At 48.2% G+C, this 113,800-nt stretch overlaps 3 protein-coding genes across 3 annotated transcripts; 1 reads left to right on the top strand and 2 right to left on the bottom strand.

Moving 5' to 3' along the window:
* Positions 1 to 982: 982 nt before the first annotated feature.
* On the bottom strand, positions 983 to 33,040 carry spag5 (sperm associated antigen 5). The gene is made up of 23 exons (XM_055657413.1): positions 32,826 to 33,040; positions 31,050 to 31,199; positions 28,314 to 29,100; positions 27,348 to 28,212; positions 24,406 to 24,598; positions 22,294 to 22,401; positions 21,598 to 21,690; positions 20,805 to 20,939; positions 19,726 to 19,819; positions 18,280 to 18,427; positions 18,117 to 18,179; positions 15,229 to 15,403; positions 12,663 to 12,775; positions 11,729 to 11,903; positions 10,717 to 10,822; positions 10,053 to 10,136; positions 8,817 to 8,943; positions 8,330 to 8,462; positions 6,631 to 6,732; positions 4,707 to 4,859; positions 3,857 to 3,931; positions 3,114 to 3,194; positions 983 to 1,242 (listed from the first exon to the last, which is right to left on the bottom strand). Exons 1-23 carry the CDS (start codon positions 32,889 to 32,891, stop codon positions 1,156 to 1,158), a joined length of 4,113 nt encoding a protein of 1,370 aa, XP_055513388.1. The 5' UTR covers positions 32,892 to 33,040; the 3' UTR covers positions 983 to 1,155.
* A 12,931-nt stretch (positions 33,041 to 45,971) lies between these two features.
* lrrc75a (leucine rich repeat containing 75A) lies at positions 45,972 to 68,461 on the bottom strand. Its single transcript, XM_055657757.1, is given in 5 exon segments — positions 45,972 to 49,219; positions 49,221 to 49,746; positions 50,287 to 50,399; positions 51,846 to 51,974; positions 67,874 to 68,461. Coding segments are annotated over 5 exon segments (1,290 nt in total). The 5' UTR covers positions 68,090 to 68,461; the 3' UTR covers positions 45,972 to 48,913.
* Positions 68,462 to 80,766: 12,305 nt separating this feature from the next.
* Positions 80,767 to 113,555, top strand: crk (v-crk avian sarcoma virus CT10 oncogene homolog). Its single transcript, XM_055657759.1, has 2 exons — positions 80,767 to 81,910; positions 104,754 to 113,555. The coding sequence occupies exons 1-2, from the start codon at positions 81,143 to 81,145 to the stop codon at positions 104,889 to 104,891; spliced, it is 906 nt and encodes a 301-aa protein (XP_055513734.1). The 5' UTR covers positions 80,767 to 81,142; the 3' UTR covers positions 104,892 to 113,555.
* The last annotated feature ends 245 nt before the right edge of the window (positions 113,556 to 113,800 follow it).

The raw sequence follows: 113,800 nt of genomic DNA, 5'->3' as shown, positions 1-113,800 counted from the left end.
GGCTCACCATTGATGCAAAATTTAATAAAGCCAGCCACAAACACCGTGGACATGAGCAGGTCAGGGCTGAGATCCCACAATGAGCGACTGACCACCCAACACCTGGCCCCCATCTACAGGGGACGTCAGGTGTAATGGAACATGCTCTACTGGCCTGAATGAGCACAGCTTCGACAACCCTGAGAAGCTCCTCTCACCATCCAGGACTAAGCACCCCCACTCCATTCACCAGCCTCTACCCTCCCACTCCATCAGCGCTGGGGCCAAATCCTGGGTCTCCCTCCTCAGCAGCACTGTGGGGGGAGCCCCTTCCTCACTCTGACACAGTGGGTCGAGAAGGCAGCTTCTCAGGGGCAGTTCGGGTGGGCGACAGATACTGGTGAGAACACTGACGGGCGAGGAGACCGGTCACGTTCACTGACTACTGCTGCGATCTGGAATGACACAGTTAGACAGATGATTGGGCAGCAGTTCCAACTGTCTGGGCAAATGGGTCAAAAGTCTTTGTAACGCGAGCGAGTGTGTAAGTGGATTCTCCCGTGACCTTCAAGCCTTGCAAAGAGGTAACATTACTCAATCTCTCATCATCCACTCTCAGCAGAGGAAATGATGCAGAGAGATTGTTAATTGTTCATTCCTGAAATCGCACAAGAAATAAGAGCAGGTCACTCAACCAGAGGTTCAATGTGACCCCAATAAAGAGAAGAACACACGATGTCAACAGATGCAACTTTATGGTACAGAGGGGAAATATTCAGAGGGGCAGATCTCTACAGACAGGCAACAATCAGGAAGAGCGGCAATGAAACACAGAGCAGGATTACAACACTGGTAGTTATATACAACTGATAAATAAATACTTTGCACTGTGTGTAGAGGCCTCAGTGGGGGGGTGGGTGGTGGGGGGGGGGGGGGGGGGGGGGGTTGGCAGTGGACTCCAACAATGAGAGAAAAGTCAACCCCAAAATCTTTAATGCAAGTGGCTGCACTCTCTGGTCTTCTGTACAAATAAGAAACCCTGGGCTTTTAAACTGGAGACACAAATCTGTTGCTGGAGACGCAAATCCTACTGTGAATCAACCAGAAGCCCACACCTCACAACAGCCCTTTCCTCCTCCAGCGAGAGAGAAGGGGACACATTTGCCCCGTGACACACTATGTTGCCAGATCATCTCCAAGGCACTGCAGGAGACACTTCAACTCCGCTGAGCTGCCCACCACTTCAGGTATCGAATGGAGAGTCTGAAAGACAGACGGATAAGACTGGTGTTGGCATTGGTTTATTATTGTCATGTGTACCAAGATGCAGCAAAAAACTTTGTTAGGCATTCTCTCTAGGTCCATCATACCATACACGAGTACAAACAAGCTACGCCAAGCACAACAGGTAGCGCAAAGGGAAAAATAACCAGAGTGCTGAATATAATGTGTGGATTACAGTTAGAAAGTGCAGATGAAAAAATAAAAAGTGCCAGGGCCACTATGAGACAGGCTGGATAATTGAGACCACACCCCAATTTATGGAAAGACCATTCAGTGGTCAGATAACAGGGAAGAAGCTGTTCCTGAATCTGGTGCTATGTGCTTCAGGCTTTTGTACCTACTGCATGACAGGAGAGGGGAGAAATGACTGAAGTGAAGATTCTCCATTATGTTGTCCACTTTTTCCAATGCATGAAGTGTAGACGGAGTTGTAGACTCAGCTGCACAGATAGAAACAGGCCTGTTGGCCCATCTCGTCCATGTGGACCAAGTTTGCACACTGGGCTAGTTCCCTTTGCCTGCATTTGGCCCATATCCCCCTAAACCTTTCCTATCAATACATCTGTCCAAATGCCTTGAAAGCAGTAATTATATACACTCCTATAGCTTCCTCTGGTAGCTCGTTCCAGATATAGACGACCCACCACACAAACCAACCTCCCCCCCTCATCGACACCACACCAAGATAAGATAAGCATTAGCTGGAATGCGACATCTAGGGATGGGCGGCCCTGAGTAAAGCCAGGAATGTGGGCTTCATGTGGCATTTATTGACTGATGCTGGGGGGTGGGGGGAGGGGGGGGGGGGGGGGGGGGGGGGGGGGGGAGGGGTGTACAGCAGGCAGCAGCCCTACTGCAGAATCAGCCTGCAGTCCTACCATTTTAATTGAATTCTAATTTTGGATTTCCTTTATGAAGTAGGTAATCAGATCATTATCCTGGGAGCTCCCTAACCCCCATCACAGGACTTGATAATATGTAAAAAAATCATTTAGGTGATGAAGGACTAAAAATAGTGGAGGCTCGAGAAGGGGTCGTGTGTGCCACAGATCAGCAGAGGGGATGAGTTAAAAAAAAACAGGTGGCGGGGATGCACGCCCTTGCAAGTGAAGGACAAGGCTAAAGGGGAAAGCAGGGTTTGGACCAAGGAGTCTGAATGCTGGGGAGAAGATCATGAGCAGAATTAGGCCATTCGGCCCATCGAGTCTACTCCACCATTCTATCATGGCCGATTTATCTTTCCCTCTCAATCCCATTCTCCTGCCTTCTCCCCCTTAGCCTTCGGAGCTCTTACAGATCAAGAGCCTATCAAGCTCTGCTTTAAAAATACCCCATGACTCGGCCTCCACAGCCTTCCATGAATTCCACAGATTCCACCGCCCTCTGGCTAAAGAAATTCCTCTACATCTCCATTCTCAAGGTATATCCCTTTATTCATTTATGACGATACTCATTTACAGGAACACATTTGGTGAAGACCATCAGTGGAGGGCACGTGCAGGGATACATGGGGAGGAGGGGGATGCAGTCTCCCCTGGGACAGAGCATTGTTAAGGCAGAGATTTGTCGATTCTTGATTACTACGAGAGTTAGGAGTTATGGGGCGAAGGCCAGAGAATGGGGTAGAGAGGGAGAGATAGATCAGCCGTGATTGAATGGCAGAGTAGACTTGATGGGCCAAATGACCTAATTCTTCTATCACTTATGACCTTATTAGTAGTGAGGATCTGAGTCCAGATGGGAGCCATTCTTCCTACCTCCAGACGTTACAGGAAAGGGGAAGGGTGGGGGGGTGGTGGAAAAGAGAGCTGCACCCCATCCCGTCCACCCTCTGTTCCCCGGCCACTTACTCGTCTGATGTGCTCTATCAGGTTGTCCAGCTTGCGCACCTCGGCCTCTGCTTTCTGATTGTTCTCCTCCAGGATGGCTCTCTAGATGGGGGGGGGGGGGGGGGAAACAGAAGGCGTCACTGATCCACGCAACACAACCACTGAGCAACCTCCTCACAGACCGGGTGCCCCTCACGACGGCAGCCTTGGTGATGGATCGGCGAGCAGCCCCTCGCTCCCCCAGCTCCCGGCCTGGGGTTGTGCAGCCGGAATCGACCCAAAGAGTCCGAGAGGAGAGTGGGACAGGGGAAGATGACAGGAGGGGACTGGCAGAGCTTGTAGTCCTGACCGCTGGAGAGAGGGAGAGAGAGAGAGAGAGCCACCGCTGGTGGGGTTAATAGCCTCAGGGATGCTGGAGGCACCTTCTGCAGTACGTCAGACCAGTCCTGGCCCTGGCAGTGACCAGGTGCTTGTGTGGGCAATGTGAGGAAGCCCAGGGGGTGTGCCAGCTTCACCCAGGGCCAGGGATTGAAATGCTGCTCAGTGCAGACGGGTAAAGTGGGGGAAGAGGAGGGCAACTCTCCCAGACATGGGGAGAAGGGGCCCAATGACCTCCTGCCCTGAAGCAGCCCCTGATTGAAGGAGGGGTGCTGCTTTGTGGAAATGGTGGGGGTATATTTGTAGAGGGGTGGGTTGATGTGTAGAGGGTGGGAGGGACGGGGACCCACCCACAAGCTGCACCAAGTCCACAAGAAGCCACTCACATGTCTGAACATCTTCTCCTTCAGCTGCTGGATCTCGCCGTCCTTCTGCAAGTAAGCCCCTCGCAACTTCCGCACCTTGGGTTGAAGAGGTCAGCAGATGAGAAGCCTGTGAGGCGGTGTCCAGTGCTGTTCCCCACACTGTCGAAGGGTCGGCAAAGGGTCTCCAACGCCCCAGGGCCACACACCTTCAATCGGCCTGCTCCGTCCACACCCCCTCGCTCCCAGCCGTGGCCCAGAGCAGCAGGCGGTGTCTGTCGGGGAGACGCTGCCTGGGGCATTGGGCACGGAGACTTACAGTGAGGAGGCATCATAGCCTGTGATCAATAGACTCTGCTTGGGCGAGGAAGCGAGCCACGATGGGCAGCATCGCCAGCCAGCACAGGCTAAATGGGCCAAATGGTCGTCACTGGGCATCACTGACCACTGGAGAGGCTCCATGAATTATCCAGCTCTGCCATGCTGGGACTGGCAGTCAATGCCCACCACCCCACCTAGCCCCAGGAAGGATTCACGTCTGCCAACATCAGCCTGTACCCCGTGGACCAGAGTGTGGCAAGAGTGAATTGATTAAATGATGCAGCATGGAAACAGGCTCTGCATTCCAGACTATCACACAAGGTCTACTCCACTTTTGCACCCACTCCCTACACACTAGGGCCAATTTACAAATGGTAATTAACCTGCAAACCCGCCCGTGTTTGGATGTGTGAGGAAACCAGAGCACGCAGAAGTTACAGGGAGAACGTGCAAACTCTACACAGACAGCACCAGAGGTCAGGATTGAATCTGGCGCTGCGAGTCATCAGCTCTACCCGCTGCGCCACCACACACGCCCCAGTCGCGTCCTTACCTGCTGCTGGAGATCCACCTTCTCCTGAAGCCAGTCCTTGCCCAGAGAGTCCCCGGGGCCCTGGAGTTTGGCAAACTCCTCGCGGTAGGTGCTGGCCTCCGTCTCCACCTGCTGCAGCTGCCGCTTCATATCAGTCACCTGCTGCTTCATCGCCTGAAACCAGGGTCACACACGTCACTCCCAGCAATCTGATCAGACCCCTCCCCCTCACCCACACCAAACATTCCCCAATCTCTCACCATCTGGCAGCCACAGCTACAAGTAGCAATTGTTTCATCAACCTTGGTCAGGGTCAAAAGCCCCCAAGATACACCATCCAGACACACACACACTCGGCGGTAGAGAGAGCGATGCTCCTTCTCTGCACCATCCCTTCCAACACTGACAAAGTCAGACAGAGCGTAGCTCCCTTTGCACTGTGTCTGACCCTGGAGTATGTGATAGAATTGAATTGAATTGAATTGAATTCCTTTATTGGCATTCAGACCTTACGGTCTGAACGAAATTTCGTGCCTGCAGTCATACATACAATAATACAATAATAAACAACAATAAACACAAATTAACATCCACCACAGCGAGTCCTCCAAACACCTCCTCACTGTGGTGGAGGCAAAAATCTTAGGGCTGCAGTCTCTTCCCTCTTCTCCCTCTGCGCTGAGGCGATTCCCCACCGGACGATGGTACAAACAGTCCCGCAGCTCACCGAACCCCGCGAACGGGCCGGTTCAAACACTGCGGCCCGGGGTGGTCGAAGCCGCCACACGTCCAGTCCAGCACACGCAGACGCCGGCCCGTGGCTGAACCCAGGACACCGCCGCCAGAACGTCGTCCCAGCCACCGGAGCACCGTCCCAGCCCCCGGACCGGATCGCCCTCACGTGAGTACCGTTCCACCCTCGGGCTGGGCCACTCCAGCGAAGAATGGTGCGAAGAAAGCTGTACACTGTCTGAGGTAGACAAAAATGCTGGAGAAACTCAGCGGGTGAGGCAGCATCTATGGAGCGAAGGAAATAGGCAACGTTTCGGGTCGGAACGACCCGAAACATTGCCTATTTCCTTCGCTCCATAGATGCTGCCTCACTGCTGAGCTTCTCCAGCATTTTTGTCTACCTTCGATTTTCCAGCATCTGCAGTTCCTTCTTAAACATTTACAGTGTCCGATCCTGGATTGTGCGATGAGACGGAATGAAGCTCTCCCCCCCCACACCATCCCATCACACACACACTCCAGGGACAGACACGGAGTGAAGCTCCCTCTACATTGTCCGACCACACGCACCTGGGTGCCAGACTGAGTGAAACTCACTCTGTACTGTCACATCGTACAATCCCAGGGTCAAACAGAGTGAAGCTCCCCGTTGTGCTAATGAGCCTTCCTCAGAGACAGTAGGTGTGGGCTTCTATTATCCAGTCGACAGTTTGATTGGAACAGTGGCTCCACTGGTCAATGGCCTGCATCCTCTGTGGGAGGGCAATGGGCTGGGGAGCGACTGAGAGAGGAGAGGTCTACAGTCTTTTAGTTTGGTTCAGAGATGCAGCGCAGAAACAGGCCCTTCGGCCCACTGAGTCCGCACTGACCCAGCCATCCCCGCACGTGAACACTATCCTGCGCACACTGGGGCCAAGTTACACATACACCAAGCCAATTTACCTACATACCTGTTCATCTTTGGAGGAAACCAAAGATCTTGGAGAAAACCCACGCGGTCACGGGGAGAACGTGCAAACTCCGTACAGAGAGCACCCGTAGTCGGGGTCAAACCCAGGTCTCCGGCGCTGCAAGTGCTGTGGGGCAGAGGCTCTACTACTGCGCCATTGTGGCCTCCCTTCTCTTATTGGACCGAGGTGAATATACGTTCCATGTGTGGGGGGGGGGGGGGGGGGGGGGGGGGGGGGGGGGGGGGGGGGGGATAAAGCCTTACCAGAAATTGCGAGTGTTCCTCGAGATTGGAATCCAACAGCTTGTTAAATTCGAAGATGGTCTCATTCTGACTCTCCAAGGCTTGCTCCAGTTCACATTTAGTCTGCAAAGGATTTAAAACCTGTCATTTCAGCACTGCAACCGTGCCACGTGCCTGTAAATATGACCGGGAGTTGCCAGAGAGCGGTTTCCAGACGTTAAACAGCATTAGGGGTCGGGAGCTGAAGTTGGATGGGCCTGGGGCCATCGAGGAGACTGTGGTAGTCATAGATAACGTGCCTCGGGCACAGGCAGAAGTGGATGAGTGACCACCGGTTAAAGGGAGGGGGTAGAGAGGTGCAGGACACTCCTAGTCATGAACCAGAAGACACAGGTTTGTGGGTATATGCAAGGAGTTGCCAGTGCAGGTGGTTGAAGAAGCATTTCTTCAACCGTTAAAAACATTTGGAGGTAAGGTTTAGAGGGATTTAGGCCAAATGTGGACAAATAGGACTAGCTTAGATGGGCCAGTATGGACAGATTGGGCCGAAGGGCCTGTTACCATGCTGAATGGTTCAAATAGAATTGATCGAGCAGATCTCATCTGCTGGGAACTGCAGCAAGGCCAGCCCGACACTGCACGGTGTCAGAAAGATGTTCGACTGCTGCTGTATCAGCACTAACACCCTTCAACAGAAGCACGAAATGTCCAGTTACAGGAACAACATTGGTGTTTTGTGTGCAGAACTGCAAATGAAGCATGAACAGAACTAGAAAAGGAAATACACAGCAAAACCGTGAGGAATGTGGTCGATTCTGCCCCAGGGGAGGAGCCGATTGAAGCATTCAATGGGTCGGAGCATAAAATGGACATGTTACATTGGAGGATGCAGGACATGGCACGTGGACACAGTGACACAAGAAACTGCAGATGCTGGAGGAACTCAGCAGGTCAGGCAGCATCTGTGGAGGGAAGGGGCAGACGATGTCTCAGGCCGGGACCCTTCCACAGATTGAGTGCGACTCGAGTCTGAAGAAGGATCCCGACCCGAAACGCCACCTGTCCATTCCCTCCACAGATGCTGCCTGACCCGCCGAGCTCCTCCAGCTGTGTGTTTGGCTCAAGACACGGCGGTATCGGATTGGAAATGGCAGGACGGGGCAAAGAGTGAACGTGACAGCAAAAACAAAGACACAGCCGACTCAAGGGTGGTGGGGTGTACGGTACAAGCTGTCAGAGATAGTTGAAGCAGGCACTATAACAGCATTTAATGGACGTGTGGACAGATACATGGATAGGAAAAGTTTAGAGGGATATGGGACAAACGTGGGCAAATGGGACTGGCTTAGGTGGAGCATCTTGGTCACCATGGACACGTTGGGCTGAAGGGCCCGTTTCCATGCTGTATGACTCCACAACTATGAAGCTACTGAGGTCAACATTTAACCTTGGGGTTGGGGTGGTGAGGGGAGAGAAAGCACAGACACAGGGGCTGCGGAAGGCAGAGGGGAGTTAAGGGGACAGGCCTGAAGGAGAGGTAGAGCTGGGGGTGAGTTTGCAGTTTACATGGAGGCTTTACAGCCATGGTCAAGTGCTGAACGTTACAGAGCCAGCCTCAACACAAGGCTTCACTCTCCACACAGCCACTTCTGTACCCATCCCAATCCCGCGCCCGGGTGCCTGTGCACGGCTGTAGCACGCGGACACCAGCGTCTCCCACCTTGGCGTGTGCCTGGAGCTCCCGTGCCAGCTGCCGGTTCTCCGCCTCCAGCTCGCCAACCCTGCTCTGCAGGCTGTGCAGCTCCAGCTGCTTCTTGTTGCTCTTGGCCTCCTGCTGCTCTCGCCCCACCGAGCTGTGGAAAGAGTCCAAGGAGAGGGCTGTTAGATCCCCACACACGGTCGACCAGCCCAGGGGTGTGCGCTCTCCTCACGGCACGGACCGCGGTTGTGACAGGCGCCAGTCAGCTGCACACGTTGGAGGCTGCGCTGTTGTGGTCAACATGCCCCAAATGAAGAAAGTTGGGGAGGGAGAGAAGGCACGAATCCTTGGGAGACGCGGACTGTTGGAATGTGCAATGGAGGGCGGGGAGGGGAGATTCCCTGACCCATGCCTGTGCCAAACTGGCCAGACTGAGCAAAGACTGGGGCCGGTGACAGACCCAGACCTGCCCACCCCCACAGGCAACCCTAAAACCCACCACACTTACATCTCCCGCTGCAGCTCCTGCACCTGCAGCTTCATTACGCTCTCGGCCTGCGTGCGGACGGCCAGCAGCTTCCCCAGCGCCCGGTGCAGCCTGCACACCCGCTGTTGCAGGGTGTCCTCCATGTCTGCTGCAGGAAAAAAAAGCACAGCCCAAATCACAGCAGCACCCAGCACAGTGACAGCCGTGGCGGTCCCGTCCCACTCCATCCCTATACATCCCCGAGCCCACCTTTGTCCTCTTGGGTGGGGGGAGGAGAACAGACCCATCATAGTTGCTCCGGGAGGGAAGCTGGGGGATAAGGAACAACTTCCAGTGTCATGTGCCAGGAGACTGAGGACTGCAGTGTCGACTATCCCCTCCAGGCAGCTTGCAATACACTGGTTCCCCCCCCCCCCGCTCCCATAGTCATTCTAATAGTTCCACTCTGCGCATCTTTCAATCCCTCTCATTAGCACAGTGGCGCAGCGGTATAGTTGCTACCTTACAGCGCCAGAGACCTTGGGTTAGGTCCTGACTATCATGTTCTGTGCTCTTTTTTATTCGTATGGCTGTATGGTGACCACAAATATCACTGTACCAATTGGTACACGTGGCAATAAAGGTCTCGTCTTGTCTCCGGTCCCTTGACCACGGGTGCTGTCTGTACGGAGTTTGTATGTTCTCCCCGATTTTCTGCCACACTCCAAAGACAAACAGGTTTGCAGGTTAATTGGCTTGTTCAAATTATAAACTGTCCCTCGTGCCTGAAGGACAGTTGCAAGAGTGCGTGGATCGCAGGCCAGCGCGGACACGGTGGGCCGAAGAATATGTTTCCGCGCTGTATCTTTAAACTAAATGAAAAAAGCACATCTGTGCCAGCCAACAATGGCCGATTACTGACTCCACCATTCCCTTGCCAGCCCCGATTTGTCACCTCTAGGCCCTTCCTCTCCTCCCACTTGCATCTTTCACTCTGAAGGGTTCCGACCCAAAACATCACCTATTCCTTTTCTCCAGAGATGCTGCCTGACCCGCTGAGTTACTCCAGCATTTTGTGTCTATCTTCAGTTTAAACCAGCATCTGCAATTCCTTCCTACACATTTCTTTCTTTTTATTTCAGATTCGCAGCGTCTGCAGTTTTCCTTTAAATCTCCCACTGCACCGTCCCATCACACACTCCCCAGGGTCAGGCACAGAGTGAAGCTCCCTCTACACTCTGCTGGGTACAGGCTCAGTAAAGTGAACAGTGACCTTACCTGCTATGTCTGTGCCCGTTGGTTTAATTGGAGCAAAGGCACTCTGCTCACTCCTGATGTCACTCGTGGCCGCCTCCTTACGTTCTAAACCAGACGACAGGTTAAGTTAAGAGCGAGTCTCTGCTTTGAAGTGACCCTCGTACACTCCGCTTCTGCTCCCTTTAGTGGACCAGCTGAACGGCTGTGCCTAATGCCGCTGGCTGGAGTATAGATGTCTCAGCCTGGCCAGAATCACAACCCAACAGGCCGGCTGGCAGGGCATGGATATCTGGAGGCAAAGCCCCCACCTCTCTCTTGATACCCAGTACCATTATTGCAGTGGGCGTTGCCAGAGCCCATTCCCATCCAGTGTCCGTCCCCTGGCACCATGTCCCCAGCCAGTGCCCAATCTCGTCACCCCTGACCCCATCGCCCCACCCTATGCCCGACCCCATCACCCTAGACAGCGCCCAACCTCTAACATCATCTTCCCAGCCATTGCCCAACCAGACAACCCATCCCGTTCTCCTGCCCCATCATGGACACCACAGTGACAATGGCTTCAGGATCTGAAAGAAGTTGCAATGATGGTATGACCATCCTCTCCCACTGCCCTCCCTCCACCGTCACTATTCCACACCCCGCCCCCCTTGCTCGCTCGCTCTCTCCCCCCCACTGGGTTTACCGTTGCCAGCCCGAGTCATCTCCCCTGTCTCAGCAGCCTGGTCGCTTGTCTGCTCAGCTGCGACCGGTGGTTCTGCCTTGACTTCAGCAACGGTCTTGGGAAGATCCTGGAGGGGAAAAAAAGCATAGCTGTTGGTCAAATTTCAGATAAAGATATCGGATCCCCAAATTAATTGGCGGCAGACTTCACATGGCAGGTCCCCTTGACAAGTTGTTCTTCACTTCCAGACCGGGGGCTGCCTGTCCAGAGCTCGGATTGTAAACCGAAGCTACGGGACCCCCTGGTAGCTGGAGGAAGCCGTGCAGCCAGTCCAGGCAGAGAGAACTGGGTGAATCCCAGGCCACATCCCGGTGAAATGCAGACACAAGAGTTTGAAGATGCTGAAATCTTGAGCAAAAACACCAAGTGCTGGAACTCAGCGTGTCAGGCAGCAACTGTGGAGGGAATGTTTTAGGTTGAGACCTTTCTTCAAGGCCGATACAAATGGGGTGAAGGTTGGTGGTGGGGGGGGGAGGGGGGGGGGGGGGGGGTGGGAGAACTAGAAGAGAGAGGTTGAGGTAAGACAAAGCCTGGCGAGTGTTAGGTTGATACAAAGGAGGGGGTCCGATTGGCAATTGAAGTCAGAAAAAGCTAAACTCGCTGTTCAGTCACAGGTCACTAGGCAAGGAGCAGGACACGTCTCCAATCCCACATTTTGCAGGATCGGGACATTACTGGCAAGGCCAGCATTTACTGCCCAGCCTCAACAGTCCTTAAAAGTGTCTTGCTGGACCAGTTCAGTATCAACCACACTCGACTCATAAAGAGACCAGACAAGCACATTTTCTCTTCCAAAGGAAATGAATGAATCGATGGGATTTACCACAATTCCCAGCTCCGTGAGGGTAGTAGGTAAATGTGATTAGTTTATGTTGGTGTCATGTTTGGCATCGACAATGTGGACTGAAGGGGCCCCGAGTGCCAAGTTGTAGCGGGGCCGGCGTGAGCCCAGGGGGCAGAGATCGATACCCACCTGCTGCCAAATCTTCAGAGTGGTCTCAGCCGACCTGGTGGCGTTCTGCATTTGACCATCCATTTCCATGATCTCGACGATGGCCTGGTTCATCTGCTCCCCCATCTCCATCAGCATCTCTCGTGCATCCTTCTTAACCATGTCCAGCTCCGAACGCAGGCGGTCACACCGAGTCCTGGTTGGGAGAAACATCTTCACTGGCACCACTCCAAGCATGGCACACCTGGGAGGTGGCAGTGGGGAGGACGAAGAAACCTCGCCCACCACGTTAGTCCCTCCGCCCTCCAAACTCCCCACCTCCTTGACTGAAAGATACACGACGGAAACAGACCCTTCAGCCCAGACATCAATCGCAAGTTCACAGCAGTGTTATGTTACCCCACTTTCTCACCCACACCCTGAACACGAAAGGCAATTTACAGAGACCGATTAACCTACAAACCTGCACGTCTTTTGGGATGTGGCAGAAATGAGTGCACCCGGAGGGGACACACATGCGGTCACAGGGAGAAGGAACAAATTTCACACAGGCAGCGCCAGAGGTCAGGATGGAACCAGGATCTCTGGTGCTGAAGCAGCAGCTCAGCCGGCTGCTCCACTGTGCTGCCCCTCCACCCGTCAACCTCAGCCTTACTGCAGCCTGTAACCTGCACAGCAAGACTCCTGCTGCCAGCTTCCATTCCCAATGACCCATGCATTGAAAACACCAACAGTGTTCCTGCTCCAGCTCCACCTCACTGCCTTGCACCCCATCATAAGAGGGCCATGCACAAGGCAAGACCCCCACCCCGGCAGTATCTTCAACCCTGGGGGGATTGGGTCTGCTCAACAAGTCCTCCAATCTGAAGGACACTGTTGGGGCAAGGGTTCACCCCAGTGTTGAGCCATCGGCATCGGCCCTGCCCCCAGGCACCCTGTCCCACCCCCCACTCACCGCAGCTCCTCACACTGCAGGTTACGATGGTGTAGGCTGCGGATCTGCTCGCTGAGCTGCCCCTCCGTCTCCGACAGCTGCTCCCGGGACATCTTCACCTCCTGCTCCATGAACTGACAGAGGAAAACAAGCACAGACGTTCACTATCCATCCGCCAACAGCTCCCTGCCCCATCCTCATCCTGTGCTGTCATGTACCAGGGGCTTCACCTCCCCATCATCATAGGATCAGGGCTCAGCAGTACCAGGAGCCCTGCCCTCTGCCGGCCAAGGGGACACGGGTAGCTTCTGCAGCCCACATCCACTCAACGCACCCAGTGGGAGGTGGCGATACAGATCCCGTCAGCTCAGTGGACAACAACCTGTCGAGGCAAAAGATTCCCCCTCATGTTCAGTGCCAGAGCCAAGAGCACAAGGGGGAAAATATACAGGTAATAGCAATTGGTGTAGAGGGATTTTGGGGGTCCGACTCCATTGCTCCCCGAAAGTGGCCACACATGTAGAAAGAAGTGAGAAAATAAGAAAGAAGACATTTGGTATTCCTGCATTCATCAGTTGGGGTGGCGAGTACAAGAGTCAGGAAGAGATGCTGCAGCTTCACAGGACTTTAGTTCGGCCCCATCTGGAGTATTGTGTGCTCTTCCTGTCACCCCATTACAGGAAGGAAGTGGCGGCAACAGATTTGCCAGGATGCTGGCTGAATAGAGGGCATTAACTATAAAGAGAGATTTGACTGCATCGCAGGTTGTAGAGAGACTTGATAGGAGCATACAAAATTATAAGAGGCAGAGATGATTGTCAGGACCTTTTGGTGTTTATGAGGCTTTTGAATAGGCATATGGATATGCAGGAAATAGAGGAATATAGAGCACATGCACATAGGTGAAATGACTTAAAATGGGCACCATGTTTGGCACGGACATTGTGGGCTGCACGGCCTGTTCCATGCTCTAACTGCCCAGCAGTGATTGAGACATGGGGGCAGTGAGCCACAGTCCTTGAGGTAATGTTCTCACGGGAGGAGAATCTTGACGGGGCTGTGTCCCCATGTCTCTGGATCCCGTTCTATTGTTCTGCTAGGGGGGGGTGGGGGGTCTTGCTGAGCAAGCAGCTCCAACATGGGGGCAGTGGCCACACTGCCTGATATGCTGGGAGGTCTGGTGTCCCCTTCAACCTACTCGCCCACTTCCTGGCTGCCAAGCACTCGAGAGTTCAAGGCTGGAAGGGCTGATTACTAATATCAGGGCCAGGGTAAACGAGTGCCCGCAGGTGCCACCTGTGGACGCCAAGGGGCAACTCCAAGCACGGACAAAGCAGGCCGTGGTGAGCAGCGGGCAGGAGATGGAGCTGGGAGCTGCTCACCATCAGCAGCTTCGAGGGAGAGTTCCCCACTCCCCGCACCGTGCCAGAGACCGCAACCTTCTGAAAGCTCACAACTGGAGCACAACCCAGTTTCTGGATAAAGACTGGAATCCAGGACAGGGCTCAGGGGTGCAATCCGTAAATAGGGTAGGCTAAAAACGGCAAGAGTCACACCCGTGGGATGGGAGGGGTGGGCGCCGCAGAACCAGTTACCGCCGATTCAATGTTCCAGCAGCCGCTGTCGGGGATTCGCAATCATTGAGATTTTAATCAAATGAAAGATGTAATTTCAGAACAAAACCTCAGGGGAAGGAGGGCAGGTCCTGATACGCAAAGCAGAGACTGAGAGATGGTCAGGAGATTGATGGAAGGTGTGGGTGGTGTGGGAAGCCTCTCTCTGCTGTTCAAGCAGAGCTTCAGTCAAACACTCAGGCTGGACACTTGCCAGACCAAAGTTCTTCCCCAACTCCATGGACGTGGTCTAGAACTGGAAAGTAGTGCTGCTCCTTTGTTTAAGAAGGGAACTGGAGATAATACAGGAAATAAGACAGTGAGTCTCACATCAACGATAGGGAAACTATTGGAGAGGATTCTTCTGGATAGGATTCTTCAGGATAGGATTTGCTTGTATTTATTTAATACGGAGTGCTGGGTGCCTGCAACACACCGTATGTCAGGAATCTGCAGATGCAGATACAATAGTAGCATAAAAGCTTCCAGATAGGGACATGGCTATGCAGGGATTGCAGGGATATGGATTGTATGCAGGCTGAGATTAGTTTAACTTGGCTTCATGTTCAGCACAGTGTATGTGGACCAAAGGGCCTGCTCCTGTGCTGTACTGCTCCATGTTCACTCAAGAGTCAAAGAAACAGAGTTCAGTCAGTTGCAGTTCATTGTCTGAAAGGACAGTGGGTGAAGGGAAGGAATGACGGGCTCTGGCAACACTTGAACCAGCACCACAAGAAGCTGGCATGGGCTCAAAGGGCCAGCGGCTCCCTTCCATGCTTAAAAGTTGCACTACTGAAACGGCTCTCTCCTTCCCTCAGGAAGAGCTCCACCCAGGGGCCTCCAATCGAGCAGACACCAATCGCCACCTGCTCTTCCTCCCTCCACCCTCCCCCCCCCCCGTCCTCCAACATGTCCTGGCCCCCCACGCGGTGCCCATCCTCACACACGTCCCAACCCTGGTGCACACCCGTTACCTCGAAGTTGTCGGAGATGAGGGCAGCCTGGGCCCGGATGTCGGAGAGCTCCTGCAACGCCACATCCTTCGCCTGCAGAGCTCGCGTCAGGCTGAGGACTCGGCCCTGGGCTTCGGAAGCGGCCCTCTCTAACCCTCCCTTCTCCTTCAGCAGCTTGTTCACATCCTCCTTCAGACTGAACGCAGGCGATAAAGCACCACACAAAAAAAAAGGAGAAATCAGACCAGCATGGCCAAAACCACAAGGAAAACAGGAGAAGTTGTTGGCCTCCAGGCTGCCCCTCACCTCTTGGTGATCATCCACTCCTCTGGGACAGTTCCCTATAGCCAATCACATAGTCATCTGCCTACATATCTAAAGATAGGAACTGAGTTTGAAGAAGGGGTCGAGCCAAAACATCCCCATCCTTAGGTACACAAAAATGCTGGAGAAACTCAGCGGGTGCAGCAGCATCTATGGAGCGAAGGAAATAGGCAACGTTTCGGGCCGAAACCCTTCGTCAGACCTTCTTTCCTTCGCTCCATAGATGCTGCTGCACCCGCTGAGTTTCTCCAGTATTTTTGTGTACCTTCGATTTTCCCAAGCATTTGCTGTTCCTTCTTAAACACATCCCCATCCTTATTCATCAGAGACACTGCCTCACCTGCTGAGTTACTCCAGCACTGTATTTTTTCTGTTCCATTTCCAAACTCAGGGGTAGTTCAGGAATTTGTTGCACTCTCCGGGAGATGGAATTTCTACGCACCCGAGTTTTAAATGACTGGCCCTTTATTTTATAATAATGATATCTACCTGTATGTCCCCTCGTTCATGACCCTCGCACCAATGAAAACATCTCAACGTCCACCATGTCAAGCCCCCCCCACCACTGGATCTTGCATGTTTCAACAGGATCATGCCTCATTCTTATAATCTCCAAGGAATATGGGCTCAAACTGTCCAACCTCTCTTGATTTGACAACTAGAAACATAGAAAATAGGTGCAGGAGTAGGCCATTCGGCCCTTCGAGCCTGCACGCCATTCAATATGATCATGGCTGATCATCCAGCTCTCAGGAATTAGTCCTAGGATGGCTTTGCACAGCCTACTATATACTTTTTGTAGGCAAGAGGATCAAAACTGTGTGCGATGTTGCTGTGATACCTCGCCTAAACTCTGTACAATTGGGACAAATCCTTCCCTATCTTAAACTCCAACCGCTACATAATGATTGCTCTGGATCAACTGTTCATTTACTGATGTGTTTCTTAGCTTATGTTCCTAGTACACACCTCCACCTCCGTGTCATTATACCTGCCCTTATTTAAGTACAAGATGGTGGTTTGGGTTGTGTAGTAACAGCATGGCAACTTCTATCACATTCTGGTTACTACCTCCTTGGAGGATCTTTAACGACAAGGTCGCTAATTAATCCTTCTTTATTACCCACGACACGTCTAAAATAGCCTGTTCCTAGGGAGGCACCAAAATTCACCGTAGTCAGAAGCAGTACCTGATGCAAATTCTTCAAAATGATGCCCTTGCAGTTTTGATTTGTCCAAATAATATGTGGATGAAATGCTCTCACGACATCCCTCCCCCACATTCTCACCCATTTTGGCCCGTACATTCAGAACATTGTACAAGCTGGAGTTTTGAGCACTCAGACACAGTCGCCCAGCAACCACGTCTCCATAACAGTCACTGGAGCAGCATTTAGAAGATTGAGGGGGGATCTTATAGAAACTTACAACATTCTTAAGGGGTTGATGCAGGAAGATTGTTCCCGATGTTGGGGGCGTCCAGAACAAGGGGGGGGTCACAGTTTAAGGATAAGGGGGAAATCTTTTAGGACCGAGATGAGCTAAACATTTTTCACACAGAGAGTGGTGAATCTGTGGAATTCTCTGCCACAGAAGGTAGTTGAGGCCAGTTCATTGGCTATATTTAAGAGGGAGTTAGATGTGGCCCTTGTGGCTAAAGGGATCAGTGGGTATGGAGAGAAGGCAGGTACAGGATACCGAGTTGGATGATCAGCCATGATCATATTGAAGGGCGGTGCAGGCTCGAAGGGCCAAATGGCCTACTCCTGCACCTATTTTCTATGTCTCTATGGATCAATCTCGGACCTTGCTGTCTGTGTTGTTAGCTCGTCCGTCCTGCTGCATATAACGTGCATTGAAATAAAGATTATTTAAAGAAGGAACTGCAGATGCTGGAAAATCGTAGGTAGACAAAAATGCTGGAGAAACTCAGCAGGTGAGGCAGCATCTATGGAGCGAAGGAAATAGGCGACGTTTCGGGACGAAACGTCGAAATTTCCTTCGCTCCATAGATGCTGCCTCACCCGCTGAGTTTCTCCAGCATTTTTGTCTACCTTTGAAATAAAGATGGTTCAGCTTTGATTTCCGTTTCAGCTCTCACTATCGCTGGGTTTGCTGCGTGCTGCATCATTTCGCTTCCATTTAACTGCCATGCAGTCACACGTGGTGAATGTTCTGCGCCAGGACTCTCGCATTGCCTCCTCTTCTTGGAACTCCTCCCCGGTCTCATTTCTAACCCCGTCTACAACCGCGATTACATGATGCCACTGGGAGACCCAACACAGTTCAGATGGAGCCAATCCCAACAGAACCAGTCTCCGTTTGCCGAGCCCTGGTGCTAATGTCACATGAAGGGGGTAACGCACATGTATCTACCCCTCAGTCGAATCCTTCGCCAATTTGCACGAGCAAGCAAGAACCTAGAAGCACCAACTGGCTTCCCCTTTCCATAACCCATTGTGTAGAGCCCCAGAATTACCCCCCTTCCTCGGCCCTGTCCCTCCAGCGCAAGAGAAGGGTCCCACCAGTCCAGCACCACGAGAAGCTGCCCCCGAGCGACCAGCGCAAGCTTGGGTTGGTCATACCTCTGCACGTTCTCCAGCAGCGAGTCCACCATCTCCTTGTTCTGCACCTCGCAGGCCTGCAACCTAGGGTGGGGCCCGGGAAGAGAAGCGCGCACACCGTTACAGCGATGCCATTACCCAGACAACCACCCCCCTGCCATCGCCCACGACGTCACACACTCACCGCTCCGTGCTCTCGGCCAGAGCCGCCTCCGAGAGTTTCCGCGAGGCCTCCGCCGTCGCCAGCTCCACAAAGTATCGGCCGTTGTCCTTCATCAGCTTCTCCCGCTCGGCCTCTGCTCCAGCCAGCTGATGGTTCATGGTTTCCAGGTCTGGGGAAGGTATGACAGGGTTGACCGGGGTCACTGTCACGGCCGACAGTGCGTACGACACACCACCAGAGGACCGAGGCCACAGCGTGCGCAGATCTGATCACGTCATAGAGGATGCAAGTTCCTCGTGTCTTTCTTTTACAGCTCCACTGTGAGATCTTCCTAAAGTACGCCTATATCTGGGAGACCCTCTGTCACTGCTTCCCCTCTCCTGCTGCTCTCCGCCAACCACTTGCCGGGCTTTGTCCGGCCCCCGCCTCCCTTATCCCGTTTTCCCCCCTTCCACTACAATCTGTCTGCCAAAGTCCTGGCCCAAAATGTCCAGTCCTTCCAGATGCTGCCTGACCATTAGAGCTACTCCAGCACTTTGTCCAAAGCTGTTACCGAGGATGAAAAGTTGCTGCTACAAAGACCGATTGGATGTTTCATTGGACCAGGCGGCTGAGGGGAGATTTATCAGAGGTCAATAAAAACGAGGGACCTACATAGGAATGACTTGCTTCGCTTCATAGTGATCAAACGTCAATGAGCAGAGACTTAGTCATGAGCAGAATGATTCTCTCACTAACTCTTTATTCTACACTCTTTTTTCTCTTTGAACTACCTGTGGTGATTGTGTGTGGCATGATGGTATTGCATGATTTGACTGGACATCACGCAGACAACGGTTTTCCACACGGTCTCAGTATAGGTGGTAATAATAAATCAATACCCATTAGAAAGGAGGAAAGGGTGGGGGGACTGCCCCAGCACGACGCTCCCACTGCCCCCCTCCCCTAGCGCAGCGCTCCCTCGCTACCCCTCCACTCCCTCGTGTCCCCACCCACAGCCCAGCGCTCTCTCGCCTCGGTGCTTCCACCCCCCGCCTCCATGCACCCTCACTACATCCACCCTGGTGCAGTGGTCACCACCTCTCCCCCGCCTCACCCTAGTGGCCCCTCACCACTGCTGTAGCTCTCCCTCAGCACAGCGCACGCAGTACAGGAGAATCAACTTTGGTCACAGGATTCAGTCTCCATTGTGAATTTTGAACTCATAACCAGACACGAGAATCTGAAGAAGAGTCCCAACCCAAAACGTCGCCTGTCCATTCCTCCCCACAGACGCTGCCTGACCCGCTGCATTCCTCCAGCACCAGCGCTTTGCTTGAACCCATGGCCATTTGCCTCGGGCCAAGAGCAGATTCCTATTGAACCTCAGAGGTCACCCAAACCCAGTCACCACGGCACGTTACCAGTGCCTCGGGGGAGGGGACGGGGAGGCAGGTGCCTGCACATTACCTGCACCTCATCACCTACCAGATTTGAGCTGCAGTTTCTCGCTGCTCAGCTGTTTCCCCATGGCCAACGCTTCGCGCAGTCTGTCAGTACAATGCTCCAACTCCTGCTGCATCTGGGCCAAAGAACACTTGTTTAGTCTGAGGCAAGCCCAGCACAGCAACCGAGAATGCATGCGGCAGCACGGGCCCCGCCTGCAGCGGCAAGGTTGCATTTCAAGGACCCATTCTAAATTAACAAGGATCACCGGGCATCGTTGCCTCCTCCGGAAAACAGCCAACAAAACCAGGGACCTTTCTCAGTCGGATACAGGTTTACACGATGCACGCGCCACCAGTCAGGTACAACTTGTTCCCTCTGTTATTAGACTATTGAGTGACCCTCCCATAAGCTGGGGTGTAGTCCTGATCTTCCAACCTACTTCATTGCCGATATTAAATGATTTATCTGAAACTGTAATGCCACTATGCTGCAACTCTAGTGCTTTGCTCTTTGCGTTACCGATTGTACTTGTGCACAGCTTGATTGCACTCGTGTACAGCATGAATTGCCAGCACAGCACACAAACTAACGTTATACGCTATGTGTCGAGACATGTCACAATGATAAACCAATACCAAGCTCCGTTGCAGCCGGACATGCTGCTGTTCTGCAACTCACACAACTCTGGGCTGTAGGCTGCCAGCCCACTGCCAAAGCCAAGATCAGCAGAAGTGACTGGGGTGCCTATTGGAGCACCATAGGTCTGGTGTTAACCCAGCAATGCCTGTTACCGTGGCTGAGCACCCAACCAGGAATTCTGATGCAGCTAATCACCACCTCCATGCTCAGTGCTTGCAGGACCATGTATTTGTGCACGGGTTGTAGAGCATGCAAGTGGGAATGTTTATTGAACATTATCTTCCCACTGTGTCTATGGCGATGACTATGAATGGATCCAGAGTGCACCAGTTTCCATCTCCATTAGCCGCCCCCCCGCCCCACCCCACCCAGACAGAAACGGGAGCCCTCACTCGGCACCCAGCAGAGGGAGGAAGGTTAGAGTCATGGGGGTGGGGGTATCAGGAAGCCGTGACGGACCGGCGAGGTGAACCACTCACGTTTGCCTGCTTCCACTCCGCCTCGGCGACTTGCTCCTTCATTGCTGCCGCCTCCTCCAGGGCTTTTGACGTTGCCCGGCCCGTGGCCTGCAGTGTTCTGGTGCTCTGCCGGGCCAGCTGCCTGGCGTCCTCCAGCTGTGCCGACAACACCAAAACACCAGCCTTAGAATCAACCTGGGCGGCAGCGAGTACCCGCGGGGAGGGAGTGACGCGTCCCCAGCCCGTTCACTGGCTCCTGACCACAGCCTGAAAGAGTCCCGGACACTGCCCTGCCATCAGGGAGAGGGACAGGGAGCCAGTCACTGCCACTTCAGCACATACATGGAGGTAGAGATGGTTCAACAGACAACCTCACGTCACAAGGTGGAAGTGGGGGCCATCGCACAGCATTCACACCTCAGATAGTGAATCGACCCACTGCTGCAAGCAGCAGGACCACAGTAACAACTGGACACAGGCTCACACTGGCAAGGAACAGCTGTGCAAAACTGTTCCAGCCAGTGACACCCCCACCCCCTCCATGTACAGCCTCCTCTTGCAACACAGCTGGCACGAGGCAGAACCACTGGAACAGCTGCAGTGGGAGGGGCAGCCCCACCCCCACCCCCAGAGCAATGCCATGGTGAAGGGGCCGAGGTTGAGTCACTGGGCAGTGCTGACACCTCCTCCTCTAGTAGACATCCCGCAGGAGACGGAGGAGGTGGACGGCAGCTGCCCCTCCCTGCAGCATGGCGAGTCCCCGGTGAGTGGGGTGGGGTGGGGTCGGGGGTTGCTCTGAGCCTCACACACTCACCTGCTGCGACATCCTGGCCCGCTCCCTCTGCATCTGTTCACAGGTTCCATCAGCAGCACGCAGCCCATCCTCCACCTCCCTGAGCAGCAAGCTCTGCGGGGAAGTCGGGGGGAAATGCTCAGAGACGGCAAACAGAGATGCAGGCAATGCCAGCCCAGACCCCCACCCCCAGACCCTCACTCCCACCCAGTGGAGAGCTTTGCCCAGATACACCTGCACCCCAAGGACAAGGGGAAGGCACCACCCAGACCCCAGCCACTACCACCCACACCCACGTCCCCACCTTAGATCCTCATCCCTGCAGGGGACTGGCCCAGCCACAGACTACTACTGCCCTCAACCAACCCCTGGCGGACACTGACAACACACAGGTCCCTATACCCTGGGGGACCAGCAGCTGGACCCTGGCCCCCACACCCTGTACTCCGATCCCCACTCCAGCACAAGTGGCTCACACACCCTGGGGGGAGGGAGGTCTGGCTGGATCCATACCCCCCCCCCCCCCCACCCCCATCTCAGACTCCTACCCCTTTGTGCGGGGAACTGCCCTAAACCCCCACCCCAAGTGGTGTAGGCTGGTTCCAGACGGCCACTGTCAGGGTGGAGGGGGGGTATTGTTCGGACACAGGCCCGCACACCCACACCAGTCCGCAACACACCACATGAGACCTGCCCCTCTCCCTCCCCGGTGCTCACCTGCTGCCCCCCAGTGTCAGCGAGGGCTGCCTGCAGCTGCTGGTACAGCTCCACGCTGAGCTCCTGCTCCCGCACCCTGCTAGTCTGCGCCAGGTACAGCTGCTCCACCTGGCAAACAGAACCACAACCAGGTCAACAACTTACAACCCCCACGGTAAGGGCCAGGGCAGTCCGTCTGCTTTTGTTTGCATGCTATTAATCAAATCAGATACTAGACATGAACACAAACAAGCCAGACACAAGTACCACAGGTCGAGCAAAAGAAAGATACAGAGTGCGGAATATAGTTTCTCAACACTGTAGCATGACAGTTCCAGAGAAAAAGTCCACAATGAGATAGGGAGGGAAATCGGGCCGTCTCCTTGCTTATGGAAGGACTGTTCTGAAGACTGACAACAGCTGGAATAGAACTGTTCCTGCGTCTGGTGGTATGTGCTTTAAAGCTTCTGTATCTTCTGCCCAATGGCCGCGGAGAGAAAGAAATCTCCTTAATTACTGTATTTTTGGCTGCTTCTCTGCGGCATTGTAAAGTGTAGATGGAATCAATGGTGGGGAGTGTGGTCTGTGTGCTGGACTGGGATGCGTCCACAACTCTCCTCAATTTCAGAACCAAGATGCAGAGAAACAGCAACCACTTGGAGGAGCTCCAGTTAAAGTTTCTAGTCTTCTGATTCAATAAACAGTTGGACTGAACTAGGGAGCATCCCCCTCCTGTGGTTAGACCACCGAGGGAGTACTCTGACCTGTTCTGGTCCCCATTATATAGTCACAGAGTGATGCAGTGTGGAAACAGACCCTTCAGCCCAACTTGACCACACCGGCCAACATGTCCCAGCTACACTAGTCCCACTGCACGTGTTTGGTCCATATCCCTCCAAATGTGTCCTATCCATGTACCTGTCTAATTGTTTCCTAAATGTTGGGGATAGTCACCGTCTCAACTACTTTCTCTTGCAGCTTGTTCCATACACCCCCCACCCTTTATGTGAAAAAGTTACCCCTCAAATTCCTATTAAATCTTTTCCTCTTCACCATAGGCCTATGTCCTCTGGTCCTCGATTCTGGGCAAGAGACTCGGTGCATCTACCCAATCTATTCCTCTCATGATTTTATATACTATACCTCAATAAGATCACCCCTCATCCTCCTGCACGCCAAGGAATAGAGTCCCAGCCTACTCAACCTCTCCCTATAGCTCAGGCCTGCTAGCCCTGGCAACATCCTTGCAAATCTTCCCTGTACCCTTTCCAGCTTGTTCCGAAGGAAGTACGGAGAGGAGATTAGAGTTCCAGACACTGTCCGGTCCATCATGGGTCAACTGACCTTACTATCATCAAAAACATCTACAGGAGGCAGCACCTCAAAAAAGCAGCTAATATCAAAGACCCACACCAGCCCAGCCATGCTCTCATCTTGCTATGACCACCAGGAAGGCAACACAGGAGCCTGAAAACTATGTCCACCAGATTTAAGAACAGCTTCTTCCCAGTAACCATCAGGCTCCTGAACACTGGAACACTAACCTCAACTATGAACTATGTGTTTTTTTTGGCACTAGTATTGTGATTATTAATTTGACTTTGTGTTTATTATATATTATCAGAGTGTATTGCATACAGAGCTGTTATGCTGCGGTCAGAAAGAATGTCATTATTCTGTTGGCGGTACATATGACAATTAAACACTGATACAGCCACTGGAGAAAGGATTTACCCTGCTGGTACTGGAATTCAAGGAGCATCAGGAAAGATTGGATGGGGTAGACTCTTCCTTCCAGAAAGGGGGAGACTGAAGGAAGGGCTCGAGTGACCTTGCAGGCATGACAGGAACTAGAGCGGTAGGCACAGCCTTCATGTCGGGAGGCCTGCCTCGCCCAGGTAGTAGGAAGAGCAGGGGCGAGACAAGCTGATTGTTGGAGGAACATATGGGGGGAGGAGAGGTGGGTGGGGGAAGAGAGATGCGGGCTGTGAAATAGCTTACGTAGAAACACTGGCAGAGAGTGGTGGTTTCCTGCGTAATTACTTGGTGCCCAAGTCAATGGAAGGTGACCCGAGCTGTTGAACGCTGGGTCTGATGGACATCTCTGGGCATGGACCCATTGCCCCTGCTTACCTCGAGTGCCTGGGTACTGCTGGTCTGGGTGAAGGCCTCCCTCTGATCAGCTGGCCCCACACCAAGGTGCAGCCCCTTGCTCTTCCACAGCTCGCTCAGCTGGCTGGACAGAACCTCGTTCACCGTCAGGGCCGTCTCCAGACGGCGTTCCAACTGGTCCCGGGGAACAGACTCCAAATCCTTGCGGGAAAAGCTGCGGGTGGCAAATCAACGGGTCAGTCACACGCACAGCTCAGGGGAGAGGCAGCAGCAATGCCATTCAAAACACCTCTACCCGCACACTAGTAGCTCTGCTATCACATAACACTTGCATTCATAAGAAACCTGGTGTTTAGTTTACTTTAGTTTAGAGATAGAGAGGAAACAGGCCCTTCTGCCCACCGAGTCCATGCTGAACAGCAATCCCCGTACACCAACACTTTCCGACACACTAGGGACAATATTTACAATTTTACCAAGCCAATTAAACTACAAACCTTGGGAGTGTGGGAGGAAACCGGAGCTCTCAGAAAAAAACCCACCCAGAGAACACACAAACTCTGTACAGACAGCACCCGTATTCAGGATCAAACCAAGGTTTCTGGTGCTGTAATGCAGCAACTCTACTGCTGCGGTCCTTTATTGAAAACCACTTTAGAAAAACAATTGCATCAATGGGGTAAGAGTGGGGGTAAGCGAGTGGTGGTGATGGCAGTAGAGTTTCAGACCTGCAATGACAAAGTTAGTTTCGTGCCAGGATTTTGGAAATAAAATTTTGGAAATTTCAATAGCTGTAATTATTTTTTGCTGCTGCAAGCTAAAAATACTAAAACGTCTACCAGTTTAATAATCATTGCACAAGTGGTCAATAGAAGTGAGTGCTTGTCAATTTTAATGACCTCTCACAGAGAAACTGACTGTGTTCTTAAGTGGCAATGGTGTGATTACTGCAGAAGGTTACATGGAAACCTTGACTTGGTTTTGCAAGACAGCTTTTCTTCTGCCTGCCAATTTCAAAAATAACTTAAGTGGTTCTTCCTTTTGGCCCATGTAACACAAATAATGTAGGAAGGAGCTGGAGATACATGGTTTACATCAAAGATGGACAAAACATTGGAGAAACTCAGCGGGTCAGGCGGCATCTTCGGAGAAAAGGAATAGGTGACATTTCGGATCGAGACCTTTCCTCGACCCGAAACCTCACCTATTCCTTTTCTCCAGAGATGCTGCCTGTCCCGCTGAGTTACTCCAGCTTTGTGTCAAATTGTATTACAAATAGTGTTCCCCAATTCATAATTTGCGTTATGTCCATCTCATGTCATGTAAACACAGTGTAGCAGTCTGCATGTCAGACAGATCATCGGGAAGGAGGGAGAACCCTATTAGTTATCCGCATAACTTGGGTGCTCAGAGCGAGACAGCCCCAGACAAACACCGACACAACTCCCACCTTCAAACCATCCCCGGATTGCAAATCCCATATATTTCTTTCCTTCCCTGGTATCAATCTGTTTGACCCTAACAAAACACCTGTCCACACAGCTATCAGAAGCTGACACCGTACAGGGAGGGTGGGGTTGAAACCATCACTTGGTACATGGTCACTGGCCAGATTATTGTGGTGGTGAGCACCACTTGTCTAATCACGGGCTAAGGGCCTTTGTTCTCTGGGAGACGCCAGGAGGTGGAAAGAGACTGCTGGGGTGCAGTGGACAGTAGAAACAACTAAATTCAGTAGGGGGGGTAGGGGGCACACACACATCCTCAGCAGTTCTGGCATTTGAAATGAAGGAATTCACCCCACAACACCCCAGCCGATATCTCCCTACCTACAACGATTCCTATCCCACCTTAACTCCACCAAGGGCCTGAAACAAGACTTTGCCTTCCATCACAGTGAGAAGGAGATTCACTGTGATGGATGTTTGTGTAAATTGTGTTGGTTGTGGGTCTTGGTTCTTTTCTTGTTGTATGACTGCAGAAACCAAATTTCGTTTGAATTTCATTTGAGGTTCAAATGACAATAAATAATTGTATTGTATTGTATTAAACTTAGGACTTGTCTCCCTGCCTACAACTGTGTAACTGCCTACACTCCTGTGGAAGCTGCCCAGCGGTGGTGCATGCAGTCCTGAACAGCCAGCAGCTGGCTCGGTATGATCGAGTGACTTCCAAGTTAGCATCCTTGTGGGGCAGGAATAGCACAGAGGCCAAAGAGTTTGCAACGTCAAAAGGAACAAGAGTGAAACACGGAAATGGACTCATGAGACTGTTTAATGCTAGAGATTCCAGCATTTGCAAAGTGCTAGAGGAACTTGCCAAACTCAGCAAGTCAGGCAGCATCAAGAAAGGTCTTGACCCGAAAAGTCAGCCATTGCTTCTCTCTAGAGATGCTGCCTGTCCCGCTGAGTTACTCCAGTTTTTTGTGTGTATCTTTGATTTAAGCCAGCATCTGCGATCTTTCCCAAGCAGCATCTTTAGTTTTGTTTAGAGATATAGCATAGAAACAGGCCCTTCAGCCCATGGAATCCACGCTGATCATCGATCATACTAGTTCTACGTTATATCACTTTCTCATCCATTCCCCACACACAAGGGACAATTTAAAGAGCTCAATTAACCCTACCAACTGAACACACAGAGTACTGGAGTAACTCAGCAGGTCAGGCAGCATCTCAGGAGAACCTGGATAGATGACATTTCTGGTCGGGAGCTACCAAACCACATTTCTTTGGGATGTGGGAGGAAACAGGAGCATCCGGAGGAAACCTATGCGGTCACAGGGCAAACATGCAAACTCCACGAAGACAGCACCCAAGGTACCTCTACCGGGTTTCAACCTTTGGAGAAACCATCTGATTTCTGGACCCAGCAAATGGAAACGCTCAGGCCGTGTGGCCCCACTGTCACGCTCGGGCTAAGCTGCCCTGTATTGAGCTGCTCACCCAGGGCTCACAACTTACTTCCAGAGCAGCGGGTCCGTGACCACGGCGCTGTCGGTCACTGCGCATCGTACATCCTCCATCACAGAGGTGTTGACGTCCTTGTCGGCAAAGCAGACGGGGGTCATGCAGGTCATGGCACAGTGCGATCCCACGGGAGTGACCGCCGTGCTGACCTCACGGCAAGTGACGCGCCTCACACCAATTTCTGCCGCCAGCAGCCGCCAGGTGTCCGCGGGGGTTTGACTGCTCCCCGGGTGGATGAGGCAGGCCAGGGCGCATGACTGCACCGCTTCCAGCGGGCTGGTGCCCATGTCGACCTGCACCACCGGCTCAGGGAGCAATGCCCGCTGCCCTCCGCTGATGATCCGGGTCTGCCGCAGGTCACAGCCCACGGCACAAAGAGGGGTGGCATCTCCTCCTGCGGCCAGTGCAGGGATTTCCACTGGACCTCCCATACCCCCTGACAAACCCTCCCCCCAGGACTGCTCCTCCCCATCTCCAGCTCGGTGTCCCTCTCCAGCCAGGGCTACCTCATCTACATCCTCAGTAAGGACCCTCTCCCTGGTCAGGATTACCTCATTTCCATCCCCAGCTGGGACCCTCTCCCCAGTCGTTACCCCCTCATCTCCGTCCCCAGTTAGGATTTTCTTCCCAGTCGGGACCCCCTCATCGCTGTCCCCAGCTAGGACCCACGCCCCAGTCAGGACCTGATCTGTCACAACCCCAGCTGGGACCCCTGCCCCATCATCCACAGCCTGGACAGGTTGCCCCTCAGCTGGGACCCCCTGCCCCCTCTCATCAGAAGGAACCTCCTCCCCACTGTCCCCAGCCAGGGCCTCCTGCTCCCCGCCCCAATCGAGGACCCCCTCCACAATGTCCTTAGCTAGGACCCACACCTCACTGTCCCCATCTGGGACCCCCTCCCCACTGTCCCCATCTGGGACCCCCCCTCCCCACTGTCCCCATCTGGGACCCCCTCCCCACAGTCTCTGGCATCTGGCATCTGATTCTCCCACGCGCTTTCTATTGACAGCCGTTCTCCCGCCAATGGCAACTGTACCCGCTCTTGCCCCTCACTAGCCTTCACCCCCTCTTCAGCCTCTGGCCCCCCTACTACGTCTCCAGCCACGGACTCCCCCTCTACAATGGCCGAGAGATGTGCCCACTCCTCCACTTCCTCAGCCATGGAAAGTCTCTTCCTCTTCCCCACCTTCACTACTTCTGCCCCCGTGGGCGCGTGCTCTCTCTCCCCGGCCTCCCCTTCCTCTCTTGCCGGTTCAGATGTCCCCGGATCCCCACCAAGGGGATCCTGACACTCCACCTGGGTGCCCTGACCTGCCCTCACACCGGGGCTGCTGCCACCCTGCCTCTCGGCCATGGACCCGGTGCCAGAAGGTGTGGACTCTGGCGAGCTCACACCAACCAGCGAGGCCTGGGGAGACCCTGCGGACTGTCCAGCTGCAGCTTCGGCGGGCGCGGACGCCCTTGCATTGGCAGCCCCGCTGACCGACAGCTCGGGATCCTCCTGTGCCTCGGCAATGACCAACTCCCCCGCATTCACAGGAGGGGCGTCTGCTCCACGGATCCGTTCATCATCTTCTCTCACCGCCCCACCGCCAGCAGGCTCAGCTGTTCCAGTGACCGGCAGGCTCCTCTTCCCGCGGACCCCTGGTCTGGAGGATGCCTGCGTCGCCGGTGAAGACACACCATCCACAAAGATGTGCTTGCAGAGATTGTCAAAAACTAGTGACGGGGCGGGCCGGTAGGCATCCTGCAAACACACAGCAGACAGACAGACAGATTAGACACATTACCTCTTGTCTGGGATGGTCAATGTAAACATGAAATAGTACAGGAGATAAGGAAGCTTCTTTTCCTGTTACAGTCGACCACCCACACCCCCTACCGCTAGTGATATAGAAATGTTACTGTAAATGGAGGAGGGGGGGGGGGGGGAGGGGGGCTCGGAGATGGGATGGTGGCGCGGGCCGCCTAAAAGGTGAGATAGAATAATGTCAAGATGCCCTTGTATTGTGTTTGACTTGTATTAACTATCTGCTGTTGAATAAGATTGACATAAACAAAGTATGTTATGACTAATTAAATAATTGGTACCCATGTAGTAGATAGTAGATTTTCTTCTAGCTGTATTGAACAAAAAACAAAAGTTGTTTACAGCACAGTATAACTGTCGGCTAATTCTGCTGTGAAGTCAGAGAACTGGTGGGTAGTTTCCTGCAGCCATCTCTCCTTGATATCTATCATGCAATAAAATCTCGAGGCAAGTCTCCAATTTTCATTTTCCTTTAATTTCCCTCTAAATTAATTTCTTCCACGCTGTTATAAGGTCATAAGGAATAGGAGTAGAATTAGTCCATTCAGCCCATCAAGTCTACCCCGCCATTCAATCATGGCTGAACTTTCTTTCCCTCCTAACTCCCATAACTTCTGCTGTCACTAATCAAGAAATTGATCGCCCCTGGAAATTGTTGAGAGCTGTTGACTCTCTCCACCGCCATCCCGTCCCATCATTGACGGGGTGTCGTATGGAGAGAGGCGACAGCTTCAAGTTCCGGGGGGGGCATATCTCTGAAGGTCTGTCCTGGGTCCAGCACATTGATGCAATCACAAAGAAAGCCCATCAATGCCTCGACTTGGAAGATTTGGTATGTCAATGAATAATCTCTTGAACGTCAACAGATGTAAAGAGCACAATGAATGGTTGCATCATGGCCTGGTTTGGGAACACAAAGGTCCAGGAATGAAGGACATTACAGAGAGTGGCAGACACTGCCCAGTCCATCATGGGTATTGGCCTCTCCAACAAACAAGGGATTATGGTCACCAATGCTGCGACCACCATCCACGGTGTGAAGTTCAAGTTCAAGTGAGTTTATTGTCATGTGTCCCTGCATAGGACAATGAAATTCTTGCTTTGCTTCAGCACACAGAACATAGTAATAATAATAAATTTTATTTATGGGCGCCTTTCAAGAGTCTCAAGGACACCGTACAAAATTTAGCAAATAGAGAAAAAACATGTAAGCGGAATGAGATAAATAGTAAAGACATCACCAGTACACAAATTAAAGACAGAATTCAATCCAAAGACAAAAATCAAAAACACAATATGAAGTAGGCATTTACTACAAAACAGATAAGTGTGTCCACATACCATAATATAAATATATACACACATGAATAAATAAAATGATAAAGTGCAAATAACAGATAACGAGCTATTAATAATCAGTTTTGTCCGAGCCAGGTTTAATAGCCTGATGGCTGTGGGGAAGTATCTATTCCTGAACCTGGTTGTTGCAGTCTTCAGGCTGAACCTGGTTCTTGCAGTCTGAATGGTGGTTAGACCATTCTCCTAGCTCCCCACATGGACCACAACCAATGGTCCACTCATCACTCGATCAAAACAGGGTGCTCTGCCATTTAATAAGACCACTGGTGATCAGTCTGCAACTTTCGCATCACATTTACATCTTCTAATGGCAACTCCCATCTTCTAATGGCAACAGATCTATTAACAGCACAGTCAGCAACACAGAGGAACACAGGATCCATTTCAACAACACCCTCTGTACTTCACAAAGCACCTTCACGGTCAACCGCAGAACAGAACAGCAGAGGAACAGGCCCTTTGGCCCACAATGTCCATGTCAAACATGCATACCCATGTGAAGCCGGCACCCGCTCCCATGCACTCACCTCCAGTTTCAGCTTGCACAGCAGCGGAGTCAGGTTGCTCGATGGCACCCCCATGCACTGGGCCTTGCTGCTGGATCTCTGCATGTCCCGCTGAGCGCTGCACTGCAGCAGCACGTCCTGCAACGGGACCCGGCCAAACTTCCTGCCCGGCTGCACGGGGAGCAAAGAGAAGAGTCAACACCAAGGGAAACACAAACATTGGGTTCAGTAAAACATTGGGACAGAAACAAAACCAACAAGGGACACAAATTCTGACTGACATACACTATAAACCCACTGACTCCCATGGCTATCTGGACTACACTTCTTCCCACCCTGCTTCCTGTAAGGACTCCATCCCCTACTCCCAATTCCTCCGTCTACGCCGCATCTGCTCCACGGATGAGGCGTTCCACACCAGGACATCTGAAATGTCCTCACTATTCAGGGAACGGGGGTTCCCCTCCTCCACCATAAATGAGGCTCGCACCAGGGTCTCTTCCATACCCCGCAACACTGCTCTCTCTCCCCATCCCCGCACTCGCAACAAGGGCCGAGTCCCCCTAGTCCTCACCTTTCACCCCACCAGCCGTCACATACAAAAAGTAATCCTCCGTCAGTTTCGCCACCTCCAACGTGACCCCACCACTCGCCACATCTTCCCATCTCCCCCCATATCTGCCTTCCGCAAAGACCGCTCCCTCCATAACTCCCTTGTCAATTCTTCCCTTCCCTCTCGGTCCACCCCCTCCCCGGGCACTTTCCCTTGCAACCGCAAGAGATGCAACACTTGTCCCTTTACCTCCCCCCTCGACTCCGTTCAAGGACCCAAGCAATCGTTCCAGGTGCGACAGAGGTTTACCTGCATCTCTTCCAACCTCATCTATTGCGTCCGCTGCTCTAGATGTCAGCAGATCTATATCGGTGAGACCAAGCGCAGGTTGGGCGATCGTTTCGCCGAACACCTCCGCTCGGTCCGCAATAACCAAGCTGACCTCCCGGTGGCTCAGCACTTCAACTCCCCCTCCCACTCCGTCTCCGACCTCTCTGTCCTGGGTCTCCTCCATGGCCACAGCGAGCAGCACCGGAAATTGGAGGAACAGCACCTCATATTCCGTTTGGGGAGTCTGCATCCCGGGGGCATGAACATCGAATTCTCCCAATTTTGTTAGTCCTTGCTGTCTCCTCCCCTTCCTCAACCCCCCTGCTGTCTCCTCCCATCCCCCAGCCTTCGGGCTCCTCCTGCTTTTCCCTTTCTTGTCCCCACCCACCCCCACCCCCGATCAGTCTGAAGAAGGGTTTCGGCCCGAAACGTTGCCTATTTCCTTCGCTCCATAGATGCTGCTGCACCCGCTGAGTTTCTCCAGCTTTTTTGTGTAACCAAGGGACACAAACTGCTCCTCTCTCCACCAACGCTGCCTGACCTGCTGAATATCCCAGTATTTTCCCACAGTAACTGTGGCAAATGGCAAAGCATCACCCCATGTAACCAGTTGAGTGTTGAGTGGTCGCATCTCCTCAAGGTATGCCTACTTTGAAGAGAGTGTTGAGTGGTTGACTGGATGGTGGTTACACCATGCTCCAAGCTCCACAAGTCTAAGCCTCGCATTATCAGCTTCTTTGCCCATTTATAAACTGGTGTTTTTAAGAATATCATGACCAGATGTGGCTACCACTAGCAAAGCTGTGGCTACCACTCACAACCCCACCTCCTGTAGGCAATCCTCCTCGCTCTCTGCCCCTGACACACACTTCCCACCTGCTTTATCCCTCTCTCTCCCCCCACCCGTCACTTACAGTACTCGCAAGCTGGTCTTCATTCTCCGAGGAAGAGGACTTCGCCGATCGTCTTCTGTTGAGCATTTCCCCCTCACCTGAACGGAGAGGAACACTGTGAGCAGGAGTGGACAAGGAAGAGGTGGAGGAGGCAAAGGGAACAAGAGGTGGTGGAGAGGCAGGAAGGGTGAAGGAGACAGTTGGGGAGGCGGTGAAACAAATCCCCCCTCTTCACTGCCCACTGTCATTATGCTGCCCTTACCCAGCATCTCCCCCACCTCCTGGTCACATGGCCCCTCATCCACATTCAGCCCCCCGTCACCCGAGCCCCGTCCCTCCGTCACTCTCAATCCCTCATCCTCCGTCGGCCCATCCCTCCCACTCCGTCCCTCACCCACTCAAACCCTGACCACCGTCCCTCACACCTCTCTGTTTATACTAATCTCACCCACCGTCCACTCAACCCTCACCTTCACCCTCTCACCCCCACTCCGTCCTCTCACCCCCACGTTCACTCTCCGTTCGCCGCTCTCCTGATTTCAAACTTACCCGCTCCCTCGCTCATTGGCCTCTGCCGGGCCACGGCCTGATGACGCAGTTTAACGCGCTCGAGACGCGCCCGCCCGCAACAGCGCCGCCCTCGGCCGGAGGTCACAGCGCCGTCCCTGGTCGGAGGCCCACAGCGACACGGTGGGTGGAGTAGGTAGCAAGGTATGAATTAATTAATTAATAACTTTTATTGGCCAAGTATGTACACATACAAGGAATTTGCCTTGGTGCTCCGCTCTCAATTAACAACACGACATACAGTAAACAATTAAGAATAAAACATAAAACATGAAAACTTTAAGAACCGTTTTCCAGTCACTTATTGGCGAGGGCGCGACTATTCTCCGAGTCGCGTCCTCACCCCCATCTTTGCGGCCTACCAACTGGATTGGAGTGGCTTTTCCTGCCGGGGACCCGGACCAGAGCTTCAGCAGTGGCGGCGCAGCGCTGGGCCTGCTGCTTCAACATCGGAGCTGTGGTTCGTAGAGCATCCAGCGCGGGCGGCGCTGACTTCAACATCGCAGAGTCCTGGATCCCTTTGCTGAGGGCCGCCAGCGTTGAATCTCCGCCCAGTGCAGCCTGTGGACTTCGGGAGCCGCGGACCGCGGACTGACGCCGTCTTCCAGTCCCGATGTCGGACTTCCATCACCCCGGCGAGCAGGCCTGAACATCAGGCCGTCCATAGCGGTGACAGAGGGGGGTTTTGGAACCTTCCCTCACAGTGGGAAACTTTGATTCCACTGTGTGGGGATGTCTGTGTTAAAGACTATCGTGTCCTGTGCTCTTTACTTTTCGTATGGCTGTATGGCGACCACACATTTCACTGTACCAATTGGTACATCTGACAAATAAATGTATCTTGTAATAAAACATAGTTTAAAGGTAGATACAAAATGTTGGAGTAACTCAGCGGGTGATGCAGCATCTATGGAGAGAAGGAATGGGCGACATTTTGGGTCAAGACCCTTCTTCAGACATAAACATGTGAATGAAATATAATACCAGAGCAAAAGGGGACTACAGACTTTTGATTATTGAGTCGAGCTACTGCTCGTGGAAAAAAAACTAGCTTTACGTCTGGCTGTGGCGGCTTTGACAGTCCAGATTTGCCTTCCAGAGGGAAGTGCTTCAAAGAGTTTGTATCTTCTCAAGTTCAAACAAATGCCTCAAAACTAATTGACCGGCAGTTCATTCTACAGCATTCAAAACTTACTGCTAAAGCAACAAAGGAGTTTTTCAAAAATAAAAAATGGTAAATTCCTGAGTGACCAAGTCAACCACCCGATCTGAACCCAATTGAGCATGCCTTTTATAAGCTGAAGAGAAAACTGAAGGGGACTAGCCCCCAAAAGAAGTATAAGCTAAAGATGGCTGCAATACAGGCCTGGCAGAGCATCATCAGAGAAGACACCCAACAACTGGTGATGTCCATAAATCGCAGACTTCAAGCAGTCATTGCATGCAAAGGATATGCAACAAAATACTAAACATGACTACTTTCATTTACGTGACATTGTTGTGTACCAAACATTATGGTGCCCTGAAATGGGGGGACTATGTATAAACACAGCTGTAATTTCTACATGGTGAAACCAAATGTATAAAAATGATCTTTATTAAAATCTGACTGTGCACTTCAACCACATGTGATTTTTTTTTCTATTACAAATCTCAAATTGTGGAGTACAGAGGCAAATAAATAAATAATGGGTCTTTGTCCCAAACATTATGGATGGCACTCCATAAGCAGGCAGGCGGACGGGCAGAGGTGCTGGGCTATGATGGAGCAGCCTCTCACACCCTGCTAACTCTCCCCGACCCTCACCCAGCTGGCACTGCCAATGGACCTGCCCCACTCCACATCCCCAACCACATGTTGCTCCTCAGAGGGTTGCTGAATCTTTTGCCAGTCACATTAACTCTGGGTCCCAGTCTTGATCCTTCCACCAAAGAAGACGACTTCTCCCTGCCTGTCGCTTCATAGTTTGAATAACCTCCGTCACATTCCTTCACAATGTCCTCAACTTCGCCGCTAACTTCCACCCTGCCCTCAAATACACCGACCATTTCTGGCAAAGAGTAGGAGTAAACAGGTCCTTTTCACAATGGCGGGCAGTGACTAGTGGGGTACCGCAAGGCTCAGTGCTGGGACCCCAGCTATTTACAATATATATTAATGATCTGGATGAGTGAATTGAAGGCAATATCTCCAAGTTTGCGGATGACACTAAGCTGGGGGGCAGTGCTAGCTGTGAGGAGGATGCTAGGAGACTGCAAGGTGACTTGGATAAGCTGGGTGAGCGGGCAAATTTTTGGCAGATGCAGTATAACGTGGATAAATGTGAGGTTATCCATTTTGGTGGCCAAATCAGGAAAGCAGACTATTATCTAATTGGTGGCCGATTAGGAAAGGGGGAGAAGCAGCGAGACCCAGGGTGTCATGGTACACCAGTCATTGAAAGTAGGCATGCAGGTGCAGCAGGCAGTGAAGAAAGCGAATGGTATGTTAGCTTTCATAGCAAAAGGATTTGAGTACAGACTTTTGATTATAGGAGCAGGGAGGTTCTACTGCAGTTGTACAGGGTCTTGGTGAGACCACACCTGGAGTATTGCGTACAGTTTTGGTCTCCAAATCTGAGGAAGGACATTATTGCCATAGAGGGAGTGCAGAGAAGGTTCACCAGACTGATTCCTGGAATGTCGGGACTGTCTTATGAACAAAGAATGGATAGACTTGGTTTATACTCTCTAGAATTTAGGAGATTGAGAAGGGATCTTATAGAAACTTACAAAATTCTTGTGGGGTTGGACAGGCTAGATGCAGGAAGATTGTTCCCGATGTTGGGGAAGTCCAGGACAAGGGGTCACAGCTTAAGGATAAGGGGGAAATCCTTTAAAACCGAGATGAGAAAAACTTTTTTTCACAGAGAGTGGTGAATCTCTGGAACTCTCTGCCACAGAGGGTAGTTGAGGCCAGTTCATTGGCTATATTTAAGAGGGAGTTAGATGTGGCCCTTGTGGCTAAAGGGATCAGAGGGTATGGAGAGAAGGCAGGTACGGGATACTGAGTTGGATGATCAGCCATGATCATATTGAATGGCGGTGCAGGCTCGAAGGGCCGAATGGCCTATTCCTGCACCTAATTTCTACGTTTCTAAGTCCATTTTCTTGATCTCTCTTCTTCCATCTGACAGACTATCTACTGAAACACAAGAAAAATTAGACAAAAGGGTATCAGATAAGGAAAGAAGGCGGCACAGTGGCACAGCGGTAGAGTTGCTGCCTTACAGCGGCAGAGATCCGTGTTCAATCCTGACCACCATGAGTGCTGTCTGTAAGGAGTTTGTACGTTCGCCCTGAGACCTTGTGGGTTTTCTCTGGGTGCTCCGGTTTCTTCCCATATTCCAAAGATGTGCGGGTTTGTAGGTTTTCGGGTTTTTTTTGTTGTTTAATTGATAATCCCCACCATCTAGTATCTGGATAACATGGATGCCTCAAGAAGATGGCTTAATTTAGCTTAGATTAGTTTAGAGATACAGTACGGAAACAGGCCTTTCAGCCATCCAAGTCCTTGCCGACCAGCGATCCCTGCAAAATAACACTATCCTACACACACTAGGGACAATTTCCAATTATACCAAGCTATTTAGCCTAAACACCTGTAGGTTTTTGGAGTCTAGGAGTGGACAGCACCCGTAGTCAGGATCGAACCCTGGTCTCCACTCAATCTTTTTTTATTTTTTGGAGATACAGCGCGGAAACATTGACTAATTGATAATCCCCACCGCTGCACCACTATGCCGCTGCATGACATGCATCATCAAGGTACCCACGATCAAGGTAAGGCCCTCATCTCACTACTCCCATTGAGCCGAAGACACATACGCCTGAAGTCCCACACCAGCAGGTTCAGCAACAGCTACCATCAGGTTATTGAACCAACTGCATGATGGCCTTCAGTTCCCAAAAACCTTGTCTGGGAATGGCATAATCCTAATCCACTCTTGGCAATGGAACACCATGGACCATCTCTTGATGTTTTTTTTATTGTGTGCTGCACTGATGTCTTGCTTCTTGCATCATCTTATTTTTATTGTCCTGCAGATTTGATGAATAATTGATGTGTAATTTTGATTTTGTGTGCTGTCTGCATCTCTGCCTGTGATGCTGCTGCAAGATTTTCATTGCGCCTGTACATCACGGTACTTGTACTTATGACAACAACCCTGACTTGACTACCCTGGCTCATGTCAGGACACCGTCCCTCTCTCATAGTTTCTCCGTCTCCCGCCGTCACATCTGGTCTCGAGACAAGGCTTTCCACTCCAGAGCATCTGAGAATTCATCTGAGGAGTCACAGTCTTCCAACCACTACCCTCGACCAAACTCACACCCCGTACCTCCTCAATATCCTGTACTCTGCATCCCCACACCCCATGGACCCCCAGATAGAGCAGCCGTAGAATGCCCCCTTGCTCCTTGCCTTTCACCCCACCAGCTTCCACATCCAACACATCATTCTTCAGCATTTTCCCCAGCTTCAACATGGTCGCACCACAAGTCTCATCCTCCCATCCCCATCCCCATCCCTCGCCGCAGGGCCACGTCAACGTGATACCCTGCTTTACTCATCCCTCCCCGACAATCCTTCCCCTCCCCGCACACAATTTCCCGCTGCAGGATTCCAGGTGGCAATGGGGTGAAATGAATCTAAAACTGGCTGGGGGCAGGAAGCAAAGGGGTATCGGGGGCAGGTGTTTTGGAACCGACGCGAGGGCATGTGCCCGTTCATGGGTTCTGGGGTTACTGCCATCAGAGGAGGTGAGATACCAACAAGGGGGGGACGAGCAGTGACGCATTCATCGTGTGCTGTGACACTGGCCGTCTGCTGATGAAACCTGATTGAGCGCATATGGAGTTTGCGGTACAGCCTGCAGATGGAGACAGATCACGCTGCAGTTCCCGACACTGAGCACTGCATGCAGCTGTTGAATCCTCGCCTCAAACCGCACACTGACCGACTCCACTGAGCAAACCCTCGCCCATGTCGCCAAGAAAGTGGGCTAAAAGCTGGGCACTGGCTGTGATTACATGGCGCGGGAGCAGGCCATTCGGCCCACAATATCCATGCCGAACATTGTGCCGTTAACAAATCCTTTCTGCTTGCACGAGATCAATTTCCCTCCACTCCCTGCATATCCAGGCGTCTATCCCAAAAGGCTCTTAAACATCACTATCGTAACTGCTCCCATTCACCTATAACTCTCTGTGTAAAACAAACTTCTCTGGAATTATCTGCCACAGAAGGTAGTTGAGGCCAGTTCATTGGCTATATTTAAGAGGGTTAGATGTGGCCCTTGTGGCTAAAGGGGTCAGGGGGTATGGAGAGAAGGCAGGGATGGGATACTGAGTTGGATGATCAGCCATGATCATACTGAATGGCGGTGCAGGCTCGAAGGGCCGAATGGCCTACTCCTGCACCTATATTCTATGTTCTCCATTAATGTTTGCAGTTCTCACCTTAAAACTGTGCCCTCTGCTCATTGACATTTCCATCCTGGGAAAAGGGTTCTGACTGTCTATGCCCCTCGTGGTTTTATATACTTCTATCGTGTCTCCTCCTCTCAGCCTCCGACCTTCCAGAGAAAACAATCCAAGTTTTGTCCAACCTCTCCTAATAGCTGGTACACAAAAATGCTGGAGAAACTCAGCGGGCAAACTCAACGAAACGTTGCCTATTTCCTTCGCTCCATAGATGCTGCTGCACCGGCTGAGTTTCTCCAGCATTTTTGTGTGCCTTCGATTTTCCAGCATCTGCAGTTCCTTCTTAAACACTCTCTTAATAGCTAATAGCCTGTAATCCAGCAGCATTCTGGAAAACCTCTTCTGGGGACCCTCTTAAAACCTCCACATCTTTCCTACAACGGGGCAACCAGAACTACCCACAATACCCAATACCCCACACCGGGTCCCGCTTAAATACCAACACCCCCTCACCTTAAGCCTATGCCCTCTAGTTTTAGAATCCTCTACCATGGTGAAAAACATGTGATCCCTCAATGTTCCATTGCGATTCATTTTAAGCGATTAGATAATAACAATTGTAGTTGGCGACACTGTAGAGCCCTCTGGCTCTGAGGACTGCGGATGCTCAGCCATTGAGTTGGTTCAAAGTGGGGATCAACAGATTTCTTACGGGTACCAGGATGGGGAAAGGGTGGTAATGGCCCTGAGGTCGATGTGGTTGAGCAAGCGCAAAGTGACAGGCAGTGAATTCTTGCACCTATTTCATATGTTCCCGGTGATGTTCAGTGTGTGGGTGTGGGACCCGTACCCCAGTAATCACTGAAGAAGGGTTTCGGCCCGAAACGTTGTCTATTTCCTTCGCTCCATAGATGCTGCTGCACCCGTTGAGTTTCTCCAGCATTTTTGCGTACCTTCGATTTTCCAGCATCTGCAGTTCCTTCTTAAACGCATTCAGAGTCAGTGTTTGACAGTGTTGGACAGTGTTTGTCCTGGTTCCGCCTCCCTGTCTGCCTTTCCGTCAGGGATAGTTTGTGCTCAGTTTGTTGAGTGCCAGTGCCAGTGACTGAGCACCCTGTCATCTTGCTGCGCCTCTGCACCTGGCCAGCTTCCTCCTGCCCCTCAGTCTGACAGCAAATGCTTGCGTGGAACAAAAGGTTTAATCACCACCGAGACACTGCCAGAAACATCAGTGATGATGAATGAGGCAGGGCTGACTCTGCTAATTCATGCAATTAACCAGCACCCGGCTTGGCTCCAGTTCAGCGCTTGCATTTCCAAGCACTTTACTTACCCAGCGGCGAGCGAGCTCCTCCCCTGGGCACATCGCGGCAGTCACACAGTGACGTTCACCGATGACCCACTGCTGGGGATGTCCACTTACACTGCAAATCTCCAATACACCAGGGGCGTTCCCGATCTGAATACCCCCTTCAATGAAAGGGTTCAATGCAGGCCTCGGGTACGACCAGCAATGCCGGGTCAGAGAGTTGGTGTGGTGCGGTGCTGAAGGTAGCCATTCAGCCCACAGAGTCCATGCTGGCCCCCAACATAACAATCCCACGTGTCCATACGCCACTCTTCTAAGCCCTTAGAAAGAGATAGGCTATGGAACAGTACCATAGGCTATGGTACGGTATGAAACAGTTGTCGTGTTCAATGCTGATTTATGTTTGCACATACGGTCACCCCCCCCACACGGTCACCCACACACACTGTCACCCGGCCGAGGGTGAGAGGTTGTGAGGTGAGGGTGGGGTGGGGGGGGGGGGGGGGGGCGAGGAGGGCGAGGGGCGGGCATGAGGTATCGTGTCCACCAGCAGTTTGGGGGCCAGGGGCAGTCGGCCCAAACACAGCCCGATCCCACTCTCCCGATCCCACTCTCCCATGACTGACGGTTCCCTGTGTCAGCTCCTCTCCCAGTGCCCACACATCCAGAGCAAACCCATGACTAGACATCAGCGCACTCAAGCGCCGACTCATCGAATAGACGGCCAGCCCTGGTGTTGGACACTGGCAGGTTCACTTGAGTCCATGAGAGCAAAACCTGCCCAACTCCCTAATCCCTCCCACACTTTCACCCGCCCCCAACCTCCCATACCCCCCCCCCCACCCCCCTCCCCCCCCCCCCCACCCACAACCAGCCACTCCCAACAACCACCGACCTCCCTAACCTCCCCAACCCTGAGACATTGGACTCCATCACACCACCTTTCCAAAGTCCAGCGTTTATTGCCTATGTGCTTCGAAGACAGTTTGACGGCGAGTGTATGTATGTAGCCGATATACTAACATTCAACACTAGACAGATTTACATATGGTCATTAATTACATTGTGCAATCGCTTTTCTGTTGTTAAACCATCCTGGTGATTTTGGAAGTGGAATGGTGGTAGCTGGATTTTCTCTGCACAGGGCAGGCACGGGGGGAGCCGAGGTACCGCAACACTACCGCCGTTTGGTGGGTTACGGAGCGTGACATCGGAAGTTTCTAAAGCACTCAAACTTATGGATTTTAAAATTTTAAAAGAAGTCACAGCAAACATGACAAGCCTGAGGAAAAATGTTTCCCTGATTGGCCTGTCCTTAAAACACAAGCTCAACAGCTCCAACAGATAACTCGGAGAGACAGTTCTCTTAGCAGGTATCGACCCCGAGATGGAAGTGCCTTTAAAGTCCAATAAAACAAAAATCAATGCTAAGACTGTAGTGCATCTGAAACGCTCTGATTATATTTCAGGGGACACTTGACACTGTCAGTTTAGCCACTTTATTTCAGCTCCAGTGACACCGTTCGGGATAAAAAATATGCTGCTTGACACATCAGCTGAGTAGTTTTCAGGCAAATCGTTCAACACTGCAGTCCTCGGGTCAGCAGGGTAACACAGGGCCTCGGGCGATGTGTTCAGAAACCTTACCTTCGGAAGGCTTGGATAAAGTGGACGTGGAGAGGATGTTTCCACTAGTGGGAGAACCTCGAACTAGAGGTCATAGCCTCAGAATTAAAGGATGTTCTTTTTGGAAGGAGACCTTATTGGAAGATGAATTTCTTTAGTCAGAGGATGGTGAATCTGTGGAATTCTTTGCCACAGAAGGCTGTGGGGGGCAAAGTCAGTGGACATATATTTAAGGCAGAGATAGATAGATAATTGATTAGTACGTGTGTCAGAGGTTATGGGGAGAAGGCAGTAGAATGGGATTAGGAGAGAGAGATAGACCAGCTATGATTGAATGTCAGAGTAGACTTGATGGGCTGAATGGCCTAATTCTAATCTTATCATTTATGATCTTGCCAAGGACAATCAGGGATGGGCCTTTGCAGCGACGGCCAGATTAGAAAAAGAATGAATAAATAAGCTATTGTGCTGCTCGTGTTTATCTCTGGCCTTGCATCATTAGGGGGACATCTTCATGTCTTGATGACATTAAATCCTGGATGGTCCTAAACTTTCTAGGTGTTAATGAAAAGAAGACAGAGGTGATAGTGTTTGGTCCCAATGGCTGCCGTGAACCTCCCCCTGTTGACTTGGGTCCCCTGGCACGGTATGTGAAGCCAACAGTTTTAAACTTGGGTTTTAAGATGGACAGTGATTTTAAATTAGATCATCAAATAGGCGCGGTAGTTAAGTCCAGCTTCTTTCATTCAAGGCAGCTGGCAAAGGTGAAGCCCATTCTTGAGGGGCAGCATTTTGAAACAGTAATCCACGCCTTCATCACGTCTAGGCTGGATTACTGTGACGCACTCTATTTTGGAGTTACTCGATCTTCCCTGGCTCGTCTCCAGTTGGTTCAGAATGCTGCTGCTGCCTCTTAACTGGAACTCGAAAGAGGGAGCACATAACGCCAATTCTGGCCTCCCTCCACTGGCTGCCGGTGTACTTTCAAGTTCACTTTAAGATTCTTTTATTCGTTTTTAAATCTTTAAATGGTCTCGCCCCGCCTTACCTCTCTGAGCTGCTTCATCCCTACGCTCCTGCCCGGTGCCTCAGGTCAGCTGATCAGCTGCTCCTGGAGGTACCGAGGTCTAAGCGGAAGCTCAGAGGGGATAGAGCCTTCTCTGTTGCTGCTCCGACATTATGGAACACTCTGCCGTTGCACATCAGACAGGCCCCCTCACTGTCCATCTTCAAAACCAGTCTTAAAACCCTTTTTCTATTCCTTGGCTTTTGACCCTGCATGAGACTTTGCTCCTGTTTTTGTGTTTTTAATGTTTTTTATTGTTTTTACTCTCTCTTTTAATGTTTTTATTGTCTTGTAATATATTTTTCTTCTATTCATGATTAGTCATGTACAGCACTTTGTTGCAACAGTGGTTGTATTTAAAGTGCTCTATAAATAAAGTTATTATTATTATTATGGAAAGATTCTCTCCCGGGTGGATAAGATCAGCCAGTGAGCTCAGTGAGGCTATCAGCACATCTACCCTTCCACCACCACCAAGCCCCAGCTCACTTGCTATCCAGGGATTGTACCCATTGTAAACTGGCCGCGGTGAAAGGTTCATTGCAAAAGCAACACTTTCATCTTGTAGGACATCAGACGTCCCCAAGCTGGGAACAACGCAGAGGAAATGCGAGTCCCCTTCACTGGAGACCCACAAGGTCAAACTCACCGTGACCACAGAGGCATCGAGGTTTTACATCAAACGTTACACAGCGATATTCTCTTCACACGAGCAGAGGCAAATGTTATGGTGCGGGTTATACACACCAACACCGACATCATGCACTTGCAGATGAAGCACAGATTGAAGCTTCCATCACCCAAGCCCTCAGTTTGATGGAGATCGGCGCTCTCTGGCTGTGCTCGGAGAAGCCTGATGATAGGCCACTTGCAACATTTTTTTTGGTGTGGGAAAAGTAGGGGAAATCGAGAACCAGAGGACGTAGGTTTAAAGTGAAGGAGAAAAGAATAGACATTTTAGCGGTGACTTTTTCACACCCAGAGGTGGTGGCTATGTGGAACTAGCTGCCGGGGGAGGCAGTTGGGACAGGCACACACAACAAACGCTTTTCACTGTACCTCGGTACACGTGACAATAAATTAAAACGTAACTGCACTATGGAAAAGTTTCAGAAACATTTGGACAGGTGCATGGATAGGACAAGTTTGGAGGGATATGGACCAAACGCTGGCAGGTGGGACTAGAATAGATGGGGACATGGTGGTATTTCTGAGGTTTGTGACTGAGATTTGTAGTGTAGGAGGTGGCAGCAGTTGGAAGATTGTATGAGTGAGACTAAAGGGAGCTTAGATTGTGATTGATTTGATCATCGACATTCGGTGAGCCCTCTCCCCACTCCAATTACTTAGCGCAGATCGGCTGTGGCCATTTGGATGAAGAGGTTTCTCAGCATCTTGGCGTTTTGCCCAGTTTCTGCGCTGAACTGCGTGAGTAAGTCATGAAGGCAGCCGCATTCCTTGCATTCCTGGGCCGTTCCTCCCTCGCCTGTGCCTCGTTTCTTCAGCACAGCGCTGTGAGAGGCACGCACACAAGTAGTTCCATGTTCACAAACAATGGTGGTCCATTGTATCCAGGATCTTGCCCTCCCCCCCACCATATATAGTTGCTTTGTTTTAAACAGATACGGCTGAGGCCCAGAACAATGTCTCCACCCCAAGGAGGAACTGATCACAAGCATCACAGGGGAGATTGCCTTACAGGAAAAGTGGCATCACTGTGGAGTCCAACAACCCTCCCCCCTCCCCCCTCCCCCATCGAGGGAGGCAGGCAGGATCTGACCTCTCCACCATTGAAGGGATCTCAAGAAGGCAGCCGGCAAATATGAAAGAACCCCATTACCCTGTCCACACACTCTTCTCACTGCTACCACCATATAACCATATAACAATACAGCACGGAAAATTAGGAACAAATTTTTTTCCCCTTAGTCCCACCTGCCTGCACTCGGAGTCCAGGCCAATTTATTTTTAAATGATACCAATGGCCTCCACCACTTCCACTGGGAGCTCATTCCACACCGCCACCACTCTCTGCGTAAAGAAGATCCCCCTCATATTACCCCTAAACTTCTGTCCCTTAATTCTGAAGTCATGTCCTCTTGTTTGAATCTTCCCTATTCTCAAAGGGAAAAGCTTGTCCACATCAACTCTGTCTATCCCTCTCATCATTTTAAAGACCTCTATCAGGTCCCCCCTTAACCTTCTGCGCTCCAAAGAATAAAGCCCTAACTTGTTCAACCTTTCTCTGTAACTTAGTTGCTGAAACCCAGGCAACATTCTAGTAAATCTCCTCTGTACTCTCTCTATTTTGTTGACATCCTTCCTATAATTTGGCGACCAAAATTGTACACCATACTCCAGATTTGGCCTCACCAATGCCTTGTACAATTTTAACATTACATCCCAGCTTCTATACTCAATGCTCTGATTTATAGATAGATAGATATACCATTTATTGTCACTATACATGTACAGTGAAACTGAAAGCTGCTCAAAGGCTAGCATACCAAAAGCTTTCTTTACCACCCTATCTATATGAGATTCCACCTTCAAGGAACTATGCACGGTTATACCCAGATCCCTCTGTTCAACTGTATCTTCAATTCCCTACCATTTACCATGTACATCCTATTTTGATTTGTCCTGCCAAGGTGTAGCACCTCACATTTATCACCTGCCTCCAACCCATTACCCTCTGGCTTCTCCCATTCAGCCACTGTTGAATCCATCTTGCTATTCCTGCATTTATACCCAACAGTTGAACCTTCTTAACCAACCTTCCATGAGGAACCTTGTCGAAGGCCTTACTAAAGTCCATGAAACATCCACTGCTTTACCCTCGTCAATTTCCCTACACCTCTTCTCACTGTCAAACTACCTTCCAGGCACAAATCCATGTTGACTGTTCCTAATCAGACCCTGAAATGTGCTCTAAGATCTTTTCCATTAAATTTGCCCAGGTCAAACTAACGTCTATAATTGCCGGTTTACTCAGAACCCTTTTTAAACAAGGGCATGCGCTACGCCGAGAAGAAAGTGCAGAAGCCTGAGAACCGTGACCGCCAGGTTCAAGGGCAGCTTCTTCCCAGCACCCATTAGGCACTGGCACAACACCAGACTCAACTACGGACTCTTTTGGGATTTTTCTCCCCCACTAGTATTGAGGTTATTAATTTATTGATTGTTTATGTATTACATATTGTCTACATGTATTGTGTTTACAGGCCTGTTATGCTGCTGCAAGAAAGAATGTCATTGCTTTGTGGTGCGTACATTTAACAATTAAACGCTCATGACTCCGTACCTAAGGAAGTGTTTACTTGGTATAGGGAGTGCACTAATGCTCATCATACCGGCAACGTTTGTGAGGAGAGGTTAGGCAGACTGGGCAGTACTCCCTAAAGCTTAGTGGAATGACTGGAGTGTGTAAAATCCACACAGGGTTGCTGCAGCAGTGATATTCCCTGACGACATTGTCTTTAACCAGGGTTTGAGCGTACAATAAGGGATCAGCTGTTCAGGACAGGCAGGGAGAAATGTCACCATGAAGGTGGGGGACGTTTGGGACTCTTTTCCCCAAGAGACACCTGCAGAGGTAGACACAAAAAGCTGGAGTAACTCAGCGGGACAGGCAGCATCTCTGGGGAGAAGGAATGGGTGACGTTTCGGGTGGAGACGGGTCTGAAGAAGAGTCTTGACCCGAAACATCACCCATTCCTTCTCTCCAGAGGTGCTGTCCGTCCCGCTGAGTTAATCCAGCTTTTTTTTTTGTCTATCTTCAGTTTAAACTAGCATCTGCAGTTCCTTCTTGGACAGGCTCAGTTGCCGGTAGGTGGATGGATTCTGGAATTTTAGGGAAATGGAAGAATTAGTGCAGGGAAAGAGCTGCTGAGATAAGGAGCAGCCATCATGTTAGACACCACCATCAACTCCATCTATGCTTCACGCTGCCTCAAAAAAGCAGTCAACATAATTGAGGACATTTTCCACCCCGGTCATTCATTCCTTCTCCTCTCTGCCGTTAGCAGGAGATACAAAAGCTTGGAATCACATACTACCAGATTCAAGAAGAGGTTCTTCCCTGCTGCTATTAGACCACTGAACAGTCCTTCCATATGCTAGGGTGTATGCCCACTGCTAGTGACCATCATGTTCCTGAACCACCTTGATCACGTGCGGGCAGAGGAGGTTAGTTTAACTTGGCATCATGTTTAGCACAGACACTGTGGCCAGAAGGGCCTGCTCCTGTACTACTCTATGTAACCCTCTAACCACAACCCCACCTCAGCACTAAACTACCATGGACTTTGTTTTGATTGCAGCACAGACATTGGTTTTGCACTAGTATAGTCTGGTTACCTGGCATTACACTATCACACTACTAATTATTATATATTTGTGTGCGTCATTGTGTTTACGGGTCTGGAAAGCAAATAAGAATTTCATTATTCCATTGCTGGTACATATGACAAACTCTCAGCTAGAGGGTGGGGTGGCAGAGTAATGGGATTGGAGACTTCCTCTGTAATGGAGGTCTCTGAGCCTCTGCAATCTCCGGGATAACGAGGAGGTAGTACATGTCCTCTGAGGTGGGGGATGGTCCTGAAGTCTAGGGGACCCACCAGAGGGGATTTGGCTGCATTGGGAGGCGGTGGGGTTGGGGAGGTGGGGGGTGAGGGGGTCACAGCGGTACTACAGCCACAAGAGGGTGGAGCAGACAGGTCACCCTGAACCATGTGGGATACGCAGGAGACACGGAGGGGGGAGAAATCACAGGAGATTCATGTCCAAGTTGAAGTGAAGGATGGGCAAGGCTGCGACACTGCAAACTCAGGCCATTCCCAGCGGGGACCACAGACTGCAGAATCTGCACAGGAGCCGATGGTGGGGAGTGATCTCTGCCCGGCGGCTTCACTCAACAGCAGGCTGTGGGAGGGCGGGGAGAGGGGTGGCACGGGGAGAGGGGCAGGGAGCCAAGCCGCTGATCCAACAGTGACCGAGGCAGAGAGACCATGGAACCCCAGCACAGCCTGCTCCAAATGGACAGTGGAAACCCAGCTGTGTGCAGCAGGAACCAAGCCAAGGGCAGCAGGTATCAGACACCTCGACCCAAGGCAGCAGCGTCCGTACCTCCTTTCATTCTTGATTAGTTCGGGTGTTAGAGGGGATGGGGAGAAGGCAGGAGAATGCGGTTAGGAGGGAGAGACAGATCAGCCATGATTGTATGGCAGAGTAGACTTGATGGGCCGAGTGGCCTAATTCAGCTCCTATCTCTTATGATCTCCCCAGGACCCTACACTGAGGTGAGTGACTGTGAGAGGTGGTGCCCAGGAGGGAGGGACCCACTCAGCCAACAGCTCAGCAGGCTGGGCCTCCCACATGGGCAGCAGAGTGACCTGGCCGGGGAAATGGCCATCCCCCCACCGGGGGGCAGCAGCTGAAGCAGCAGCACTGCCAACTCCAGTGGTTCAACCAGAGCCCAGTGGAGCCGGATTCCCTCACAACAGGAATGATTCGGGATTCTAATGGCTGACCCAGACCTTGGAATGATGAGATTCCATTCACTGCATAATACCCCGGTGGAGCTGGTTTCACCACAGAACGGGAATCATTTGGGATTCTAGTGTTGAACCAGACCTGGGAATAATAGGATTCCATTAGTTGCACCAGAACCTGGTGGCGTCTCATTCCCACACAACAGGAATAATTTGGGATTTGTAGATGACCAGACCTGGGAATAATGGGATTCCAATAGTTGTGCCAGGCCATGGTGGAGTCAGTTTTCCCACACAACAATCCCACGTCCGGAAAGGCTGGTCGAGAGGGCAGCTCACTCCGTAATGGAAAGGTCAACCAGGAGGGCATCCAGGCAGGGAATGTCACCCGGCTGTGTACGTGTGTGTCCGTGCGCGCACAGGATGAAGGTGGAAGAGTGGGTACAACAGGCACTGGAGATGCAGGCCCCTAGTTGGAGAGAGCTCACCCACAGAGGCCACTGGACCAAAGCGCCTGCCCCCACTCCCTCCCACCTGTGGCAATCTCTGATCTAACGGCAGGCTGTGCATGGACTGTACGTCAGGTGAGACCAGGCATCACACCAGCCGCGCCCACAGCCCCTTCATCCCCTGCGTCCAGCAAGGGCTCCACGTCTGGCACCACCTCCTGCTCCAGCTCTGGGACTGTCTCCAACTCCAGCGCTGGTACATTCCCCGGCTCCAGGCCTGGTACTGTCCCTGACTCCAGCTCTGGGACTGTCCCTGACTCCAGTGCCGACACAGTCCCCTGCTCCAGCACTAGTACTGTCCCTGACTCCAGGCCTGCCGACACAGTCTCCTGCTCCAGCACTGTCCCTGACTCCAGGCCTGGGACTGGACTGGTACTGTCCCGACTCCAGGCCTGGGACTGTCCCCAGCTCCAGTGCCGACACAGCTTCCCGCTCCAGCTGGCCACACCGCTCAGTCTCGGAGTCCTCGGGGTCACTGCTCTGGCTCTCGGCAAACTCCAGGATCGTGGGCAGGTTGCTGTGCTTGGGGCAGCGACGGCGGAGGCTGACCAGGAAGGGCTGGGGCAGGGAGTAGATGTCCACGTTGTTGCCCAGGTCGATCCAGCTGATGCTGGGGAACTTGTCCAGGTCCTTCAGCGTGTCGGTCAGCTCCCGCAGGACGGCCCGGGTCAGCTTGTTGCCGTTCAGCGACAGGGTGCAGAGGCTGGGCAGCGAGGCCAGGGTGGGCAGCAGCTGCAGGAAGCCCTCGTCTGTCAGCTCGACGAAGCCCATCTCCACGCTGCACAATGTCTCCCAGCTCTCCCGCAGGTACAGGGCCACCCGCTGCAGGTCCCGGCCGCTCAGCGCAATCCCCGACAGGTCCAGGCTCTCGCTCGGCCCACTCGCCGACAGCACCGCCTTCAGGCTGAGGACAGGACGGTGACAGTCAGAGGGGAACAGCGGCATTCAGCAGGGATAGGAGAGGGGCAAGGGTGGCACGGTCAGAGGGGAGGCAACAGGCAGCTGGGGTAGGAGAGGGGGAAACAGCAGGAAGGCAATGGATAGTGAGTATGTTGGAGAGGGAACGATGACACAGTCGTAAATACCCTCCCTGCCCCGTCCCAAGGGTCACCTGCAGCCACGAGAAAGGAGTAGCCTAAAAGAGGGGAGCCAGAGGAGAGAGTGTTTAGGACACCTGCACAGAATGGACATCCCAAGTGTCACCTATTCACCCACACACACCAGCTCCCAGCCGACGGTTTCACCATGACCACTGGACCCCTGCAATACAAACCCCACTCTGGGCATCGCCAGCCCATCCCCTCTCTCCAGCAACACAGGAAGCAGCTGCAAACCCCTCCCCTGGGGGTGGGGGCAAGTGGCAGAGCGGGCGTTGGGAAGGGTGGATACGGGCCTTGTGGGGGGGGGGGGGGGGGGGTAGGGTTGGGGGTGGTGGAGGGATTACCAGGCTTGGGGCTTGCGTTTGAGGAGTCCCTGCCGTTTGCACCTGGAGTGCGGGCTCAGGTGGTGGGTCAGCTGCCGGCAGATCTTCTCCAGGCCTCCGGCCGCATCTCCTTCCTGCAAACAAGCACACGGTGGGAGCAGTCAGCGGCTGCACAGACACGGCGGGACCCCAGCCCGAGGAGCACTAACCTGGAGCTCCGGGGACAAGACTGATGTCCGTGTGGTGTTTGCACGTTCTCTCTGTAACCGTGTGGGATTCCTCCGGGCAATCCGTTCCCTCCCACATCCCAAAGGCGTGCAGGTTTATATTGATCCTCTGTAAATTGCCCCAAGTGTGAACAGAGTGGATGAGCAAGTGGAATAACGTAGAACTGGTGTGAACAGGCGGTCGATGGTCAGCATGGACTTGGTGGGCTGAAGGAATGTGTAGGAAGGAACTGCAGATGCTTGTTTAAACCCAAGATAGACACAAAAAGCCGAAGTAACTCTGTGGGACAGGCAGCATCTCTGGAGAGAAGGAATGGGTGACGTTTTGGATCGAGACCCTTCTTCATTTTTTACACAGAGAGTGGTGAATCTGTGGAATTCTCTGCCACAGAAGGTAGTTGAGACCAGTTCATTGGCTATATTTAAGAGGGAGTTAGATGTGGCCCTTGTGGCTAAAGGGATCAGGGGGTATGGAGAGAAGGCAGGGATGGGATACGGAGTTAGATGATCAGCCATGATCATATCGAATGGCGGTGCAGGCTCGAAGGGCCGAATGGCCTACTCCTGCACCTATTTTCAATGTTTCTATGTTTCAGACCATCTATCTTTTGTGTCTATCTTTGGTGGGCTTAAGGGTTTGTTTCCAATCACTGGAACTTTTGTTGCTCACCTACAAACTAGGGGCAAATTACAGAGGTCAATTAATGTACAAACCCACACGTCTTTCACATACAGGACTAAACAAGAGCACCCTGAGGAAAGCCAACTCCAGCCACCCAACCAGGGCCTGAGCAAGGCTGGAACCCCCGACCCACTGCTGGCCCTGGAGCTGGTCCAGAAGCGCTGCCCCACCACTCCAGGCAGCAGCCGGCTCTGGATCCCAGGCCCCAGCACCAACCAGGGGGACTCCACCCAACTAAACAAATCATAACAGCAAAAACAAAAAAGCACTTTATACTGTCTGAGGCACAGCTGGTATCGCCATTGGCTCATGGCACCAGACACCTGGGTACGATTCTGGCCTCAGGTGATCTCTGTATGGAGTTGTACATTCTCCCTGCGACCATGTGGGTTTTTTCCAGGTGCACCGGTTTCCTCCCACAGTTGAATGACGTGCCAGTTTGTAGGTTAATTAGCCTCTGTAAATTACCCCTAGAATGGGTGAAGGGTATCATTTTGATTGAGTTGAAGAACTCTGGCCAATCTGCACAGACCAAACTGTAAACTCAGAGTAACAAGAGAACCGTTGGGTAAAGGTCCCATCAACGGAGGCCACGCAGGCAGGCAGGCAGGCAGCTCACCGGGGCCCAGAGCCGACACAGAATGACCCCAGGGTGGGGGCGGGCTCCTTACCGGTTTGGGGCAGTGGATGTAGCGGGCCAGGCTTACGATGAGCTCGTGGGTGATGGGATCCACCAGGTTGCGGAAGCTGGCGTAGCGACACAGGACGTCGTCCAGCGAGGTCGACTCCATCCCGAGATCCTGCAACCACAGGAGAATCAGCAGCAACTCCTGGACAACGGACGTCCGCAGGTAAACTGGTGCAGGAGCTGATAGTGAAAGGCTAGCATTGAGTGAACGAATAGTGAAATGCCTGGATAGAGTGAACGTGGAGAGGATGTTTCCACTCGTGGGAGAGTCTAGGACTAGAGGGCGCAGCCTCAGAATAAAAGTACATACGTTTAGATAAGAGACAAGGAGGAACTTCTTTAGTCAGAGGGTGGTGAATGTGTGGAATTCATTGCCACAGACGGCTGTGTCAATAGATATTTTTAAGGCAGGGATTGATAGATTGTTGATCAGTAAGGGCGTCAGGGGTTATGGGGCAAAGGCAGAAGAATATGATTGAGGGGGAAAGATAGATCAGCCATGGTTGAATGGCAGAGTCAAATGGCCTAATTCTGCTCATATTACTTATGAAGTTACAGTATGTGCCCCTGACCTCAGCTCCTCATGCCAGTTCCCCCACACAGAGCAAGCACGTGGGGCAGCAGTCAGTCGGCACCTACTTTTCCCCCATTCAGGAACCAGTGGAAGATCCACAGACATCCCAGCTGCAACACAGGGTGGTAGACAGGGTGGTTATGCAGGCAGATGGTGCACTTGTCTTCAATGGTCAAGGCATTGGGGTGCAAGTTTACAGCTCCCTAAAAGTAGCAATACAAGTAGATATGGAGGTAATGTATGGCATTAAGCGCAAGAGTTAGCAATTCATGTTGCAGCTTTTGGTTGCATTTGGAGTATTGTGTGTGCAGTCCTGTAACCGCATTGCAGGAAGGATGTGGAGGCTTTGGAGAGATTACCCAGAATGTTGCCTGGATTACAGGGTATTAGCCACAGGGAGATGGTGGATTCCTGGAGCGTTGGGCAGTTGAGGGGAGACCTGATCAGAGTATACAGAATTATGAGGGGCAAAGGTAGGGTAGACAGTCAGAATCTGTTTCCCAGGACGGACATTTCAAAGACTAGAGGGCATAGCTTTAAGGTGTAAGGGGCAAAGTTTATTAGAGAGGTGCAGGGTAAGTTTATTTTTAAACAGTGGGTGTGGGTGTCTGGAACAAGCTGCAGGGGTGGATATGGAGGCAGATGCATTAGTGGCGTAGTGACTAGAGGCTTCAATAAGCACACGGATATGCAGCAAATGGAGGTATGTGGATCACATGCAAGGAGAGATTAGTTTAAATTGGCATCATGATCGACACGGCAATAGTGGGCCGAAGGGCCTGTTCATGTGCCATACTGTTCAATGTAAGTGCAGTGCATAGGATCGGATGGAATGATGCACAGGCATGAGGGCTGAATGGCCTTGCTCACTCCTGAAAAACAGCTGGGCAGCTGTGAGCGATGGGGCAGTGGGAGAGCGGAGAGGGGTAAAGAGAGAGAGGGAGGGGAAGAGAAAAGAATGTGTCGAATTGATTATTTGTTTAAGAAGGAACTGCAGATGCTGGAAAATCGAAGGTACACAAAAATGCTGGAGAAACTCAGCGGGTGCAGCAGCATCTTTGGAGCGATGGAAATAGGCAACGTTTCGGGCCGAAACCCTTCTTCAGACTGATTGATTAGTTTGTTCATCAGCTCTTGAGAGAATAAATTCACAAGGGAATAAATCTCCCCTCCATTGAGCAGGGAAGCTCTCACCTTACAGCCAAGCAGAGCCATCTTTGCTTAAATGCAAACAGATAGCACAGCTGAGAAACGAAAGAGAGAGGAGATAGAGAGAGAAGAGGGAGGAATGTGTTGCCAGATTGAACCACTTCTGCTCTGACCTCTCTCTGCTTTGGTTCTCCGCGAGACTATTAAATTTATGAAACAATTTAAAAAAATGCAGGCTCCAAAATGTCTAGCTTCCAATCCAAAGCCTTTGGAAAGGCTTTGCAGTCGGAGAAGCTGCCAGTTGAGATGATTCAGAGCAATTCAGACAGACACACAGAGCTGCTGCAATCTTTCTCCTGCTAACGAACCCGTTTACAGTGACCATCCCACCAGTCGCTCCGGTGGGTGAACATTACCATCCCACCATAATGACAGCGCAGGTGAAAGGAACGAGGTGCCGGGAAAGACCAGGGACTTGCACTTCTCAACCCAAAAACTACTCCAGAAAGAAGGCAGAGAGAAAGAAGGAAAACTATTGATCTGTCAGCCTGCGGTTGTTGTTGCAAAATACTGGGAGCTTTTCCACAAAGAAGTGGCAAAAAGTCAACATGTTTTATGCAAGCAAAAACCAGGTCTGACAAGATTATGGTTGTGGGCAATAGACAGGCAAGGGGAAAGCCAGTGGATGTCAAAGTCATCGAGTCATACAGCGCGGAAACAGGCCCCTCAGCTCAACTTGCCAGAGCAGCGAAGATGCCCCATCTAAGCTAATTTGCCCATTTTTGGTCCATATCACTCCAAACCTTTCCTATCTATGTACCCATTCAAGTGTCTTTTAAATGTTATTGTCGTACCTGCCTCGACCACTTCCTCTGGCAGTTCGGCCATACACCCGCCACACTGAGCAAAAAAATTCCACCTCAGGTTCCCATTAAATCTTTCCCCCCCCCCCTCATCTTAAACCTGTCGTCTGGTTCTTGATTTCCCTGGATAAAAGGTATATTCACCTTATCTATTCCCCTTATGGTTTTGTTCACCTATGTATCATCTCCCCTCAGCCACCTGTGCTCGAATGAGTAAAGTCACAGCCTGCCTAACCTCGCCCGACAGCTAAAGCCTTTGATTCCTGGCAACATCGTCCTAAATGTTCTCTACACCCATACCAGCAATAGGGCTTTTGTTCACTCAAGCTTTCAGAAATCTCGAAGATACTGCACAATAGATTAAACCAGTTTAGAGCACCTGGTTTTGGGGCATTAAATACCCCGTGGATTAGGGAACAAATTAAGTACCAAATAAAAGACAAAGGTGCTGGCATAACTCGGCAGGCAGGTCAGGCGGAAACTCTGGAGAACATAGATAAGTGAGGTGGGTTGAGGCTTGGTTATTGGGCAGGAGATAGAACGAGCACATTATTTGGGAGGCTATGGTGACAAGATGCTGCAGACATCAGCTCTGGTGCCCCAGTGTTTACAGTCTCATCGTGCAAAGTGCTGGGAAGGAACAAGTGTGACATATCCAAAAAAGTGCTGGAGGAACTCAGAGGGCCAGGCAGCATCTGTGGAGGCAGAGGGATAGTTGACGCTTTACTGTGCACCAATATAGAACAGTACAGCACAACAACAGGCCCTTCGGCCCATAATGTCTGTGCCGAACATGATGCCCAATTGAACTAAACCCCGCTATCTGCATTTGGTCCTTATTGCCTGCCTATCTGAACGCTCTCTTCAACACCCTACTGGAAGGAACAACTGGAATGGATGGAGGCTATCGCTGCAGCTGGGACTGTACAATGGCACCTCCTGCATATGGGCTGTTCTGTGCATACTGTACACACCAGGTTGATTATGCTTGTGTGCTGGGATAGTCTCATGCAAAAAAAAAATACAGGGATAGCTGTATGCAAACAACATATTTCACTGTATCCGATACGTATGACAATAACACATGATAATAAACAAATAATTGGACCACTATCGTGTTTGTCTCCACCACCATTCCTGGCAGTGTATTCCAGCACCCACCGTGTTAAAACAAAACTTGTCTTGCTCACCTTAAAGCTAAGCCTCAAATCTTTGACATTTCTACCCTGGGACAAAGATTCTGACTCTCCACGGTATCTATGCCTGTAATCATGTTTATTATATACTTCTAACAACGTCCGATGCTCCTGAGAAAACAAACAATGTTTTTTTTTGCAGGAAGCACCCGAGGCAGTAAAAGGCCTCCACTGACCTTGCACAAGCCCCCTGCACTACAGCCGACACCTTCGTTACGCAGACATTATCAAACCGATGAGACCTACTGGGATCTGCAGGATCCCAGGTTTATAAGGAGATGTTGAAGAGCAGCGTGTCCTCGCTCCCTGTGGATCACAGCGCTGCGCTGACGCGTCGGTCTGCATCGCCGGCTCTCTCTGCCAATTCCCCTCGGCCAAGGTGAGCCGAGGACGGGCAGTCACACAAGGACCGCGGTCCACGGCGCCGCAGGAGGTGCCCAGAGGGCACACGGGCAATGGTGCGGAAACTGTGCACAGCTCACGCCTGGGAGGCCGCTGAGAAACACGCAGGGTAAATGCAGAGAGCCCGGGGCCCCTGCAGCTGAATGCCCTTCACGATCAAGGGAGGGAGCTGGGGGTCTTATCCTCATGACTGCCTGGGCTGACGGGGGGGGCGGGTCGACAAAGCCAGTGTGCAACTCAAGGCTGTTTCATTCCCTCAGCTCTTGGAACCCCGTGGATTAACCAGAAACATCCCGACGTACATTCTGGAACCTACAGCGTGTTGTGGTATTCAGAGTAAAGGCGCGTCGTACAGCACAGAAGCCGAGACCGGTGGGGGACATGAGCGGGTGTGAATTATTAGTGTCAGGATGGGACACTGGGTGCTTAGTGTGGGCCGGCCCAGCACACGTTTGAAATCCGTGCTGAAGCACTTCCCCTTTCCCCGGAGCTCAGAAATGCACCCATGTTCCTGCAGCCTCCGCCGCCGAGGGGCCCAGGGCTGGAGAGTTCACCCGTGCAGTCATAGTCAGCGGTCGCCTGCAGCATTGCAACACTTGCAGGCAGCGCTCGCCTGCAGCATTGCAACAGTCGCAGCGCAGGGTTGAGGTGACCAGGAGCATTTAACCCACAGTAACACCCGCAGTCCACGTGCAGGGAATTGAGCGCAGGAATCCAGGCATGAGATGCAGCAGCGGCGGCGGGCTGCGGGGCCACTGATGTACGTGCAGCGGGGAGGGAGGGAGTGAGTGAGTGGGATTGCACCAGACTGCAGGAGATGCTGCCTTTCATTTAGTGGGAGTTTGCTGTGCGCCGGGGAGACAGCGAGTGACCTCAACCCTGGCTGTAGATTAAACAAAGGAAATGCAGCTTTCCCTCAAGTCCACGAGCAGCAGGCCAGAGGCTGGGCTGTTGTCGGAGCTCAGGCACGGCCAGACCCAGCACTGGCAGATACTGGTCACCCCCCACCTCACCCCATACCACCAGGCTCAGGAGGGCAGCTGGACCAACTCGCGTCTGAAGAAGAGTCTCGACCCATTCCGTCTCCCCAGAGATGCTGCCTCGAAGATAGACACAAAAAAACCCGGAGTAACTCCGCAGGAGTTACTCCGGGTTTTTTGTGTGTCTATCTTCGGTTTAAACCAGCACCTGCAGTTCCTTCTCACACAACTCTCTCACTATGCAGTGCCCACTTCAGTGGGTACAGCTTAACCAGCCAGCCACACTGGGGGTGCAGGGCTCTCGATTAAAGACATGGAATCTGCTCCACCTCATCTTGAACTCCTTGAATGTCTTTTGAGATCTCCACCTGGGGAAACAGTGTTGACAATCTGCCCGAGATGCTCAGGGTTGGTCGAAGCATTGTCCCAGCGGCCTGGCACAGAGGTCTACTTCAGACCAAGCACTCAGGGACTATGGGTTAAACCAGACTCAGCCTTCAATAGGGTGATTTCACCAAAGTTAAAATGAGCGTAGATCCCCCCCCTCACGTGACCGAAAAATTTAACTGGAGGACATATGTCACTTCGGTACATGTTAGTGAATGGGGAAACACGCACTTTCACACCCGTTAAAAACATGGAAAACGGCCGATTTTTGAGCTGAAATTTTCTGTGCTAGTCGGGGTGACCCTGAAGCACAGCGACCTAAATTTTCAGGCAAAAAAAAGATAGAAAGTAAGGTAATTACAAGAGGGAACTGAAGGTAGAAAAACAGCGGAAGTGAACAGCAGACATTTGCCGTGGAGATTTAAAGATCCAAAATATCGGGAATTACCGCGTTTGCTCGCTGAATTTCATCAAAAGTAAGGCATTATGTGAAAGTGCGTGTTTCCCCATTCACTAACATGTACTGAAGTGACATATGTCCTCCAGTTAAATTTTTCGGTCACGTGAGGGGGGATCTACGCTCATTTTAACTTTGGTGAAATCACCCTATAGTTGCACAGCAGAAAGCATTACAGCTTGGCTTGGCAACTGATCTGTTTGGAGAGTTGTGGAAGTAGCCCTATCTATAATACAGACCAAACGTTCTCAACCTGACCCTCCCTCCCCCACCACCCCAAATCAACTCCATCTGAATGTCACACTGCCTCACTAAAGCAGCCAACACAATAAAGGACCGTGGCCAATCCCTATTCTCACCTCTGCTGTCAGGCAAAAGATACAAAAACTTCAAAGCAAGTCGCACCCAATTCAGGAACAGTCTGTTATCAGAGCACTGAACAGTTCTCCCATAAGCTAGGGTGTAGACCTGATCTTCCAACCTACCTTATTGTGGACCTTGCACTTCCTCTGTAACTGTAGTGCTGTAACACAATGTAATACTACACTAATATGTTTCTTTCCACAGTAACATTTGAACTTGTGTATGGCTGTGTTGTATTAATGTATAGTGGTTGGACTGTACAGCACGTTGCGTTGTTCCACTGTATCTTGGTATGGGTAAGAATAATAAACCAATGGCAATATACTTAATGTGTAGGAAAGAACTGCAGGTGCTGGTTTAAACAGACGATAGACAGAAAAAGCTGGAGTAACTCAGCGGGACAGGCAGCATCTCTGGGAATGGGTGACGTTTCGGGTCAAGACCCTTCTTCCGTCTTGACCTGAAACGTCAGCCATTCTTTCTCTCAAGAGATGATGCCTGTCCCACTAAGTTACTCCAGCTTTTTGTGTCCATCACCAATATACTTAATTTCCCTGCATTTTGCATTTGTTCATTCGGTGATATTTTGCCTGCCTCCAAGTGTATGCGGCCCCCATTAGCACCTCATTCTGCTGAACAGAAATACTGCAGGTGCTGTAAATTAGGTTCCCACTTCCATCCTTACCTTCACCGCCTGCCCTGGGGCATGCATACCTCTGAAGATCTGTCCTGGACCCAGCACAATGATGCAATCCTAAAGAAAGCCCATCAACACCTCCTACTTCCTTGGAAGGTTGAGGAGATTCAGTCTGTCATCGAATAATCTCTTGAACTTCTACAGATGTACAGGAGAGAGCATATTGACTGGTGGCATCACGGCCTGGTTCAGCAACTCGAACACCCAGGAATGCGGTGAACACTGCCTAATCCCTCGTGGATACTGGCTTCCCCACCAATGAAGGAAACTACAGGAGTCGCTGCCTCAAAAAGGCAGCCAGCGTCAGTCACACAACCCAGGCCACACACTCATTTCACTGCTGCCAATGAGAAGGTGGTATAGGAACCTGAAAACTGTAACGTCCAGGTTCAGGAGCAGCTTCCACCCTGCAACCAGCGGGCTATTCATCACTACAACCTCTAAATAGGCTCTGGAAAAAGACTTGGGGACATTATTTTCTTTGACTTTGCACTATTATTGTCAGTTTTTTTTTTAACATATCCTGAATTTATTTGGTTGCTTACTATGGGTTTTACAGATGTTTACTATGTTAACATACCTGTTGTGCTGCTGCAAGTAAGAATTGCTCTGTTCTGGGACCTATGACAATAAAACACTCTTGACTCTGAAAGGACGAGTGGAGGCTGTCAATGCCGGACCTTTTCCTCTTTCCCACCATGCAGGGACCCACCAACACTCCTCCCAACTGAAGCAATGATTCACTTGCACTCCTCGCGACCCAGTGCAACTGCGTTACCCGCTCGCAATGTGACCTTCTCCATATCCCAGACACCAGAGACAGGTGATTATATGACAGATTTGCAGAACACCACCACTCAGTCCAAAGGTGACCTTGAGCTTCCGGCACTTCGATTTTCTGTGCCCTTTCGCCCTGTTCCAACAAAGGCCAATGCAAGCTTGACAACCCTCATCTCCTCTTCCGACTGGTCACCTTTCAATCCTCAGACGACAGCAATGTCACTAACTATTTCAGGTAACTCAACCAGCCTTTCCTGCTGGCATTAGAATGGTTCTTCTCTCACTGAAGATGCTGCCCAACCTGCTGAATATTTCCAGCATTCCCCTTCCCCACCCCTCCCAGACAGTTTAAACTCAAGACTTAGTTTAGGTTATTATTGTCACATGTACCGAGGTACAGTGAAAAGCTTTTGCTGCATGCTGCTATCCAGTCAGCAGAAAGACAATACGCGATTACAATCAAGTCATTTTGTGTATAGATATGTGATAAGGGAATAACATTTGTATCAGTGATCTGTATCCCCGTTCCAGCCAGTTTACTCTCCCTCTGCTGTCTCCTCCCTCCTCCTGTTTATAACTCCTGCAGACAGCTGTGACTGATAATCCTTGCCACCCCTCAGCCAGCGTCACCACCATTCATATAACCACCTCCACCCATTGTAGACATTCCCTTTCATCTCTCACCCCTCCTCTGCAACTTCCTACCTGGAGAATTTGAAACGTGCTTGATTACCAACTTTCCACACTGGTGATGAAAACACACTCTCCCTCTCTCTCGCCCTCTCTCCCCACAAACACAACCATACTCGAGTATTTCCAGCTTTGGCCACTTTTATTTACTTTTACCGTCCACATACATGTTGAAGGTGCTCTCGCCCGTCTGATACCATGTGCTGTAAACAACTCTGCCACCGATGGGTCTGCCCCTTGTCCGGGCTTCTGCCCCACACAGAGGGCGCCACAGTTCTCTGGCTGTGGCCATACACGCCTCACATGAGCGAATGTGACTTCTGCTTTTGCACTTCACAAACCGCTTTCAGACTGCTCTCTCAACCAGTAAAAAAAATACAGAAAGTGCTGCAATAACTCAATGGGCCAGACAGCATCCTTGGAGAACATGGATAGGTGACGTTTCAGGTCTGGACCCTTTTTCAGTCTGAACCAAAATATCATCTACCCATGTTCCCCAGAGATGCTGCCTGACCCACAGAGTTACTCCAGCACTTTGTGTCTTTTAGTGTCAACCAGCATCTGCAGTTCCTTGTTTCTACACCGAGGCCAACACTGGGTCTCTTTGCATTCACTCCAACCCAGAACCCACCAGCTCTTGGGTTGTACCACACTCTTCCATAACTCAGGCTCAACAGCTTAATGTTAAATTCCCCCTCCCTCCCCACCCCACCAAACTACCTTCCCTTTCATGACAAGACATGCAGCAGTGTAATGGTGACATCACCTGGCCAGTATCCGTAGCACTGAGCTGGCATCCAAAGTCCAAGACTATTGATTTAGGGACAGACACATCCAATTTGGCAAAAGAAAGTGCTGGAGAAACTCAGCAGGTCAGGCAGCATCTGTGGTGGGAATGGACAATGTTTTGGGTCAGGACTTATCCACAGATGCTGCCTCACCTGCTAAGTTCCTCCAGCACTTTGCTCAAAATTCCAGCATCTGCAGTTCCTTGTGCTCCACGAAGGGAACTGGGGACTATAAATCCAGGAATAATTCAATGTTGCCAATTGCCAGTGACATCCTCATCCCGTGACCCTGTACAAGAAATTGTGGGCGGGCAGGGCAAACTTTCACGGGAGAGTGTCGGAGAGGGACAGGACGGTGTGGAGATGGTGAGGGTGGCAGTAGGCTGGCGTGGGGGCAGCGGCAACAACTGGCTCATTTCTGTGCAGAATGTTGGAAGCTGGCCAGCCCCAAGATGGTGACGGTCAGCACCTGCACCCCGCTGTGAATCAGTCCGCACCCTCGTTACATCCCAGGGTCCTGCACACTCCACCAGGAGGGGAGGGAGAAGGGGAGGGGGAACAGACTCTGCATTCGGGACAGGTAACTCCCGAATACACCTTGGGCCGCCGCCTTCTGTTAACCTGAAACAGTGAAGAAGGGCCTTGACCTGAAACGTCACCTATCCATGTCGCTAGAGATGCTGCCTGAACTGCTGAGTTACCCCAGCGCCTTTGTGTAAACCTGCATATGCAGTTCCCTCCTTTCTACACTGAAGCACTTTGTTGAATCTGTGTGGGGCGAGTGTGGGGGTGTTGAGTGCAGACCGTACAGACGCATTCCTGTTCCAGGTGGTTCCAGAGGCAGGAGATACGGAGCACCGGCCAACAACTCAACAGGCTGCAGAGCTTTGCCTGGAGGCACTTAACCAAGAGTCCCCAGGCTCCCTCCACACCCACAATCCACGGCCTCCCTTCCCAGTAATTATCCGTGACCGGGTCGAGCCCAGTGTCGACGCTTGGCATCTTCCCCAGACTGCTTCCTGTTTAATGCAGGCACATAGGAGCTTGACGTTTAATAGGTTGCAACCTGACTCATTAGTAATATCATAACACAAGATTACAGGATACCTCAGCACCCCTATTCATCCCTTGCACAGCCATAAACTGCTACCAATATCCACCGATCCCACTACAATAGAACTCCAATGATCTGCCCTCCATCTGTTCAACAATCACAAGGTACTGGGTAAACTCAGTGGGTCAGACAACATCTGGGAAGGGAACAGACAGGCGATGTTTAAAGTCAGGACCATTCTTCAGCCTGTCAATCTGAAGAAGGGCCCCGACCCAAAACATCACCTGTCCATTCCCTCCGCAGATGCTGCCTGACCCACTGGGTCCCTCCAGCAATGTGACTGTTTTGCTCAGACATCAGCATCTGCCGTTCTTGCGCCTCCTGTTCAGAGACACAACGCGTGGTTCAGGATCTGCCTTACCAGGGCCTCATTTCCTAGCCACACATTAATTTGATGGGATCCCATTTACCACGGCCCCTTTAAAACTGACCAGTAAAATAAACAAACAAGCAAATTAAAAAATAAAACACCACAGTTCGCTCCCATTTCTCCCCACCCTGCCCCATTCCCCTCCTTCATGCACTCATCTCCCATCTCCTTTATATTCCCCATCCCGTTTCTCCTTTGTCTGTCCCTTTCCACCCATGTCCCACCTTCCGGCTAAACATTTCACTCCTCTTCTTTCCTTATCTGACACCCTTTTGTCTCCTTTTCACCTCTAGCCCTTGTCACCTACTCCACCCATCTGCCAATCAAACCACCCTCACCTGTGTCCACCTCTTGGTCTTTTTGCATACCTTTCATTCATTTGTTCAATGTACCTTTTCATATCACTTGGTTGCCCCAACTCTCAGTCTGAAGAAGGGTCTTGACCCGAAACACCGCCTATTCCTTTTCTCCAGAGATGCTGCCTGACCCGTTGAGTTACTCCAGCTTTGTGTCTTTCTTTGGTATAAACCAGCGTCTGTACTTCCTTCCTCCACCAGTTACTTGTTCTGCCCCACCTCTTTTCCAGCTTCCTCCTCACTACTCCAATCTGTCTGAAGAAGGGTCCTGACCTTAAACATCGTCTGCCCATCAACCTCCACAAACGAGCTAAACAAGTTCTTCCAGCACTTTGTGTTTTGCTTTTTAATTAAAAGTATGTCCTGGTATGAACAGAAATACCATCCAACCGTCTGGAAACCCTGCTGGCCTGGGCTGTTTCACTAAAGGGCCGATGGTGCCGGGTTATTGTGCCGTCAGATACTAGATGCAGACAGGACTGTTGGGAAAAGTTGATATTTTTCCAGACTTGGCCAGTTACTGGAAGCGCTCACAGTGGGAAAAGAGTCAAGAACTTCCCATCTGCTGCTCTACCTAGAGCCCTGGGGCACACTCACCATAAACATAACCAGATGGTTTCAAAGCTGGAATCTTTGCGATTTTCTCTTTAAACAACAAGCACATCTATAAAGCTAGAGTCCCAGGCCGCGTCCTCAGAGGTAACTGAAGCACTGGAATGGCAGATTTAATTGATTGAAAGACACAGCAAGGAAACAGGCCTCGGGCCCCGAGTCCATGCCTACCATCAATCTCCCGTTCACACTAGGTCTATGTTATTCCAATTACCCATCCACACAACAGGGGCAATTTACAGACGCCAATTAACCTACAAACCCGCATGTCTGGGAAGTGGGAGGAAACCAGAGCACCCAGAGGAAACCCACAAGGTTTAGTTTAGTTTTGAGATACAGTGCAGGAACAGGCCCTTTGGCCCACCCCATCCGCACTGAACAGCCATCATCCCGTACACTAGCAGTGTACTACACACTAGGGACAATTTACAAATTTTACCAAAGCCAATTACCCTAAAAACCTGTATGCCTTTGGAGTGTTAGAGGAAACCGGAGTACCCGGAGAAAACACACATGGTCACAGGGCGAATGTACAAATTCTGTACAGACAGCGCCCGTCGTCAGGATCAAACCTGGGTCTCTTGCTCTGTAAGGCAGCAGCTATACCGCTGCACCACTGTGCTGCCCTATCACAGGTAGAACATGCAAAACCCACACTGACAGCATCTGAGATCAGTATCCAACCTGGGTCTCTGGCGCTGAGGTAACGGGTTCTACCAGCTGTGCCGCCCATCAAAAATATTAAACACTTTGCCAACTAGCCAGGGTCATGACTCGTATTGGAACAGAGGTTGCTGCAGCCACAGAGTACCATCCACGTCACAAATACGGGGATCTACATGGGTGCTCTGCCTCTGTGCGAGACGCCAACTCTTGTAATGCATTGGTGGCTCAAGCACGCGCCTCAAAGCTGCTTTGGCAGCTCCACTCCAAGCCTCGCCCACACATCACTCACTGCGGTTTCAGCAGCTCTGGCATTGATTGATCTAATGAATCCCCTACTGGAGTGCTGACTGCCTTTACGCCGATGGCTCCTGCAATGTTCTCCTGCATGGGAGGAAACATTCCCCACGACCAAAGTAGTAAAACATTTTGGATACATGCCCCAGAACTCTTTTGAAGTGCAGTCACTGACTGTGGCAATGTAGGAAATACCAGCAAGCTCCCACCAACAGCACATTAGCTGCTCCAGGAGCAACTTGGTTGTAGCGTATTTATTGACCCTCAGACCACGGGAAGAGCTCCCTTTTCAAAGCACCTCACCGTAGAAGGAAGAATCACTCTAGCAATTCCTTGCTGAGTTATTGAGCTAATCAGGTAGCTTGAATATATGGAGCAGGACTTAGAATATGGAACAGCACAACACCAAAACAGGCCCACCAGCTCACAAAAATCCATGACGAACAGGACGCCAAGTTAAACTAACCTAATCAGCCTACGTGCGATCCATATTCCTCCATTCCCTACATGTCCATGTGTCTATCTAAAAGCCTTTCAAACAGCACCATCGTATCTGCACCCACCACACCTGGCAGCACATTCCACATCCCACCACTCTTAAAAAAACCTTGCCCTGCACAGATCCATCAAAGTTTGCCCCTTTCACCACGCCATGTCCTCCAGTCTTTGCCATTTCCACCTTCCATCAGGTCTCTCCCCTCAACCTCCACGTTCCAGAGTAAACAATTCAATGTGGTTGAAGTTTGATTTAAATCCATGACCTTCTGCCTAAAGTGTGAGTGCTTCCCACCGAGCCACAGTAAGTGAAGCCAAGTTACTGCAGGGGTGGTTGGGTCTACACCACTAAATGATTGGTACTCAGCATGGACTATAACTCTCCAGCAGTCATTCAATCATGGCCTGTGCTGGGCACTCGATTCTCTTATGTTAATTTTATTTTGTTATTTAAAAAAAAAAATTGACACTATACCCCTTTCTTTCAAATTTGAAGACTGGAGTCCTTGCAAAGATGTCATTAAACTTGAAAGAGCGGGGAGAAGACTTACAATGACGTTACCAGGGCTCGAGGGCCTGAGCCACAGGGAGAGGTTGGGCAGGCCAACAAGACTTTGTTCCTTGGAAATTGGGAGACCAAGGGGTTATTTTAGAGAGGTGTATAAAATCGCGAGGGGTATAGCCAAGGTGAATGCAGGGTCTATTATTTCCCCAGAGAAGTGGAATCGAGAATGATAGAGGGCATACGGTTTAAAGTCAGAGAGGGGAAGATTTAATCGGAACCCGAACGGCAACTCTTTCCACCCGAGGCCGGTGGGTATATGAGCTGCCTGGGGAGGTAGTTGAAGCAGGTACGATAACAGCATTTAAAAGACGCTTGCACAATTACATGGATTGGGAAGCTTTAGAGGGATATGGGCCAAACACAGGAAAATGGGACTAGTACAGATGGGATTAAGGTCGGCAAGGCGAGGTGAGTCGAAGTGCCGTTTATGACTCTGACCTCAAAGCATCAGGTAGCTCCAGGGTTAGGTCTTTAGGTTAGACCATGATTTGGACCGACTGATGCAGCAATCGCAAGTGGTGTGGAAGGCTTGGATTGTGTTTGTCCTCAATGACCTCCACAGTGGAATCAGTGGTCAAACCACATGCACCAGCTTTGCACGTTGAGAGAGCAATGCCTCTTCATCAGAAGGTGTGCAAGGGGGGGGGGGGGGGGGGGGGGGGGGGGGGGGTAGATAGGGTGAATGCACAGTCTCATTCCCAGGGTAAGGGAATCAAGAACAAAAGGGCATAGGTTTAATAAGTACAAGAGGTGCAATGGAATGTGCTGTACATTGGGCACATGGAAGGTGCTGTCGGGGGAAGGGGTTGAGGCAGGTACAATAACAACATTGAAGGGCTTTAGGACAAGTATATGGATAAGAGGTTTAAGGGGATCTGAGCCAAACATGAACAAATGAGTTTAAGAAGGAACTGCAGATGCTGGAAAATCGAAGGTACACAAAAATGCTGGAGAAACTCAGTGGGCGCAGCAGCATCGATGGAGCGAAGGAAATATTTCCTTCTCTCCATAGATGCTGCTGCACCCGCTGAGTTTCTCCAGCATTTTTGTTTACCTATGAGAAAATTAGACCAGTTTAGATGGGGCACTTTGGTCAGTAAGGAAAGGTTGGGCTGAAGGGCCTGTTTCTGCTGTATGTCCCTGCTGGACAGAGACATTCTGTACTGCGACCAGAGTCCACTCCAATGTGGAGTGTTACAGACCTGATTTCTGCCTCCTGTACCAGGCCATCTTCAGGTCCCTGCAGATCCAATGCCACTGACAACCCACTCCTCCCATGGAAAATATGACTCACAGCAGGAAGTCCCCAGACTCAACCAAGGACAAGAGGTCAGAGAACAGAGGAGGCGACAAACTAGGAGGGAGTGTGCAAGGATCTGTTCCATTCATCGGGCTTTAGAGTGGGCCAAGGAATTCAAAGCAGAGTCGAGCAAATCGACGACATCGAGGCTGAGATGTCTCAGTGGTGAAGGTTTAACACAACAGGCATTATTAGACACGGTGCATTTTGTGTCTCCCTCCACATCCGGTCAATTAGCCCAGAGTAGCCAAGTGAGTCATTGTTGCAGAGATCAGGTGAGCAGCCCCCATCCCCACGCTGGGTTTGGTAACATGAGCTACCCTTCCCTCACAGCTTTTAACACAGGAACGTGAAGGAACATTACAAGTGCTTTCACGCTGGCTGTTCGAAGGGGGGTGAGATGTTTCACATAATTGTGCTGCCTGCAAGTAAGATCAAAAGTTGCAAGGGCCTTTCACACAATCTCACTACTACTGTCTGAACAACTGGGGTGGGAGGAGAGCTGGGGGGGGGAGGGAGGGGGGGGTGGATTTGGGGGATGGAGAGGATAGGTGGTTTGGGGGGGAGGGGAGGGGATTTGGGGGAGAGGGGGAGGGGCGAGGGGCAGCTGGGGGCCGGGGGGATTTAAGGGGCGAGGGGCAGCTGGGGGGGGCCGGGGGGGGGGGGGGGGGGGGGGGGGGGGGGGGGGGGGGGGGGGGGGGGGGGGGGGGGGGGGGGGGGGGGGAGGGGGGGGGGGGGGGGGGGGGGGGAGAGGGGGGGGGGGGGAGGGGGTGGGGGGGGGGGGGGGGGGGGGGGGGGGGGGGGGGGGGGGGGAGGGGAGGGGGGGGGGGGGGGGAGGGGGGGACTGGGTGGGGGGAGCGGGGGGGGGGGGGGGGGGGGGGCAAGAGGAAAGAGGCGGTGCGGAGTCCCTCACCTGTCGGAGGCTCCGGAGCAGCTGAGCCGCCTCTTGCTGCCGCCCTTGCTTGGCCAGCATCGCCATGTCATGGATGAGGCCGATCCGCCGCTGGTATGGAGCTGGGGCGCCGCCCCTGCCCTCAGCCCTCTGCCCGCCGGGCGGGTGGGGGTGGTCGCGGTTCGGGGCCTGGGCTGCCCCCGCCCGGGGCCGCCCCTTCGCCTGTTTGCCTCCCATGGCCCCCAGCCCACGGGGGCGGCGCAAAGTTCCGCGCAAAAGTTCCGCGCAAACTTCACATCGGCCCGGCGGCTCCGCTGGAGGCCCGGGGGCGCTCAGTCAGCCGCCCGGGACCTGCACCCTCAGATCGGCAGTGGGCATGGAGGCCGGAGCGCCCCCGGGAAGAACCCGCTGCTGCCGCCGCCGCTGGGGTCTGGTGCATGGGGGTGAGAGGGGCCCGGGCCCGGGCTTCCCTCCGCTCGGTCCCTGCACAAATCCCAGCGCCGCTTCCCCGGCCCGCTCTCCCTCTATCTCTCCCCGCTCCCTAGAAGCGAGCAGCCGCCGCCGTCTGCAGCGATTTAAATTCGGCCACAAGAAGCAGCAGCCCGTGCCCTTGAGCCGGGGCGGGGTTTGACTCCGTTAACCCTTGGCGGGCCGGGCTCCTCTCCAACCTCCTCTCTCCTACCCGCTAGACAGACACACAAAATGCTGGAGTAACTCGGCAGGACAGGCAGCATCTCTGCAGAGAAGGAATGGGAGACGTTTTGGATCGAGACCTTTCTTCAGAAAATCTGTTCCTTCCTACACACTCCTGTGCAACCAGTCTCCCCCCTTTAACCCTCTCCTCACAGAACAGTACAGCAGAAGAACAGGCCCTTCGGCCCACAACGTCTATCCCGTTTATCAATCATTTAGGCAGGTGATCGGCGAGGGCTGATTTAGAGGGATATGGGCCAAACACAGGGAGGTGGGACTAATGTAGATGGGACATGTTGGTTGGTGTGGGAAAGATGGGCCGAATGGCCTGTTTCCACGCTGTATGACTATGACTAAATGTAAACTGACTGCACATTTCCTGCATATTCATGTCCCCATTCAAAAGTCTCTTAAATGCCAGTGTCCTATCTGCCACAACCATCACGCCTGGCAGAGCCTTCTGTCCACCCACCATCCTCTGTGTCAAACAATCCCTTCAACTATACCTCTCTCACCTTAAAACAATCCCCTTTTTAGGGCATTTGACTTTTCCATCTTGGGGGAAAAAAAGGTTCTGTCTACCCACCCTATCGTGGCTGGCTTGGAGGGGAGGATGCTTCTCAAACTACGGAGCATCTTGGACAATACAGCTCACCCACATGCCACACTGGTCAACCTGAGGAGCACCTTCAGCAACAGACTGGTTCCACTAAGATGCAGCACAGAAAGCCACAGGAGATCCTTTTCCCCTGTGGCTATCAAGTTGTACAACTCCTCCCCCTTCTGTTGTAGGGTAGGCTGACTCCTATTGTTCTGGGAAGCTTCCTTTGCTCAAACTCAATGTCCCGACCAACAAAGACAAGCATGTCACATACCGCTCCTTCTACTTGTCTTGTATCAGGGATTTATGGACTTGGATCCCAAGATTCCAGTGAATCAATGCTGTTAAAGATTGATTTTATATTTTCTTCTTTCATTCAATCTCCTAAAGTGCAACACGTGACATTTGCTTGGATTATATCCATCTGACATTTCTTCATCTATTTGTGTAGTTGATCTATACCCTGCTGTATACTTTGACAGCCTTCCTCACAGTCCGCAACTCCAGCAATCTTGGTGTCATCTGCAAACTTACTAACCAAACCGTCTAGGTTTAAGTCCAAGTCATTTATATATATCACAAATCCCTGCGGATCACACTGGCCTTTGGCCTCCAGCTTGAATATTGTCCTTCCACACAAGTCTCTGCCTTCTATCAATAAGCCAGTTCCGAATCCATACGAGCAAGTCACCATTAATCCCATGCATATCAATCTTCTGGATCAGCCTACCACGGACATTATCAAATGCCTTACTCAAATCCTCCTTTCCCCTTCCACCTCCTCCCCTCCCCTCTCTCTCCCTCCCTCTGCCTGTCCCTCCCTATTTCTGTCTCCCTCTACCTCTCCCTCCCCCTCCCTCTCCCACATCCTCTTTCCCTCCCCTCCACCCTTCTTTCCTTTCTCTTTAGTTCTTCCGTCTTCCTCCCTTTCTCCTCTCCTCCCTCCCTCTGCCCCCTCCCTTTACCCCTTCCCACTTCTTCCTCACCCTCCTGGCCTCCTACTGCCATTTCATCCTCCCCTCCTACCCCCTCCATCTCTCCCTACTCAAACTCCTGGCACCCAACAAAGGATCTGTCGAACTGTACTCTATGTTGGGCAAGACACCTCAGTAAGAGCCTTTCTGATTCCAGCATCTGCAGTATCATGTGTTTGTTGGTTGGTTGCTTGGGATGAACGTTGAAAATTCCCTAAACCCTTCACTGAAGTCACGACCCAATGAATCTTGGTTAACAGACAAAGTTCCTGTTTTACATTCCATTTCAGACGACCGCACCTCCCACAGCCCCTCCCACAGCGCACGTTCCATGTGGTCAGATATATCAGCGAGGACTCCAATGTTAACAAGGAATTTGTTACCCCCAAAGAAATTCCCCATCGACGCCCAAGTCTGCGGGCTGGGAACAGTGCTGAGGGAATACAAGTGTTTCTTAATGTTTTTTCAATGGAATTTGACAAATTCTTACTTGATAATTAAGGAAATGGATTTTAAGGTTTGTGTTGCTACCAACAGCCAGAAAACTATTTTTTTGTTAAATGGGTCACAAGAGACTGCAGGATTCTGAAAAAAAAAACTGTTGGAGGAACTCAGCGTCTGTGGAGACAAAGGAAAGGACGACCTATTGGGTTGAGGTGCCCCTCCCACAGTGCGGCATTCTCCCTCACCGCCCCCCCCCCCCCACCCCAATGGTGTGGAACTCCCTCACTGCCCATCTTACAGTGTGCTGCTTCCTCACCACCCAGTCTCTTGTGAAAAAATAGCTTACACGGAAATAAGTGAGGGATTGGGTTCGGTTCAGGAGCCGGCATTGAGTCAATGGGCTGAATGGCCTTCATTTATGTCATAAGGAAACATCTCATGATATGTAAATCTCAAATGGGAATGGCCACTTTTCTCCCCCAATGTCTGGTTAGACTTGCAAGCCACACTTGGCAAAGAACAGGGTCTGTTCAGGAGGAGTAGTGTCGAGTGAGGTCGGTCTGGAGATTGGTGAGTAGTGAGTTTTCAGCACAGAGTATCAGCACTCGGCAGTGGTTCACTACCAGTGGGGATCAGTCACCATAGATCAGTGAGCCATGACAGAGGGTGGCACCTCTTCACCTCTGGGGCTGTTAGCACATGAGGCGCTTCTGGGCAAAGGAGCAGCAGCTCAGTCTGACAGGTGGGTCTTAAGGTGGGGTCTTGGAGGACCATGGATCAGTACAGCACAGGAACAGGCCCTTCAGCCCATTCTGAACGTGATGCCACTAATCTCTGCCCACGCGTGATACATATCCCTCAATTCGTTGCATATCCATATGCCTATATAAAAGCCTCTTAAATGCCACTATCATTTCTGCCTTCACCACCACCCATGGCAAGGTGCTGGAGGAACTCAGCGGGTCAGGCAGCATATGGGGACAAAGCAGATAAACGACAATTTGGTTCAGAACCCTTCTTTAGACTTTTCATTGAGGTATGGTATGGTTCCTCAGTGCTTCAGCTTTTAAATCACACAGGCTGATTCAACGTGAGTGGTGGTAGGGAGAGGGGTGCTGGGGCAAGGGGGGACCCCCCCCCCCCCCCCCCCTTCCCCATCCACCCTGTCGATTCAGGCTGAGGATTGGACTCTAAGGCCTGAGGAGACTCAATCAGTCAACCACTGCGCAAATGACCTGATGGAGGGATGGGGACACAAGCAAAGGCAGTGGTGAGGGACTTGGAGAGGTGGAGGGAGTTTGGAAGAGGCTGAGGTGGGGCATTGAAAGGAGGGAAGTGGATAGAGGGAGGAGGAAAACGATTGGAGAGGAAAAGGTAGTGGAGTGGGGGGGGGTTGGGGAAAGAAAATGAAGAGTGTTTAATCATCATATGTACCATCAGCAGTTCAATTAAATTCTTACTTACAGCAGCTTAACAGGCATGTAAATGTAATACGTACGCATAATATAGAAAAGACAAAAGAAAATTCAAAAATTAATAGCCACACCACTGGTGCAATGACCCGTGCTTGTTTGCACGACCAAAAACTGTCCATAGAGGTTCATTATGTTTAAGAAGGAACTACAGATGCTGGAAAACCGAAGGTACACAAAAAAGCTGGAGAAACTCAGCGGGTGCAGCAGCATCTATGGAGCGAAGGAAATAGGCAACGTTTCGGGCCGCCCGAAACGTTGCCTATTTCCTTCGCTCCATAGATGCTGCTGCACCCGCTGAGTTTCTCCAGCTTTTTTGTGTACCATAGAGGTTCATCATTGACATTGGTGTTGTGGCTGTTGTGTTCAAGAGGGCAAGGCTTAGGGCAGGTGGAGAATGAGGGAGTGAGGGGTGTATTTGGAGTGGCTTTGGGGAAGGAAAGAGACAAGGGCTGTGAGAGGGGTCTTGGCGTGGGGACTGGGAGGGGGGGGAGGGAGACATTTCACGGAGGGTGGGCCCAGGGCAGGGGTTCCCAGGACTGGTTAACAGTCATCATGGTGTGACTGGCATGAGAAACAGTGAGCGGGAATGTGGATCTGGGGAGTGCATCCACAACACCATTCCCGCTGGGAACACTCGGATCCAGCCCCCTCCCCCCACGCTCGTGGGAGACGCTGCTGATTGGTCGGCCAGGAGAGCTCCTCTGATGTGAAAACATTTCCAGATGTCAGAAACCGTGTCAGTGAAATTAAAGGGGAGGTTGATTCAGCCAAGATTCAGTTGGCAGCGGTCCCGAGCAGAGCCTCACGCCCAGCCCCTGGGGCGTATACAGCCTCTCAAAAACATCTGTGCTCTTTGCAGAGGATCACCAACAACCTCCAGCTCAGAGTCACAACAACAGGCCATGAGACTTCTGCTGCCCCTTCCCCCTCCCCATCCGCCTTCTCCTACACGCTTCTTCCTTCAATCTCCTGTTCCTCAATCTCCTACAATCCTCTGACTCTCTCCCCTTCTCCATCTCTCCCCCTCTTCACACCTCCTCCCATCTCTCTCCCCCTCTCCGTCTCCCCCTCTCCATCTCTCCCCATCTTCATCTCTCTCCTCTGCCATCTCTTTCCCTCTCCGTCTCACCCTCTCCGTCTCACCCTCTCCGTCTCCCCCTCTCCGTCTCACCCTCTCCATCTCTCCCCCTCTTCATCTATCCCCTCTGCCACCTCTCTCCCCCTCTCCATCTCTCCACCTCCATCTCTCCCCCTCTCCATCTCTACCTTTCTCCACCTCTCTCTCCTCCACCTCTCTCTCCTCCATCTCTCCCTCCCTCATCTCTCTCTCCATCTCTCTCCACCTCTCTCTCCTCCCCTCTCCATCTCCCCTTTTCCATTTCTCATTTTCCTCTTCCCCTTCTCTTTCATTTCTCCATCTGAAATTCCTTTCTTCATCTCTTTCACCTCTTCTCCATCTTTAACCCTCTCCCATTCTCTGCTTTTTCTTCATCCCTCTCCTCCACTCCTTCTGTCAACCCAGAAACACACCCAACTTAGTAGCAACCGCATGTGACCACAAGGTTTGGTCTCACAACGACTGAAAGCACTCTCTTTATGTCAATTGTCATAAAATTGTTTTAATGGGAATTGAGTTCCAGTGGAGACATCTTGCTCCAATTATATACAACCCTCATGAGATCCCTGCATCTGGAATATTATGCTCAGCTCTGGTCCCCTTACAGAACGAAGGATCAAGAGTGTGCACTGAAGGTTCACTGGTTTGATTCCTGGGATGGTGAGCTTCCCACAGTCAGAGGGTATCAGATACAAGAGGGCAGAGGCTTAAGGTGAGAGGAAGCAGTTTTGAAGGGAATTTGAGGAAAAATGCTTTTTACAGAGAGGCTGGTCGATGTCTGGAATGTGTTGTCAGAGGAGTTGGTGGATTCACAGACAATTACTGGGTTTAAGAGATATTCAGACAGACAAGGCATACAAGGATATAAAACTTACATAGACAAATGGCAACGGTGTAGCTGGGCAAAAATATTGGCACGGACTTGGTGGGCCCAAGGGCCCATTTCTGTGTGGTATGACTCAATGAAGAGGGACTGGGCCTGTTTTATTTAATTAGAACAATGGCACATGATCTCATTGAAACATACAAAATTCTTAGAGGCCCTGACAAGGTGAAAACAGGGAAGATGTTTCCTTGAACTGGTCAGTCACAAATTCAAGAACATAGAACAGCACAGGAACAGATCCTTCAGCCCACAGTGTTTGTGCCGAACCTGATTAAACTAATCTCATCTGCCTGCACTTGATCCATCTCCATGGATATGTCTGTTGGAAAGTCTTGTAAACATCACCATCATATATGCCTCCACCACCAGGTATTGCAGGCACTCACTATTCTGTGTGAAGAAAACTAGTCTTGCACCCGAGGACAGGACTCTTCTTCAAGACTTGTGGTTGCTGAGTTTATCACTGATTTTGCACGCTGTTTTTCAGTCCACTGCTATCACCTCAGCTCACAGGGATGTCTGGAAGATTAAACTCAGAGCTTCAGCAACTTCTACCAATTCCCTTAAAGAAGAGTCCCGATCCAAAATGCCGTCTGTCCTCTGTAGATGCTGCCTGACCTACAGAGTTCCTCCAGCACTTTGTTTTTTGCTCAGGATTCCATCACCTGCAGTCTCTTGTGTCTCCTCTATGGCCTAGACCTCGCCATCTGCGATAACTGGCTCCTTGGTAAACAATGACTGGATCTTCAAATACTAACCCATCATTTCCACTCCCTTCCTCCTCTTGCCCTTCCCAACGTCTGAAGCCTCTTCCAATCCCTGGAACACAAGATCCATTCACTCCCACAATTCGGGCCACTTCACCAACCGCCCCCCGCCCCACCCCCAGCAGCCACACTAAAGAACTGATTGATTTAAAGATACAGCATGGAGACAGACCCTTCAGCCCACCGAGTCCATGCCAACCATCGATCATCCGTTCACACTTGCTCTATGTTTCCCACTTTTACATCCACTCAAACATACCAGGGACAATTAACCCGCACATCTTTGGGATGTGGGTTGAAACCGGAGCCATAAATGCATCCGAGGAAACCCACGCGGTCACAGAGAAAACATGCAAACTCCGCACAGACAGCACCGAGGTCGGGATCGAAGATAGACACAGTAGTGACTCAGCGGGTCAGGTAGCATCTCTGGAGAAAAGGAATAGGTGATGTTTCGGGTCAAGACACTTCTTCAGGATGGAACACGATTTACGCTACTTAAGTTCCAGGTTTTGGATTTGGCCCCTGAAACCTTACAGCCTCTCGGCAGCAGACCTTTGACTGATCTTTCAGTTCCCCATTGTCCTATCTTCCTCGATGGCCAATGTTAACTTTGATTGATGATTGTTCTGTGATGTTTGCTAAGCGTGAGCTGCAATGGTCAGGAGGATGTGTAGGAAGGAACTGCAGGTCTCAAGTTGAGACCCTTCTTCAGACTCAGACCAGCATCTGCAGTTCCTTCCTGCACAACCAACCCGAAACGTCACCCATTCCTTCTCTCCAGAAATGCTGCCTGTCCCACTGAGTTACTCCAGCTTTGTGTGTCTATCTGTAGTCAGGAGGTTGTTTGAAGGGCAGATGTAGAGCGCCATCAGGTGGCCGTGGACCTGACTGCACACACACCGGAACATTTGCCACGTTCTTCACGTCGGTAAAGAATTCGTGACACCTCAACTCAACACCTCGCTGAGTTGTCATTCCGTCAACACCCCAGCTATTGGCTCAGAGACTAACACAAGACTCTAAACGAAAAATCATAAACCTGCAGTTGCTGCATTTCTGAAATAAAAACGGGAATTGCTGAGAAAGCGGGGACAGAAGAACCGCAGATGCTGTAATCTTGAGCGCAACACAAAGTGCTGGAGGAACTCAACGGGTCAGGCAGCATCTGTAGAGGGAATGGAAGGCGGACTTTGCGGGTCAGGGCCCTTCTTCAGACCCCCGGTGGAATTCTTTGTCGCAGAAGGCTGTGGACGCCAAGTGGATATTTTTAAGGCAGAGATAGATAGATTCTTGATTAGTATATGTGTCAGAGGTTATGGGGAGAAGGCAGGAGAATGGGGTTTGGAGGAAGAGATAGATCAGTCATGATTGAATGGCGGAGTAGACCTGATGGGCCGAATGAACCTAATTCAACTCCTATTCCTATGACCTTATGACCTTAATACCCTTGCCAGTTTGATTGTCAATATTTGGATGAAAATCTCTCAGGCCAATAGACAATAGACGCAGGAGTAGGCCATTAGGCCCTTCGAGCCAGCACTGTCATTCAATGTGATCATGGCTGATCATCCCCAATCATTACCCCGTTCCTGCCTTCTCCCCATATCCCCTGACTCCGCTATTTTTAAGAGCCCTATCTAGCTCTCTCTTGAAAGCATCCAGAGAACCTGCCTCCACTGCCCTCTGAGGCAGAGAATTCCACAGACTCACCACTTTCTGTGAGAAAAAGTGTTTCCTCGTCTCCGTGTTAAATGGCTTACTCCTTATTCTTAAACTGTGGCCCCTGGTTCCGGACTCCCCGAACATCAGGAACATGTTTCCTGCCTCTAGCGTGTCCAAGCCCTTAACAATATTATATGTTTCAATGAGATACCCTCTCATCCCTCTAAACTCCAGAGTGTACAAGCCCAGCTGCTCCATTCTCTCAGCATATGACAGTCCCGCCATCCCGGGAATTAACCATGTAAACCTATGCTGCACTCCCTCAATAGCAAGAATGTCCTTCCTCAAATTTTGAGGACTATTGCAACCCCCTTCAAAGATGCTCTTGGTATTTCCCCATTGATGCACCGCCCTATCAAGGGGTCATATTTTGGAGGCTGATAGACTACTCCCACCTGTGTCTTCTTTACCAACCCAAACTCTTCAACCCAAACTAATTCTACAAAACCATCCACTGCCTCGATATCACGTCTCTGACACCTCCCTTGATTAACAACCCTACGCCACCTCCTTTCCCTTCTGACCTGTTCTTTTGCACCATTGTATAACCTGGAATATTGACCCAGACCCAGTCACCTGGCAACAATGTCTCCTTAACAGCTACCAGATAGATCATAGAACACACAACAGTACAGCATAGGAACAGGCCCTTCAGCCCACAATGCCGATGCTGAACATCAAGCCTAGATCAAACTCGTATGTTGCTGTCTGTGCTGTTAACTCATCTGCCTTACTGCATTTAAATGTTCCTCCAGCGGTTTGTTTTTTCTCCACTTGACTGTCACCCATCTACCACCCTGAACCACCTCTCCATCACTGGTGCACCAACTGCAGTGTACAAAATGCACCACTGCTTCTCAGTGAGGCTACTCCCCAAATTATGCGACCTCCATCACCACAAATGACAAATGCAGCCATGCATGGGAGTACCGTCAGCTCTACATTCTCTGTACATTGCGCAGCATTCGGAGCTGAAAATATGCTGCTGACCCTTCAACCCATGCTGGGTCTAAATCAATCAATTACGTGCTCTCCATCATCTCACCAGAACAACCACTTGCTCTGGACTCACGAAGAACTGAAAATGCTGGAATTTTGAGCAGAACACAAAGTGCTGGACTAACTCAACAAGTCAGGCAGCAGCGAGAGAGGGTGGAGGAGAGGGTGAGTTGAGGGAAATTGGCTGGAGCTGCAGGCAGCATCTCTGGAGGAGGTGGAGAAGCAATGTTTGGATTCCTTTATTTTTTTCAACAAAAGAAACCATTAAACCTCAGACAGATTGCAGTAGTTGGGGAGAGAGGTAGACAAGAAAGGCAGGGCAAAGGTCGGGCAAGCAGTAGGTGGATACATGTGACGACGGTTGATTGGCAAGTGGGCGAAGTAAGTGACCAAGGTAAGTGACCAAGTAGACATAAGGGTGTCAGGTAAGGAGAGGGGGGCACGGTGGCGCAGTGGTAGAGGTGCTGCCTTACAGCACTTGCTGCCGATCCCGACTATGGGTGCTGTCTTTACAGAGTTTTATATGTTCTCCCCATGACCGCGTGGGTTTTCTCCGAGATCTTCGGTTTCCTCCCACACTCCAAAGACATAAAGGTATGTAGGTTAATTGACTTGGTGTATGTGTAAATTGTTCCTAGTGTGGAATGGTAGTAATGTGCGGGGATCGCTGGTCGGCGCGGACTCGGTGGGCCGATGGGCCTGTTTCCTCACTAAACTAAGAATAAACATGGAAAGCAAGAGATAGGGGGATGTAGGTGGAATGGGATGGGCGAGGAGATAAGAGGGATGGGATAGTGGGATAAATGTGTGCGCACTGCATTGGGGAGCTGGCACAGGAAAGAGAGAGGTGGGGGCTCATAATTTCTTGGAGCAGAATAAGGCCATTTGGCCCATCATGTCTACTCCATTCAAACATGGCTGATCTATATTTCCCTCTCAACCACATTCTCCTGCCTTCACCCCATAACCCCTGACACTCTTAAGTGGGGTGTTACCCAAAACTGGAGGATTCAATGTTCATATCATTAGAGTGTAGCCTCACTCTGGCAATGGAGGAGGCTCAGGACAGAAATGAGTAGACTACTCTGAACTACTGTGGGGTAGGCAATAAATATTAGCATTACCTGCGACACCCAGATTCTAAAAACGAGTAAATAAAATAAAATAATCAACGTTATGTTTCATCTGTCATTGTCCACCCATTGCATTGGGCTTCCTGTGAAATCACTGTGAAATATGCTCTGTCCTCCCATCTTTTCACTACGCCCCCATGGTTTGAGTCATCATCGGCAGATGTAAAACTTGTCCCCGTGCAGCCGCATCCATCATTAATGTATACTTAGAAAATCAATTTCTAATTTCTAATTTCTAAAGAACATACTGTACACTTCCTTTCAATCCCAAAACAACTTTTCAAAACCACTCATCCCTGTTAACTGGATAATTTTATGGTCTTCAATCCTGATGACAAGCATGTTATTAAGCACCTTATCTAATACCATTTGTATGTTCATATACCGTAAAACTCTGATAATCTGTTATCTATTTGATCGGAAATTCCAGTATTTAATTCTCCTTCCCATTCCCACACTGACCTTTCTGTCCTAAGCCTCTTTTATTATCAGACTGAGGACAAATGCAAATTGAAGGAACAGCATCTCATATATCGCTTGGGCAGCTAACAACCCAGTGGAATACATTTTGATTTCTCCAACTCCAAGTAACTCCTGCATTCCCTTTCTCTCCATCCCCCCCCCACCCAAATCACACCAGCTTCTCATTCTTACCTAGCAAACAACTAACAATGGCTTGTTTCCTTTATCATTGTTACTTCTTTGGCATATCTTTCAATCATTTGTTCCATATCTCTCTACATCACTGTCTATATCTTGTTTCCCTTTCCCGACTCTGAAGAAGGGTCTTGACCCAAAATGTCACCCATTCCTTCTCTCCAAAGATGTTGCTGAGTTACTCCAGCATCTTGAGTCTTCCTTCGGTGTAAACCATCATCTGCAGTTCCTTCCAATGGTTTGACACCTGGCTGAGTGTTTGCCAGTTGCCTTGAAACACACAGGACCCTGACTCCCATAAAATTCACTGCCTTTGCGAGATCATAAAGTGAATTAAATATTTGTTGTAGTGTCACTTGTTGGAATGACGTCCAAAAGATAGAAAAAAGCTGCTACCCAGCAGCACCATATTCTGACTCGATATGAACATGTAAAAAAAATTGCAGGTGCTGAAAATCTGCAAGAAAAAGAATGAAAAACTGAGTAGGCCAGACAGCACGCAGTGCTCAGCTAAGAGACCTGCCGTCTCCCATCTCCAGCTACCTGGGTTTCATTCTGTCCGCAGATGCTGTCTGTGTGGAGTTTACATGGTCTGCCTGTGACTATTTGGGTTCCTCCAACTGCTATGTTTCCTTACCACACCCCAAAGATTTGGTGGCAGGTAGTTTAATTGGCTGATGTAAATTGCTGCTAATGTGCTGGCGAGTGGGTAAAATCTACGGGGAGAAGATGAGAATGTAGAATTTTGTAAAACACAAAGTGCTGGGTGGATTAATTTAGCAGATCATGTGGCATCTGTGGAGGGAAAGGATTGAATTGAGTTAGCAGGGTCCACTCCCTCCACAGATGTTGCCTGACCTGCTAAGTTACTCCAGCACTTTGTATTTTACTCATGCTTGTAGCACCTGCAGTTCAATGGGTCTCCATTTAACTGTGATTTGTGTAAATGGGTGTTTGGTCAACATGTACTCGTTGGATTTAAGGACATGTTTCTCGCTGAATGGCTCCAGTTGGCCTTCCTGGTATCTATATATATAAAATATATTTTTTCGACGTATTCTTTTTATTACCATGAGTGTACCGAGAAGAGTTGATTTAAAAAATACACTTTTAATATCTGTCAGCCCCAGGTTTTCTTTCATACTTTACTAATTGCAAACTATTACGCGACACCACGAGATTGTGGACGGCTGTGCAATCTTTCACACTGGAGCAAAATAAAAGTCACCTATTTATGTTCTCCAGTAACATCCTCACAAGTTGTCCTGGACGTTTCCAACTCAGAACCAAAGATTACAGAATGACCTTTGCTCAGAACTGCCAGTGACGCAATCACACCGTCTGACCGTAACAACATGGCAGACCATTCCTCGGACCCGCTCCTCTCCCAACTTCCGGCGGGTGAGGTCAGATCTTCCTGCCGTCTCCCTCCCTCCCTCCCTTATCCGCCGCCATTTTACTCCGGCGTTGAGAAGAGCGGGAGGGGGGCGGTGGCGGCGCCTTTTAGACACCAGTCGCTGCCTCCTCGTTATCAAAAATACTGGTTAGCGATTAGACACTCGGCGAAATCGCCGGGGAGTAGGCAGCACGCGAGAGCAGTGGGACCATTGACTTTTATTTTCCAGTTAGTTATTTAAACAACAAAACTCTTGGATATGCCCTGTGGCAGACGGGTGTGGGTTGGTCCAGGGTGTGTTTTATGAGGTAAACCCGCGCCCTCGGGCTAATTAAACTACATTCGGTAGGCGTGCGAGGAAAGGAGCAGGCGAGCCTGCGGCCTAGGCGGCGGGGTGGTGGCGGCCGGGCTGCGGGCGCCGAGATGGCGTCTAATTTCGACGTGCAGGACCGGGCCAGCTGGTACTTCGGCAGCATGAGGCGGGACGAGGCGGTGTCGCTGCTGCAGGGCCAGAGGCACGGCACTTTCCTGGTGAGGGACAGCCGCACCATCCCCGGCGACTACGTACTGAGTGTGAGCGAGAACTCCAAGGTGTCTCACTATATAATCAACAGCCGCCCGCAGCCAGGCTCCGGCCCCGGGCCCTCCCGCTTCCGCATCGGCGACCAGGAGTTCGAGCACCTGCCCGGCCTGCTGGACTTTTACAAGATCCACTACCTGGACACCACCACTCTGCAGGAGCCGGTGGCTAAGCCCCCGCACCTCGGGCTCGGCTCCGGCCCCGGTGGCCCTCGACAGCATCAGGACACCGAGTACGTCCGCGCCCTCTTCGACTTCCCGGGCAACGACGAGGAGGACTTGCCCTTCCGCAAGGGCGACCTGCTGCGCGTTATCGACAAACCCGAGGACCAGTGGTGGAACGCGCAGAGCGCCGACGGCCGCTGCGGCATGATCCCCGTGCCTTACGTGGAGAAGTGTCGGCCCAGCTCGGTGCTCGGGCCGGCCGGCAGCCCGGACAGCTCGCTGGCTGCGGCCCAGCATCAGCAGGGCAGCGGGCAGCAAGAGTTCGGGCCCTACGCTCAGCCCAATGTCAGTACCCCGCTGCCCAATCTGCAGAACGGGCCGGTCTATGCCCGCGCCTTCCAGAAGCGGGTGCCCAATGCGTACGACAAGACGGCACTGGCCCTGGAGGTAGGTGGCCTTCGTGACCTCACTTTGTTTGTCCCCCCCCTCACTTGTTTTCTTTTCGCATACAGACGGGGCATACATACAATGTAATGTGGGAAGGCCAACCTGTAGAAACAGGAGTTACTTTCTCTAAAACTGATGAGAGAGTTAGGAAAGTCGTACAGCACGGAATGATGCCTCATCTAAACTATTCATATTCCTATTTGGCCGCATATGGCCCATATCCCCAGAAACCTTTGTTTTCCATTCACTTGTCCAAGTGACTTTTAAGTGCTGTTATAGTACCTGTCTCATCTATCTCATCTGGCATCTTGTATGTATACCCACCACCCTCTGGAAAAGTTAGCATTTGAGTTTAGACATTTCCCCTCGCCTTAAACCTCTATCCTCGGGTTCTTGATTGCCCTACTCTGGACAAAAGGTGCTGTATCCACCCTATCTGTTCTAATTAAGGAAATTTTTTATTGAATAAACTGAGTATTTCCAATAATAGAGAACCATAAACACAGATTTATCATAAATAAAGAAAGGGAAACTTGCACAGAGATTTCAATGATTTTGAAAGTTTTGTGGAAATGTGCAAATGACTGTTGGATGAAATGCTTCCCTTAAAACATGTGGGTGGTGTTTGAGAACAAACAAAAAACAGGACTGTCTCTGGTGGTCTCTTCCTCAAATGGTGGTGAGAGCAAAGTCTTTGAATATTATTAAAGTAACTAAGTCATTGATAGGTTACCATGAGTGCATAAGAATATGGGTTAGAATTTGATTAGCCATCCATTTATTGAACAGCAGAGTAGACACAACTTTGATTAATGCTTTTAATTTGTGTGTTGAATTGTTTTACCAAAGACACAATATGTATCTGAGGGGAATTTTAGTTGTGTGGAAAGACTAGGGGTGCTGGAATTGCTGTTCTTGAACAAGATTGTGTTAAGTAATAATTAAACTAAGATGTTCACAATGTGTTTTAGTGTATGTACAGAAACAGTATGAATGTAATTAGTAAACCCACAAGTATTGGAATGAATTGGTGGAAGATTTGTTGGAATCGGTACTTGCCTTTTTCCAGCACCTTAATGTTGCAAAGTGCTTCATTAAAAAAATATAGCCTAGAAACCTGAGAACTTGGCTGGTAAGCCAACTTACTCTGAGCTCGGTCCATGAACGGTGAAATTGGAAAGTTACTGGAGGGTTCTGAGAGGTTTGATGTACCATCGTTTGGAAAGCAACAGATTGATTCGGGATATCTTCGTGCATGGGAAATCATGTCGGCAATTTGAGAGTTTTTAAGAGATAACCAAAAAGATTAGGGTAGGATGGGTGGTGTCTACATGGATTTTAGCAAGGCCTCTTATAGGCTACTCTGGAAGGTAAGATCACATGGGATCCAGGAAGAGCTAGCCAGATGGCTTAGTATAAGGAGTCAGGATGGTAGTGAAGGGTCATTGTTCAGATTGAAGGTGACTTGTGGTGCACTGCAGGGATTGGTGTTGGATCCATTTGTTTGTTGTTTCTGTGAATAATTTCGATGAGAATGTAGGTGGCAAGGTTAGTAAGTTTGTGGATGCCACTAAAATTGGCATTATGGTTGGTGAAGAAGTTTTTGAAGATCACAACAGTGTTTAGATTGACTAGAAGTAGGCCAAGAAATGCCAGGTATATTTAGCGGACTGGTGTGAAGTGTTGTAGTTTGTAAAGTTAAACCAGGGCATAACTTGATCAGTAAATAGAGACATCCTGGGAAGTATAGTGTAACAGCGAGAACAATTGGTGTAAGTGCATAGTTCCCTGAAAGTAGCAACAGGTAGACAGGGTGATGAGGGGCATTTCTCACGCTTGCCATCATTTGTCAGGACACTGAGGAAAGGAGTCGGGGCATGATGTCATTGGTGAGGCCACATTTAGAATAGTATTCAGTTCTCTTTGCCCAGCTATTGGAAGGGTGACATTAAGCTGAAAAGGATGCAATGAAGCTTCATGGGACTTGAATTGTATGTAGTGGCTCAATAAACTATGGCTGACTTCACTTGAGTGTATGTGGTTGAGGGATAGCATTATAGATGTGTATAAAATCATTAGGGGCATAGATAAGGTGGATAGACTGTCTTTTTCCCCCACAGTACTAGAATTTAAAACTGGAGAGTATGGGTTTAAGGTGATGCAAAAGCTTTAAAAGGGATGAGGGGTACCTGTTTCACACAGATGGTGGTGGGTACATGGAATGAGCTGTCGGGGAAAGGTGTAGATGCGGGTATACTTGCATTTAAATAGGCGTGTAGGAAAGGTTGAGAAAAACATGGCTAAACACAGGCATAAAGGTCCAGATCAGATTTACTTTTTAGTCTGTATGGATGAGTTGGGGCAGTGGTCCTGTTTCTGTGCTGTATGACTTGCCGTTTAAAATATGTAGCTAATCGATTGATGGCTAAACATTACCCAGAAGAAACCCGAGGGAGGAGCTCAGCTTTGTAATACTGGTGCATGTTATTTTTATAACTCATCTGAGAAGCGATTAATTGGCTTTGTGTAAATGACACTTCCAAAAACACAACCTAATGTGTGGACTCAAACCTGAAGCAGGTTTTGAATGAATAACTGATAAAAGTGAGTGATGCTATTGAGTTAAGGAAAAGTCAAGAAGATTTGTACCTTTGTGTAGTAGATTTCTATTTCTGGTATGACATGACAATGAAGTCCATGTAGACACTACAGGTATGACAGGAGATGCCTATTGGTGGGGTAGTTTGTGAGATGCTTCACTCTTTCTGCGTGGTTATCGCTACTTGTCACAAAGTTTTAAACGTAGTGTCTATTTCAGAATCTTGATGTGGCCTGCTTATCAGAGCTCAGAGTGGCATTAAGGCCACAATGCTCATACACTGCTCATAAGAAGCTGCATACCCCTGTTTCTAGCATTTTATTTTGCAGCAATGGTACATTAAGTCCCTCAAGCGTGCTCTAGCATTCATTAAGAACATGACATCCAGTCTTGATTTCATCACTTGCCCTCGCCCTTATCCTTGACTTTCTTGTTGTTTGTCAGTCTCTGCCTTGATACATTCAGTGCTGCTGTTCTACAAATCTTGCAGAATAGTACAGTGCAGGAATATGTTTTTCCACCCATCATGTCTGAACTGACCATGATGCCAATGCAAATTACTCTCGTCTGCCTACACGTGGTTTATATTTCTGTCTTTTCTGCCTATATGTATCTCTTAAAAGTCTGATATTTGTTTCCCCTGTTCATTAGCAGGTTATTCCAGGCATTTACCATTCCTGTGTTTTTTTATGGCCTTTCACATCTCCTCTAAACTTTCCCCTTCTCACCCAAAACCTATACTCTCTCTTTGACGTTTCTGCCATGGGAAGGAAAAGGTTTCCATCTACCCTACCTTTTCTTCTGATGCCATTTCAGACAATGTTGCTCACGGGTAGCATCTAAATGAAAAATGAGAGAGCGTCAAGAAAATAGCAATTGGGATTGTTTGTCTGGATTGCTGACCTAAAGATACTGATTTTCCACATAAGTAGCTAAGAATTTAAATTCAAATAATTAATTAAAACTGGAAGAAAAAGTTTAGTTCAAAATTGAAAGTACCAGATTGTTGTATAAACCCTCTTTAACTAATGTCCTATTGTGAACTGCAGTTATATATGCCCAAGAAATAGAATATTGAGGAAACTCAGTAGGTCAGGCAGCATCTGTAGAGGGTTTTGGGTTAGGACTATACTGAACTAGCAATCTAGAAGCATAGGCTAAATGGAAAGATCCAAATCCCATCATGTTAGTTGTGGAATTTGGTTCTCAAAAGTTCATTCATTCATTCATTTAAGTCGTGATTCAGCCCAGATAATATAAATAATTTCCCCATATTCATCAATTGCAGAATGTTTCAACTTGCAAAATGGAAACACGTTATTGCAGAAATACCTGCAGCTTCCTGGTGGGTGGGGGGTGGGGATGCGCAGAGGAGGGGAGGTTGCCTAAAGCTTCTGTAGGGCTCTCCCTTAGCACCCTTAGCTGTTTTTCCCTGTTGCCAGCCAGGCAACCTTGGCAGCTTTTTAGGTTGCCAAATTACAGTTTAGGTGGTCATTTAAGATGCGTTTGCATGACACGTGCGATAATATGCTCGGACGAAGTGTGGTTACCAGTCGGAATTATGCCCAGTGAAGTATTCACATATTATTTCTGCTTCAAATAAAGTCACAAACTAAACATATTCACCAATCAAGACATGATCACCACAATGACATGCAGCAGAATTATACAGTATCTCAACTCTTTTTACACATTGCAATTAATGCAATTTCTATTAGCTCTTTCCACTTCCAAACAAAAATGTGGTTGGATTATTCAACGTATGATCAACCTTTGTCAATTAATCCTGGACCATGGTAACATAAATGCTTAACCACATTTATTAACCACATCAACTACAGGTTGATGCCAACATGTTTTCTATGAAGGACTGAAAATTACCATGACATGGCCATAGCACGGGTCGTTATTGCTATTGGTACAGAAACACTCTCGCTTCCCACATTATTTATCCATAACAAAATATACAGATTGCAAGAAAATTTCTAAAGGCATTTTATGATAGCTGTTAAAACCAACCATACCCATCTGACAGGTTAAACATTACACTAACTGACAAGAGATGGCCAAAGAACATAACTGCAGCAAATGTTCATTTGGTAATATGTTTAAAGGTGTCAAAACGCAACATTACCGTACATTCAGATTAGATGTACGTGTTGTGAACAGCATGAAGATACCCAGTTTGTACGCATTAGATTAAAAAAATATATATTGTTAAACGCTGTTTCCATCATTCCCACTTCATAATTAACAAAAAATTTCAACTGAAATATCTTCTGACCAAATTTATGATATTTCACATGTTCACAATTTAATGAATCCATCTTTATGGACCAAAACAAATAATGACATTGGGAATGAAAACACATTTGATTGTGGAATGGATGGATTGAGGCAGGTGAATTAGTACGTGTTGGTTGGATTATGTAAAATTGTGAGAGGAGAGCACTGGGGAGGGGGGGGGGGATCAGTGCAGGATGAATGGAGATCAGTAAAATATGAATGGTTAGATCACTACAGGATGGATGGGAGGATCGGTGCAGGATGAATTGGAGGGGGGGGGGAGGGGCGATGCAGGATGAATTAGGGGACCAGTGTAGGATGGATGAGGGGGTGGCAGAAGAATCAATGTGAGGTGGATTAGGTGATCAGCGCAGGATGAATACATGGTGGGGGGTGGTAGATGGGGAGGGGAGCACTGGGGGGATGTCAGTGAGGACTGAATAGAGGCGGGAATGGGGATCAGTGCGGGATGGAGAGGAGGGGTCTCAGGGACATCCTCGCCACCGCCTCCCCATCTCCGCCAGCCAACACCAAGGTGCGTAGCCGAGTGGTAAAGCTCAAAGTTCCTATAGCTATAGGATCTTCGGTGCAGCTTCTTCAGACGGCGGAAGGAGGCCTTTCCATCCCTCCCTCCTGGCCTCGGCGTGCGGGAGGGTTTGTTTTGAAGGTGCCGTTGGCGGAGAGGCAGGCAGCAGCCGCTATCAGGGCGGGCGGGGGGCGGGAGGAGGAGGACGTAGAGCCGCTCTTGCAGCTGCTGTGCGGGGCCCGTAATTCGCTCCGACCCTTCGTCACACCGCACCTATATCTTTGCCCTGCACTACAGCCGTCGCCAACATAAAACGTCACGTTCATTTTCTCCAGATATGCTGCCTGACCTGCTGAGTTACTCCATTTGTTGTCTATCTTCAGTATAAACCAGTATCTGTAGTGCCAAGCAAGGTAAAATGACTCGGCGTTTAGGTTGCCCGGCGGCACTTTGGGTGGTCAATGGCACCCGGGCAACCGTTAATTTCGAGCCCTGTTTTGCTTTTGAAGTCCTGAGAGCTGTAATATATACCAAATGGAAGATGCAATTCTGTTCCTCAAAGTTGCATTGGATTTTGCTTTATTAAGTGTGGGGAAATAGAGAAGATAAGGGTGACAGCCCTGAGAGTGGTGATAGATGCAAATCGTGGTGGAGGTCATATCATTGGACATGACTAAGATAGAGAAATTGAAAAATTGAATGGAGTCCTAACGGGAAGCAGAGTGGGAGGAGGTGCAGTACCGCATAATAAAAGGTGGACCAAAAGATCTGTTTCCGTGCTGTATGGCTAAATGATGCTATGTAATGCTAGATATATGAACCAAAGTTAATGACCTATTTCAGGCCAACATCCTTGATGTCAAGGCAGTAATTATATTATTTTGGTTCGCTTGGGCAGGCCATGGCATTCATAAGTCCAAAATTAGACATTCGATTCCAAGGCAGCCAGAACAAAAGATTTTAGGATGTAGTGATAGATATGCATGCAATATCCCTCTATTGCATGCATCTCTTACTTTTGGCTATTTGAAGTGGTGAAGGGACATTGGGGATAGCACTGAGGTCCTACAGTGCATGCATCAGCAACGTCATGAAGCCACCCATTTGGTTGCACTGTTGCACAAAATTGGAGTGGAAGCAAGTCATCTTCAATCCTGAGAAACTCCTTAAAAGGTTGACAAGAGCAAGATGGATCAAAACTACGGCATGTCATTTCTACAAATGCAGACCTGCATGTTTTATGTAATGGAACAAAATCGTATCCATGTATATTCTCATGCAACTGAACGTGTAACAATTTATGTAGACAATCTAGTTGAAATGTTAAACCAGGCTTAACTGCCAGTCAAAGAAGGAAATCGTGCCCCACTACAATATTTGAACACCAATCTCTTTTCCCAATGTGCTGACCAGAATTTCTTCTACACTGGCACCACTAACACAATATCTTTCTTTGGTATCTCTTTGTTAGGGAGAGTTTAATGGACATGCAATTACTTGCCAATTGAAGAAATAGCGTGTTATCAAAAATATTTGTGTATCCAAATGGGCTTATTCGGCTCATTTGGAAGACATATGAGCTGTTTAATTTAACTGTCGTGGAAGGAAATGGGTGGCTTTTCTGCTGCATTTCAGTCAATAAGTGAGTTTGGTATTCCAAAAAACACAAGGAATCATGGGATTTGTTAAAGGTCACTCCTGATAAACATTCTCGGCAACTATGTTACTGCATGTATACAGACGTGCGTTTCATCCGTAGTCAGGATTGAAACCAGATCTCTTACTGTTGAATTGCTTCTGGGCCATCCCCGTCCCATCCCGAGTGTCCCATACATGTCCGGGGTGACCCTAGACTGACGGGATACCGGCCCAGAGCAGTGGCGGCCCAGGCTTACAACCAGCGCGGAGAAGAAGCGCCAACTCCAGCTCGACTCTGCCTGTCCCACCAGGTTAACCAACAGCCCTGGACTGACGGGACACTGGCCTGGAGCAGTGGAGGCCCAGGCTTACAGCCAGCGCGGAGAAGGAGCACTAACTCCAGCTCAACTCTGCCTCTCCCGCCGGGTTAACCGACTGACGGGACACCAGCTAGGAGCAGTTGGTGTTTCTTCTCCATGCTAGCTTGTAAGCCTGGTGCAGCCGATGTCCCGCCTGTCCAGGGTTGTTGGTTAACCCAGCGGGACGGGCAGAATTGAGCTGGAGTTAGTGCTTCTTCTCCGCGGTGGCTGCAAGCCCGGGGCAGCCACTGCTCCGGGTCGGTATCCCGTCAGTCCAGGGTCATCCCGGGCATCTCTGGCTGCTCCTGGACAGCGATTGGACACTCGGGAGGGGACAGGGAAGGTCCAGTAGCAATTCAACTGCCTGGAGAATCGGGTTCGATCCTGACTAAGGATGAAACGCAGATCTGTACAAATGAAGCAGCACAGCTGACGAGAATGTTTATCGCGAGTGTTCTATGACCTGGGCATGTGCAGTCGGAATACCGAACTGGCTTATTGATGCTTCCAATTAAATATGGGTAGTAAAATGACTGTAGAAAAGTACTTTGATAATAACATTCAAAATCTGGGTAAATGCAATTAATATAATGGGCATTTGATCAATATAGACTTGGTGCCATGCATGACTTTCAAATTACTATACAGCAATTTATCTGTAGATGACACAATGCTGCAGATGCTGGAACTGGAAGCAAACTTCCGGAGGAACTCAGCAGGTCTAAAAGCATCTGTAAAGGCAAAAGGACATTTTGTGTTTTAAGCTAGTATTTTATGTTTTTTGTATGAGCTTGGTGGAGTGTCTGCTGTGACAGAGATAAGGGCCTGTCCCACTTGGCGATTTTTTTCAGCGACGACCAGCATCATTGACTGACGTATCAGGTCATCGAAAAATACGCAGTATGATGATGTATGACGCACGGTGTTTTTTTAAGTGTCGCAACTTTTTTGTCGCCACTGGATTTGAAATGTTCAGAATCTTTTGGCGCCACCGATATGATGCCAGCAGTCGCCAAAATAAATCGCCAAGTGGGACAGGCCCTATAGATGCTTCCACACCAATTTTTAGGTAAAATGAAATATGTTATATTTAAGAGGGAAAATGAACAGCTTTTTCAAATGCTAATTAAAAACATTCATAAAAACTTTAAGAAAATAACTTCCATACTGAACCAAAAATTAAGAAAACAAAAGTTCATTATGTCGATAATAGCAACTTATAAAACATGCTGAATTCAACGTGTGAACTCATGAATCACTGCTTCAGGAGGAAATTACAGAGCAATAAGATTGTAGACATGTCTGCTGATTACATTCTTTCTAATCGGCAATTGATCTTTGATTCCACACCTTTTCATTCTTGTAATATTTGAGTCGGTAATTGAAGCTTGCAGATATTTCATGCATGACTCAAGTATTTAAATATTATTTATTAAGAACCAACAGTGATGTAAATAACTTATTTAACTTCCATTAAATCACATTGTTCCTAGATCAGTTGGTTAGTTTGCTGAAATGTTTAAAAAAAAAGTCAGGTAAGCAAGTGTGGAACGAGCAAAGATTGCAAAACTGTTTAGCCAAGTGTAATAATAGGTTCTGCTTTGCTCTACATTTTAAATGAGATTTGTGCCAATCGTGTTTATAATTAATTTTAATGTGGATAAACCAAACTTCAATTCTGAAGTTTCCTTTTAGACAGTGAAAATGTGTCCAGAGTTCTTGTTTTTAGGTACAACCAAATATGGCAAATAATTTAAGAGGCATTTAGACAGGCACATGAGCAGGCAGGAGATAGTGTTAAATACCATTTGCAGACGGGATTAGTTTAAATTGGCAAAATGATTGGCACAGACAGTGGATTGCTGTGCCTGTTCCTGTCCTGTACTGATCTGTGTTTTATGTAATTATGCCACTTGAAATATGCTGGTGTAAAAAATAAGTTCATCAAGTGTAGTTCAGCTATTGGTATCTGTGGGTTGTCATTGAAATCTGTATCATCTGATAAAAGATGATGTACAGTTTCAAGTACATGTATAGCAAACTGGAAAATGCTGGAAGCACTCAGCCGTTCAAACTATCTCGTGGGTTGGGGTGGATGGGGGAAAGGAAATGATCAATGTTTCCGGTCGAGAATAGTTCTGGACTTGTCGTGTCAGATTGTTATATATTAAATGGCAGGGCCATGAGTTGCATTGATGTACAGCAGGATCGTGAGGTACAAGTCCATAGCTCCCTGTAAGGTACACGAGTAAATATGATGAAGGCCAATAGCATGCTTGCAATAACATTCATCAATTGGGAAACTGAGTGTAAAATTTGAGAGGTCCTGTTGCAGCTGTATAAAAAAAATTGGTTAGGCCATCCATATTTGGAGCATATTTGCAGGTCTGGTCACCACATTTCAAGATGGATGTGGAGCTTTTGCAAAGGGCACAGAAGAGTTCTCCAGGATACTGCCTGGATTAGATGATATTGGATATAAGGAGATGTAAGACAACCTTGAGTTTTTTTTCCTCTGTCTGGAGCTTTGAAGGCCGAGGGGAAAGCTGATAGAGGTATAAAAAGAAAAAAATGGACACAAATAGGGTAGGTAATCAGAGGAATATTCTTGGGCTGGAATGTGCTAAAATGATATATAAGGGATATTGATCATGCAGAGTGTGGAGGGGTATCGATCACATGTAGGCAGATGGGATTTGTTTAATTTGGCATCTTATTCGACACAGGTGTTGAAGGGCTTGTTCCTATGCTGTACTGTTCCATTATCTTTCCATGGATGCTGCTTGACCTAAGTTTTTCTGTAATTTTTCCATTTGTTTCATATTTCCAGCATTATAATATTCTGCCTCATTGTCACAAAACATCTGTTCACATAATTGAATGTTGCTCTTAAATTCTCAAGATACTCCTGAGAATAAATTTGGATTTGTACTAAAATTTGTCAAATAGCCTGGTTTCCTCGAAGTTTACTGTATTTGGGTTTAGTTTTTTACTTGGATTTGGTTAGATTTAGGAATGAGAGCATGAAGGTAAAATAAATGATTTGAATTTCTTTCATGTACCTTTTCAAAGTGTTTCAAGCCACCTTGCAGGCAGACAAGTATTTTTCGATTTAATGTAAAAGATATGCAAACCAATTTTATGCATGATATTTCTCAAGAGTAAAATGATAATGACTAGATTCATTGAAATGTGGTGGAGCAATATTGCCCCAGGGCATGGGGTAACTCTCTTGCTCTTTGGGAATTGTCATAAGGATATTTAATGCTTACTGGGGAGAGCTAACACTTTTTCAATTTAATGTTTCACCAAAAAAAGCAACTAATGCAGTGTTTCATCTATTCCCGTTTTGTGCCTGCATCTTGAGTGGGATTGGAATCGCCTAACCTTCTGATTTAGATTTAGATTAAGATGTCCTGGATTTGATACTGAAACAAGGGGATAAAAAAGGCTGCAAGACCAAACCAGGGAAATATAGGTTGGTGAGCCTATCATCTGCATCTTACAAATTGGGTTGTGTTTTGAAGAAATTACCAAGAAGATTGAGGACAGTGTGGTAAACGTCGTCAACATGGCCTTAGCAAGGCCTCTGACAAGATACCACATGTAGGCTGGTCTGGAACGTTAGATCACATGGGATCCAGGGTGAGCAAACCAATTGGATGAATGCATGTAAGAGTTGTGTTTCGATATAACAAACCAGGGCTACACTTGTGTTCTAAGTGCTAGGGCTCTGCAAAATGTTTTAGAGCAGAGACCCAAGAATAGAGGTACATGGTTCTATGAAAGAGGCAACACCGATAAATAGGGTGTGAAGAAGATGCTTGGCAAGCTTCCATTCATCAGTCAAGGTATTGAATTTAGGAATTATGATGTAATGTTAGAGCTGTACAAGTTATTGGTACAACTACATTTGGAGTATTGTGTACAATTCTGTTCGCCCTGCTATAGGAAAGATGTTATTAGCCAGGAAAGGTTTTCAAAGATTGGAGGCTGTTACTGGATCTAGAGGGTTTAAATTATAAGGAGAGGCTGGATAGGCTAGGACTCTCCTCTTGGAGCACAAGAGACTGAGGGATGAACTTATGGAAGCTTCTAAAATCAAGAGGAGCATCGATAATCTGAAAAAACACTTGTTTAGATTTATTATTGTTATTATGAACTAAGGTACATTGAAAGAAGCATACTGTCCAATCATATTAGATAATACTATACCTAAATACAATCTAGTCCAGGGGTCGGTAACCCACGGCCCCCGGGCCGAATGCGACCCGTAACCTGACATCTTCCTGCCCACAGGCGTATTTTTTCCCCTGTAATTATCCGACCTGCAGAATTCCGTCATCCCTGGTACCTCCCGGGACTGAGGTTGCGGCGCCCAGGCGCGGTGACGCAAGGCGGCCTGCGCTGGCGGGCCACAATGGTGGAGCCACTGAGGAGCGCCGAGCGCAGCCAAGCTCTGGCTGTACTGTGTCCTGCGCAAAGTCGCCAGCCCAGCGACGCACCTTCTGTGTCTGGGCTTCACTGTCGGGATCAGGGTTGTCAATAGGCCGGGGACGAGTGAGTGTGTATTTGAACCATCGCCTTCAGGACAGAGCCAAGGAAATGGTCGTAGGTACGCCATGTTCGTGAGCGCCCATAACTAGGCCAGAGCTCTGGGTGGCGGCCTCGAAGGGGTGGGATCTGTGTGAGCATATGATTTGATGCCTGCTACCCAGGGATGTGGGCGGGATCCATATGTACACGTGTTAGATGTGGCCCGCCATCCGCTCACAGGCATGCCTCCTGGCCCGTATGCAGCACAAGGTTGCTGACCCCTGATCTAGTCAAATTCAGGTGAACAGGTAGAGCAAAGTGGAAGATATGGAGTGCAGTGTATAGTTCTCAGCATTGTAGTGCTTAGGTTTGAGGTGAGAGGGGAAAAATACAAGAGATTGGAGGGGCAACTTTTTCAGGTGATGGTGAGTAAACGGAACCAGGTTCTAATGCAAAGGGTAGAGTTGGGTTCAATTATAACATTTTTAAAAAAAATGCTTGGACAGAACCATGGACAGGAATGGTTTAGAGGAATATGGCCAGGTGTAGGCAAGTGGGACTAGCTTGTTTACACAACTTTATTGCCATGGATGAGTTGGTCTGAAAGATCTGTTTCTGTGCTGTTTGGCTCTATGATTGGATGAGAAGGAATTTCTTTAGCCATGGGTGGTGAATCTGTGGAATTCATTGCTACAAACCGTTGTGACAAAGTCATTGGGATATTTTAAAGCGGAGAATGATATATAGCAACAAAGAACTGCAGATGCCGGTGTACCGAAGAAAGACTCGAAGTGCTGGACTAACTCAGCGGGTCAGGCAGTATCCCTGGAGAACATGGATTGGTGACGTTTGAAAAATGGTCCCGTAATGTCACTTATCCATGTTCTCCAGGGATGATTCCTGACCTGCTCAGTTACTCTAGCATATTGTGTCTTTCATTGGAGATAGAAAAGTTCTTGATTAGTAACGACATCAAAGGTTACGGGAAGAAGGCAAGAGAATGGGGTTGAGGGGGAAAAATAGATCAGCTAAAATTGAATGGTGAAGCAGATTTGAAGGGCCGAATGGCCTAATTCTGGTCTTATGGATGCTAAAACTTGGACACTGTTTAGTGTAATCATTAATCAAGGTATTCTGGAATACGTGGAATTAATTTGTTGAATGTTGCCTTTTTGAATACATTTGAGTAGCCAGGGTGGAAAGACTTTAATTAAACTCTACAAAAGTGGGCTGAGTGAATGGCCTCTTGTTCATAGTCAACTTTCCTCAGCGATGAAGACCAACACAGAGGATGAACAGTTGAGTTACTGAGTTAATACCAAACATGGTTAGGCACCTGAAATTATCATTGACTGTCTGTTATTGCCACATGTGAAGCAAATTCAAAATATTTGATATGGGCACTACTGAATAACACATCGATAAATGGCTCTCTCATTTTTAATAAATGTAAGGCAAAAGAAATCCGTGCTCCCTGATGAAATCCACGTCTGGAGAATGCTAGTGTTTCTGATCCATGTCTAACATTTATACCATTGTCAGTAAGTGGTGCTATCGTTGCTATCAGAATTCCATGTAATTCCTTTGTAGTATGATATTCCTGAGATGTGCATACCATAAGCTAATTTTGAACCACTGTTTTCTCTCTTCTAGTTATAGAGTCATACAGCATGGAAGCAGGCCCTTCGGTCCAACTTGTCCACACTGACCAAGATGTCCTATTTGCACTAGCCCCACCTGCCTGTGTTTGACCTATATCCCTCTAAACCTGTCCTATGTACCTGCCTAATTGTTTCTTAAACATTGCGATACTCCTTGCCTCATCTGCCTAGTCTGGCAGCTCATTTCATGCACCCACCAACCTTCGTGTGGAAAAAGTTACCCCTCGCATTCCTATTAAATCTTTTCCCCTTCACCTTTAATCTACGTCCTCTGGTTCTTGATTCCCCTACTCTGGGCAAGAGACTCTGTGCGTCTACCCAATCTATTACTCTCATGATTTTATACACCTCTCTAGGATCACCCCTCATCCTCCTGCGGTCAAATGAATAGTCCCAGCCTGCTCAACCTCTCCCTATAGCTCAGGCCCTCGTGTCCAGGCAACATCCTGGTAAATCTTCTCTATACCCTTTCCAACTTGACAAAAATGTTCTTGTAACTTGGTACCCAGAACTGTGCACAATACTCTCAATGTGGCCTCAGCAGCATCCAATATATCTGCAACATGACCTGACAACTCCTATACTCAATACTCGGTGCCAAAAGTATTTTTGACCACCCTACCCACATATATATGTGATGCCACATTCAAGAAACTATGTACCTGCGCTCCTAGACCCCTCTGCTCTACAACACTCCCTGGAGCCCTACGATGTAGATTCTGCCAATTTTTGACTTTTCCAAAGCAAATCTTGAATTCCATCAACCATTCCTCAGCCCACCTGGCCAACCAATCAAGATCCTGCTGCAATTTTTGACAACGATCTTAACTGTCTGCAATACCACCCACTTCTGTATTATCTGCAAATTTGTTAATCATGCCATGTACCTTCTTATCCACATCATTGATATAGATGACAAACAGTAATGGGCCCAGCACCAAACCCTGATGCACTCCTAATGCCAAGCCATTTTTCAAACTAGAATACCAAGTCACTGTTGGTTCCATGTGTCTTAACCTTGCGGTCATCATACTATGAGGGATCTTGTCAAATGCCTTTAAGCCTAGGTGGACAACATTTATTGCCTATCTTCATCAATCATCTTTGAAGCCTCCTCTTAAAATTTTCCCAAGATTATACATAGAAACATAGAAATTAGGTGCAGGAGTAGGCCATTCGGCCCTTCGAGCCTGCACCGCCATTCAATATGATCATGGCTGATCATCCAACTCGGTATCCTGTACCTGCCTTCTCTCCATACCCCCTGATCCCCTTAGCCACAAGGGCCACATCTAACTCCCTCTTAAATATAGCCAATAAACTGGCCTCAACTACCCTCTGTGGCAGAGAGTTCCAGAGATTCACCACTCTCTGTGTGAAAAAAGTTCTTCTCATCTCGGTTTTAAAGGATTTTCCCCTTATCCTTAAGCTGTGACCCCTTGTCCTGGACTTCCCTAACATCGGGAACAATCTTCCTGCATCTAGCCTGTCCAACCTCTTAAGAATTTTGTAAGTTTCTATAATATCCTCTCTCAATCTCCTAAATTCTAGAGAGTATTAACCAAGTCTATCCAGTCTTTCTTCATAAGACAGTCCTGACATCCCAGGAATCAGTCTGGTGAACCTTCTCTGCACTCCCTCTATGGCAATAATGTCCTTCCTCAGATTTGGAGACCAAAACTGTACGCAATACTCCAGGTGTGGTCTCACCAAGACCCTGTACAACTGCAGTAGAACGTCCCTGCTCCTATACTCAAATCCTTTTGCAATGAAAGCTAACATACCATTCGCTTTCTTTACTGCCTGCTGCACCTGCATGCCTACCTTCAATGACTGGTGTACCATGACACCCAGGTCTCGCTGCATCTCCCCCTTTCCCAATCGGCCACCATTTAGATAATAGTCTGCTTTCCCGTTTTTGCCACCAAAATGGATAACCTCACATTTATCCACATTATACTGCATCTGCCAAACATTTGCCCACTCACCCAGCCTATCCAAGCCACCTTGCAGTCTCCTAGCATCCTCCTCACAGCTAACACTGCCCCCCAGCTTAGTGTCATCCGCAAACTTGGAGATATTGCCTTCAATTCCCTCATCCAGATCATTAATATATATTGTAAATAGCTGGGGTCCCAGCACTGAGCCTTGCGGTACCCCACTAGTCACTGCCTGCCATTGTGAAAGGACCCGTTTACTCCTAGTCTTTGCTTCCTGTTTGCCAGCCAGTTCTCTATCCACATCAATACTGAACCCCCAATGCCTTGTGCTTTAAGTTTGTATACTAATCTCTTATATGGGACCTTGTCGAAAGCCTTCTGGAAGTCCAGATACACCATACAATGTGAACTTTCCTGCACAAAGCTCTGCTGGCTATCATTAATAAATACAAAAGTTTCCACATGAGTAGATCCTATCCCTGAGAATCTTCTCCAATTGCTTCCCTATCACTGCTGATAGAAAATCACTGGTTTATAATTTCTGGATTAACCATATCACATTCTGTTATCCTTATTGCCCATCTTAAAGGAAAACATTAGTTATTGTCCAGTCCACTGGCAACTTGCCTATGGATTTCCTTAACTCCTCGCCAAGGTCATTTTGTGGCCCCTTTTGACACCCCTGATTTCCTGTTTGAATTCTTTCTTGCTTTCAATATATTCCTTAAGGCCCCTGTCTGATTTAACGTTCCTAAACCTCACATACACTTCCTCTTTTTTGACTAAATGTATCATGCATCTCATCCAAGGTTCCAGAATCTTGCTATCATTGCTTTAAATAAATCAATACAAAATTTATTTTTTAACTTGTATTTCTTGACATATTACCAGATGGCATGGCTTTTTGTTATAGAAAATTGTGATACTACTATTTCCCAGGAACTCCTGCCCTCACCGTGTCGAAGGGGTTGCCTATATATTGTATTGCAGAAAGCTAAACCTCAGGGGAAAGCTGACGCACTGCGTTGAGTGCAGTTATGTTGCCTTATTCTTGATTTTAATAATAGAGGAAAGAGGATGTCTTGCCGTGTTGGAACAGTGTGTTCCAAGTAAGTAAGCAGATTTAAGAGATCATCTGGTTTTTATTATGCATTGAAATTGAATTTGTCCCATTCAACCATGATACAATGTCATTTGATTCAATGGAAGATATCGTGAGGCAGTTTATACTGAAAGAGCTTATAGTCAAATCTAAAATGGAGTCGTTCTTCTACAAAAGCATGGACTAGTAGAACAAAAGAATCCCATCTGACGAATCAATTAAAGATTGCCATGGTCTATCTTTAACGTTTGTTGCTATCTGCTTTTTAAGAAACAAACTTTGACATTTGGCTGTAGTCGGCAGGGATCTCGCTGGGACCAGCAACAGATGACTGAGTAACAGGGTGCAGTTGACTGAGACCTGAAAGGGAGAAAACTGGGCTCTAGTCACCCCCTTTGAGCCTAGCCTCCCGAAGAAGCTCCCAGTAAAAAAAACTAAGGTCGCTCAGTCTGAGGTTGGCCTCGTTCCAGACAAGATCCTTAGAAGCAGACAGCGAAGATAAGACCACTTGTGTAAAGGATTGGCTTCTGTATTGGAAATGAGTAAAGGATTGGCTTGTGCATTGGAAAGGAATAAAGGATTGGGCACAGCAGACTACAACGTTTTTGTGACTAATGTGTATTGGAAAGACAAGGTGTCTTGAAAAGAAGTATTGAAAAGACAATGTGTCTTGAAGAGACAGTGTTTTGAAAGAACTATTGTAAATTTGGCTGAAAGAATTACACCGCCTACAGGTGGCACCTGATCCATTGACCCTAAACAAGCTTCATTAGGATGGTTGTCAATGAAGAGAGTGAGAACTGGTTGCCATACCATTGGTTTGATGGACTTTGTGGTACTATTGAACTGGAAGCCATACCTTTGGTTTGATGGACTTGGGGGTACTGTGATACATTATGGCTCTATCATTCTGCTAATCATTGCTCTAATACTTGCGACCATTATGTGTACCTACCGAGGACTGTGAATGTTATCATGTTTGATAAAAAGGAGGGAATGAAAGAGTTAATAGTCAAACCTAAAATGGAGTTCTTCTACAAAAGCATGGACTAGTAGAACAAAAGAATGGCTCGGTACCAAGTCTGAATGACTTTGTAAATTATATGGAACACAATATGGACAGGTTGTCTTTTCAATAAAGAAATGAAGATGGAATCTTGCAGTATTAACATGTGCTTCATTCAAGGCCATAAAGAAGCCAAGATTGAAAAAAAAAAATAGCGGACAAGTAATAATTGTTATTGATGAGCTTGATTTGGACCAAGCTTTCCTATATTGTGAAAGGCTACAGAATCTTTCAGTCATGCCATATTCAGACTTGGTAGGAGTATTTTACTGATAAGAAAAATGTATAATTGCCATGGAGGGAGTGCAGAGAGTGGTGAATCTCTGGAACTCTCTGCCACAGAGGGTAGTTGAGGCCAGTTCATTGGCTATATTTAAGAGGGAGTTGGATGTGGCCCTTGTGGCTAAGGGGATCAGAGGGTATGGAGAGAAGGCAGGTACGGGATACTGAGTTGGATGATCAGCCATGATCATATTGAATGGCGGTGCAGGCTCGAAGGGCCGAATGGCCTACTCCTGCACCTAATTTCTTTGTTTCTATAATTGTGCTAACTCACCTTTGTTCTGTGAGTGGGAGCTTGAGAAGCACTGAGCAATGTTTGTGCTCATTGTAGATCTTTGCCACTCCCGTCTGACGGATCAATTAAAGATTGCCATGGTCCACCTTTAACGTTTGTTGCTATTTGCTTTTTAAGAAACAAACTTTGACAATACGGTCGAACTAAACCCAACAGTAGATGCATATGAAACTTGTGAACCATTGAGGACTGTTCATATTTCAATTGATGTTCTTTTCTTGCAATAATAAATCACTCGAGCAATGTTTCTGGGATAATTATCAAGCAGATGGAGGCTGTTTCAAGAAAGTGAGCATAAAAACAAGTTTTGAATGACTGGCAGAAGAAACTTGATGGGCTTACTAGCTTAAACCTATTTTTCGTGTGAGTTTCTGGTTTATTGTCTTCATCCAGGATTTACCTTTTATGTTTTTGATGAAGTTGCACACTTTTTCTATTCACAGGATGTACACTAGAGTTTTCTTTAAATGTAAGGGTTTACCAAGACTCAGTGGAACATCTGCAAACTTTCTCCTATTTCTTGACATCTATAGAATATTGCTGCTTTAAAATGAACAACCCAACTGGAAATATTTGGTTCCAAAAGTTCATAGCTGACATATTTAACTGATGTTCTAAAGATGAGGAATGATCTCCAGTGAGAATGTGTTTCACTTGGGCAGCTGGAACCAAGCTGCATGACTGGTGAGGGTTGCAATTGCTTATAAATTCTTTTAAACAGAATACTTTGGCTGGGAACTGTTCTGCAGATTGGATTGTACACTCAGCTGCTTTTCTAATTTGACACTCTCATCCCAACCTGTTATGACACTGTGTCCCTGAGTATAATTGAAAATGGCAAAGATTGCTGTGAATGTGACAGATGCGTGCAAAGGCAATATGTGAAATGTTTGACAGAATAAAAGCCTGAGGAATGCTGTTGCCTGCCATTCAATGACTCTTGAATTCTATACCACATTCAAAATTGGGAATCTACTATTATCAAGGTCCAAAAACAAGACTGCCAATAATTTAAAATGATTGCTGGAATGATTCTGAACACTTGGAGTGGTTTACTTTTTTATGAAATATTTCCTTAAAAGAATTGACTTGAATAATGGTCATGACCATATTGCTGAATCAGACACCACTATAGTCCTCTGCCCTTGATCCCACTGGAGTGGATGACATTGCCAAGCATGTTTGTTTGGAATAGGGAGCTGCAGAATTTGAACAGTGGTACTGCCCTTCCTGAGGGTACACTCTTCCATTGATGAGTTAGTGCTGCAAATAAATCATGGTAGTTCCACTTCTAAGAATCCCACCGTGATATCTAATTGTTTGGCATTACTTAATTCAGATCTTGCACTTAAGTTCTCCAGTAGACTAACATCTGAGGTCAGCAGGTTAGTGTTGGAATGTGATGTGTGCTGGTTGGAATGCTTTCTGGTAATTGTTTATTGCGTTCAGCTTAAGAGCCAAGGACAATCTTGTGCCTACGTCAGGTATTTTTCAATTATTTTCACCAGTTGACTTTTCCTATTTTCTGGTGTTTATTGGGGTGATTTTGGGTGGTATGGCACCTTTGTCCATTTAATTGTTCTATGTAAATTCATTTGTGAGTCTTGTATCAATCGGTGAAAACTAAAAATGTGCTTTTAAACTGGAATTTACTCTGTATAGTAAAAATGCAGTTGTGAATAGATGAATAAATTCATGGAATGCGTTCCCTTCTTTGGGTGTGGTACATGATTCATCACATTTTCTACCTATCAAATCCTACTTTATTCAATGACCAGACAGACCACAAGTCATGTACTGAATCTTTTTTTTCCAATTGCCTTGAGCTTAAGTTGATGATTTCTGATTTTGTTGGCTTTGAGGAAGGTTAAATGTTTATAACATTTCAACAATGGCAATGTTATTCCAGGAGGAAAAGATTCAATTTACTATTTATCTGCACCCATGTACCAATGCCCATTCTCAATTAAATCGATTTGATTTAGGCAAGAGCTTGGGTGCCTCTGAAAAGGGGTTTCATGTTTAATTATTATACTTTGGGTGCATCGAGACATGTTATTGGTTTATTATTGTCGCATGTACAGGGATACAGTGAAAAACTTTGTGTGCTACCCTATCAAATCATACTATATGCGAGTATAATAATTAAGTCATACATAAGTACAACAGTTAGTGCAAAGAAAAAGATATTAGTGCTGCAACACCACACACACACACACACACACACACACACACACACACACACACACACTGAACTTTATTCTCTCTTGTGTATCATATTGTTTACAGTGTGCTATGTTTGCATATTTTGTTGTGCTGCAGCAAGTAAGAATTTCATTGTTCTATCTGGGACGTTTGACAATAAAACACTCTTGACATAGCGTATTGAAAAGAATTGAAGTAGACATTTCTTCTTTTGCTTTCCTCCCTCTCTTCCCCCCCCCGCTTCTACACGGTCCCAAATGTAAATCCAAAACAACTTAAATATCAAGACTTGTCGGGGTCTAAGCTAATTGGCGATTTTTTAGGGACAAAACGATGCTTTTCCTTAAAGAAGCAGGGTGTTGTCGTGATGGCTGCCCACTTTGTTGAATTACATACTTTCTGCGGCTGTTGCTGATAGCAGCCAGCCTTCCTTCAACTTGGTATGCAAGGACATAGTAACAGCCAAGTGACTTATCAGTCTGGACCTGCTGGATTTCAAGCGTCTGACTCCTTTCCCTGAGAAAATGTTGCTAGATATGTATCCTGTTTAATACTTTGCTGAGTCATGGCTGTTAGATATTAAGATTGTCGTAATCAGTTTTAAGAAACTGCCACTAACCACAATGTCCCTATTGTGAAAGTGCGTGGCAGGATAGTGCAGAGGGAGCAGCAATCTGCATCCAACTTGTGCTATCTCTGCCTGGTTTTGGTGATGAACACTGACTAAACGGATCCAATTTTCTGTGCTGTGCCTCGACTTTTGTTCTTGTGAAATATTAATATTTCTTGGCCTGTTAGGCACTTCTATACATTTTCCATAGTGATCATTCTTTGCATGTATTGGGAAATATAATCAAATGCTTGGTTAAAAAGGAAGATTTTAATGTTGGATGGGAAATCCAGAGCTTTGCAACAAACGCATGACTTGTAATTATCGAGTAGTTAGAATTGGGGTGGCCTCAATTGTAGGACTCGTGCCTTGAATGTTGTGAGGCTGAAGGAGTTAAACTTATCTGTATTACATTTATCACTTTATCACCATTGTTCGGAGTTAATGTGCAGATACAACAAGCAGATTAAAAGGTCAATGGTACTTTGCCCTTTGTTTATTGCAAGAAGGTGTATGTAACCCTTGAGGGACCACTGCTGATTTCCACACCCAAGGATGGATATGATTGCAATGGAGGGAATGCAGTGAAGATTCACTAGGTTTGTCATGAGAGAATAAACCATGTGGACTAGACCCTTACAGTAGGAATTAAACAAGTGAGAATTGGTCTTGCTAAAATAGAAAATTGACAGTGTTGATGTTACCTCTGGCTGGAGTTTTAGAACTGGGTCACTAATCCCAGAATGTTCTGCCCATGAGGGATGTGAAAGCTCATTTGCTATATTCGATACCTTTTAGTAATTGTGCAAATTGAAATTCATGAAGATAGCATGGCATTGAGATAGAAGATTAGTCCCTCTTAAAAGCACAAAAACCACAAAGGGTTGTATTTTCAACTTTTGTTCATGTGTTCTGTTACATAGATCCTGAGATTTGGAATTCCCTTTGTAAATCTGTCCTATGTTCAGTGTATCGCCTTGAGAACCTTATTAATCCTCATATTGACAGCTTTTTTAAATTATCTCTTTTTTCACAATATGTTTATTAGCTAACATCAATAAAATATTGAACTTCTTTACTAAATCAAGATATTATGTAACACCATGTTCAATATGATATACAATCCCAATGCATGCTGCTGACTTTTGGCTAGTATAATTTCAATAATGTGGGGAAGTTCAGCTATTTGGGACTTTGGCAGTCTTTAATGCAACAGGCATGTACAACTTGGTATCTGTGAATTCCCCCCATCACTGACTTACAATTGTGCAAGTAGTCAAGGGGATTATATGCATCTGAGTATGGGTTCAGGCCCAGCAGACTTTTAATCCATGCAGAGTTGACATAAATAGCTCAGCAGTGGAAAATGCCATTGACAAATTCATAGCCAACTTTATTGTGACGCCTCTTATTACTGATAGACAGGATTCTTGGAACTTCTAGGTGAAAAAATACCCCTAGTACTTTACTCGTAAAGCTGGGGAGATGTTGGACATATGAGAAATGAAATATCATATGAGACACATGGAAATATGTGAGGCAATAGGATTGTTTGGGTTGGAGTGAGAGGTAATATAATTTTGGGCCTCCTATGTTATAAGGAAATGTATGAGGAGAAATATGCTGTGAATTAGATGCCGGTGCTCCTCTCTTGTATTATTTTAATATTTTACCTAGTTTAAAACTTTTGAATGTTAATTTTGATTTGTATTGTAACTGACATTGTTTCTTTTTGTAGGTTGGAGACCTAGTGAAGGTAACCAAGATCAATGTGAGTGGCCAGTGGGAAGGAGAGTGTAATGGTAAACATGGCCACTTCCCTTTCACTCATGTCCGGCTACTGGATCAACAGAACCCTGAGGAGGACCTAAGCTGAGTGGATTTGTTTCAGAGAAAACAACAATTTGAATTACAGATGGGAACAGACTTTCTATGGTTCCATTTCCTGACAAACCCCTCCCCAACCAACCTCGCACCCAAGACTTTGGCCCTCTAATGTTTACACTAGCCCAGTAAGATTGCAGTTAACTTGACTATGGAATGCCCTGTCTTTGAAACTGTTTGCAGTGACAGCGCTGATGTATGCTTTTGACACTGCTCTCCTTTTTGATTTAACGGTTTTAATGTTCATTGGTGTGTAAGAGTCACATGGTGGGCGCCTTTGGAGTTGAGAGCTTCTTCCCTAACTAATGTTCCTGCAAGTATTGTGGCTGTTAATCTGGATGTATGTGTGAGATGTTTTTTACAAAAAGCAAATGCAACGTCACTTCAGGTCAAGTGAGCAATGATGGCTCCAGTTCAACACTAAACCATGCTGAGCGTCTGCTCTCAGCCCTGCTGTGTGTTGAGTTAATTGGGGAACTACAATTACCTTTGCTGTCCCTGAATTGGGTAACGGAGTGAAAAGAATAGAATCATTCCAAGTTTCTGTTCGTCATCCTGTATCCTTGTCAGAATGCCGGAATTGTATACTTGGCCTGAAGGTGGGATCAAGGTCTTCAATTGTGGTTGAACAGCAAGCTGCCCCATTGGATACTAATTAACTTGTTTGCATGAAGAATTGGTGTAGTGGCGCAGATGTCACAGCATAACCATTTCCCAGCAATTGGAAAGGACAGCAGTCTCTCTTGCATGATCTCGCACAACTTCACAGTTTGTGGGGACAAATACTAAACACTACTGGATAGGGATGTACCATGATAAGTTCAGCTGCGTAAAAAGCAAATCATTTAAAATCATTTGTCTGAATCACTTTAACAATCGCAGTAAATTATTTTATTTTGCAGTAACCATTAAAGGGACACTACTTTTTTTCCCCAGAAAATTGACATCAACCAGGTTAGGAATAGCTTTTAGGACATGTAAACATCTCACTGTCAGCTACGTTTTATTAGCAAACTCAACTGTTTTACAGTTTGATCATTTGTCAATCTAAAAACATCAAATGTGACAATCTTATTGAACCCCTTTTCCAAGATATCTACTTTGCCAATAAACACCTTAACTAATGCCAGGATTATGCAAGAACCAATGGAAAGAAATGCAAGTATAGTTAGTCTTGTAACTTGCTGCCACATAAAATAGGAAACACTACAAAAAATTATGTTGAAGGATAGGAGGGTAGAGGGTTTAAGTAAGTTATGATCTTGTTTGCTAATCGTGCAGCTGGTTTGTGGTGATGGACAAGGGAAATGAATTAATCAAGTTTATTTTTTTTGCTGATGAACACGTGCCTAATGTTTATGTACACTTTGCCATTCCAAACAAAGAATCATGTTTCTCTACAGTGTCAATGAAAATGCTCTCTTGTTTATCATGCACTACCTAAATCCTGGCACATTCCTTGGACTATTCTTTCCTGGAAACTGCTTAATTGATCCCAGGATACCTGGTCTTCCAGTTGTTACTTTGACTGAAGCCCCATTGCTCTTGAGCAAATGCAAATTACACAGCACAAACATTTAATAATTGTACAGGAGGATGTAAAGAAAGAACAAGTACATCTTCTGAACTGACCCGAGTGTCTTAATCTTTTATGTTACTTATGACACATAGCACAGTTAAATATAGCAGTTATACTAACATTTTACAAATGGCTTCTCAGAAATTATTTTCCTTTTAAACCTTATTTCTGCTCTGAGATTGTATTAAAATTCTGTAAAAAGAAAAAAAAGATGCTGTTTAACAATTGTAACGAAACACAGACATGTATTTATTGTTTTAAGATTGCTGTGACCACTTTTTCTTTGAGCCGATGGCTGAGTGTTTAAACGGGCTGTGGTATAGAGCGTGGAAATGGTGTGCTGGTGGCTGATTGCACCAGAAGCAGCTCCTACAGAGCTTGTAGAACTGATTCTTGGCAAAGGCGGAAAATGACTAGTGAGAGGAATAGGAAAGAGAATTCTGTTCAACATTTAACTAACATCAAATGTAAACATTTAGTGGCCAAACTACTATGCAATTTAATGTCATTTGGGGCCTGTAACTTCTGGTAGCATTGCAGAAAGTAGTTATCTCTGCTTCCCAAACATTGATATTCATTAGAATGAGGTTTTATTCCATGTTGGAATTTGTGACATTTTGCTTTTCTCACTGGCCATTAATGCTCTTAGGTTAAATTTAGACTTGGAACATTTGCTTATGTGTTGCTTATCATGAAAAAAATTGCTAAATGGAAATTAAACATACAGTGCCCTCCATAATGTTTGGGACAAAACCCTGCCATTTATTTATTTGCCTCTGTACTCCACAATTTGAGATTTGTAATTTAAAAATGTCACATGTGGTTAAAGTGCACATTGCCTGATTTTATTATAGGGTGTTTTTATACATTTTGGTTTCACCATGTTGAAATTACAGCTGTGTTTACACATAATCCTCCCTATTTCAGGGCACCATAATGTTTGGGACGCAAGACTTCACTGACGTTTGTAATTGTTCAGGTGTGGCCTCTCTTATTGCCTCCTTAATGCAGGTATAAGAGCTCTCAGCACCTAGTCTTTCCATCACCTTTGGAAGCTTTTATTGCTGTTTATCAACACGAGGGAAAAAATGTTGTGCCAATGATAGTCAAAGAAACAATTATGAGACCGAGAAACACAAATAAAACTGTTAAGAGACATCAGCCAAACCTTAAGCTTGCCAAAATCAACTGTTTGGAACATCATTAAGAAGCAAGTGAGCACTGGTGAGCTTATTAATCGCAAAGGGGCTGGCATATGAAGGAAGATCTCCACAGCTGATGACAGATGAATTCTCTCTGTGATAAAGAAAAATCCCCAAACACCTGTCAGACAGATCAGAAACACTCTTCAGGAGTCAGGTGTGGATTTGTCAATGACCAATGTCCGCAGAAGACTTTGTGGACAGAAATAGAGGCTGCACTGCAAGATGCAAAACTACAGGTTAGCCGCAAAAATAGGATGGCCAGGTTACAGTTTGCCAAGAAGTACTTAAATGAACAACCACAGTTCTGGAAAACTTGTGGACAGATATGACGAATATTAACTTGTATCAGAGTTGATGGCAAGAGTAAAGTATGGAGGAGGGAAGGAACTGCCCAGTGCGAACTACTTTCATTCACATGACATTGCTGTGTCCCAAACATTATGGTGCCCTCAAATGGGGCACTATGTATAAACACTGTTGTAATTCCTACATGGTGAAACCTAAATGTATAGAAATTGCCTTTATTAAAATCTGACAATGTGCACATGTGATTTTTTTTCTTTCCCCCCCCCTTTTTTTTTTTTTCCTATTACAAATCTCAGATTGTGGTGTACAGAGGCAAATAAATAAATGATGGTCTTTGTCCCAAACATTACGGAGGGCACTGTAGATCTATGCCTGTATCTCACATCTGCCATTAGTATTCAAACATCACATTAGGACACAACTTTTCTTTTCAAATAGGTCTACGATGCATGATGTGAGTTTTTAAAATTTCCCCACCAAAATTAAGGAAATATAAGGATAGCTCGGGTTTCACTCTGGAGAACTGGTATAATCATGGTTTGACAAGTGTTTGAAAAATGTTTAATTTGTGTGCAAACACACTGTGCCTTGACGCAAACATTATGTTCGGTAGGGAGGTATGAATAGGTGAGATTTGTTTATCTTCAGATATTGCGTTCTTTATCCTTGGTAGAAAGGGGAACAGAATGAGAACATGGATGGCATTGACAGATGAGTGGTTCTCAATATATGCATTGATTTCCAGTGTTTAAATTGAGTTCATTTACAATACAAAGATCAGCAAAAGCAGAATACACAATGTTAAAAAGAATTGGGATATAAATGATGTAACTGATTCAACCAGCTGGCGGGCGTGTGAGGAGGGGCAATGGGAGAAATGGGAATAGTCAATACAAGTTCCATATTATATTGACTTATATTGTCAATATAGTATAGAACGTGTACAGTAAATGTGCTTATTGGTTTGTTTCTATTTTCCTCAACAGTACCTTGTAAAAGACTGAAAGAGATGAGCCTAAGCTGGAAAGGTTCACAAGGAAGTATTAATGGTGTGTTTAGAAAGGAATTGCAGATGCTGGAAAATCAAAGGTAGACAAGAATGCTGGAGAAACTCAGCGGGTGAGGCAGTATCTATGGAGCGAAGGAAATAGGCAATGTTTCGGGCTGAAACCCTTCTTCGGAGAGGAGGTTGTTAAACTGTCTTCAGAGGGGAGAGGAGGAGAACTTCTTCAAAGTAGGCATACCTTGAGGAGATTTTGCAATGGAGTAGACAATATTTAAGAAGAAGGAACTGCAGATGCTGGAAAATCGAAGGTAGACAAAAATGCTGGAGAAAGGCTTTGTTTCCTGTTGGTCACTCTGCTCTTAATTGTAAACATGCACAGCATGGGGTTTGTTATGCTTCTATCAGTATTTTTATCTTAATCATCATTAGCTTCAGTGACAGTGGTTGAGTGTATACATTTTCACCCAAAATGGGGGGGGGGGGGCTGTTACTGGTAGACATACTATGAAAAGTATGAAGTTTGGCTATTTAAAAAATATAAAAAACATTCTCTATATTGAAGCTTTTATAATTATGGGGACAATGTTTGGCCTCCTTTTATACATGGCTCCTTTGATGGTTTGCTGCTACTTGTGATTGCCAAATTCTTCCAACTTTTGAAAGCTTTCTTTAGATCAGGAAAGTGGAATGGAACAAGTTCTCTATAGCTAAACCTGTTGAATTATGTTATTGTGCCATTGGAAGATCTGTAATAATCCCTTTAAAAATAGTAACCTTTCCCTTTCTGGGTTTCCCTGTCAGTCTATGGGCAAAACTATCAGGTGTGGCTGTGGTTTATTTATCCTTATTGAAGCCTCCAGGGTGATGCTCCTCTTTCCATTTACCATCCAGTCAAATAGGAAAGAAACATGTTTCCTTTGTGCAACAAGTGGGTGCTGTTGGAGGTCAGAAAAAGACACAGCTATGATTTTGTAGATTGTGCAAGTTTGTAGATGGACTATTTAATTCTTCCACTCACAAGCACGTCAGCACACTAGTAGAACTTTCCAAATACCTGAGTGGTAATCTTTTGTAAAATGCATTTGGCACTTAAGAGAAATAGGTGTGTTCTTGTTCATATTCTGGGATTACCTGTGCAGTGATTTATTGATTGAGTGTTTTAAATGTGATTTATTTCACACCCGGCTCATACCAAGTCCTTTATTATTATTTTGTAGCTGTGTGGATTTTCTGCATGGACTGTCTGCAGTTGCAATACAGTAGCTCAGTCAAAATGTAAATTCCACCCATAATCTCTTTGGTAGGGTCACTCTAATTTTTAGCCAAGCATATCTTCAGGTGATTAAACTGTCAATGCTCACTTAAAGAGCCTGTGGAATTGGTTCTCCCACAATGCTCTCACAGGCATGCTTGGTGAACAATTATTGAGGCAATAGTGACCTTGGATGATGAAGGGTGGAGGAAACCTGGGCACAATTCCATATTGCAAGTCACAACAGTCAGTAGATCGGTGCTGATGTGCAACCTGTGGAGCCAATACTGTACTACTTGAATCTCTCTGCTGGCATCTCCAATCTGCAGATTGAATTTATTATGTCTTAGCAGACAGAAGTAGGAGAGCCAAAGAACAAATCCGCTTTGAGTTGCCTGGGTTAGAGATTGGTGGAAATTTGCACAGTGAGTTTTACTCTTATGGTAGAATTTTTAGTGTTAATGGTATTCTGGTGTTACTGAAACCCATGACTGAAATATTGCTATTATATTGCTTTTTAATTTTACTTTTTCCAGCCCACTGAAGTCTTGTGACCAGTAGCTTCACACCTTAGCGCCCTTTTACAGTTCCTGTCGTCTAAGATGATCAAACTGATTTAAACATAGAAGTGAACTGATTAAGTGGAATGTCTATGCTCTCATATTTTGTTGTATTTATCATTAAATTCACTGCATCTCAAGCAAAATTATTGAGTGCTACAGATCTTTTTACCTACAGTATTTCATGTATCGCAAAAGTTTTATGTTAACCTGTTTTGGGGTGAGGGGGAGGGAGGACATGATTTCCTTTCCCAGCCTGCCCTTGTATATTTGATGAATGAAAGTTAGTGGACTTGATTTTTAAGCCTGTCATTTGTGTAAGATAATATCTCCCCTCCCCCCCTAAATTACATGCAGTTTTTGCAGAGTTGGATGTTGTTAAAGCATTCTGAATGTAAAACATTCTGAACCTCAAAACAAAAACAAAAAACAATTTGGTCCAGATGGCATGTATCTAGGATGTACTTTCCATTTGAATACTTTTCTTCCTTAATCCCTCTTTTTTTTAAATTCACAAATATTTCCATTATAAATTCTGCAGTTGCTGTCCAAGTAGTGTTTCTCTGCACTTCCTACATCTAATGTATTACTTCACACTTTTTTTTTACACTAAACTGACTTCCATTAATAAATCTATACATTATTGGTTAATTCTGGTTTTGATTTTTTTTTTGTGATCATGAATTGTCCAATTACAAATTGTGGGTCAAGAGCATGTGCTTCTTGTACCTACTGTGCCCATCACTGCAAAGATAGTGAGCTTACAAACTGCATGCACAGATGAATCTTTGGCAACTTCCTTTCAGCCACTGATTTACTCTGCTAATAAAAAGTAAATGCTGTTTATTTTGAAAGACACTTTTAAAAAATATTTTATTTTCTGATAGTTTAATAGAATTGAAATCAAATGTTCAGTGTTATTAATTGTTGAGGACGGTTTGGAATGAGAGCATTCCAACTAATTGAGAGAATGGACAGATGCAAAAATCTTGCTATTGCCTTTGGGTCATCATGACATTATGGTGCTGCCTTGGTCTATTGTGTTTCCAGTATATTAATATATTTCCCACTGGTATCTATGGAAGTGGCCATTCTCCAGAGAGAGTGTAGGGGAGTGTGATTTGTCAATCTTTTACCTGACACTCCCCTGTGATGATCAGTGACAGTGACTTGCACCACAAAATACATTGGCCCTCCAATAGTTACTTGAAAATATTTGACACATTCTGTGGAGAAGCAGCAGCATTGGCATTGAACCAGCTAATTCAAGCATTCTTTGTCTCTGATCTGTTGGATTAATGTTCCCTTTGGGGACTATTTCCTTTACCGGGAGACGGGTGAGTCGGCCTGTCCCCACTCCGCCCATCCTGCCAACTAAGATGCAAATTCTGCATTGCCCTGGAGCTCAGTGGGTGAGAGCATTTCCTGTTGAGGGATTGAGCAACATGTAGTGCAAAGCATGCAATTTGCAGTCTAACCTTGAGATGCAGAAACAAAGAGTGAAATTGGGTGCATTTTCCAACTGATACACATCGGGGACCAGTGAACAAGCATGCTAAATGAGTGCAAAATTCATTCCATCCCTTTCTCTTGTCAGGCACCCAGCAGCAGTGACTTTTGCCAGTTTTTAATGATATATAAATGCAGCAATTCGGTTTGATATCTTGACTGTGCCATAAGGCAGGAGGTTCAGTTTGAAACCTGTCTCCCAACCCAAGAGTGTAACAGGTTGTTAATTGCTTTGTGTATTACTTGGGCATTTAAACTCAGATTCCTATCTCCTTCCCGATCACTGCATTGTTTCCTGCATTAACTGATTTCAGTACATCTTAGTGAGACAGGGATAGTACCACATTCATGTTTAGCATCACCGGTTTGGGTTTGGGCAAATGAACAGGAAGGTGACCTTGACATTAGCTGGAGTTGGAATTTGGATTTAAATGTAAATCTATGCTGCCCTGCCCAGGAACCTGTGTTATAACAACAGGCTGGCATTATGGGTAAAGTGCAGAAAGCTGCTGGTGTAAGTGCAATTGAACAGCCAGAGCTATTAGGGGAAGAAACTCAGGGTGGCTTGGACAGTGTAATTTGTTTACAGACTTCTCTGGTGGGTAAGACTAACTTAATGCAGCCAGTGAATTAGAATGGGTTGGGCGCCACTGTAACCACACTGCTGCTAATTGATCATTTTTTTGTGATTCATTTGAGAACAGTCCAAGCATTAAATGTCAATGTTTCTTTTCCATGCAGACCCCATATTGGGGATACTGTGAGGACCAAGCCTACATCATTCCAAACATGACCTACAGTGATTATGGGACATATAAACACTTCTTTATTACAAATAACACATTTCCATCTTTCAATTAATGTTTCTTTCCACTGGCAGAGATCAATATCGAGGGGTGGTGAATATTTGCTACGGGGAGAGAGTTTGAGTTACGGTTGCTTTACTTTGTTTTCGTACAGAAGCTATACATACTGACTTTAACACTGTTTTCCCTCAGTAAATGTCAATCGATGTTTTAAGATGCTCTTATTTTTGTAATTGTACCATACCTTGTCGAGCTGTTGGGATGGGGACTTATGGGTTAATACTGTGGAAAACTTATTGTATTGTTAATATGAAGAGATGTACCATCTACAACACTATATTCTCCATGACAATTAAAATATGCCTTTATTTTCTGTAGCATGTACTGTAATGTATGTTTATTATACCTAGCAAATAAATCACTTTGGAAATGATTGTGTGATGTCTCCGTCAATCCGGGTCAACATTTTATTTTACAAAACTGCATTGTGTTCACGTACTTCTGAATATCTAAATTGAGTCCCTCCATCTCGGGTCACCTTTCATTATGTGAAATCGGTGCTAGAGCTGCAACTCTTTACGTTGTATATTAATGATTTGGATGAGGGGATTGAAGGTTATGTGGCCAAGTTTGCAGATGATACGAAAATAGGGGGAAGGGCAGGTAGTGCAGGGAAAG

The sequence above is a fragment of the Leucoraja erinacea genome, chromosome 28 (assembly GCF_028641065.1).
Source record: "Leucoraja erinacea ecotype New England chromosome 28, Leri_hhj_1, whole genome shotgun sequence".
Lineage (NCBI taxonomy): Eukaryota > Metazoa > Chordata > Chondrichthyes > Rajiformes > Rajidae > Leucoraja > Leucoraja erinaceus.
This window is presented reverse-complemented; position numbering and strand designations above follow the sequence as displayed.

Bases quoted from the DNA above. Each gene is read 5' to 3' on its own strand.
- spag5 (XM_055657413.1), bottom strand. From the start codon at position 32,891: ATGCTCAACAGAAGACGATCGGCGAAGTCCTCTTCCTCGGAGAATGAA. The intron at 12,776-15,228 runs GTAACGGGTGTG...TTCCTCTGTCAG, and splicing joins TCATCTCCGACAACTTCGAG to TTCATGGAGCAGGAGGTGAA. The intron at 1,243-3,113 runs GTAAGTGGCCGG...TCTGTCTTTCAG, and splicing joins TGATAGAGCACATCAGACGA to ACTCTCCATTCGATACCTGA.
- crk (XM_055657759.1), top strand. From the start codon at position 81,143: ATGGCGTCTAATTTCGACGTGCAGGACCGGGCCAGCTGGTACTTCGGC. The intron at 81,911-104,753 runs GTAGGTGGCCTT...TTCTTTTTGTAG, and splicing joins AGACGGCACTGGCCCTGGAG to GTTGGAGACCTAGTGAAGGT.